Source organism: Strongylocentrotus purpuratus, unplaced genomic scaffold (genome assembly GCF_000002235.5).
Source record: "Strongylocentrotus purpuratus isolate Spur 01 unplaced genomic scaffold, Spur_5.0 spur5_scaffold_10, whole genome shotgun sequence".
Taxonomy (NCBI): Eukaryota; Metazoa; Echinodermata; class Echinoidea; order Camarodonta; family Strongylocentrotidae; genus Strongylocentrotus; species Strongylocentrotus purpuratus.
This window is the reverse complement of record NW_022145595.1, coordinates 7,421,191-7,565,369: the sequence shown is the minus strand read 5'-3', so window position 1 is coordinate 7,565,369 and position 144,179 is coordinate 7,421,191. Positions and strand designations below refer to the sequence as shown.

At 38.0% G+C, this 144,179-nt stretch overlaps 3 protein-coding genes across 8 annotated transcripts; 2 read left to right on the top strand and 1 right to left on the bottom strand.

The window, feature by feature from the left end:
• The first annotated feature begins 66,280 nt into the window (after positions 1-66,280).
• On the top strand, positions 66,281-117,311 carry LOC115918130 (netrin receptor UNC5C-like). Of its 6 annotated transcripts, XM_030979349.1 has the most exons (14): positions 66,320-66,587; positions 69,434-69,550; positions 81,536-81,820; positions 82,816-82,992; positions 83,478-83,630; positions 103,046-103,111; positions 104,401-104,556; positions 106,381-107,040; positions 108,353-108,621; positions 109,049-109,285; positions 109,952-110,098; positions 110,700-110,864; positions 113,293-113,468; positions 114,283-117,311. In XM_030979349.1, the coding sequence occupies exons 1-14, from the start codon at positions 66,386-66,388 to the stop codon at positions 114,452-114,454; spliced, it is 2,982 nt and encodes a 993-aa protein (XP_030835209.1). In that variant the 5' UTR covers positions 66,320-66,385; the 3' UTR covers positions 114,455-117,311. The 6 variants fall into 6 exon arrangements, with proteins under 6 accessions (XP_030835207.1, XP_030835205.1, XP_030835206.1 ...); XM_030979347.1 differs by lacking the exons at positions 113,293-113,468; positions 114,283-117,311 and adding an exon at positions 112,630-112,906 and having other exon boundaries at positions 66,281-66,587; positions 106,408-107,040; XM_030979345.1 differs by lacking the exons at positions 113,293-113,468; positions 114,283-117,311 and adding an exon at positions 112,630-112,906 and having other exon boundaries at positions 66,282-66,587; positions 110,703-110,864.
• A 5,684-nt stretch (positions 117,312-122,995) lies between these two features.
• Positions 122,996-127,998, top strand: LOC100890853. Its single transcript, XM_003729721.3, has 2 exons — positions 122,996-123,684; positions 126,580-127,998. Exon 2 carries the CDS (start codon positions 126,599-126,601, stop codon positions 127,895-127,897), a length of 1,299 nt encoding a protein of 432 aa, XP_003729769.2. The 5' UTR covers positions 122,996-123,684; positions 126,580-126,598; the 3' UTR covers positions 127,898-127,998.
• Positions 127,999-135,079: 7,081 nt separating this feature from the next.
• On the bottom strand, positions 135,080-141,428 carry LOC587131 (FAS-associated death domain protein). Its single transcript, XM_030979343.1, is given in 5 exon segments — positions 135,080-135,515; positions 137,213-137,251; positions 138,116-138,268; positions 138,271-138,506; positions 141,047-141,428. Coding segments are annotated over 4 exon segments (687 nt in total). The 5' UTR covers positions 138,500-138,506; positions 141,047-141,428; the 3' UTR covers positions 135,080-135,249.
• Positions 141,429-144,179: the final 2,751 nt, after the last annotated feature.

Genomic DNA, 144,179 nt, shown 5'->3' with positions numbered 1-144,179 from the left:
TTGTGACTGCTTGTTCTCCACCTCGACACCTACGAAGGTGAAACCAGCCGTGTGCCTGCTCCGTCATCGCTCCCTTACCCTAGAAATTGGATGTAACACCAACCAGATCAAAAGAAGATATCGTCTTGACAACTTGAGGGGAAATAAGGAAATAGAATTTGGCCAAAATGAGATGGTTAGCTTTGTGCTGTAGATTTCTCAGTCATCGTATGGTGCTTGTTTGGGTTGATTGTTACGAGAGTATAATTTCATTTCCCGGAAGGCAAACAAAATAATTTATAGAGATTGTCTTCTTACATGATTAGGCCTTTGTGCCTGCAGCGATGGTGTGATTTGACCTTGGTGCTATGTTGGAGTCTTTTGCCGAAGCGATGGGTGATTAGACGACCATTGTCTGATGACAGACATAGGAGAGATGAGATGATGGATGAGTTGATTGTGTCCTGAAGGTACATGTTTGTATGGATGTCTGTCTTGCGCATCTGTCATCTCATGATGTTTGCTTGTTAATTATAATAGATGATGTTATTGGTGATGATGAAGATGATGGTGGTGGTGGTGGTGGTGGTGATGATGATGATGATGATGATGATGATGATGATGATGATGATGATGATGATGATGATGATGATGATGATGATGATGATGATGAGGATGATGATCATGATAATGGTAATAACGTTGATCGTCATTACAGCAAAGACGGTAGTGAGGAAGACAGTAATGAAAATGATAGTGATGACGATGACAATGGTGATGATAATAATGATGATGAGGATGATGATAAATAAATAATAAATAAAGTAATTTTTATATAGCACATAATAATAAATTCTCTATGCGCTTTACAACAATCAAATATACAATAAATTACATGATTGATCTAAAGATTTAATTATACATGAATTAACAGAAATACATATCGTATACAATGATGACAAAATAAGATATAATATAAATGATATAAACTTATGAACACAATTATAATAGTTAAATAATTACGATCTTTTATTGTAAGGAAATAACATTATTTGACATAAACTAGCATATATATAATTACAGACTATTGGGTGAACATAAATGTTTTCAGAAGTGATTTGAATGAGTCGACTGTCGGGGCGTTACGAATATTGAGGGGGAGGTTGTTCCATAGAGTGGGTCCATAGTAGCTGAGGGATCTTTCGCCGTAGAATTGAGTATGGGTGCGTGGGACTTGTAGGAGACTTTGTTGCTGAGATCGGAGAGTGCGGGCAGGAACATAAGGATGGATTATCTCACATAGATATGAAGGGGCTCTAATGAGAGGGGGCAGAATGATGATGTTGGTAATAATATTGATACTAATTACAGCATAGATGGTATTCTTATATAGTGCTCCTGTTTGTCAGACTTGACACTCCAGGTGCTCCATGATAATATTTAGAATATCTCTCTTGGTTTTGAACAGGACCTGGACAATTGTAGTAAAAAATAATTTTCTAGGGGAAGTTGGGGAACAGGAATGGAACATGAATGGAACACTAGATGTCTGTATTCACGTATTGTTACATTTCTGTGGTATTCCTCTCAAATCTCTGAATCAGCTGTTCTCCACGTCTTCTATTGATAAATCCTTCATTCCTTCATCTTTACTCTCATGCCGCATCACACCATTGTGTCATTGTGGGGGATGCAGAACGGGGGTGTCCCAGGATCTTCCACTTTTCAAAAGAAGACGACCCCATCACGATCACCTGCTGATAATGGTAGGATGATAGGTGCTTGCTTGCATAAGCTGAGTTCACACGAGAATCCGTCAACTTTAAGTTTAGCTCATCATTTTAAACTGTGAAGCTACCATTTCATTAAAAACTAGGCAGAGGCGTTCTTGGGTTTTAGAACTCCAAGTTTACTTGAAGTTTTAAACCATCAGTGATCTTGATTCTTTAGTGGGATAACTATCTGCCGTTTGTGTGTGTGCGTGTGTGTGTGTGTGTGGGGGGGGGGGGTTCTTTACTTGAAGCTATGAGCCATGCAGAGGTATTTAATTTTGAGGTATTTAATTTTGAGGTTTTGCCGGCTTGAAGTTACAATGACTGCTAATACCCAGTTTGTAGCCAAAAGTTTGATCACTTTAAAAAAAAATGCTATATGAACCCACATTCATTGGTAGATAGTCATTCACAACTTGAGGTTTCGCTATCTTTAGGTTTAAAACTTTGAAGGTTCTGTGTAAACGCGGCTTTAATTCAGTGGGATCACATACATGTCTGATGTATGAGTCAGCTAGCAAGGTGTGAGGTAACCTGCTAAGATTGAATCAGTGACACAGGGACACCTGCCCTGTTCGCTGGGATGCCCCAGTCTCTCTCTCACCTGCGTGCCACTGCATGGAACACCTCCGCATCATTGGAATACCTTGTTCCCATTACCATTTCTTGTTCCCTCATCCAACAAAACACCTCTTCTCATATTCTTCATGTTCTTTGTAGGTTAAATAAAATTGATTTTTCTCCCACACCCATAATTTTATAAACCAATTTTGTTTTATGTTTTCATATCTTGTTTGCATGGGTATTCTTCTCTTGAATCCTTCTTTCTTTCTCTCTTGCTCTCTATTCATCTCTTTCCTATCTATGTCTCGCATTGTCTAACTCAAGGTTCTCATTCAATCATTCTTGTGTTTTTGTCTTTCTGTCTATCTCTTTCTCTCTCTCTCTCTCTCTCTCTCTCTCACTCTCTTTTGTATTTATCTCTTTTACTCTATCTCTGCTCCATCTCTACCCCTGTCTCCTCTACCCATCTTTTCTATTACTTTTTCCATTCCCATGCACCCCCTTCCTTTCTCTATCTCTCTTTTTTTCACTTGTGCTCTAGTTCTGTTTCTCTGTCTCTCTCTTACATGTTCTCTGTACATTTATTTTCCCAGTGTCCAATCATCATTTGTCAAAGTTCTCACATTAACTGTAGGAATACATCCCCTGCACTCTTTGTAGAGCAGGCAAAATTTCTCCTTACCCGGGCCTTACTTCGGAATGCACTTTTTTGGTTTTGAAGTCAGCGGTCTGGAATTCTTGTCTGCTCAAGTCCCCTAATCCCACCGTCTAAAGTATCCCTTTGTTTCAAACCAGCAATGAAAAAAATCACTACCATTCCTTTCACCTACACATCTCACCGATCAAACAAAAATGATTAGTTCGCTTCATATTTGTGGGATGCATCATAATCCTGAGCATGATATTCAAACCGCTGGTCGTTATCAAGTTTCAACGGGAGGATAGCTTCCTCTAATTATCCCTGCATGGCTTTAAAACGTACCTTTGATCCAGGAAGGAAATTGAAACAAGAAATGCGCAAGAGACCATTTTGTTTGGTTGTATCTTTCATGGTATTCTCTGCTAATTAACCAACTTTCCAGCTGTGCCTCTGTGCAGTTTTTTTTTTTACCTAATCTGAATGATTTCAAGATTATGTTCCCTGAAGATGTCCATCATTAAAATCTTGCTTTTCATTTCAATCTCAGCATGTGTTTTCGTAGATTTTCCTCACTCTTTTATATTTTTCTGCACATCTGGGATCCTGAAACATGGAGCAGTTGATTGCTTTGTGCCAACTTTCTTTCGTATTTTACAATTTTTATTCTCTGAATGAGATGTTATTCTTAGCCCTTAATCTCACTGAAAAGAAAGATTTGGATAACTGTTTTGCTCATTTGTTTGAAATCTGAGGGTATTGTAATCCCAAGGACAAACCCCCGCTTGTTCACTGATGCCCGCTGCGTTTGTAGTATTTACTTTCATCATCTCATCTTCTTTACTTGTACGTCAAGAAAAGAAGTCTGATTTTAAGATCCTAATTCCAGACACCACACCGGAGTGAAATCCACAGGTTTGTTAGGCAGTATTGTGCTCGTTACGGGCAAGTTGTTTCGTGTCAGAAAAGCTGTTCTTCACCGACTTAGGAGGCGAGTCAGATTTCCCCGGAACAGAAGCAATCTCTTCCCTTCCCTTGCTCCTGAAAAGGAATACTGGAGCATTATACGACAGCTTATCAACTCACTTTGTCCTCGTAATCTGGCATAGCTGTAGAGGTTGTTTCGCAAAGGTTTATATTTCCTCTGTTCGGAACCAAAAAGGCGGTAACTTATGTTTAACGCCCCTCTGGCTCTGAAAAGACAATTTTCCTCTGTTTTGGGCTTGAAGAAAAGGATATCTGACCATGTCATCCTTGGTCATTTTCCCCTTCAGCAAATCATTTGACCGTCGTCCGCAGCTGTGTTTCCTGTCCACACTGACCCACCCTTGCCCCCTTCCATTCATCTTGCTTTAGGGTGTAATACCCTTTCGGACCTCCAAATACCCTCCACCCCAATACCTTTGGCAAGTCAACCAGAAAAGAGCTGATCGAGAGCGTACCTTACCTACCAGTGCCACTATTGAAGTCGTCTCATAGTACTTTCTAGTTCTTCCCTGGGGCACATAACAACCCGTCAATTTTTTAACGAAAGTTTTGTGTTGATATTTCAGAATAGCGATCACGGGCTAGAAATGTAAAGTTTTGTCTGTGCAACAAAAACAAAACGAACCCCCCCCCCCCCCCAAAAAAAAATGGAAAATGAAGAAAAAAAAATGTAATATTGATATTTGTCTTGGTAGGATAATCCTCAGAAGTCTACTCAAGTTAGTAAGTTACAGACCTCAAATGAACTTAGAAATCGAGAACCATGTCAGCATGTAAACTGTATGTAATTATGTTGAGAAAAAGAAATGACACAAGGTAAGAAAAGGTGACAGGGAGAGAGAGGGAGAAAGAGAGAGTGAGAAGGGAATATTGTATGCATGGGGTGGGTTGGGGTGGGGCGGTGCTGAAAAGTTTGAAATCCTCTCAGACTTTGTATCACTAACTTTCTTAGCATGGATAAGCTGTGATTAGCACAGCTTTACATCACCAGACTGCAAGGAAGTAATGGGATAGGTGAGGGGTCACGGAAGGTCATCGCTCTCTCAGCACAGGAGGGGAAAGAAGTCAGGTTTTGAGTGGTGAGAATGAGGACTAAGAAAGAGGAACTGTCAAGAAAATAAATTCTTTAGGAGTCTTGAAAAACCCACCTGTACATATTATGTAGAACATTTGTAATACATTTTGGTGATTAAAACAAAAAATACATGGAAGGTGAGACATAGCATGCAGAAAGAAGTTTAATGGATATTGAACTCTGGCAGTGTAGGCTTTTGTCCCTTATTTCAACTATATCATGAATATCCAGGCCTATTCATTTATTTTTAGTTTATAATGGCTTCCCTCTTTTCTGTACTTGGTACATCTGTTTTGTCTTCTTTCTGTCGATTAATTTTCATAGCTTACTAATGAATGACACACAAAATGTTCTTCAAGAAATTTTAAGGAACAAATTAGCAGCTAATTGAGAGTAATACATGATATTCCTACATGATATTCCTTAAAGTCTTTAAGCAGGAGCTTAATGTAAAGACACTCAAATCACAGCAGAATTACAAGTCTCATTTTTTACTCTGAAACCAAACCAAGTGAGCGGATGAGACAATACTCTTTGACTCCTGACTCCTCATCCATCTCGGTTGCCATGGAACCTCCCGCCTGTCTGCGCAGCGATCATTGACGCCTGATGCTGCAGACTCCGTCGACTCTCAGCGACTCTCAGCGGGATGCGGGGCATCTAATGGAGGCAGATATCCTTTCACCTTTGGCTTCCACGAGGATGATCACTTCCAATAAAAGTCAAGACACTCGATAAACAAGAAAACATCATCGCAGAGAAAGTCGGCCCAATCCGGTCCCGGGTTGGATTGCGAGCATACCAGCCCCCTTTTAACAAACCTTGTTTGTATCTGTATCGTTTTGCCCACGTTGGGGTGGTGGTGTTGGTTGGTTACGTGTGACAGACAGACTGACAGGCTTTTGGCGTTCCTTTTGTTCATCACGGTGCATCGTATTTCCCTGACCTTGCTCTCGACGTGATTGAAGCAAAGGAGGGTACGAATCCTCGGCACAAATAAACGTGCATCGTTGTTCACGAGCTAATCACATTTCCAAGTTCTGAGACAGAAACTAGTTCATGTCAGGACGAATTCTGCCAGGACCCACTGGAGTATTTTGATGATAACTTGAGAAGATAGAAATTATTTTTTTGTGAAAGTGCATAGAACTCCTTTCATATTCATGTAGATATCGGATTCCTCTCTTCCATGTCTCTGTACTAATTCCATATCCCCAGCACTGATGCCTGCAAACAATGCACTAATGTAAGAAAAGGAGCCAATGTTTCTTGTTTGGAAACCAAGTTCATCTATCCATTACTGTCCCCTTTTCTACCTAAAGGCTAAACTAGGATGTCATATTGAATTTATTTTATAGTGTTTTCTTAGACAACGGTTTTAAAAGAAAAATTCAATTGTATTTGCTCTAAGATTCCATTTCTCTGGGAAGTAAAGTATGTGCTGGGTGAAAAAGGTATTATCTCTCATTTTGAGTCACATTTGTTTTTTGAACTATAGGGGCATTAATATATCTTCAGACGGGGAGGGATGCAAATGGCATGAATTATTTTAGAAAGAATTCAATCCCACTTAATTCACTGACATTATTTAACCGAGCTGTATCAAGTGCACTTCATTAATGTCTTCTAATGTTTTTTTTATTTCTCTTTTTGTGTGATTAAAATTTTGTTTATAAGTATTTTTTCATCGATTAACCAATTATATTTCTTTTCCTCTTTTGTTTCTTCCACATATGCTCGTCACTTCTCTCCTCAATATTGACATTTCTTTTGACCTTTTCGTGGAACTCTCTTGGATTACAATTTACAGGTAAGAACATCTTTCAAAAGAAAATACACAAATTGACTGTCAGGAGTTATATCAAGCTGATATACTTGAAATTTAGAGGAGAGAGAAAGTGTGCATAGAGATAGAGAGAAGAAAGAGAAAGAAAGGAAAGAAAAATCAAGAAATAGAGAAGAGAGAGAACTAAAGACGTAAAAAGAAATATATGACATATATGACAATTTTTGACACATTTCCATGACCATGACACCAGACCCACCATGGTGGGTGTTCCTAAGACAAACTCCCTCGAGGAAGACGATGGAAGGGAACACAAGATGCGATTAAATTTTCACCTTTTAGACATCATAAAATATGATTTTCATATTTTAGCCTGTAGTCCTAGGTGATTGTGGTCCTGTGGTGTATGAGAGCTCATTTCACAGCCAGACTTCTCACCCACCAGTCTCAAAATTCAGACCACTAAAGCTAAATAGCAACTAGACCTGGCTTAAAAATTGCATTCATTTAATAAATACTTGACTTTTAAAACTTTGCAACAAAAAAAAAGTGACACAGGATAGATATTAAGCTATATTTTGAGAACAATTTCCTTGTTTTGTGTTGTAATTTGTATAAACATAAACAGTATGCAAGCTAAAAATGTAGATGAAATTTATTCTGTACGCTAATTTTTTAAATCTTATTGAAACCAGCAGAACTGGTTAACCCCAAACTAACAAAGAGCGTCCAGTTATTGTTTGTTATCATGAGTAATATTATTTAAAGTTTTTTTTTTCCCTTGCAAATGTGTGCTATGCAAGCTTTATGTTTAATTTATTGCAGTGAACAAGAAAAAAGAATCAAAAATTTTGTATTAATATTTTTGTATTAACATGCTGAACAAACAGTTTTAGATTGATAGAAGTGTCATCTTTATTTGATTACAACATCATGAATCATTGATACAGAAGTACTACTAACTCAAGCTCAAGCACACTCATAATGTGTAAATCTAATATCATTTGAGATGCGGGGTAAGAGGCAGTCCCACATATTGAAGATAACGTGGTATCAGACTCTCTCGGAATGCAGACTAGATGGGGGTCAAGAGCGGTGCGGGATTGTCTCGAAGCGCCTGCTAGTGTGAGTGATTTCATTAAGACCCGGTGATGACCCACTGCGAGGGCCCGACCGTGTCAATATTGGTGGATGCCCCCAGGCCGAAGCGAGAACTTGACAACTAACACTTACTGAATCACATGTTCATGTACATGTACCGTCCGGCCGGCAAAGAGGATGCCCGGAGAGAAAGAGAGGAGGGGGATGAGGAGAGAGAGAGAGATGGACAAGAAGAGAGAGAGAGAGAGAGAGAGAGAGAGAGAGAGAGAGAGAGAGAGATGGAAAGAGAGAGAGAGAGAGAGAGAGAGAGCTGATAATGGAGAGAGAGAGCTGATAATGGAGAGAGAGAGAGAGAGAAAGAGAGGGGGGGGGGGGCATGAAAAAGAAAAGAGGTGTAAAGAAGATACATAGAATTAGAGGTGAGGGGACAAAGGCATACAGACAGAATGAGCAAGGAAGAAGGAGAAAGACAATAGAGGAGAACAAGTTAGGAAAGAAAGAAGAAAACATAAAGTGAAAGAGAGGAGAGAGAAAAAAGAAAGTGTGAGAGGGAGGAGAAAAAGAAGAAAGAAAGAAAGAAAGAAAGAGGAAAGCAGGAGGAGAGAGAGAGAGAGAAAGAAGATGAGAGCAAGAAGAGGAAGTGAGAGTGAGAGTTGGGGAAAAAGTACCACTTTATATAAAGTGGACACGCAAGAGAGGAAACCTAATTCCTTTTGTCCGCATGTAATTGGTACATGTTAATTCCCGGGAAGGGCGCTTGCCGACCGTTGCTTCATGCCCGGTGTTGGGACGGAGAAGCGATTGGCCGTGAATGAAGTGAGACGATTAGCGAGGACGTAAGCCGATGGGTCAACATCACCGTGATGAAAGTTGCCGTTGCCATGTTTGCAATTTGATCAGGATTGATCCGTGCTCCAAAAGGTTGAACGATCCGTCCAAAGAATAACACTCTTTATACAAGTGTCCAAGAAGTAACGATCCTAATCAGAATTCAAAATGTGAAGCACATCTTGTCCGAAACGTATACTTATATTGTCAGTTCTTCAGGCTTTTTATTGATCAGGGCTTATTGACAACAGAAAGAACACTCTCCGAGTACAAATATCAGAGAGTAATGATTTTTATGAGAATATGAACCATGTATCACATCTTTGAGATGTACTTTGATATTGCTTCTTTGAGCTATTTATTGATCTGGAGATATTGCTAGCTCTGCTGACACGAAAACACACTTACAGTGTAGTGATATTAAGTTCCTTGGTTTTGAAATTCATTAAATTTGATAGATTTCCTCCGCTTAACTTCTGGAAAGTAAATGCGGTAAAATACATTCTCTCTATCCTTATAGAGCTACTGAAGAACTAGAACTAGATAACAAGATATCCCCAATAGGCCAAATTATTACTGACATGAATTACTAACAATAAACATATTTTTGAAAATATTTTTGAAAATATTTTGTATCAGATACCTAGCAGCCTGATCTTTGTTTGACATTTTAATCCAATTTAACTATGCAATTTTTTAACCATACAGTCTATTACAAGTACAAGTGATGTCAGTGCATTTTCTTCAGACTTAAATCATGTTATTACTTTATTTGAATGTGCAATATTCTGTTGTTTTATGTAAATCTTGAAAGGTTTTATTTGTCAGAACATAAACAAATACAAATTTGTTTTGTAGAAAATATAACAATAATGCTGTTGTACACATTAATATTTTTAACTTTAAAGAGACAGTGTAATTCACTTTAACACAATATATAAACTGACATCAATCATTTTATGACAGAAACAAGAAACAACATGAAAACGAAAACCCGTATTTCTATAAAAATGATTAAACCGAAAGGTTATTTGCAATATGCCAATGGCTCTGTTTCAGAGAAGACGATTTGTCGTAAAATGTAAAATCGCAAGTTCACTGGCCAACATTATCATTAATATGCAAGCATCTGATAAATTATGTAAGGCAAAACGAAAGTATCATCTAATAATAAGCTTGTTTTTATATGTTTATCATAAAAATACCAAGGATTAATCAATTAAGCCCCAATTTAATCATCCTCATCATGAGATGGCCAGCCTGTAAGTAGTTTTTAGATAGATGAGGAAAAAATGTGATGAAAGAAAGTGATGATTATTAATACCAGCTTGAAAACCCATTACATTACTGCCTCATCAAAATTGCAACAAAGGCGGCATAACACATTTTCAGGTACGCTACTCAAACAACGCATCCTGGCGGTGGGTGCCATAGGAGAGTTGTAGAAGGCCATGCAATATAAGGAGATGATGGTGTTCCGCTGCACTTGAAGTCCCTGTCAATGAATAAAGAAGTTCTCTTGGAGGTTACCGTAATACCTTTATATCTGGGAGGGTAATGTGAGGTGTCGAGGGGGGTTGGAGAGTTCATTATGTGTTTGAATTCCCTCTCAATGAATATAGAAGTCCTCCAGTAAGTTATAATGGAAACAAAATGAGGAGTCAATCTGCTTTTAATGTTTTCTATTTCATAATACGTAATGTCAATCTGATGTATTTTTCATTGATTTATCTGAAGGAAAATACAACATAACCCCTGCATACAGGAACTAGGTGTTCCTTTATTAAGCGTATGGGAATTATATAATTCTGTAGTTATTGGGTGATTTAAATGGAATCAACTTTTTAAAATACCTCTTCACAATTAATAATCCTTTAGCTATTTCTCATGTAATCGTCAAAAGAGTCGAGTTGAAATGTTAATTATCATTTTTCTGAAATTAGTCACGGAAAGTCTTAAAGGTAATACAAAGTTTTGGTATGGGGTCATAAATTTGGTTCAAATGAACATTAGAAGCATATGCGATCCTACAATATTCCGTGATCGTTGTCGCGGTTGAAATCGAGTCTAAAGTTATGAAATGGTAAATAATAAACTCCTTATGTTGTATAGCTCCCTCTCAAGGTCAAGATATTAAGTAAGCTATGAAACAATGTTTCTTGACTTAAATCAACCGGTTAGCTATTCCCGTGTGGAAATTATATATCACAACTACATATTCTGAGATTTTCATGGTCCTAGCTACCATTGTACGGCCGTAGGCGCTATTTGAAATTTATCAAAATTTACTGGGAGCACCGGTAAATTTTTATATTCAATATTTCTCGAAAGCAGGAGTATTTAAGGGGCTAAAATTTCTAGTGCTTATAATACATCTACAGGGGCATCCAAATATATCAAAATTGTAAAGAATCACTATCCACCCAATTTTCAAAATTTCCCCAGACTTTGTATGACCTTTAATGTTTATGTATTTAAGGCTAAATTTTTTGGTTGAGGATTTTATCGAAAACCTGTAGAAGATGAAGACACATGGATAATTCACCATATGTACTTTTTGAATGTATGAAATGATGAATGGCAGAAGCTGGTGTTCCAGTTTGGGCGATATTTTAACGAGTCCTGCAGGGGGCTGTGGGGAGAATGCAAGGATGGGAGGACTAGAATTGATGAAGATGTGATGATAGAGGTATGAAAACAACTCATATCCATCCCAATCAAATATTCATAAAGGTTGGAAGGCTGGATGAGAATACAAGGCATGGATCGCATCTTTTAAGCTGCAAGAAGCATTGCTCTGTTTTCCCTTTACGAGCTTCGTAGTGTGGGAGCGGCCGGGATGCAAAGTGACTCTCGCTCAAATCTGGCGTCGCGCCTCGCTGCTTTTGATCTATCCCATGATCCTCCATCATGCCACATGGCAAAGCCGCTCCATATGCAACGGATGATGGGAGGAACGTGTGTGAAATTCCCATGAAGAATCATGGTTATGAAACTCAAAGTGGCATCTCTTATGATTTCTTTTGATTACTTTGTAAGTGAGTCCCAGGCACGCTGAAATCGAAAACTGCAAGTGTAAAGCTTTTGATTGCGTCCTAGCTTATATCATAGGTATGGATATTACTTTTGATAGACAACTTTTCTGCAATCTACATGTAGGCCTGTACTTTAATTGTTTAGTGGTGACAAACTTTTTTCTTCTTCTTCTCCTTCCTTTTCATGAGATAGATGTTGGATTATGTTCTTTCAAATATCCTTATGGAATTGGGTTGATGTATTTAAAAATAAACAATGGTATGATCACCTCCATGAAGCAAGCACCCACATTCCCATCCCATCCTATAGACCCATCCAACTCTGACATAAATAGACTTCACTTCAAGAACCATTATTCCACTGTTTTATTCTATAGATTAATACAGCACTGTTGCACGGTCATGTTGAAGCTACAACATGGTATGTCCATTGAACCTATTTACCCCCTCCCAAACCCTGTGACACAAACATTTGTTTCCTGGAAGACCACAGACGATGCATGCATGGACTAGCTGTATGATGAGCATTCATTGTCACGCAAGTCTGCTTCATGATCTCATAACATACTAAAGAGTTCTGCTATCACTATTAAATGATACAAATATGCCTTTGAATTTTCTATTAATCCATATTACATGCGGCAGGGATGATAGTTTTCAGGCATGAGCCTGAATTCAGGCCCTGTCGAGTTATTTCCAGACCATAGTTTAGGCTTTTTACTCATTCTAGTCTAGGTGATTTCCAGGCCCTCTGATCATTTCTAACTGGCATCCCTGATTCAGGTCTAATAGCTGTGCTCACATGACAATCTGTAAACTGCAAGTTTAAATCTTTTTGTGTAATTTCAGGGCTAGTTATGGACCATGCAGATACACTATGGAATTCAGAAAATAAGTCTTTAATCAACAAATTTAAACCACAAGCAATCTACAGGGCTACTGTGCATGAAAACTTGAAGTAGACTAGTGGAGGATGGGGGGGGGGGGGTCCTTATTTGAATATGTGCCTTATTTGACTTTGTCATTTATTTATTTATTTGTTTATTTATTCAGTTTTATTTAAACAGGGAAGCCCTGTCATTAATCAAAGTACTGCTTGCCTGGCATATAGTATAAAACCTTGAGCATTTATTGTACCAGTGCCATGTGATTTTGCATTGTTGAGTGGTCATTGTTTAAAACTGAGGCTTCACAAACCAAAAGTTTAAAACTGTATCAGTGCCTGTGCAAACACAGCTAGAGTGATTGAAGATTAAAACAAAGCCTGCTGAAATATGACTTCTACTTGGAAAAGAATGTCTAAAGAAGACCGGAGGAAAGGTTACCTGCTGAAAACAAGTAGGATTTCGACTCAGACGAAGTTTAAATGGGCTGATGATTGGTCTTTCCCTGTAGAATCATGAGAGGGAGGGTGTTATGCTCATTAGAATCATTTGAAAACAGCGAGAAATGAGGTGCGATGTGAAGTGCACTCCTGACAGATTGAAAGATTTGAGGATATGTGGACAAATCGACCACTTCCACTATTGATCTATATCTTTTTTTTTTTTTCTTTTTTTTTTTTTGGGGGGGGGGGGGTTCTTATTTCTTGGTATATGACTAGTACCCCTCACTTTCCTTTTCAAAAGTATGATATTGTCCAGTAGGATTTGCTTTGCCATTGTTTATTGTTGAAATCAATTATGTAATACAGGTAAATTGATTTACTGAATAGATTCATGTAAATCATAATTCCAAAATGTAATCTAGAAATATGAAATGTAAATAAAGATGATTTACATCTTTAACCCTTGATGGGCTTCAGTTGACCGATGAAACAAACAGTGCATTGCCATAGTCAACAGTTGTTACACATTCAGAGTGGGATTGTCTACTCCAAGACAAATTTATTGAATTGAAATCGTAAAAAACATTTGGATTTCAATATCTAGCTGACAAAGAGTTAAAGGTACTATGTCCCATTTGCAACCTCAAATTCTGTAGAACTTTGCAGGAATTATGAATATGTCATGTATGTCCTATCTGTAAAATTTAAACGTTAGCAGTGTCCTCATATTCAAATTATGCAAGGAAACCTGTTTACTTGCTAGACTTCACTGTCAGACACTATTGAGTGACTGACTGGCTTTTTTTCTTCTTTGGTAATAACATACATGGAAAGAGTTGTAAAGGGTACATGAGCATTTGTCTACATCAATAACCCACTTCTTGTGATGGCCAAGATTAAACTGATTGAATCTTTGCGCAGCATAAAACGTATGACCATTCGGTACAATTATCTGAAAATCAAGACTATTACTTTTGGGCTCTATAGCCCTAAAGTCGATTTGACAACTAATAGTCATTATTTTCCCCCTTGAAAACATTTTCAAGCCCCACCTTTTATAGGGAAGTTCTAAATTAATATTATCTTTCAAATGCAGTTTGAATTTAACTTTTTCATTTTTTGGGCCTGCAAATGGGACATAGTACCTTTAACAGAAAGGAATCATGAATTCTAGGTGAATATAAAAGTGGCTCAGTGTCGGATTTTTCCCCTTCTTGTAAAGCAGGAATTCATGACAAGCTAAATCCAGGATTTTGTTTCAGAATCTGAGACAATGTTTCGAGTCACTTTAAAAATCTGCTTAAACTAATGGTTTGTTATTCTAAGCAAGTTCACCCAGAAAACGCAGCCCTGAATATTTACGACCTGACATCATTTTGACCGAAAAGTTCCCCCTGTAATCCTAATTTATTTCTGGATAATATTCAGGGCACTCTCCTGCAATCATATGGTGCCATATATCTCCCAATATTTCAGATATTTTATGCTCTTTCTCCACGGTCCATTTTGCCTTGGAGTTAAGTGACTACAGGTCTCGGTGGACACAAAGAGTTTTCCGGAGTTATATAGCAAGTAGAAGGTAACATTGTTGCTAAAAAAAGAAGGGTGGAGGAGAGATGAGGATGGAAATGGTTACTGGGCAAAGATGATAATGGTATATGCTCTGAACTTTAAATTTCCTTTAAAGGTTATGGTGACCGTGACCTACAATGTAGGCTTTACAAGTATTAAAATCATGGGTACGAAGTCATTTTCAGTTTTGTTTTTGTTTTGTATTTTTCTATTAGTTTTCTGGAGGGATGTTCCTTGTTAAAAATTTCTACTAAGTATTTTTCTTTGCCTGTTAAAAGTTGGTAGAAAGTATGCTGTTTCGGCCTGTAACTCACCCAAGCAAACGTTTCTTCTCCTTCTCCTTCCCCCTTTGTCTTCTTCTTCTTCTCCTTCTTCGTCTCCTTCTTCTTCGTCTTCTTCTTCTCCTCGTCTTCTTCTTCGTCTTCTTCTTCTTCTTCTTCATCTTCTTCTTCTTCTCCTTCGTCTTCTTCTTCTTCTTCTTCTCCTTTGTCTTCTTCTTCTTCTTCTTCTCCCCCCCCCCCTCTCTCTCTCTCTCACTATCCCTTACCTTATATCTTCCAATAAATCTACATGAAATCAAGGCAACAACTTCATGTTCTTTTCCATTCCATCCCCAAACAAACTCCTCTCTGGAAAGTGTCTATCATCGAACCATTTGTGGGGGGCTAGAGCGCGCCCCAGCTTCTGACTCCTGGACTCCTGGTATGGATGATACCCATTTTGGTTAGGTCTTTCCAGGCTCCAGAGACCCACAAAACATATGAGCTGACATTGGCAATAAATATTAGGTTGCGGAGTAGGCTCGAAGCTAGGAGGTAGGACTCAGGGATAAGGTCCACTGGGCACAGGAGTCAGCGACTCACCAACCCATAATAATAGTCTTCAAACTCTACCTTCTTATGAATAAATTCAATAAATTTTCAATTTATGATTCATGTATAGAGCATGGATAAGAATGAATACCTTATATAGTTTTAAAAGGATACACATGGTCCTGCAAGCATTCTAAAATACCAAAAGATTTTTTGTTGTCGACATTAATCTATTCGTTAATTTTTACACGTTGGTTGTTTTGCGGCAAGAAACTTTTTTAATTTGTTTGAAGCATAAGACTTTTACAAATGTAGACCATGTGGGAAATAAGTCCAACTCCAAGTGTTGCACTGATTCAAAAGTCTGTGTCCTGAAAATTAGAACATGCTATCGTCAAATGCAATTGATGTCAGCAGAAGAACAAGATAATTTTTGAGATGGAGACAAAAAGGGATTGATTCTGGAGCTGACAGAAGGTTGACGACCTAAACTAGGTCAGAGGTTAATTTCTTGAGACAATGATTATCCAACCATGATGAACTTTATGAGACTGATGGCTCATTAAAAGGTTGGAGATGATGGTTTCCATCACCTGATGACTGATTTATATGCAGGTTCTTCAATAGTGATGTAATTTTTCCATCATCACTTCATTGTCATCGTTTTGATCCCTTTCTCAAGTTGTAACCTTTAGATATGGTCTAGATCTTGCAATATTACCACAAAATTACAAGATAAGACTATCATAATCCATATAGAGGTCATAAATCAGTGAATAGAGTCTTATGGACTTTTTGTTTTTGTTGGGGTCTGGAGGTTCAGACTATGTGATAGAAAACAGACATACTTGTTATACCTAGAATAGAAGTCAATGACCTGTGTGAAGCCACATAGTGACGCGGGCTACAATGTATCGTATTGTATCATTCAGTCATATATGAATTATGATGTGAGATTGATGATTATTTATTTCCATTAGATATGAGAATATCATTAAAGTGCTCTTTGTGTCAGATTAGGCCTTACTCACATAATGTGAGGTGTTTTGATAACTAAAGAAAGAATGTTACAAAGGAGAAACTATGTCCTAAAGGGAGATAATGAAAGAGAGAGAAAGGGAGAATAGATAACAATGTTTTTCAACATGGATGCCGCGGAACCAAGACATCTTTAGTGAAATTCAGTTACCTCATTTTTTTTAAACACCAAATTTTAGAGACTGCTAAATTCGTCCTTGTTTTCACGAAGTGAGGAAAATCGTCACGCAAAGTGAATGCAATTTTTTTTCACTACCGTCACTTCGTGAAAACAGCGACGAATTATGTAAATTCATGAAGAAATAGCATTTTAAAGATCAAAAGTGTATTTCTTCATCACTCGTTTTGCTTTCTCACATTATTTAGAAACAGGATGAGTGCATATTGGCAACGAGGTGCCCTAATATCATTTAGTAATGTACATAAATGAGTTCATTTGGTCATTAGATATTGCTGGGGAGGGGAGGGAACCTTGATGGATGGGGGGCTTACTTGAGTCAATTTACAGTTCACTGTTTTCTTTCTAATTTGTGACAGTCTCACATCTGTAGCCTGTATCATCCCTTGTAAAATACCAAGGAATTTAGGCATTAGTGAAATCATGGTGAAATGCAAGTGCTTTGAGCTGTAAGGAATCATGTAAAAAAAAATATGGACAGATGACTTTGCAGAATTCATCACTTTCTTTTCATTCGTCACTTATCTCCATATGAACTCGACCTCCACAACATTCAACCACTCTCCAATGATGAATGACCTCCGACCTCACCGCCTTTGTCAGCCGGGGTCCTGACAAAAGGGAAATTGAAAAAGTGTTCCATGTCCTGCTTCTTGGCCTGATTTTTCGTGCTCCATTAAACCTCCGGCATCAAGGTTGTGTAAATTTGCTCCAATAATTTGCACAGATTTGGGGAAGATGATCAGCCCTCATGCTCAAGGAAGTCCTTCGCTCATCCCTGATCCCTTTTGATTCCACGCTCCATCTTTCATGAAAGAGTCACATTAAAGGCACTCATGTAGTTGATGCTGAACCACTTTTTTAAGATGAAGTTGAGTTCTGGGCATGCATTTGCATTGTGAAAGAAACGATGTGGAATTGATCAGAAAAGGTTGATCATCTAGCATATAAGTATTGGTGTGTACTGCAAGGTTCTGGAATCGTCAAAATGTTAAGAAATTTGGCCCAGTCTTGGTAAAGTTACAAGCACTATACACAGAAAGATGTATATGGGACTACGCGATATATATCCAGTCTGGATAAATATAATAATTTACCAAATATATCAATTAGTAGGCGGTTTCCTGGCAAAATTTATATTATCACATATTAGTCAAAGCATATTTTTTCACATGAGCTTCCATTCCATATTTTGAGAGGGGGGGGGGGGCGTTTCCAAAACTGGTCTATACCTTTAAAGGCACTCATGTAGTTGGTGCTGGAACATTGTTCAAAGGAGATGAGACCAAATCTATATATGGGTAATGAAACTGCCTCTCCATCTCCATCAATGAAACTAATAGTGCCATGTGTAGTACTCATCTCATGTTCATTCACAAGTTGCACTGTAAGATCCAGTTATTCCTGTTTGACTTAGGCTAGACAGAAGGCCTGTCCTAATCAGCCCGCAGTTGCAATTAGCGGGATATTTGGTCGAGAAAATATCCTGAGAAATCTTGGTCATGTTTCCAAAATATCCCGCTATTTGGGAAATAGCGGGCTAATTGGAGCCCGTCCGAACTAGTTTGTGATGAGCGTATCTGTCTGGTGAAGATGAAATTTTGAGCTTTGGGATAATATACCGAGTCTGAAAATGGCAGGTTATTTGGCAAACTAGAGCTGATGAGAACAGGCCTATTGTCTGCTGGCTGTATTGCATAGGTGTACCCTTCCTGAATTATCATACATTGGAAGTGGGTTTGAAGTTCTGCAAAAAGGGTTTATATTGTAGGTATCAGTGCTACAGTTACATTTATACACTTCAATACATATTCTTGAATTCTAAATTTGACTTCCTACCATTGGTGTGTACATTTCACAGGAAAACTATGAATCAAATCCACTGCTCCCCCCCCCCCCCTCCCTCCTCCCCCTTTAGTTCATAATTTTCTTCAAGTATGGGTCACTCTAGACCAATAAACAAAGACTTTGGGGGTATGGAGGAGGAGGAAGGGCATATTGGGCAGCTCCATCAACAGACTGAGGACCCCATCATCATTCTCTCCACAATGACCAATTTATTGGTGGGTGATGGATGATGTGGGCATAAATCGCTTCACACTACTTCCTCTCATTACCTCTATCCTTTCTCTTCCACTTTTTTTTCTCTTTCCCTCTTTCTCTTTGTCTCTCTCTCTCTCTCTCTCTCTCTCTTTCTCTCCCTCTCTTTCTGTCCATCTCTCCCCCCCTCTCTCTCTCTCTCTCTCTCTCTCTTAACAGTATTCTTTTTAATCTTACTTTTCCTTTTCTGCCCAGAGCCACTGTGAAATTACTCCACAACCTTTTTTTCTTCCTCTCCCTCTTTTTTAAAATGTTTTTTCTTACTGCTCAGAGTTCTACCTACATTTCTTCTCTTTATCTCTCTCTCTCTCTGTGTCTGTCTGTCTGTCTGTCTGTCTCTATTTTCATTTTTTTTTTCTTGCAACTTCCCTTCCATTGAGAGTCAAAGTACCTTCCAATCCTTCCCATTGTCCCTGCTCTCCCAGTTCTCTGTTTTAATCATCAATTTACAAATGCACCCCTATCCTTCTTGTTGTGCTATTTTCATACTATCATTCAACTGTGTAATATCATTTGATGAAATGCAAAAGGGCCTTGTATGAAACTTATTCTGCATAGTGTTAAGACCCTTCTTGCTCTCAACACACCATATATTCACCCTTGCCTTTATTTCCTTTCGATTCACTTCTCAATCGTACCTGATCAACATCGCCCCTTCCCCATTATTAAGATTTATATCCCAAATTATAATCTATGAATATTCCATTAAGGTTGTCCAATAATTCACCCTTACCCCAAACCTTAGATCCACATTATTCAACATCCATTCCATTTTATATATCAAACAGAATGAAAGACATTGCTTTAGGGTTATACCTTGCCACATCTTGTAAATTTCCAGTTTCATAAATCAATTACAACAGTTTCCACCTCCATATTTGCCATTTTCAACCCCGATGCTTTTTTTGCACTTTGAGCCTACCAATCTCTGACTCTCTTTCATCTCTATTTAATTAACTCTTTCATTTCTATCTGTACCTTGTCTGGTAACTAAAAAAAGATTTGTCCTTTTGGGTCTCTCACCCCATCTTGATTGCACATTACCCATCTATAATGATGATATGCAAAGATTCTATAGAAACCCAAAAGAACTCTGCCTGCTTTTGGGAGATTTATGTAGCCATAAATGTCACTCCTTCTCTCAGCGCTGTTATTCTATTTACAAATTGCTCCGTTTTTGTTTGCCCAAGAGTGAGAGAGCGTATATTTAACATTTTTTTTCTCTGAATGGTGCCAGTTCCAGAAGCATGGGCAAATATTGCAGGATGAGGGTGTGTTGTTAGCCAAGAGAAAAGGCCTGTCCTCATCATCTCGAGTTTGCCAAATAAACTGCTATTTGAACTTTCCTGATCGCAAATTATCCAGTGAATTTGCCTCTTCATCAGCCCACAAGTGCCATTAGCAGGATATTTAGTCAACATAATCGTCACACGATATCTTGGGCAAGTTTGCAAACTATCCCGCTATTTGAAAAAATATCCCGCTATTTGTCAGGTGCGTCTTCACCAGCCCGAAGACTCGCACTATCTGCGTACACTGAGCTAAATATCTTGAGCTAATTTCTCGAGCTCAAGTTTTGAGCTGATAGAGACGCAATTTATAACTTTAAGATTTTTTCCCTAATCAGAAATAGCGGGTTATTTGGCAAACTCGAGCTGATGAAGACAAGCCTAGAGAGAAAGAGACAGATGCATCTCCCCAGTGACGATATGACGGGAGGAAACACATGAGATGGAAAGTCAAGCATCAATTTATGGAAGTCATTCTCTTCGTATCTGTGTGATTACTCATGCCATTAATGTTGGGAATGATAATGAAATGGAGTATTTGTGAGCTAGCTGAGTAACTCAAGTATTCAGCGTTCTCATACATAGTTCATTCTTGTATGGAAAATATTAAATTATTTGTTAGGTAGTTTCGAGGAGAAATGCGAATGAGTCACATTATGTATTTAAGTTTTTTGTTAAATATATGTTGAGGAAAATCTGCTATTTCTCACCACAGTAAATTCATTTATATCATTTCCTTGTTATATTTAGTTTATTATCAATCCTTTAAAAAATGAGGTATGTAGCCCTGAATACTGCAAAATAAAAACCAGTGTAATGCACTTCAAGTGAGAAAAAAAATGAAATTGTCTCGCAAGGGGTTAAAAACAAACATACAAACAAAGTTCTGGTCGTCATAAGGATCAAGTTAGCATTATTTAGATTTTTAGTTACAACAAAGAAGCAGGAAAATGATGGAACATTCTAGCTCTCCTCTTCCCCTTCTAATTCCATCATTTTATAAATTAATTCTAACCACCTGAGGGGACCCTGTTGGTCCAATACGAAGACCCGGTGTCTTCCAAAGAACCAAGAGAGCAAGGCCGGGCGCAACGTAAAACAGCTGAGATGCCTGATTCAGTAAAGATGTCCTCAGCGTGGACAAAAGAACATTGACCCCCCACGCTGAGGTTGAACTGATCAGTGTAAGAGAGATAGAGAAAAATAAGGATGCAGTGTATGGATACAAGGGGAGGATGCAGACATATTGGAATATGGTTGCTATGGTAATTTTAATAGGAGATGGGTGATTACGGTGGAGCTGGGTTGGTTACAAGTGTTAATTAGCTAGGTTCGCAAAGGTGATAATTAGCTCTGGCAAAGGGGAATTGTACTGTTGTGTATTATTGTGGAAGAGGAAAGAGTAATATTTTGTTGCTAGCTGTAAGAAATATATAATGGGCTTTGTTGATGAAAATTTGAACTGGAATTTAGGCTTGTGACGTTATCTCAACAATACAGATCAAATTGTAATGGTGTTCAGAAACAACCAGTGTTTTGAAATTATCAGCTCACATACGTATTTAAATTTGTATGTGTCACATGAAATCTCTGTGGTAGGGAACCTAGTGATATATGTTGCTATGTTGGTTGAGCCTTATGCAAGCAATCAGATTATGAAAAACAATATTGGTTTTCAGTATGCGCGTAATTTGATATATATGCAATAGTCAACCATAATTTCATATTAATATGGAAGCTTAAACAGAGTACAGGCAAAAATTTGGCATTCATGTACCGAGTCAGTTTGATTTCATGGGTAAGAGTGACAACAAAATGGTATTACTGGCTGTGAAAAGTGTGTATGGTGGGGGTAGGTTATAATTGTCACGTGATAGGTATGTTGTCTGCATTTTCACATAGCATGAATCCCTTGAAGTGGTCTAAAAGTAGCCCAATGTGAAACTGGAAGTAAGCGGAATGCCGCAACGCCGAGGTCTAGGCACTGCTGCATTGCTTCACCCGGTCTCAGCAACATGCTGGGCCAGCACACCTGGAATTTATTGAGCGGTATAGCTACAATGAATCTCCTTTAGTCCCACATATGGCCTGTTTCCGTTGCTTTCACAGCACCAGCCCGTGCACCCCAGCGTACTAACCTCATAGCTTAGCCCATCTGGTTGCCACATTGTACCGGGTGATGGTCGTCACCCAAAGCATTTTTTTGGTTTTAAATATTCCTCTATTTTGAAGAGTGAATGCTCAAAACATACCTGTTGTCAAATAGTTGCACATTCATCTTATTTGATCAAAATAAGTCTTTATTTTAGAATGGCATGTGGAAATGCTCAATATGATTAACAAAATTAGGAGCAACTTAGTAAATATCCCTCCTCGATGTTCAGGAACGTATGTTGCTTTTTATGCTAATCTTGTCACACCCCCTCTGCTTTTTAAAAGTAATAACATAAAACATCTCACTCTTTTTGGGGGGTGTTTTTGTGATATTGTTTTGATTTTTGAGCATGCAGCTTATTATATCAAAGTAGGTCCGTGGTTACATATCAATTTTCATTCAGTTCAATGCCTGGCAACAATTTATGTTGATTTACTTTATGATATTATATATACAAAAGATGAGAATTGTGGGGGATTCTCAAAACCTATTATTGTTTGTTTGATGTCTTTTAATACTAATAGTTTCACTTATTGCTTTCCAACTAGCCATGAATACAGCATTTGAGAGTGAAAAGAGCCCTATTTATTATTAGGTGTTGAATTTATTCAATGTTTTTTAGGTATCATATGATTCATATCAGCCGCCTTGACCTCGGACACGACCTCTGACACATGTTGCTGTGTACAAATTTTTAATGACCCCTCATTTAAAATGATTTCACGTTGTGTAATAAAGCCCTGTGCATTCACCTATTATGTGATTCCAATTTCATGACTATATTGACTCCTATTCCTCTCCTGGTGCTAGTTCGATGCTGGTAGTAGTCATGAAGAGAAGAGAAAATACACTTTAGGCCTGCTTTCATCAGCTCAAGTTTGCCAAATAACCCGCTATTTTCAGACTCGGGATATTATCCTGAAGCCCGAAGTTGCTTCCTCACCAGACCGATACGCTCATCACAAACCAGCTCGGACGGGCGCATATTAGCTCGCTATTTCCCAAATAGCATGATATTTTGGAAACAAGACCAAGATTTCTCAGGATATTTTCTCAACCAAATATCCCGTTAATTGCAACTATAGTTAAAATAGCTGGTAATTTGGCAAACTCGAGCTGATGAAAACAGGCCTTATGTTCCAGTTCACAGCTGCAGCCTTTCAAATAACTACTAATCATATGTATGTTCACAGCAGGGGGGATGACTGGGCTATATGCTGTTGATAGGAGGAAGGGAAAAATGGAGGAAAGAAACAGTGGAAAGAGCAAAAGAATGATGGAGAGAAGGAGAGAAGTGAGGAGGAAGATTTTTTTCTTCAATAAAGGGAGGGGGTCAGGAGAAATGGATAGAATCTCTATTTCTGGCAATTTCACCTAAAAATATAACAATTTAAATATGAGGAAACAAACATGATAACGGATAGGGAGACTTGAAAAGGGGAAGAAAATAATAGACAGGAAAGTAATGGAATTATAGAAAGAAATGATAAAGAAAACAACCAGAAAACTAAATGGCAATTATTGGAATAGGAAATAGAGAATGTGAGCGAACAAGGATCTGGATTTATGGAGATTAAAAATGAAAACAGCAGAGATGGTTAGATTAGGATTAAATCGCTTTACCCAGGGCAACTCTAGACAATGGTCTGAAAAAAAGAAAAATGGATGCGTCAAATTCGGAGGATGCAGCATTTCTCCTCTTGGGCTCCCTCTTTGTTTTCAAGCAAACTTTTTAAAATATAAATCAGTAACAGAAATAAACGACAATGTCTCTGTACTTTCAAACTTAGTTCAAGTTAGATCCTCCCCTGAATCACGAAACCACAGCATTCCAAGTACAAGGACGGTAAAATACCAACAAAAACCTCTGTCAAAACTGCGGCAAGAGATCAGTCTGGTAGGGGTTTTTGGAAGCCATAACTGTCGAGAGGGATTCTTTGATATGTCAGTTCAAGGAGGATGATGGGCAAACCTGCTGGGAGATGGATCCAGAAGGGATGCTGGAGAGATGCGGTCCGAAAGATGATGATAAGGGTATCTGAGAGATTTGGAGTAAGCTCCTGTAGGGTGGGGCCCGTTAAGACTTGAGCCATGGCAACAGACTCTAATCCTTGGCCATTTCTTGGGAGTGTGTCTAGGCACTACAGTCACACTCACAATTCTTATATACCGGTAGTGGGGGAAATCATGTTATGGCAGTGTTGCTTGTCATGTATTACTGCAAAGGTATTGTCCTTCTCTGATTTCTAATATTCCATTGCTTTCATGAAATATCTCTAATGAAGGGTTTGGCATGATCCTGGAAATTTCACAGCATTAGAAATGGAGAGTATATTGGAACTGAAATACTCTCAAGATTCTGGTGCAGAAGGCCTACAAATACATGACTGCAATTGTAGCAGCTCTTAAAAAAGAATTCATTGAGAAAGAATACATATATAACCAGTTTACTAGTATTGTCATCAGGTTTTGTAATGTTTCTTCTCAGAATCCCTCAGAACAAATCTCTAAATTGAATGGTTGTCTCTTTGGGTGGCACACGTACATGAGACAAGCTTTGGGGTCACCAGGTCATCAGGCAAATTTGTTTGATGTTGTTTGTAGGTGCTCTTCATAAAAATAAAAATTGAGGCCCATTTGTAAAATCACTTAACTGGTCTATTCTTTCAGAATAGCCTACGTAAACATCTTTTGATTTTCTTCTTACCTACTCTAGACCGTGTCCAGACATGTCCAGTTCAATGTAATCCTCTTGAAATCCCAATATATAAATCCTGCAATAACAGTTTTGACTAATCCCTTTAAACCTCCTACATCGGTGAGATGTATCAAAGAAGAGAGAGACAGGGAGAGGGAGAAAGAGAGAAAGTCTTATTCTACCACCGCTCTCGCACATAAAAACAAAATATATCAATAAGATAAACTGCTCTACTTGCTATTTTCTAAGCATTTGAGTGGACTCTTACGTAACAGTGTTGAGGAGAGTGAGAGTGCCCGAAAGTGCAATTGGCTCGGCTTGAAGCAAAGAGAGGAAGCTAGGAAAGGAACAAAAGTCATTTGCATTCCTGAGATATGACAGATTTTTAATCTTTAGGTATACTTGAACCATGCTTGAACTATGTATGCCCTACAAGTTTACTTCATTGCCTGCTTGATTACTTTTTTTAATTTGATTCCAGGACACTTTATTATGGAGGGGATTGAAGATATATTGATTTCATTCAGTTGATTTCATTTTGGTAAAAACTCTATTATTGTCAACGTTTGTCAACCTTTTTTCAATGAGGGAGGGGGGGGGGGTGTAAGAAGAAATAAATTACTGTTATGAATGTTTCATTCACATATGAAACATTTTATGATGCTATTGCAAAAGCAGGAGGAGAAAAATAATGTAGTGTGAAGACATGGTTTCAAGCATATCTTTGTCTGGAGATAACTTTATTTATTTTTTATGATAGGCATTTTTCCCACAGCAACTGTTAAGATTTGCAAAGCTCGGATTTAATCTCGAGCTCAGGCAGGTCTTGATACCAAACATGTGGGGGTCATATTCCACCAGGACAGCGGCCACCTTTTATCTCTTCAAGGGTATGACTGCAATGGCTATGTTCACACGAAGCTGTTGTAGTTTTAAACTTAAAAGTTAGCGTTAACTCAAAGTTATAAACAACGATCTACTGGGAGCAACGAGGGTTCACACAGGACTGAAACAATGAATATTTAAATTTATATCTACAAGGCGGACAAGCGTTCATTTTAACTACATACAAGCTGCCGTAGGTTGTATATCCCCAATGCACATTACCGCCCATAATGTGGTATATAACTTCAAGTTCAGATTTTGTAGTTATAGTTATCATTTGATATCAGTGGACAGATTATGGTATCAAATTGTTATCTCATCAAAAGAAAGAAAAGTTCTCTTTTGGGGCTCTGAGTGCATCAGTGCCTATACTGAGATTGCATCAAAATGGAGTTTCTCATTAAAGGAAATATCCATCTTTCCTGATGTCATTTCAATTTAATCCATTAAATCCTTGTAATTGCTTGGATCTAACTGAAAGAAGGCAAAAGTACCACATTTTGTATGTACTACTATAAAAACCACTTTGTAGTTGCAGTTGTAGTTGAAGTCAGAGGCATTACTAACTGCCCTTTCAAAAGCTATTTTCTGCTCACCTTATTTGTTTGTTTGTTCAACACCTGCGCACCTTTGATTAGAGTAGTGATAAGACTGTGGGAAGATGAGAGCAAGTCTCTGATAAAAGCAAAATAGTTTTCCAATTAATCACAACTACCAGATTGGAAGAGTTAAGTGGTTTCTGAAATGGCAATAATTAGTTCTGATAAGATCATTTTGTCTGTTGAAAGTCAGAAGGGCATTAACTCTACCTTTTCACAGTGGATGAAAACCCCTTTTAGTTCTCCTCAGATGATTTATATTGTCGTAGTAGGTCCATGCTAGAATACAGGTGATATATCAAACACTTCACATTTTACAGAATTCACCAAATGTAGTCGATGGGAGATTGAAAGATAGCAATGTCCAAAAGAATACAATTTGATCACCTATCCCTGTTATCTCTGATGTAGTGATGAAATTAGATTGATACTTTATGAGTATTATTCCCATCGATTCTAATATGACATTGAAATAGTAAGAATAATAATAATATTTCTGTTTACCCCCAAAAACCTCATCAGCATTAATGCTGTTCCTCCTGAGCGCGCTACAGGCTACACGTGCAGTTATTATTACCCCAGCACTTGCCAGGTACCATTTACTGATTCACACCTGGGTGGAGAGAGGTTAATGTGGATTCATGTCTTGTCAAAGGTCATTGGTGCTGGGCTTGGATTGATAGTCATCTGATAATGCCATTTTAAAGGGGTTAGGAATAGCAATGTTTGAGAACCGTTGTATTGTTGGATTCAACACTATGAAGGTTGCATCCAGCATTTTTGGATTTATATTTTAAAAACACTGTTTACTCCTTCCCCATTTACATGGTGATTTATCAGTTAAGTTTCTAAAAGTGTTTTATTAGAAGTGTTATAAAAGGTGTTTTTTAGAGGTATAGGAAGCTTCCAATTCACAATCTAACAAATTAAATTCCTTTGATGTTATGGACCCGCAAAAGCCCATTCCTTAACTGCCAAATCTAAAGGTTAATAAAGAACAGTGATTTGATGCCAAAATCCTTTCTTAAGATTTGACTTTTTAGGTGACCAGCCTTGTGAAACGGCCGGTCTGAATAATCCCGAACAATCCCGCTTGGGTCTCTATTATCAAGCACAACATGTAAACACTTAATGAGGGGTGCTATTGTGTAGTGGCCTATTCACACAGCAGTCTCAATCAGTCTCTCTTTGTTTACACATCATCAGGATTAGAGCAGTCAAGTGTAAACACAGCCCCTCTAGTCTCATTCGCTGTCCCTGTTAGAGAAAAGCCCTGTTTAGACTTGGTTATGAATCATGTTTAGATCCAAGGGATTGAGGCAAGGTATGAAGGTGTGCCTGCACAGGATTTCAATATTGAATTAACAAGGTGCATGTGTTCATATTGATAGATTTGAAACCATATTTTGCATAAAGTTTGAAATAAGACATTGGTGGAGAATCTGTGTGCTAGACTAGTAAGAAAAACAGTTATGTTTACAGAATGAGGTAACAGTTAGCTCAGGTAAATTTACTGAAGAATCCCAGCATGGATAATACCCCAGATATCTAGGACCACCACATTGTTGTTTGGAGTACCAATGAATGGAGCAAAAAGGCAAGTGGGGTAAGGAGGGGAAGAAAAGAGGTAACAGTTAGTTTCAGGTAAATTACCCAAGAAGTCCAGCAATTATAAGTAAAGTTAACTGGGACCACCACATTGTTGCACCAAAGTACACATGATTAATAGATTGAAAGGAGGGGGGGGGGGGGGAGAAGGTTGTATGGGGGAAAAGGGGACAGTTAACAGATAAACAAACAACAAGTTGCAAAATTAAACATTTGCATATTGTTCCTAACTTTTTGGCGAAAAAAACACCTTGGTGAATAAAACATGAAGTTTATTCCTAACATTGATCTGTATTATTCACAAATGCTCAGAAATTTATTTTTAACTCTTTATGTAACACGCATATACTCTAGCTCCCTGTGCCACATCGTATTTACTATGGGATAAATATTTACCAAAGGATTCAAAATTATTTATCTGTTTCCAGTGCAAGATTGAACTGTTACGGTTTTTAAAAGGTCATCATGGAGCTAATCAAGACCGGAAACAGGTAATTTTGCAAAACCATTGTGTTCCACAAATTAATACTTCCAACAATGAGTGCCTATATTTTGTGCTAAATTGCATGTGCTGCAAATGAGCAACCGCCAAGAGGGTGGAAGAATGGAACCAAACTTACCAAAGTGTTAACCTTTCTGTATCATAAGGACTCTGAATTAATCTATGTTCATCTAAAGGCTTAATCAATTCATATTATTAACTAGGATTATAGGAAGAAAATGAGGACAGATTGGCATTTTGTGCATGGATAGGTAGAACTAGAAAGGTACACCAAAATCTGGTTGCGGTCCAATCTTGCACTCTTATCCCTCAGCCTCTTAATGTCAACGAACTCTCACACAGTGACCTATATGGTATAGCCCCCATTCCCGTAATTGATTCTGATGGAACTTAGTGTACCTAACAACCATTCAAAATTAGATTCCATCTCAAAACAACACCGCAATATGATGAGGAATGGTCAATCAAAGTCCACTCTGCATCCATCACCATTGTTGACTGACCATCTAATGACCGCTTAATTAATTTGTTGCGACTTTAAACTCGCTTACTGGTATATCAGTTATTAAGAGGTCGGTATTAGATGCCAATTTAAGTCAAAGTTAATATAACAATTTTTAATCTAGTGTTTGGGTCATTGTTTTTATCTGTGTTGACCGTATGAGTTAATCTGACCACTAATATTAAATATATTGTTCTTTTTCTTGATTGGCATGTTAAGTCTCTAGGCACTTGACCGATGCCTATCATTTCCCTATCTGACAATTTAAAATTAGGTGAAGTTATCTTTAAAGGTTTTATTCTGTTATTATCATTATCGTTATTGTCAAGATCAATAATAATGGGGACAAAAGCTGAAGAATATCTTGGAAGAAAACAAAGCAGTGATCCGGTCCGTGCACTTGTGTCATTTGTTTACCCTTTGAGACCAGGTTAGATAACTTGACCACCAGACAAAATATTGAATCAGTGGGTGGTTTGTTGATAAGGGCCAAAGAACAGATGACCACTAGTGACCACCACTGACCAAAGAACACTAGACCACTTGGGCTTGTAGGATGAGAAACTGGTGTTTACTTGGTACCCACGCAGATGAGAACGAGCTATCATTATAATGTCTGAATGAAGCTATAAAGAGATGACCAATACTAGGTTGCGTTTATCGACCAGATTTTTGGCTAGAATCAGGTTTCTCAAACGTCTTTCAGGCAAATTTAGAAGGTGATAAACGCAAAGCCTTTTTTAAACGTCTTTAGATATGGGCATATCTAAAGACGCAGAAAGATGTGTTTTGAATGTGACATACAGCCAGAATCACGTTTCTGAGAGATCGATAAACGCAAAGCTGTTTTGAACCTCACATACAAATAGGACCACCCAGGTGTTATGTACAAGCATGTATGTGAAGTTGACCTCCGAGAAACTGTCTGCTTCCCGGGTCAAAACAGCTGGGCAGACACAAGGCCTTTACTTTGAATCGTGAAGGGACGATAAACGCGACATCCCGCAAATCACGATCGTATAGTGGGGTTCGATAGTGGGGTTTGATAGTGGGGTACGATATGTACATATCTAGTGGCAAGCCCTGATAAACGCGCCCATAGTGACCTACACTGACCAAAGAATCCCAGACCACTTGCTAAAAGATATGCTTGTATAGAATGACCAACTGATGTTAATTATTACTCATGCTGATGAGAACTGGCTATCTCCAGAAGATAGCTGATGTCTGGATAAAGAAGCTATAAACAAATGACCAATACCTGACTACAGGTCACCTTGACTACAGAAGATCAGAACACTTGTTAGAAGCTTAGCCTATATGATATAATGAGAAACAAAGTTGTAGGTGGTACTAAGACTGCATTGGTGGTTCGCTATCTTGATGAGATAGCAAATGTCTGGATGGATTGTTGTAAACAGATGACCAATAATGATCACCAATGGCTGCAGTATGGTCAACGGAAAATTACCCGGTACCCACGCTGGTCAGGGATTATTCACTATATCGATGAGATAGCAAACATATGGATGATATAATGTCCAGACGAAGGATTAAAATGAGATTAGAAGTGAAAATGTCAGGCTTTTGAATAGATTTTACTTTTTAGGAACATCAGCTGACCACATACTTAGCTTATAGCAGATATGAATGAGAAAGTGATATTTAACTGTTTTCTATACCAGGGATGGTTTGTTATATGGTTAAGATAGCAAATGTCTTGTAGATGCCATTGGTGCTACAAACTCCATGACAATGTAGAAAGTTGTCATCCTGTGATCATCCCTTTACTTTTAGGCTTGAATTGTTTTGTTGACAGGATAAAGGATTAAGATGAGATTAGGAGTAATATTGCAACAACAAAAAATGGTTGATTTACACACTATTCAATGTCTTTAAATTGACTGAATTCAACATAGTTTCTGCTTTTTCAGTTCATTAATTACATTTCATAGACTCCCCACTGCTGTTTGCAATCTTAAAATGGTGCACAACTTTTGCAAGGATACATTTTCTAAGAAAACAGGTGATGAAAAGAAATTATTGAATATGTTATGGTACATTTCTTCTGTCACAATAGGTTTCGGTATCTGCGTAAAGCCTTTGAGTATTCAGTAAAAAGCAATCACATAATTTTTATTATTCAGTACATTCAGTACCTTCATTTTCAAAATCGCATGTTCTCCACACAAAAACCTGACTTTGTTGGTTTTGTGGTTTGGGTTGATTGAGTAATAAATTGGGTGTAATCATGGTGTTCTGGATGTAATTGTGAGGGGCGCTAACTATCAGTGATTTTGTGCAAACATCCATTAAAAGACCCATTATGGGATTTTGCCACAGTTTATCATGCTAATAGTACAAGGATAATTTCTTGCTCTTGTTCAGAATTTGCAGTTTTCTGTTTTGTGAATACAGGGTTTGAATTGTCTGTGTGAATGAATGAAATGCATTCTTTATTGCTTTTCATTACTTTGATTAGACTTTTATCACCTCACGCCGACTTCTGATATCGAGTGATTATGAATTCCATTCACACATGGTATTTGTCCTAGAAAAAAAACAATACTTATAATTACTTTCACACACAAAATAAGCCATAATCTGAAGGCTTTAATTCTCTTTCTCTGAAGTGTCAAATTACAAGATGTATATAAGATGTATATAATAATAATAATAGTCCACTCCAAATTTTATTAAACCGAAACGGAAATTCTTTTTGCCCAATTGATTGTGAGCCCGGCAGCCACTGAGCAGCGCCAAATCGACGATAATGCTATGATATAAATTACAGATTGTAGCATTCCTGTATGTTCCAGTGCAATGAAACTTTTGTCTTCTGGTCTAGGTTTTGATACAGGAAAGTTGCATTTGATAAAAGAGTTTACATGGCTGCTAACTGAATAAAGCTACTTTGAGTGCATTTCCAATGCTTTGTAATGTAAATCATATGAATGATCTAAAAGATCAAACTTATGGATATGCTCATTAATTCATCTTTTAATCTTTCAGTGCTTCCTCAATGCTTATCAATGTAATTTGTGTAACTTCAAAGAAAAAAATTGAATATGATTACTAACTAATCTCTTCTCTCTCTCTCTCCTTTTTTTATTTCCTTCTGTGTGGCTGTGATGGTCGTTCTCCCATGGATTGTGCAAAATCTCATCTGAACTTCTGCCTCCAAATGATGTTGATCACCTACTAACAGGTAAGAAAACTATCCCTATCATACTTACCAAAAATGAGATATGCCCTTCTATTCCCCAAAATGACCCCCTTGCTTCCCCCTTATGAGTTCTTATGCCTTGCCTGCTGAGAACCAGAAGGACGTTAACTCTAAGTGAATTAATGAAAACTAAGTTAATTTCCTATTGGCTCTCAACAAACTGTCCTCCTTTCCTCTCTCATCCTTCAAAATAATACACATAAGTTAATACAGGGCTCTACACTAAAAGGCACCTTCGGACACATGGGTGCCCAAAATCCAAGTCTGGACCCCTAACATTTCAAGATTTTTTACATAGGGCTCGTGCATACAGACTGTATAGTTTTGAATCCGGACCCCCATTTTAAAGAAATGTTAGTGTGAAACCCTGTCAATGTCAGGTTATCTTCTATAGAAATTAATTCCCCAAGAAAAAAAATTAAGTGCTAACTCAAATCTGGTAGTAGTACCCCTGCCTCACATTGTGCCCTGTGAGGCAGTAGTAGACAAGCATATATGCAGGAAAAACAGGGAACTATGTCCCAAGATTAAATTATCTCCCAACTGCTTTATTTTTAAATGTTAAGGCATGTTATGAGAGAAATTTCACATGCAGGCTAAATATTGCATTATATAGCTGCAATCGGTATGCATATTCTGTTGTTTGAAGTTCGAGAAATGGAATGCGTGCTCATAAGAACAGGAAAATCTGCAGTACGTCTTCTCGAAAAATATTTTTCCAAAAGATAGGTGGTCTAATATTCAAACAGTGCTATTCATGTCATGGCCTGGTCTTGATAAGATTATGAGTGAAAATGATAATATATACTTAACATTCTTTTTAACAACCTCACTCAGAAATCGCTGGTCTGAATGACCCCCCCCCCCCCTTTCAAAAAGCTAGACTTTACAGACTTGAATTCCTCGCTGATGGAACTCAAGTATTTGATAAACTCAAGAGCTCTTGTATCTGATACCAGGCGCTTAAAAGCCTGTTTCCATTACAAGGTCCCTGATTTATGATGCCACTTGGCCATGCCCTGTAAAGAAATGTGTGCAATGCTAGGTCAGGCATGGTAGTTTGTTTTTAAGTGTGAGAGTAAGATGATAAGAGAAGAGAGAAAGTGTCAGGCTCACCAGGTGCTTATAGGGTACCTTCTGGTTCCAATTGCATGTTTAATACATTTTATTTGATAGTGAATCGAAGCCAGATTTACTCTTAATAAATCCATGAATTTTGTGTGAATCAATTAAAAGTTCTGTGAACAAATCCAAGTTTGTTAAAGGACAGAGATTTTAGCCCTTCCATCCCCCACCATTCTTACTATTCTATGTACTTATTTATCTCTGAGATATTGTGTTGTAGTAAAGTCTTTGGGCCAGGCAAGGCACTTCATTTTGCATAGTGGAATATTGGAATATTTAGGACACCACACAAGACATATCAGCTCTACATGTATGCCTACGCGTTGATCTATAAACGGTAGTCTCTTATAATAAGCTAATTTGTTTTAACTGGAAATCGCTGTGCATCGATACATGCTAGCTTGCTAAGTCATCAGATGACCATGCTCATAGAATTGCCGACCGATAAAACTGACATCATCTTACCAGCGAGTTAGCCATGAGAAAGATGCCTCTGTCTCCCCTTTCATACCAACACTGTGAATGGTCATGAAGAAAGATGGCTGATGTGAATTGGCAGTGACAGCCAGTTTCTATTGGTGCATGAGAAAGAGGCAAATGGATCATAAACTCTCATCATACTTCTTCCCTTGAGCAGTTTATTAAGACATCTCCGCACTTGTTAAACAAGGACATCGCTATTTCAATCGATCCGTTGATAGCGAGTTCCTTTCCCACCATCAAACAGGCAATGGGGAAGTTGAGTGTGTTTGGAAGTTTCTCTAGTCCACATTGTGTGACTGAATGAAATTCTCTTTATCTTGAAAAATGAAATAGAAAGATTGTATGCTTGTATGTTGCAACTATCTATCAACATTTCTTGCTACATTTCTTGGTATATATTGAACCCATCAGTACCCGATGAAAACTAAAATGATTTAAGAATTTGTGAATAATTTCATGATAATAGTTCATGTCTTTACATTAAATGGGAAGCGGAGGCATCCATGTGTATTGCTCTGGGCTTATTATATTAAAGATGTGCGGTTAGGTTTGCAATTGGATTTTATGTTAGGTTTGGGGTTGTAGGTTAAATTATGGGGTAAGGGTTAGGGTTAGGTATAGTGTTTGGTCCAGGGTTAAATTTAGGGAAAAGGCTTTTATAGGATGTTGACCGTAGAGCAGATGTTGTTAGAGCAAAGGTTATAGAACCAGAAGGATGAAAAGGAAGGGGGTGGAAATGTAGCATAGACCTAGTACATGGCTTGTCAGTGAGAAGGCCTTCGTCTTAAAAGGAGTGTAGCTTGGCAAATACTGGTTAACGCCATCTACTTCTTCTTTTGGACAACTGTACGAAAACGAATGGACTTGATTAACAGTAGTCAGCGACTTTATCTCTACATGGTCTCTACAAAACAGACTGAAGTTCTCCTCATGCTTTGGTTTTGCGTATTTTGCACGCACCTGATTGCTGCGGTCGTGTCGTCCGTAGTCGTATTATACCCGATTGGCCCTGAGTCAGGCCACGGGAAAGACACATAGTCTCGTCATGCTACACCCCCTTTTATCCATACTCTTCTCTTGATGGAGCGAACAAATAAATATTCAGTGAAATCATGTGCTGTGCTGAATGGGAAGAATGTTTCAGTTTCAAATCTACTGTAGATCGTACATATCGTCCCTATTTTCACGAAGTGACGGTAGTGAATGGAAATCGCATTCAATTTGCGTGCAGATTTTCCTCACTACCGTCACTTCGTGAAAACACGGACGATATATGCACACCTCGATAGACGATGAAAGATGTCATGTAGACAGGCTCCTTTTTGAGACAGTAAAGGAACAAGTAACATTTCAGTGATATATGCCATGTCAGAATGTTGTTTTGAAGTAGGAAGTTCCGGTACCAAAGTCAGGAAAAAGGTAACATTCCATGTTTGGGGAACGTCATATGTCAAAATGTTATACAAGCTATATGACCGATAAAAAAATGTTACATTTCATGCCACCCGGCCTGTGTTTTGTCTGCATGTTCATCATTCTTTGCATTCCTGGCAAGCTTGATAGAGTTTAGCCACCCACTACGGGGAAAGAGCTCAGAAACTAAGAGCACCTGAATGCTTGGCAGGCCCTCCATTCTCAGCCAGCCCAAAAGTCGGACGTCACTTTTGGTTTTTGTCTCAAGAGCAGTTAATAGCCTGTTCATACTGGAAGAAATTTATTGTCTTTAGGGCATTCACAATGGATAATAACATCGTATAAAGAAATATTGTTTGAAGAAATAGTTTTGAAGAGGTCAGTTTGCTTGACAGCCGCCCATCATCAGTGCATGCTCACGATAGTCGATATAAGCCCCACCCAGTTTTTTAAATTTTTGTTCAATATGACGATCAGACAAGAAAATAATTATTTATTATCATATAGCTATAAAGTTTTCATAAAACCATGCAACTATACAATAAATGTTGGTGGTCTGAATGATGGGGGGGGGGGGATTCTGCCTACCATTAAAACATTAGGCCTGTGGTATATTTTGTTCAAATTTGTATGACTCATAGCTTGCAGCCAGTGATGGTCCATGTTTGTTTTTTGTTTTAACGGAAGTCATAAATAGCTGGTGTAATGAATGGAGCAACTTGCTTGGTGAACACGAAAAAAAGTCTAACAGAATGTCAATTGGTTTGCATAGATTTAGATTTATGATACTTTCAGCTAAACTAAAAGGGCTGGTGATGGAAAAAGAGATTTGTTGAATTGATTGGGAGAGGAGGTCATAGAAAAGGATATGAGAATGATGTAGAAGATGCATTCAACAACTGCGACGATGCAAGCAGAAAGGGAGAGAGAGAGAGGCAGAGAGGGAGAGAACAGGAGGGAAAGAGACTGAGAGGAGGAGAAAAAGAGAGGGAGAGAGAAAGAGAGAGAGAGAAAGAGAGAGAGAGAGAGAGAGAGAGAGGGAGAGGTGGAGGGATGCAAGGATAGAAGAATGAAAATGTCCCACAATTGATGACAGAGAACAAAAATCAAGTTACTAAACTTTTTAGATTGCCCCCAAAATAGGATAACAAATTTTCAAGGAAGATAACAAGAGATGATAAAGTATGAGAGAGAAAAAAAGGATCGAGAGAGAGAGAGAGAGAGAGGGATAAAAAAAGAGAAAATATCAAAGAGCATAAAGAGAGCTAAGGGCGCGTTCATGCTTGATTTTGACGGCCAGAATCAGGCATCTGTTACGCGTTTAGTTTAAAACACGGTTGCGTCTTAGCTCACTTTTGTAGAATCACCGAAAAACGGCGATCACGATCGCCGATCGTAAACTCACAAAAAGATGCGTTTACAATTTGTAAACGCGTTTAAATGGGGTCAACGCACTGACCTCTAGTAGGTCTACGGAGCATGCACAGTGAAGGTTTGCGAATCCAGCTGGAAGACCAATTAAGGCCACACACGTAGAATTGCCTTGGGAGCCAGAGAAGTAAGCATGAACACTACATCGTGGAACTGCGATCACGATGAGCGTTTACGATGAGCGTTTCAGATCGCTCATTCTGCCTTCAAAATTTAAGCATGAACGCAGCCTAAGATCATTGAATTCAGGGGGTTATGTGGTGGGGGTCATGACCCCCACTTGTGATGATCTTGATGATGATAAATGGGGACCATATGATGGAGGACACTGGATTAACCTTACTGAGGGATTAACTCCCTAATCTCAAAAAGAGATATCTTTCTTTAGACATCACTCTGGTATGTAAGGAATTATGTATCGCTTTCAGACTACTGCCTGCCCCTCTCCGACAAAAGACATCAAAGAGAAAATGGTAGTCTGTCAAACTACCAATGTTCAAAGACTTGAAGTTTCTTTTAATTTTCTTTTTAAAGGCAGATATTTGTTTTTTGTTACAATTATGTTGTTCTATTAACTAGCACATTTCAAACTCTTAATCAGATTAATTCTTGTTGCCTTAAAAATAATAATATTACTTTGAATAAAATGAAAAACATACCAAATGAATAAAATTGCAGACTGGGGGGTGAATGTCCTTATGAACTCTGAAGTTATTGTGGTTGGATTAGCATGTACATGCTTGTAAAAGGGTGACTAGCTGGAATGTTCCCCAGGGAGTGGAGAATGTGCACTGTGATTTACAGAATAGTAATTGAATCCAGTGACCGGGGTGACAATAGTACTGTAATCGCTTTGGTCAGTTAATGGAAGAGTGCTATATAATAAAACTGTATTTTTTATTAATAATAGCCTATGTTAATGAAGAGAGAGACCATGAAAAAGATCTTCTAATGGGTTGTAATGCACAATACCACCAGGTAATGATGGCTATAACCAGTTTGACCTGAAAGTAGCCCATAATAATATTTCATTTTCACTGTATTTCTTTCCACTACTGCCTATCGGTATATGAAAAAGGTGTTCTTATAAAATTCAATATTAGAGAGGCATGGTGTACATCATTGATATTGTCAGTTGGATATTACAGGTGATTTCCACTTCACATTTAGGGGGGGGGGGGGGGGGTCTATGGAAATATAAGGTCAAGTGCCCGTTCCCCCATTTCAGTATATTACAGAGGAGAAACAAATTACCAGTAGGAATGAAATGGAAGGGTCACTCCTTTTTCCAATATGGGATATGAAATTGTGTATGAGTAATGGCCTTATTAGCAAATATAGGAATTCAATTCCGTTGACACTTTTCCAAGTGAAATGATTGGATAGGGACGGAAGCCCCTGTACCCTGAAAAATATTCATCATAACTGCGTGACTAGTTGGAGAAGAGAGGGGGGGGGGTAGATCTAGACTATTTGTTTTGGATGGGGATGGGGTAGAGGGACGCAGGGGGAGGGCATCAGTTACAGAAAATGTCCATTTGATGTGAGTGGTTGAAAGCTATTCCATGTATCTACCTGTGTTTGGTTTTGAATTATTTGAAACGGATAAACGCCGCAATGTCGATAAAAGCACCAGTTTGTTTGACCCAGTAAAAAAGGGGGTGGCCTATAAACCCTTCTCCCTGCATCCTCAAATATCACACATCAAATATGAAGAAACTCCTCAGAGATTGATTCAATCATAGTTGCAATTCTATCAAAAAAACGGAGATGTCCTAAATATGAGTCATCGGCTCGGGAGAGCCGGCTTCCAAATCCAAAGCAATTAGAAGCCAGACTCAGCATTATTTCATTTCCAATATGACTGACTTCCACTATTCGTCCATAGCCTAGAACAAATATAAGGTGCTAGTTGGAGACGCTGCAAAAACTCATTTTCATCGTTTTATGCTTCCTTTTCTCTCGTACACTCTCCCATTTTACGAATATTTGATTTGAGAAAAGTGACTTTGGGGTATTACATCTCACAAATGCCTGGGAAGTATGTTAATGGAATTGATGTTTGTTTTGCCCAAGAATATAAACTTGGCAATTTTGATTACATTTCCCTAGACAATGTAGTTTTGTAGTTCACCAAGGCATGGTTTGAAAGTATATATTTCCACTGCAGAAAGATATATCAATATTGGATATATTTCTGTGACACACGGTTACCGAGATTCAATGGCCTATTTTTCAAAAGGAAAGATATATTTTATGTTGTATATGAATATGATTTATTATAAGTATTGATACATTGGTAAGTAAGTTGTAATTAATTTAAATTTTTAGACCCACTTTTCACTAAAATATAATTTATTTATATAAAATACAGGTATATATGTCTATGATATACTTTTACTCAAGATTCTTTGGCCTGCATTATTTTGCAAGAAATAATATTTGTGTTCATATGAGTGTGATATTGTTAGGCTTCCCTTCTCTAGCAGGTCTATTCCTGAAGAAAATAGAACCAACTATATAAACGGATGATTCATTTCCAATCACAATTATTTTAGCGTTTATCTTCTTCATACCATTAAATCCTCTTGTCATCTTTGATAAAGTACCCTTCGCCCCAAGAGACAAAAACAATTTAACCTGCTTTATTCATGTCTATTACATAGTTAATCACATTCCTTATAAATGATCACCAGCTTGAAATGATAGAAAAATGTCTTTGTCTTTCAATCCAGTCATCAGAAGTCATTCAGTTATTTACACCTGGATGAATGACTAATTGTTTCCCAAGAAATGTTAGCATTTGTGATTTGTGGTTTATTGCACCCTAATATAAAGAAGTGGTGACAAAAGTAAATTCAGATTGTATCCAGAGAATCTCAGTGTTCTTATTGACTTATTTGTCTGGTTTGTGGAAGGAGTTTCATCACTTTGTTTGTGTTTACTGGATGTTGTCATCTTATGAAGAAGAGTTGACAGAAAGAGGGTAGTGGTTTCTTCAAGTGCAGTCCCTGATTTGGCAGTTGACAATATATGGTGTCTTGAGTGAAGCCTAACCCAGCGTGACAGTGAATGCATAGGGAGCAGAGTACAGTACTGCGTCTGTATGTGACTAGTCTTCATCTCGGATAGTTCAGTCTTTAAAAAAATGCATTGTGACTATAAAGGGAATTGTGCCTGTAAGTTGGAATGGGAAGGAGGTCAGATGCACATAGAGATAAATATATAACCAACAAAGTTTAAAAGTCATATATAGTCATGGTGTTTATCTTTTCATCAATAAGCCATCCACTATGTAAAGGTTTTACACTAATAGACTAACAAGTCAAGAGAAAAATATAAGTTGAAGTTGTTATGAACTTGAAGTATTCTGCTATTTATTAACTACAATTAATGCAATATGACAAATTGCTTTTGAAGGCACACCAGTACGCTAATGATCCAATTTATTTCAACCGCCAACTCCGCCATTTATAGAATGCATGTCTTAGTTAATGCTGTATATTTTCAAAAATGTGCAACTTTTAGGGGAAAATAAGGGAAAGTCTGATTATTAGGTACTGATTCTATTAAAGGAAGAGAAAAACATATACATGTACATACAATGTGTGTATTAATAATAATAATAATAATAGTGCGTTCTTGTATAGCGCTCTTGTCAATCAGATTTGACCCTCCTGGCGCTCACGATTATTACCCTGGCTTTAGCACGGCTGCCATCCGGCGCTCTAGCATTTCAAGGAATAAATTCCTACCAGGTACCCATTTACTTCACCTGGGTGGAGTGTGGCAAATGTAGATCAATGTCTTGCCAAAGGACATAAGTGCGGCGGCGGGACTCGAACCGTGGACCTTGTGATCGACAGTCCGACGACGCATCCACTCGACCACAACACCTCTACAACTTAATTTTAATGAAAATATCCATCAACGCATATACACACACTCTTCATTGACATTTTAACACGGTTGCATCATCAGGGAGTCACAATTTATACCATATTCGCATTGCCTTTCCAATTCCAACCAATGACCTTGGCTTTGAGCATTCTGTGGTTGTCAGAGCCTACCAAAAACACTGAGATTTGCTCGAAAGAAGATGCAATTAGCATTAATCTCTTTTTGGCCAAAAAGTAGAATGAGTCATGTTAAGTGAATCTTTTTGGAGTTAAAACTTGTGCTTAATGAACCAGTGTTGGTTGGGCTTGGAAACGGTGGTGAATCACCATGGATGATGTAGGAGGAGTGCATCCCACAGTCCACTGGTATCTAGGGCATCTCCTGGACTTTGGTAGACAGAGTGCAGTCTACAAGCTCAGACTCTAATTTGACCCATCAACCAAAAGATGATCACTAGGATTTTCAAGAAATGAACTTATGGGTGGTACCTATACCTTTTGTAATGTCTATGAAAATCATGTTCAATTAATTGTACTATTTGTGTATTTCAAAATATGACATACAAGGCTATTGGTATTGTCCTAGATTTATTTTTTATCAGACTGAAGTTGCAAAATAACCCGCTATTTAACTAGCCTGATCTCAAATTAGGCAGCTAAATTATCTACTGCTTATAATCCATCGACAACGGCATCCAAATATATCAAAGTTTTAAAGAATTACTATCCATCCAATTTTCAAAATTTCCCAAAACTTTGCATCGCCGTTAACTACCGGTATGTCCAGGTTCTTATATATTCCACCTAAATGTGAAAGTTCCACATCCATACTGAATCTACAGTATTTTTTGTGTTCCTGTTGAATTCTCTTCTTCCCCACACACAAACTACATTTCTATTTGAATAACAAGCTGGTGTGAAATAAATTTGGAAGAAAGTTGAGTATAGTTATCAGGGAAAGGTCATCATGAGACAAGACTTATCAATCGCTAATCCCCCCATGAATGTGCCCCTCCATTACCCTCCCTCACCCTCCCCAAGGTAACAGCAAACATAATCCTCTAACATTCTGGAGCTAATCTGACAAATGATGCAGTCCAAATCCTTACAAACATGGCCCTCAAATCAGCATGTACGTCCTAAAAAAAAAGAAGAATAGGGACCCAATTTCCAGGATGATGACAATTGGTGCTATCAGCTGCAGCATATCCATCCCGACAAAGAATCCATTGGTATTTATATCCGAGGTCTCTATCTTATTCTGCCTTTATCCCTGTTTGGTATTAAATCACAACCTCCCTTTGTTAACGTTTGATTACCTCTGTAGTGTCCATTTTGCCGACACCTAGAAAAAGATCCTAAGAGTTTAATGATTACAAGAAAAACCAACATCCATCTTCCTTTCCATTGTTATGGGGAAGGGCATAGAAGTGTTGGTCAAACCTCCTTTATTTCGGTCAAAAGGAGAGGTGACCTCGGGTCAAAATGACCAACACTAATCTGAGGACTCTATCAAAAGTTTGTGAAAACAAATTTCGCTCAATTGTTATCCGGAAAGCGCATCTTCAGGTCATTAGAATGAGATGATTGAATTGTGCACCTTGCATAAACGGAGCATTCTCAAATATTTTTCTTTTCCATTTCATATTGGTTGATTCTTTTTCTACATACTGGATAAAATTTAGCTGCAACCTTGCTATAAGCAGCTGGGATTGCTCATCAGTCGATCATTATATGTATTCTGCTTTATGGCTTGATTTAATAGAATAAGATTTAAAAGAGGTATTCACTAAAAACTTTAAATTTGTGTTAGAACTATAGATAAGTGGACAGAAATGTAGATATATTATAAGATCAAGACAAGAGAAGAAAGAGAGGGAAACATTTAGATAACATACAGGAGGCGGCAGAAAGAAGAAAAAAAGAATGTAAGAGAAAGAAGTATGAGACAGTCAAAGAGATGGGGTAATATCAAGACAGATTGAGGGGATATGGGATAAGAGAGTTCTATTGACATGGAAAGAGAGAGGTAAATATGTTAAAAAGAGGAAAGAACAAAAAGCTGAGACTAAAACACTCTTCTGCGAATCCCACAAAAAGGCTGCAGTATGAGACTAAAATCTCTGTGTGTCTCTCTCTCTCTCTCTCTCTCTCTCTCTCTTTCTCTCCCCCTCTCCCTCCCCACCCTTATTCCCTCCTTCTCTCTCTCTGTCTGTCTCTCTTTCTCTGTCTGCCTCTCTCTCTCTCTCTCTCTGTCTGTCTCTCTTTCTCTGTCTGCCTCTCTCTCTCTCTATGTCTGTATATCTCTCTCTCTCTCTCTCTTTCTCTCTGTCTATCTCTCTTTCTCTCTCTGTCTCTTTCTCTCTGTCTGTCTGTCTATCTTTCTCTCTCTCTGTCTGTCTTCCTCCCTCCCTCCCTCCCTCCCTCTCACCTGTGACTCCCAGCATGAATGGGAGGATGAAATGGAAGCGGGCAAATCAAGTATCCTGGATGTATTTATTTCAGGGTCTGTTTGATTAGGGCTCCCATCATTGACACATTCCATCGAGCGCATGTCATCTTGACTCTTGACTGTCTGAAGGAACTTCTTCCAGACTCCAGACCACCTTCTTGTGGGTGTCTGAGAACTGCATCCCACCCACAGGCAGTGAGATGTAGATGGAGATGGAAAATATTAATCCTCTTGTTCTCAATCTCACTTTGAAATGGGATTGCGTGATGTGAGGAATAGAGTTTTTGTTTGTGGTACTACCTCATCATTTCGTAATTTACTGTTTGGAAGGGAGCATGATTGCAAGGATTTGTAGATCTTTGGCTTCAACCACTTTCTTCAACCCCATAATTATGAAGTAATCCTTTGTTTAATTAAAATTTGTTACAATTTAATGATATGTTAGTGTATGTTGGACATTTTTGCAAATGTTGTTGGATGCAGTCTTCTTGTCAAGTCACATGAGTATTCAGTAAAGAAATGTTAACATAGAGTAAGTTACCACCACCATTACTTTCACCACTGCCATTACCACCACCACTACCACCATTCCCATCCTTTACTTCACCCTACCACCTTAACTGCCACACCTCTCCATCAAGGCATCCATCCTATCCATCAATCGGGGAGGCAGGCAGAAATGGAAAGCTGTGGGTTATCGCCACCTCTAGAACGACACTTAATACCACACCACCACCACTTTTACCACCACCATCTTTGATCTCTACCCCCACTTTTTCCTTCTTCTTTTTCTCCACCCCATCCCCCTTGACTCCCATTCTTCCTCCTCCCTCCTCCTCCCTCCTCCTCCCTCCTCCTCCCTCCTCCCTCTCCTCATCCATCCACGAGTCAGGGAAGTCAGGAAGATAATTTCAGTATTCAAACTATAAGCTACATGTACCATCACCACCACCATCACCACCACTACCACCCCACCACCACCACCACAACCACCCCCACAACCACGTTTACCATCCCCACAACCATCTCTACCACCTCTTCCACCACCAAAACCCCAACTTCTTCCCTCCACCACAACCATGTCTACCTTCCCCACAACAACCTCTACCATCTCTACCACCAGCACCGAAACCCCAACTTCTTCCCTCCACCCTCTACCCTACCACCTTGACTCCCCATCCATGAGTCAGTGCAGCAATTGGGCAGGCCCTCTCTGTAAACAAGCTGTAAGTTGTCACTTTCCTCTCTCCTGACGAGTGCTCCCTCAAGGGCCACCTCCGATTCGGTTACCCAAGGTTCAAGATCATCCGCCCCGATAACAATTAAAGAACAAAGCAGCCTTTCATGATGTCAATTATGTTTAGGTATGATAGCCATATTTTGCCCCTAAACTCAGCCCTGAGGTATGTCGCAGGGGTGCATTAGTTCTCCAAACTGTTACATTATCGGATTTGAAGCATTTGTCTTCGCCCTGGGTTTTTACCTCGAGGTTCAAGAAACCAAGGAGTAAGTCTGCAAACTCCTCCCTAGAACAAACTGGTGATTTTTCAGCTTGGTTGTCTTGTATCGCTGAGGTGATGGTATTTACAGAGTGCCTCGAGGTATATCCTCAATGTCTAGTTTTCTGTTGGATATCACTTGGCCTGCCTTCTTTTAGATAAAGAAATGTTTTCTTCATGAAAAGCTATATACCTTTTTAAGCAATTTAAAAGAGTTTGGTAGCAGCGAAGTAATGTGTCATAGTGATAGTACAATCTTTGTAGCAAAATAAATATCTCATTAGTAACATGTTTGTAAACTTGGTGGCTTAAACCTGTAAAAAGGCAAAGTCAAACAATATTGAAGTTTGCTCTATAAGAAATGAGGGGAAAAGAAACTGACAATCTAGCTGTGTCTTGAAGTGTGCATGAGTATTAGAATTGAGTGTTTGACACACTTGAAGATGCCAAATGCAAACTTGGAAATCTTAGATTCCCATCGAGTTCCAAGTTTGAGTCATATGATTAAGCAGAGAGGTCGTTATTCATACAATTTCAGTTTAGTTTTGAAGGTGCATGTTTGATGTCTTCAAATTTGATGCAGGTAACTAAATGCTTTCATTTCAATTTTAAGACATTTTGACTATTAAGTGGATTTGAGACTTATATCATTTCAACCAATTCACTGTTTCATAACTTATATTCTAAATTGGACAGGGGTTTTTTACAAGCAGAATGAACTTCATTATAGTTGTAGCATTTTCAAAACGGTGTGTTGTATTCATATTGCTTCATTAAAATATTTTAGCAGTTTTGAAAAGTGAAAATAGGGCCTCTTTGATTAATGAACATGCTAATTAAAAGCATTTTAATACTGTTATTGTTGGATAAGTTATACCTTTTTGTCTTTAAATTCAATACAAATTCTTACAGTTTTCTTCCAATGAATTTAAAATGAGGGTATCTATGATTCAAACATTGATATGAAATGCTTATATTAAATTCTGATTCCTGTACTTGAGAAACATTTTACCTTTAATCCTATAATAAAGGTAGCTTATTTGTTTAAGTGCATCTGTAACTGGTTTGGCAAAAGTCATGGCTTCTAGCAGAGAAGGTTCGACATGACTGAGAGTAACAGATACTCTCGCCATGATAGGTGATATCTGCCGGCTATGAACTTGATAGCTACCCCAATTAGGAAACATTTTACAGGCAAAGATTGACTTCATTTTACCAGACGCGTACATGCCTGGTTTTACAGAGAAGAGATGTCTTGGAGTTTCTCCATTGGGTAGATTGAATGTTGAGGTGAAAGTGTACCTTTTTCAATTTGTTCATACTGGTGCTATTTTGTTATAAACTGTGAAGTTTGTAATCAGAGAAAAGTACTAGTTATGCTTGAAATGCAATAAAGAAAGGAGGTATGTATTTCAAGTTGTAAAGTTCAAGGGTAATTTTAAAACTCACTGAACCAGTGAAAAAAAGGAGATTTAGAATGTAGGAGAGGGTTTGGGGGAAGAGAAAGAGAAAAGAAAGAAAATGGAAAGAAAAATTGAAAGAAAATTAAAAGGTAACAAAGAAGAAGAAAAAAAGAGAGAAACAATTTGAGCTTTTAAAGGCCCACTGCACTACTTGTAGCTACTTGCGCCCTCTATATAACAAACAATGCTTAATCGGTGACCATTGGTCCCCCATGATCCTCTTTTTCTTATGTTAACTGAGAGCTGAGTTGATGAGATAACCACCTGTCCAGTGACCTTGTAGGGCGGTCTAATCCCTCCTGTAAACTATGGCAGATAAGCTTTAAAGAAAGAAAAGGTTCATTGAATAAAGTGAAAACTAATACTTATGGGAATAGGATGAAAGAGATAGAGAGAGAGAGAGAATGAGGGAGAGATAGAGATAGAGAGAGAAAGAAGGGAGAATAAGCAAATGAAAGAGAACAATGATTGACTTTTTTAGGGATGGTGAAACAATAGCAAACATCAAATTTGAGGAATTGTGATAGAAAAGATGAAGAACAAAAGTAAAGCAAAAGAAAGAAAAAGAAAACAGAGAGGAGAGAAGATCACATCCTTCTTTTTTTGTAACATGGTATTACAGTGTCTTTGTTATGCTTCAACATAAGGTTTATTGCAGATTCTGAGCAGGGTCAGGGTAGTATTTATTTCCTACTAGAAATGGGTGTAATTTTTTAGGAGGAAATTTTACATCTTTTGGTAGTGATTGTGAGCTGTAATAAATATATTTATGGAGATTTTAGGACCATGACCAGCCTTGGTGTCTACATATGAACATGTGATAAACTGTGTAAACATTTATAGATTTTAAGAAATGAACATGGAGAGAGAGAGAGAGAGAGAGAGAGAGAGAGAGAGAGAGAGAGGAGAAGGGGATAGAGGAGTCTGCAAACACAAGTACATCATTCTCATTTTAAGTACAAATGCCTAGACCTGTTTGCGATAAGTTCACTTTAATGAAAGCGGAGCAGTCAGAAAACTAATCTGAAAATGTCTATAATTATACAAAATTGTGTACCGTAAATGATAAAAACTTTAACAGTTTTATTTGTGACCAAATACAAAATGGTAGCTTTGATATTTGCCTTATGCTCAGCACCCCAATTTTTTCTACTAAAAATTTGATAGATATCCACTTTTCTCCAAAAGAAAATATTTTGGCATTAATCCCTCATGTCAATTAGATATGTAGGCCTATACCGACTATGTATCATACATGTTTCTACACAATCTTTCAATAAAATGACAAGAAATAAGAAGATCATTATAATAACGTCTACAGGCTATACTTTACCTTATGCATTAAATTTCCCAGACAATAATACTAATAGGGATGTGTTCTACAGTACCAGTGAATGAGATTTGGGAGAAGGGGGAGGGGGTACGATAGGGTGTCATGTCTAGACCCAGAATGGGGTTAAGATGGTGAGGATGCAGCCCCACCCCCTAGGGATGCTCCTAATGTGGTAATTGGAGGACCCTAACACAAGGTGTCAATGTAAACACAAGTTCTCACACCCATTACAGCACCCCCTTGGCCTCTAGCGCCAGAGAAGTTGGTTCTGCTAATGAAGACGGGCATTTGGATGAAGACGTCCTGCAGAGGGCTCCCTAGATCAATTCGATCTCATCCTGCTCATTCTCTCTTGTGGCTTACTATCTTCCATTTCTGTTTTCTTTTGGGATTTTTTTTTTAGGCTGTCATTATCCATCTTTTGCTTTTGCTTTCTTTCTCCTTTTTCACCTCTCTGTCAGATTTTGTGGACAAGTGTTTGAAATTATTGTGCATAAACCACCTGTAGATGTTTATTTGGATAAAGCTGATCTATTGAACATGTAGAAATCTTTGTTTCGATTGCGTATGACTACATATGGGCATTCATAGTTCAGTACACGTGCCAATGTATTTGGAGATCAAACTTTTTAGTGTTGCAATGCGTGCATAACCTAACAGAGTGGAGCCTGACAAAAAAAAATTCAGGCCCTATAGACAAATTTTCCCTGGCATCCCTGGTGTTTCCTCTTCCCCCACCTTATCCTTCCTACTGCCCTAGTCCTTTTCCTAGATATTATTCCCATACTACAATTTATATCTATCTGATGTAGAATGGCTACGACCGCATGTTAACAACATATGATTAAAAATATACTTCCAAAAGTCACTGCACTAGCTGTCCTAACGTTTCAAAAATGTTTTTAAGAAAAACAATTATTGCTAGCTTACAAGTCAGTGAAATAAATGGTGGGAAAACAAACTAAACCCAAATCATAGATCGATAATCCTTGACTGAAAATGAGGAGAAGAAGGGAGAAAATACTATTATTCAAATCGACGACATCATTCATTTTGACAGTTCAACCCCATGGAGCTTTGTTAATCTATAAACAAAGGTACACGTAGATCTACCATATCAAAAGGTTTACCGTATTTCGAACAGATTTGGGCCTTATTCTATTGAACCACAATCTTTTCACCACTTTCATGACAAAAAAAAAAAAAGATAAAATGTTAGATTAATCATATACCTTTGAAAAAATGTCCCAAAACTGGTTCCTTTGTTCATTTTTGGGTAAGAAATAGACTGGAAACAGAGCATATACTTTTCACTCAAAATGTCCATGTTTTGCAAACTGGGTTGTGCATACATTCTGTTGACCACCCTTTCAGGGGAAGATGAAAGAGGGGGTAGCAAAATGGAAAAAGAAGAAAGATGGGGGTGCTTTCCGTCCATTCGGCATTCCTTTGTGAGTCATAGTATTGTTTGTTTCGAAATTAGCGATTTTGCGTGTACTTTTATGACACTTCTTTGCAATGACTTAATCCTGTAGGACCGATTATGTGTTACTATACCCTCGACTGTGAGCTGAAAAGATTAGTACAGTTTCCTTCTCAAAATCGAAGGTTTCTACCGCTTCTCTTCTGCTCTGTTTCTCTCGATTTTGATCGCTATGAAAAAGTACTAAATTTCTAACTCCTGTAATCAATATTGCTAATGAATGGCTCTTTTTTAAGAATGATTGGAATCGTAAAAGGATTCATAATACTCTGGGGAATGGATTATACAGGCTGGGAGATGTCGGTCCGTTATTGACTGTTACGACGACGAAAACACACATCCTGAGGAACTTAATCCTGGAGTAGCGAGATACCGCTAATTGAAGAAATTTGATACTCTCCCGGGCTCCCCTGCCCCCCATGCCGACACCTAAATCCCGAAATACACCAGACAGAAGATGGGTCTATAGGAACCACTTTAGACTTGTTAATATGTTACCAAAAAATGACAAATATATCGACTCGAAATGCGATATCTAGGAGTCGTAATCTTTGTAGCGTGGTACGGAAAGGTGGACAACTGAGAGGGGAAGGGGACGGGAGAACGAAGCACCCGGTAGATCCATTAGAGATGCGAGATGCGGGAGGAAAAATCCACAAAACCTGATTTTTCATGCCGTTAACGCTTGTTTGATAATTACAGGAGCTGAGGTCTAAGGCAGAGGGTATTAAACTCAAACACAGGCAACAATGGGTGAAATTCATCCGCCGTATTCCATGGCACTTGGTAACAATAGACGGCAGTGTTTGGAAGATGACTAATTTCTTCTACCTGAGAAAGTGGAGGTTGATTCTCCCTCTCTTTTCATTTATTTCTGGTTGTATCTTCTACGTTTCATTCTCTCCAGGTCTCTCGTCCACTCATAAGTATTGATACTTTTTGATAGGACTAGGCAAACAGCCGAGGAGTTTGATTGTAAAGGAGTACCTTGCGCAAACACTCTTGAATTAGTGTATTTTGTCGTGAATGGAGGAACGGCGCGTGGAGGCATGCACGTTCGTTTCATCCCTGAAGAGAGAGAGAGAGCTGGATTTCTATGATTTAATTTCTCATGTCAGCATACCCCATCCGCCATTCTGTTAATGTGATAGCCGGCCAAATTCATATGGAACGCCGGGTGTGAACCTATGACTAACTTTCAGTTCAGGGTGCTTCTCGCTCGCACAAAGTCCTAGCACTTTGAGTTATGAAGATATCAATACAATGGGAATTCTACAGTCATACGAGGCTTTAATTGATATTGCACAAAATAATCAACTTTTCATTAGAGAGAGAACAGTAAATTAGGTAAATTAGTTGGCATGGCAACCAGGTATCATCCAGCATCGTCGTAATTGAAAGGGAAGCTCTCACAAGTAGACACAATCAAGTGCACAATGTCTTTTTATCCCCCTGTGGATGAAACCCATCATGGGATGGTTCTGGAAAGAGATAGCCACCCTCGTCATAATGTCCGGTTTGGAATGTGCGGTTAATTTAGGAGATACCATCGGATAAACCCCTTTTCTCTCCCCCTCTCTCTCTCTCTCTCTCTCTCTTTATCTCTCTCTTTCTCTCTCTTTCTCTCTCTCTCCCCCTCTCTCTCCCTCCCCCTCTCTCTCCCTCCCTCCCTCCCTCCCTCCCCCTCTCTCTCTATCTCTCTCTCTCTTACAAACCCATTACCACCACTACCACCACCACCACCACCACCATCATCATCAACACTACCATCATCATGAGTGCATCAATAACGAGCTGTGTACGATGCTGAGACAACATCTGCCCATAAATAATAAATGAATTCAATTTGAGCTCTTCCCTCTATTGGCACTCATTCCAATATTAAGCTGTGACTCACCGCAAAAAACAAAAACAATGGCTCGATGAAATTTCATTAATTCGAGGCTGATTATCCTTGGATTGGTTTTCTGTTGTCACATGATGAATATTCTATTAACGAGGAGAGAGAGGGATGCAGATGCGATGATTGAAATTATGATACAGATGTATCTATTTTTCGGAGACGATTGCGAGGAATGGAATATTTGAGTGAAAGTTTGGTTTATTACTGGTATCATTGATAGAAGAAGTACTTTGATTGCAATCAGTATCAAGTGTAAGATTGACATCCTGTATATTTTTTGAATGATTGATTGAATGCTGGGCCAATAACAATAATAGAAAAGAAAATGATTTAATCAGAGAGAGAGACAGACAGACAAAGAGAGAGAGAGACAGACAGACAAAGAGAGAGACAGACAGACAGACAGAGAGAGAAAGGGGGAGAGAGGGTGATACAAAGTTCAATGATGGCCATAGATGCGTTTGTGAGAATAAATTTGAATGAAAAAGAAAATATGAAAAATGATTGACTGTTGTATGAGTTTGTTTCAAGGAATTATCTGGTGTAAATGGAAATATATGGAAATATATGGAAATATATAGAAATATATGGAACTGTGTCAATATCATACATCATTTGATGATATTGATTAGGTACCAAAATGAGCAGAAAGATATAGACTAGCATAAAAAGAGACATAGGCACACTAGCAGGACTGGTCGGAGAGCTCGTAATAGCACCCAATATTTCTTTTTTGTTGTTTAAAGTTCTTTTCTAAGATTCCCAGAGCTCATTGGCACTCTGCTCCCATTTTATGAGGAGGTTGGTTAAGGGAAAGACAGAGGCAATTCAGCATGGCAGACAGAATTAAAGGAAGAGATACATTGTAGCAACACAGACGGTTGGTACGATTAAGGAAAAGGGACAGGATTTGAAATGTATGTATAGTTTGGATTTACAGTAAATAACAATGAATAGGAAACAAGTTTTGGGAACAGGGAGCAGCTACAACAATCCCAGGCATTAATAAATATCACAAAAATTATAATCTCTCTCTCTAAGTGCCATATCGATTGACTTTGGCGATCATGCTGTTCCACAACCCTCGGTTCCTAGCCTTCTGTATTAGTACCACTCCCAGTTCTTTCACTCCTCTCTCTTCCAACAATTTCTGCAGACTGTCCATCCAAAGTATCCTCCTTCTTCCCCTACTCCTTCTTCCCACAATTTTCCCTGTCAAAGCAAGATTCTCTAGGCCTTCTTTACGTGTAATGTGACCCATGAACTTCAACTGCCTAATCAACATCTCACGTATCATTTTCCTTTGCACTCCAGCTCGTGTAAGAACTTCGATCTCATTACTAACTTTGTCAGTCCAGGGGATTTTCATCATTCTTCTTAAGAACCACGTTTCGCAACTTTCCAAACACTTTTTAGTATCAGAGGCTAAAGTCCATGTTTCACCACCATACATAAGTACGGGGTATATGTAACAATTCAATACTCTTATTCTGGTCCTCATACTCATTGTTCGATTTGTCAGAATTTTGCCTAGCTTTGAAAATGCAGATTTAGCGAGAGCTATCCTTCTCTTGATTATAAGAGAATATCACAACAAATAGCCTTTAACATATAATCCCCTTCCTATACAATAATTTTACTGACTGACTATATACGTTTGCCCTATTTCCATTACCAATATAACAAGAATCTACGAATAGATTATGATGTTTGCGTTTTGATTTGTTATATTAGATTTATTTTTGTTATGTGTGCTTCCTTGTTAATTTTTAATTTTTGTGTTTTTTTCCATCTGAACAAACGAGATGTTTTGTCGTATTTTTAAAAGATTGACAGCTCATAATTCATTATGGTCTAAAAACTTAGAGGTCATGAACTCTAACTTCAAGATTTTTGCCATGGATCTGTTTTTTGTTTAAAGATTCTTTAATCTCAAGTACCGGTACCTCTTTTTATCTCTTTTTCGCTAAACAAACTCCTTGAAAAGGTTTAATCATAATGGAGTGTTTCCTATCAACGGTAATGTCTGACTACCAAAATTTCTTTTCTGTAGGCCTATGATATCATCCACTTGAGAGAGATAATGACTAGATCGTGAAGGTGGTCAGAGAGGTTTAGAGATGGACCAAAGACCATTCAAAGCCTCTGATTCATCGCAGAGCCCATTAAATTGGTTTTGATTTCTGAATAATTGTTTATCCTACAAGGTAAACTGTGGATAGATTGTTTAATGATGGTTTGGGTTTTGAAAGTTGATACTGAACAGGCCCAGTGGTAACTTTTGGAATAGTTGGAAGGTCTCTTTTCCAAAAGAATCCTCTGACACCGGTCTGCCACAAACATCAGGGTCACAAATGCAGTGTTTCTTTAATTTGATGTAGACAACAGGACTGCACAGACTCTTGCTTACAAGACTTGACAGTTTACTTTAAGTTATTTGTGGTATGGAATGGAAACAATTAATTGTTAGGTTTCACCAGCCTGTATGTGAAATAGCCAGGTTAACACAAGAGTCTGCTGTAAACTAAATTTAGCCCTTTTTTCATTTTTAATATGAGGTTATTGTGTAGTTATAGACCAGCCAGGCACTTTTGTGGCTTCATATTGTTAAGTTAACTTGGAAGTTTTAACCAACTGATTGATGTTCTGGTTAATGTGTAAACTATAGTGAAGAACTGAGGTGGGGGGGGGGGGGGGGGTCCTCATCAATTAACTTCAAGACCTTGCTTGGCTTGGCTTGTAGTTAAAATATTTTGGTCTCTGAACCGCAGTCATTAGGCGCATTTATACTGTCAAATACCTCATTTTGAAAAGTCGCGATGTTTCGTGCACCCGGTTACACTTGTGCTGAAACATCACCGACGGAGCTGTTCAGCGATGTTTTGGCGTGTTTCGGTTGGTAATGCGCATGTGCAGTCTTCCCGACCTTTGACCCCGGCCTGCTATAAGATTTTTAGCGCGCGCAATTTCCAGCTAGCGCTATAGCTAGCTAAATAGCGATACATCCCATGCGCATGCATGCGATATGTTTTGTTTATCTCGCGTGTAGTATTTGAGGCAAGAGTGGATAAGTTACGAAGTACGGACTACGGCTGCTGATTCAGTTTTCCCAAATTCAATCGAAATCTAGTAGTAAAAACGATATGGGAAGGTTAAGAAAATCATCGTTGTTAATTGTTAATTTCATGCTTTCACTCATTTCTCTGAAGCCCTTTTCCCCACGTTTGCAGGGACGCTTGGAAGTCTGGTGGAGGAGCTCTTCCCTGCCTCCACATCGAAATCAAGAACTTCATCTCATCATCAGTCCAATGGGAATTGTTCACTTCCATATTAATTAATCTAACAAAACACTCAAATACTACTACTAGACAGATATGGCCAGACGGGAATAACGAAGATTGAATAAAGGATGAGTTAACGGAATTGGAACAAACGGAGCTGAATGAACGGATAACACGCGCGACGATGGAAATGCTATAAATATCACACGGGAAGAACGTGGTTTAAAAGAGCGCGGGTAACAATCCGGAAGTGCCGGAAGTCACGTGCCTAACATCGCGATGTTACAACTGCGAGCGGTTATACTTGCCAAACACGCCAAAACACGCCAAAACATGCCAAAAGATCACACTTCGTTTTGGAATGTTTGGGGCTTGGCATGTCTGCCGGTAAAGCGTAGTTGCCCTTGGTAACATCGCGGCCAGGCTCCGGTTTGGCATTTTTTGGCGTGTTTGGATGACAGTGTAACTGCCCCTCATGTCAGTGGGTCATTTTTTAAAACATTAAGGCTTCATAAACTTAACTTGACCTAATTAAACTTTAGTTTTAAAACTACAAAGGTCCCATGCAAACAGAGCTAGCTAGCATTTCCGTAATTTGGTATGGGTAGCGATTGAGAATGCCCAGAGAATAACTTTGAAGAAACCTCTTCCTATTGTTGTCTTTAGGGAATATTTCTTGGTCTACCACACACAGTATTGTGATTTATGATACACAGCAGATACCATTTGGTTTCTGTCAAAAACACCTTTTCCCATTTAAAAACTAATCTTTATGATTCATTCAATCATTGTGCCTTTGTAATTGGCAGATAGGATAAGTGGATCAAATGTAAACATTGTGATTAGATGGATTGTTATCAAAGGGAAATGGTATTAAAATCATCAATCTCATCATGTTGCTTTCATACAACTACCCATCATTACAAATGACATTGCAAATGATGTATTTTGAGGGAACAAGCTCCCACTTAGACTTGGTGAGTTATCATCTCAAAAGTCGGCTAAGAGAGACAATGGTGAAAACTACCAATATAGTAACTGAATTTTTCTTCAAAATGCCAAGTAGATTTATCAAAATCATTCATATTGTCAAATACATTTGTTTTACAGTCAACCTGTCTATAAAGACCAGTCAAAAGAGACTAGAATTAAAGACAGGTGGTCTTTCCTCCCACATTCCTTTAATACAGATTTTAGTATGAGAAGTGGAAGAGGTTGGTCTTTCTATGCAGGTGGCCACCTGACCTTTAGAAACAGTAGAGCTTTACAAACTTATGAATAGATGCTCATCATATAAAGTAGGCCTAGAAATAATTGATGAAATGCTTGAGTAAAGTTGAGTAATGCACTTGTTATCCTCTCCCATTCTGTATCATGACTCAAATGGGAAATGAAGATGAGCAAATTATCGTAATGCATCACCTTACCTCCCCCCCCCCCCATTAATTAGATGTGCTATAGTTCATGTGTACTTTTACCATAGGCCTAGAAAGAGAGAGAGAGAGAAAGAGATCACTGCGATTCCAGTGTATTTTTACACAAGTAATAATTGGATTGATGCAAGTGGCACTTCAATGTATAGCAGGGTGGACGAGTTGCTAGCTGGATTTAAACAAAGAAATTACTCCTTGATCCATGATTAATAGTACTTGAAATCCTATGATATATAGATGTGGGTATAATATATATACAACAATAACAAAGGGACGATTTAGACCTTGGTTATTTCATTTTGGGAGGGAGGGAGTAAACTTGACTCAACACTGTTAACCCCACTGTTGGCTTTAGATTCAATAGAACCTCAAGATTTAGGTGTGAATAGGGCTTTGGTCTTGAGTCTCTGAACCACTGGAATGGGGGCGGGGGAGTTCCATCAGAGTGCGAGCCATTCAGGTCTCAGGGGTCCTGTTCATACCACAATGACCTTTCAAATGGTCGTTTGTGATCCCCCACCTTTCAGTAATGGTGAAAAATGGTTCTTTCCCCTCACACAAATCATAGCAGGGCTAGTATAATAGTTACCCCCTACAACCCCCCCCCCCCCCCCCCCCCCTCCCGAAACCAAGGTAAATGGTAATGTATTGCTAAGTGGTAATTTGTCATTTTTATGGGTTAAAGTTTTTAAATGATCAGTTGTGATCCCAAATAACCGACCTTGAATAGTGGTCAATAATTGTTTCCTCTCCTAACACAAATCATGGCAAGATTGGTGTAATGGTGTGGCTCTTCCCCCTTTCTCCAGCTAGGTAAAGTGCAATACACCTGTCAGTGGAACTTATTTTATCATGTTCAGTTGACCTTTCAAATGGTCATTTATGGTCCCCCACCTCTAAATAAAGGTACATAATGGCTCCTTCCCCAAGGGCCCAAGTACAAATCACAGCAGAAATGGTATAGTTGTCCTCCCCCTTCCATTACCCCCTGTCCTTCAAGGTAAGAGTACAATACTATTAAGATATATTGTCATTTTTATAAGGTCAACCCCACCTTGGATAAGTTTGAGTGATGATTTCCCTTCCCCTACCAAGAATGAAAGCAGCATTGAATGTAAATGTTTAAATTACAAGCATATAAAGCCATGCATAAAACGGATGACTTCCACTGTAGTTAATTTGCATGACTCGATCCCTTTGAATTAATAGTTCTTTTAATGACTGATGCACAGCTGGTTATATTTCAATGTTAGAGTAATGCGATAATATTCACTGGTATGATGAGGAAAAGGGAAGAATGGACCTTTTAAGTGAAATAGTAATATCCACCTGCATCTTGGGGAAATTGGTATAATTCTGAGTCCTTGCAACATGAAATTAAGACAGGATTCTAACACTTTCACACCTGGATATATACAGTTCCTTTGACAGCTAATCACAGACATAGGTGTAATCTCACACCATATTCTATCAATTGCTTGTATGAAAGAGGATGGATCTAAATGACAATATTTAAGAGAAGAAAGGATAAATGTGAGAAGTGTATAGAAAGCAAAGGGGTTATTATTTGAGCTGTTTTATTTAAAAATACTGCAAGAAGGGGGAACAAAAGTCAGTAAGAAATGAAAGAAGATAGATGAAGCTGACAGGTTAGAGGCTTAGAGCTCAGGATAAAGATATAATCAGAAACATCCAATGAATCTTACTTTTGTTGAACATCAACAGCTCTACAAGGTAGACCTAAAACTGAATTAACCTGAAATAAATATTATACCAAGCAAATCAGCAAAGGTCCTGTGATAAAAATAGGAAGAATAGAAGGGCAAGATCATCATGTGTTTAGGGGTAAAACTTGGTAAAAGGACAATCCACATAAAAATTGAGGTATGTTAAAATCATGACTGGGAATATCGGTGTGTAATGATTGAGCTAAAACTGGCGGACAGACAGACATCACTGGAAGATTCAGGAAAGAGAAAAATTGCGGATTAAAGATTAAAGGATGAGAAGGTGTTGCAAAGGCATTCTCTCTCTCTCTCTCTCTCTATCTCTCTCTCTCTCTCTCTATCTCTCACTCTCTCTCTCTTTCTCTATCTCTCTCCCTCTCTCTCTCTCTCTCTCTCTCTCTCCCTCTCTGGCGGTCTTTCAAGAGGTGCAAAGTCGGCTCAAAGGTGCCATAAGCGGTATCTGGTATCGGGGTACATAATGGGGCTTATCGCCCCGGAATCAGGCTCGGAGAAGACTCTTCACGCACCCCTTGTTTGCGGACATGTATCACAATCTTAAGTCACTTGTTAGAGATGCGCTTAATAGCAAGAGGAGAGCAGATTTGGGAAATAAATTGCCTTCTCTTGATGTTTGACTCAAAGAAATGTCTCTTTATAAGAGAAAGTGTGATGTGAGAGGAGGGGATGAAGCTGAGTAGGAAGAGGAAGGGGTAAGATGGCAACGGTTGGAATAATGAATGCCAGCAAAGGATATAAATAAAGCCAATGAGAAGAGCAAGGGGTCTAATGGATGTTAGACTGGACTATAGTTCAAACTGGCTCTGAGTTCCAATCCCAGCTACAGTGCTCACATCATTTTCTTTGCCACTTCAGAGAAAGGAAACCTAATATGATATATATATATATATATATATATATATGAATAATGGTAATAATTGGCTGTTAACCCTGGGTAGCCACATCATTATTAAAGATAAACTTGAGTTCTGGTAAAAAAAGAAAATAAATTCTCACAGAAACTAACGAAACTTACACTGAATGTTCAAGATTACAAATAAATGTCATGTGCCAAACAATTTTGGAAGAAAATGTATACTGACTGAGTAATGAGCATAGAAGGATAAGGAAATCAGGGTAGTACTAGCCCCGACACCATATGTGTTGTCCCATATACATCTTTCTATGTAAGTGATTGTTACTTTACCAAGACTCTGCCAAATTTATGATGACTTTGAGGCTGTTCACACCGGCAGAGATAGCGCGCGCCAGACCGCGCTATCTCCGCGGTTTGGAAGGTACAACGTCGTTTCGGTCCGCCCAACAGCGAGCCACGGCGAGCCAACACTGGAGCACCTCTTGGGGGTGGTCCACGAGAGATAGCGCGTGCTAGCGCGCGCTAGAAAAAAGGGGGTGCTACGATAGACCGCGCTATCTCATTGCGGTGTGAACAGCCTCTTTGATGACTCCAGAACCTTGCATTACACACCATTACTTACATGCTATATGATCAACTTTTCTGATCCATTCCACACCTTTTCTTTCACAATGCAATTGCATTACCAGAACTCAAGTTTATCTTTAATACTGCACTTCATGTGGAGCCTGCAATGTTTGTTATCCAAGGAATTGCCTGGTAACCATTACACCTGGGTGGAGAGTGGCAGTGTGGATGAATGTCTTGCCAAAGGACAATAATGCCCAGCTGGGATTTGAACCCTGAACCCTTAGACTAAGAGTCGAGGGAATAAACCATGACACCACAACACCTTTGTGAATTATATTATCATTGCCCTGCTTGAATGCATATATATCTATATATGTAGAATTCAAAGACAATGCATGCTTCCAAGGGAGTGGATATGGTGCACATAATGGAGCAGTGTCAGATTGAATCCAATGATGGGGATTTATAATCGTTATGAAACGCTATACAAGTAAGATGTCTCAGCTGAAAGCCAGAAGGGCAATATACTTCATATCTTTTAATACAGCATTAAAGCCAATGCCCTTTGTACTTTCATCAGATGTATTATTACTATTTATATTTAATGGAAGCTACCACCAGAGTCTTGATTTTACCATATCAAAGGGACTTGGCTGAGAGGTCAGTGACCTTTGTTTACCATAGTTCAATGACCTCAATAAAAACAAAATGTAGTGCCATACAACTCTTGTAACCCAAACATGGTTATCAGTATTATGCAATCTGTCTGTGGTGGTATTCAATTAGTTCATGACATGTTTGGCACTTATCTCTTATCAACGACTGTCTCGACTCTTTTCTCAAAGGGAGCGGGATAAGTCTTTGAATAGGGCCATATAATGATCATACATACATCATTATTTCTTGTTGTTTGTTTTCTCTTCTGTTTAATTGTTTCCATGTCTTCTAATTTTTGTTGTTGTTTTTTAGGGAAGGGGAATTATTGTGCCGATGAATGGGAATGAGTACCTGGAAAACAACGACAGAACATTTATTTTTCAACACCTACATTGCATTTTTTTTAATAAATACAAAAATTGTAAAAAAAAAAAAACTAGACCCAAATTGATGCCTTTTCAGCTGAATGTTTGACATTCCAAAAGATGTTGCTCATAACAGCACATCAACATCAACCCCTTATCCAGTGCATTATGTCAAAATTTTGCCATTTTCACCAAAACACTCCCTCCACTTACGCTATACATACACCAATTACCATCCCTTCTCTTCTTCCCGCCCCGCTATTGCAACATCATACCACTCACAATGGAGGAATGAAAGCCCTATATGGGACAGTTATTACTAAAAAGCCCTCCAGGATTGTTTTTCTTAACTATGTAAGCGACATCCAAATGATTTTGGACGTGATTCATCAATTAAAGAGAGTAAAACGTCATTTCATTCAGTATTGCCAATCTGATCCTATTAGTAGAGTACAGATAACATTGGTGTAATAAATGAATCATGCTTGTCTCTTCGTTACTGGTGTATATGTGTGATGGATAGGGGAGGAGAATGTTGTTGGGGGTGATTGCTTTTTTGCCCGAAAATAACAATTTTCTGATATTCTACATGCAATTTTTTACCAATAATCCAGTTTTATGAGAAACAGAATTGCATTTTCTTTGATTCATGTGTTTGATTCACAATTGTAAACCCCTGTGTTAAAAGGAAATCCAACTTTGATAGCAAATCACTCCAGAGGAATTTTAGCAGAAAAATCAGAGAAGTTAGACTGGTGAAAATCTGAATGAAAATTGACAAAAAATGAGAAAGATATGATGTTTTCAGTTAAAGTTGTAATCACTATCGGTAATATCTCTGTAATATAGTGGCAGTCAAGTATTTAAACTGTTTTTAATAACTATTTGTTCTTTTCTATAATGAAAAAGGTTGCATTTTCAAAGACTTTGTGGAGCTGTAAAAGATTTGTATTACTCAAAATAACCTCAGATGACATTGACATGTCCTATGTTCAACTAGTTAGGCTGAAAGAATTACTTGGTATCAAAAATATCTCAAATAAAAGTCTGCTATGCTTTCATGTAATAAAGAAACAAATATTGAGAAGAGGAGAATAGTTGAAGAGGCCAAGAGAAAGAGTAAAAATCAGTAACAAAATGTAATATAAAGGGATTGTCCATACTGGGGCAAATATTCAAGAAATATTTGCAAATTTATTAGTCATTATTGACCTCAACAGGCATCATCTTTAATACATACTGATACTGACACTCTCAACCTTAAATGTCATAAGAAGTTAGATATATTCTCCAAGTCTAAAATTCTGATGTTTGTAAATTTGTCAAGCACTGCAATTTCCCAAATAACGTAACCTTACATCTTTGCCCCTTTGAATATTCCTTTCTTCACCATTGTTTCCCCAATAAAAGGAAATAAATGAGGCATGATTAATTTGGGCTTTTAGCCCTTCATGATAAATTTGTTTCCTCTCGACTAGAGCAAAGAAATCTACTCGGATCCCTAGCATCATTTGTAATTCAGTCCTCGGCCGATGAAAAGGGGGTCACTCCTCGTCTGACTCTACGAATCAAATCAGATTTGATGATAAATGACTATTGTGCCACTTTGTTGGGAGGTCTTATCACTCCGCCCGCATTGGCAGAGTTAATATTAGCTCAATCCTTTTTTATCTTCTCTACGCTCAGTTCCCACTCGTTCGTTGAAGCGAGCGTGTCGTTGCGCTCATGCCCTCCTCTTCCCCCCACCAAGCGAGGGCGGGCGGTAACCCGAAGCGTCTGTGTATACACCTCGAACAAACGCTTCGTGGTATCTTCCCAGGTTGCATTTCATGTCGGGGTTTCATAACACTCTCGACCCCGTCTCGTTCTCAGTCAACATTATTCTCCTCCTGCTACTCTTAGATTGGGGTGCATTCAATCGGAGCATATATATCCAAGTAAGGAACCCGTTTCCAATGTGGGGGGCCAGTGAGTCACTACGGCAACAACAATGAACTGTGTATATATCATTCTCGGGTATTAATACCACCACCACAATGCAACTCCCTCAGATTATACGAGATTGGAGGTGAAATTAAACCCCAGTCTTTTGTCACCAATTTTGTGGATTGGGGTATGAAAAAAGGTTTATTTAAGCTCATTTTTAGAAGCAAATTGAGATAGCCATCTCACATAGCCAGCAGATTCCAGGCTTTCATGCCGAAAAGCCAAAATTTGAAGAGTTACTCATTCTCAAACAAGCCTTAAATGCTGCATTGAATTTCTGATATTTGTATTTATTTTTCTCTGAATCACATCTTTGTGTATTCATTTTGTGCCAGAGACTTTGGGAGAATAGCTCATTTTTCAGAGATAGTTCTATTCATTTATATTTGAAGGAGGAGGGATTTTAGTTTATGAATGAAATTCAATATTTTTTGGTTTCATGTCAAACAGTCAGAGCCACTTTTATTTTCTATTCAAGAGAAATTAAATAAATTTTACCTAAAAGATTTTTGTTCAAACAACCTCGACAAGGAAAAGGAAACTTATTCCACAATCATTAATACACTTTAAATCTTAATCACTTATCTGTATTTACCTATAATTAAATGATTTGATTTATTTTATACAAAAACGTGCAAAGGACAAAAGTTCAAGGCTATTTGTATCTTTTAATGGACTATATTTGTGTTTCACTGAAATACAATGTTATATGCTGAATCGATTTCTATCTATCCAATCATTCTATGCCTTTATGAAACTGGCTTCATCTAGCGTTTTTGGGGTCTAGCCAAGGAAGCCAAGAAGTATATCTCTTTGGTCTGGTGACCTTCCCTATCTTTACATGTATTAATTTCTTAATGATTTTCCCTTGTGTTTTTGCCAAGTGTTAATTGCTAGGTAGACCCATCTATTCAAATTTGTGTGTCTATACTTCATCCTGTGCAGCACTTTTGGTACTTTGTGTTATATTGGTATATATGTAACTTTAAATTATTTGTTTACCATATAGGGCACGGCCATTTATCCTCTTCAAATATACAATCAAAATTCAAAGAGGGTTATAGTAGTCATGAAGAGTAAACTGAGCTCTGTTAAAGCAATTGAGCTGTGTGTGGCTCTCGGAGGGTCGCTTAGTCCCGCATAGCATTCTTCACGTCAGGTCTCTTTACTGTCGGGATCACGATGATATAACACTTCATTTGTCCAGTTCTCAGTCAACAAGCTCAGGTTATATCTCGCATCTTTGGAATCGCTCATAGCGGCGGTGTTCACACTGAGTACTTAAACCCATTGCCTAAGGGATCCGTTAGCAGGTCTGTTCAGACTGTAGGAAATTATACAAAAGTTGGGTAATCAAGAAACGTTGTATTAAGAATCATCCTATAGAGAAACTAATCTTTAATAGGTCAATTGATATGACAGCTGGCCAATCATCTGCGAGCGCTCACGATAAGCCCCGCCCAGATTTTTGTATGATATGACGTTCAGACTATAATTAGTAGATATTTTATAATATAAATTATTACTTTAATTTAGTTAATTGGTCTAGAAAAAAAGAGACAAACTGAATGCTTTAGAGAGAAATATAAAGTAACAAAATTCATAACTTCATCACATGAGATTACTTGAAAAATTACATTTTGGTTTAGATTAGATTTATCATCTAACCGCAGCTTTAGCTGTGAATGCTTTCAAGAAATTCTTAATGTATATCGTGGGCAAATCTATACCATTATGTGCAAATGTAAACCCAGCTTTTTGTAGTAGATGGGAGAATGAGAAGGCAAGTTATGAAAGGGGGCACAGGACGAAGGGGGGGGGGGGGTGCAGATATCCTCTGTGACAAACTTTGATGAGTTCTATTGCACTTTGTATCTATGTATGGTATTCTACTTATGACAGAGAGCAAGAAAAAGGGGAATGTGGTGAAAAGTTTTATTTAGCTAGGCTGCACGTGCCTACACGCTGTATTTGATCATCCCAATTATTGCCAATTTGAAGGTGAAATATCTGGTTTTGTGAAGCTCTTTGTTGTCTGGGGAGGATGGGCAGCAGATATGAATAGTATTTACGTGATATTTTCCTTATATTTCATAGCCAAAAATACTGCGATGTAATGTCCATTGAAAAGTTTCATTCTAAGTAGCTACAGGAGAGCTCTTTGAAGAAAAAAATTTAATGTTAAAGTCAGATAAAAACAGTTAAGTGAGGAATGTCACTTATACACTCAAAATTACAAGAGAACTGGAACAAAACAGCACATATATAATACTAGATTTGTATCTTTCTTTCTCCTGTCAGAGCCAGTTTAAGTTTTCTCTGTTTTCTTTTAAATTTTAATTGTAGTCCCCTAACTTCTACCATTACCAATGCATGTTGTAATCAGGGATATGCATTGCATATTTAAATCAGTACTCTCTATTGGAAAGGTTTGTACCATTTGAAGTGTGGTGTATTAAATTGTTAGTTTTAATGTACATCTTTTTTAGTTGAGAAGTCGAGCTGTGTTTACGGCCAAGTATAGTCCCTGTTCTTCCCCCCATCTTCAAGTTTTTGTGACATGTTATGTGACATGTTTGATGGAAGCAACATCTGAGGGTTAGTTACTGGATAGTAAATGCGATGTGTGTGGTTTAGGAGAGTGTTTGTGACATGAGGTCTTTATTTCTATCGACTGGGTAGTGACATTATGTCAATTCTGCTCATATTTGGAACAGTATCTCTATGATCATGGAGTGGTGTTGGGGAGATATTATTTCTTCGTACAGAAAAAAGGAGGAGAAAAATTAACAGTGAAGAAAGTGAAGAAAGGGAAGAGGGAGAAAAAAAGACATATGCTGGAGAGGGACTGTGCAAGAGATGGTTGGATGATGAAGGGGTGAATGTAGAGAAAGAGAACAGCAGGAAAACAAGAGAGGGAGTAGTAAAGAATGAGTAGTCAGGAAAGGAGAGAGAGGGGGATAAATATTATGAGAGAGAGAGAAAAGAAAGTGGAATGATAGAGAGAACGAGAGAGAAAGGAAAGAGAGAAAGAGAGAGAGAGAGATAAATCAATTAAAGTCCCAAAATAAGAAAGGTAGAAAAATTAATAAAGAAAGCAAGAGCAAAAGAGAGGAGAGTACTGATAAACAGAGATATAAATAGTGAACAAAAGAGGGAGTAGTAAACATAACATAGATGGCCTGCAAATCAATACAAAGGGGGAAAGGCTAGAATAGAATACAAGGCATGTGAAGATTACATCATGGCCATATAATCATCAAAACAAACCTATATTCTCTTTGATCTATTTTAAGCCCATCCCCATTAGCTGAATAAGAAAACTCAGAGAGCCATAGTGTGTGGGGAATCACTTTGTGGATTCTGTTTTCGGCATCAAAAGATGACAAAAATCCTGCCTCAGATATTGAGATGGTTTCTCCAGATTCCTTTAATATCCTTGCACAACTAGTCATTCCAGTCCTGTGCTTCATGAAAGCTTACAGAAAATGAGCCCTTCTTTCTCTGCATCCTCTCTAGATCAATCCCACAGCTGAATCTTTTCATACATTACCACAATTTTCGTCACACTGTTACAACTGTGCGCGCATGGCTTGTGCATAGCTTTCATTGATGGCGTGTGTCTCGACATAAGATTTTGCTCCAGTGAGAATTGCTCTGGGCTTTACTTTGTTAGAAGTAAAGAATTAGTGTTAGGGTTGTGATTAGGTTTAGGGTTAGGGCTAGCATTGTTATAGGGTTAGGTGTAGTGCTGGGTCCAGGGTTGGAGTTGGGAATTCAGTAAGTGTAGGAATTGACTGCAAATCAGTTGTCACAGGAGCGAGTGCTTTACAACCGTTTGTGCAGTGCTTTAAGGGTGGTTCGCACCACTTGCGGTGGTGCAACCGGGGCAGTGATGACACTCCCGTAATCGCATTGAGCATCCTCCAGATCAGTGCGAAGGTTGTGAATATGAAAGATGAGGCTTTGGTGCCCAAGTCATCTGATCTCTTACCGACAGAGATCAAAGAAAAGGGAGGGTCGTCTGGAAAGCAGATACTCCTTGTTGTCTCTGGATATCACCCTAGAATGCAGGCATCCTGGCACTTTGGGTCAAAGGTCAATTTTGGGAAGAATATCCGCAAAGTACACTTGACAAGCGATTTACGTTATTGCCAGGTTATTTGACGCTTTGACCCTAATTCAACTTGTCTACAAGCAAAGGCTACAATATTAGTCATCCATTACTTAGTTTCGATTATGATAAACTACATCCATGAAACATAAGGACTGTTATCTTCATAAGCAAGAAGTCGTTGTTTGTATAGGCCTACAGACTAAGTTATGTCTTTGTCAAACTATAATCAAATAACATACATCCTGCTCAAGGAATTATTTACATTTTTCTGAATAGGTTCAGTTTTATAAATTTGTTACTGAAGATAAAGCAATTGCCACCCTCCCCCCCCCCCCCCAAAAAAAAAAAAAATTCAAGTCCCCTGCAAAATCATTCTCAATTAATAATCAATTTAAGCAAGTCCCCCCCCCCCCCAATAAAAATCATTGTGTTGAACCATGGCTGGATGAATTTCTCAATTCTGATGTGGCTCTGAAGATAATTAGTTTAGAAATCTCCCTCCCATATTCAGCTAATAGGTTATTCCCTCACAAATACCCTGTTTTATAATATTCTCTAATATTAACCACTGCCATTCAACTAAATTGCATATTCATTTTATTCTCTTTCTTTTCCCTTGCAGATGTCCCAACAACCATGACCCCTCTTCCTCCGACGCAGTTCTTCATCGTTCCACAGGATTCTTACATTACAAAAAGAAGCGTGGATCTAGAATGCAAGGCCGGTCCCTCTCCCAATGTCTACTTTATATGCAATGATGAGAAGATAGCTGATGGCAGGACACATTCTATTGGTACCTTTGATGAATACTATGAGGATATTAGACATATAGCCTTATGTAAGTATTTCAAATACATCATTGTGTGACATTACTATATTATTTATTAATTAAGCAAATATTAAGTTGGATGTCTTATGATCTAAAAAGACATACATGTATAGGGATATTAGACGCATCATGAAATGTTTAGAAGGTGTTAAAGGTGCTGTTGAATATTCCTTTAGATTTGACAAAAATCAGATTAGATCTTGTATGAAGAGCCAAAGGAACTGTGCCAACAAGTAAAGATAATAATAATAATAATAATAATAATAGCCTAATAATAGTCCACTCCAAATTTTATTAAACCGAAACGGAAATTCTTTGATTGAAATATTTCTAAAAAAAAAAGACCCAACATATTTAAAGTTGAAAGAGTTTTCCACTTTAACATTGCATTGTGCGAATTCATTCTGGAACCAAATTATTCTTAACTCTTTTAATCAATTCAATAACTTTCAATGGTCAGTTTAAATTGTTTGTAGCTGTTACAAAATGGCTACTTTTCAAGTATATTAGGGTATTGGTTGCTATGATGAACAATCCTCTGACAACCAGATTAACCTTTATTTAAATAGTTAACATTAGATTTTGTGTCAAACTTGCTTGTATGCACAAAATTCGAATCCATCACCCCGAAAGTGCATGAGAGTTGACCATTCCTAATATCCTAAAACGAAACCTACTTCTGAAAATGAGGTTATCAAATTCATTTCAAATGGATAATATCCCCCTACTTTGATGTTCATGATAAGAATTTCAAAAAAATGGTGATTAATTTGTGCTTGGGATAAATAGATTAGTTTGAGGTCATACAGCAATCAATCCTTCATTTGGCCTTTAACCCATTAATTAACGTTCGCGCGTCACTGATAACAAATTAATTAAGCGGAGGTGTGATCTGATTATGATCGCATTCATATTTTTCATATCAAAATTTTGGAAAGTTTTGGGGATATACGATGATACTTTTGGGGGAAGAGAAGATTTGATGAAGCATTTAATTGGTTCCATTCTGTTTTTTTTCTTCTTCATTTGGCCTTTATTCCATTAATTACCATTCACGCATCACTGATAACAAATTATTTAGGCAGAGGTGTGATCTGATTATTATCGCATTCATAGTGTTCATGATATCAATATTTAGGAAAGTTTGGGGGATATACGATAATGCTTTGGGGGGGGGAGAGAGAAGATTTAATGGAGCATTTAATTGGTTGGATTCTGTTTTTGAGATACTAAAGTGCGCTTCTCTCTCATCAATCTACATTGTTAAGACTAAGAGGCAACTCGCAGACAGGCTTTCAATTTAGAAGAAATTGAGAGTTATGTTCCTCTTAATTAGATCCACTTCTCGCTCTGAGCACACGCCAATAAACTCATACTCATACCATACTAGGCCTGTCTTCATCAGCTCAAGATTGCCAAATATCCTGCTTTTTTAACTATCCCGATCACAAATTATCCAGTTAATTTGCGGCTTCATCAGCCTGAAGTTGCAATTAGTGGGATATTTGGTTGAGATAATCATCTCAAGATATCTTGGGCTAGTTTGTAAAATATCCCGCTATTTGTCCGGTGCGTCTTCACCAACCCAAAGACTTGCACTATGCACAAATTAACACTGAGGAAAATATCGAGTTTCAAGTTTCAAGGTCAAGTCTAGAGCTGATGATGACCAATTGCAACTTTGGGATTATTTCCCAAATCAGAAATAGCGGGCTATTTGGCAATCTCGAGCTAATGAGGACAGGCCTTACTGGTCGGGCTGGCATGTATGAGCCAAACGTGGCGAAGCACACGATCGGCCCGCCCTGCATAGCTGTAAATCAGAGTAAGGGTGCAACTGTTGCGTGGGATCGTGTCTGGCTGGTAAGGTTGCCTGGCATTGCCGAGCAGCTGAGGCCCACATAATTTACAATTAAGTTTAATTCAGGCTTTTGTACAACGATGTTTTTTGGGTGTGTTTTGACCGCTCAAGAATGAACTCATTTGTTTTCACCTTCTGTTATGAAATATTGGATGGGAAACAGTTGTGTTGATTGAGGAACATAGCCATGCAAAATGATGTCATCTCTGTTCAGGGAACGGCTAGTTTTTGCTATGCTCATAAAAATGTATTACAAAATAAGTTACTGGTATGCAATGTTTCACTACTGTCCTATTATTAGTTGTATAACTTCCAAGCTAAACAATTCTTCATATTTTGTAGCCAAAAAGCGTTGGAATACTTCTTTCCAAATGCTTGGTAGCCATTGGTCTATTGATTATTCAAAATATTGGTAAGAATATTTAAAGAATCATACAACACGATAAAGTAAGTCTTCTCCCCAGTTATAAATTGTTTGCTCTTTTTTTAAGGGGGAGGGGTTGAATTTTTCATTAGATAACTATGTTAATGTCATATTTTGAAGTTCTTAAAGCTGGAAGATAAGATTTCATTGATGGGATACGAAATACGAAAACATGAACCAAAAATAATAATTCCCAATCATTATCATGAATTAATTATTATCCGCTGGAAAAATAATCAATAAGTATCTTAGATAATTACCAAAACAAATAATAGAAATCGATATAACAGAGCATATCTCCATATCTTTATTATCAACTTCATCACCATCATCACCATCACCATCATCATCACCATCATCATCATCATCATCATCATCGTCATCATCATCACCACCATCATCATCATCATCATCACTTTCATCATCATCATCATCATCATCACCATCAACATCATCATCACCATCAACATCATCATCACCATCACCATCACGATCATCATCATAATTTTTTTAGATCTTATGGTTGTCATGGGGATTTATTCTGTATACTTTCCTTGATTCTCTGTCTAGCCATAACAAAAGATGAGGTGCAGGAGTACTTTGGCGATGAGGATTTCTGGTGCGTCTGCGAAGCCGCTGCTGTACCGCAGCCAATCAGGACAGAGAAGGCCTATATCAGAGAAGCATGTAAGTAATATTATAATAACTAGACATGTAATACTTGTTTGGAACAAGTATAGGTGGGCGAAAATAGAGCAAAAATAAGCGATGTTACTGCTAAAAAAAACAATGTCATATAGATTTATGATGTGAACGAAATTCACCTTCCCTAGGCATAGCATGCAAATTAAGAAATTTCTAACACGGCCTTTAATCAAAATTTTCACTATGATGACGTCATCAAAATGAAAATGGTGGTGACTAAGCTTGTAGACAATTGTCTTAGCTACAACATTTGGAAATTTGGAAGAAAATCATCGATAAAGCGCTTTACAGATATTATTACACCAGTCATCAGATTCACTTATGCACAATGTGCACCATCTCCACTCCTTGAGCAGTATTCCTACCATATGGTCACTCTGAGGGCATATGGCAAGTGCTTAAACCACTCGACTCCGACGCCTCTACCATAATATACTCCATGAGGATATTTAAAAGCATTGAATAATAAAGGCAGAGTAAAAACATATTGTAGTTAAGAGAAGGCCTATAACAGACAATATACTCCTATACAACTTTCTACAACCGACATCAAACCTACCCACGAGAAGATTGTTATAAAGTGGTCCTTAGTGGGGGAGTGTTTAATAGTTGTCCCATTAAGTGAAGGAGGAAAAGCAACATATGGATAAGACCAAAAACATAGCTTAGTTGTCATCACAGTATTATGTTTATGCTGGGCTTCCCTGATCATCAGCTTCGGTAATAGTAGCCAACTAGCTGTTTCGGTAAAAGGGAAACGCTCCATAAGGATTATTGACCCAGGAAATTTCACGACATGCCTTGCATGATGGACAGGCTCGATAAATTATGAATAATCAAATTGATGAGTTGTTTCATGTACGCTTGGGCAGCTAGATGGATTGTTTCCACTACCCATTAGTCATTGAGAAACCTGTGTACATACTCGCCAGAATTTGATTTGCTTCCTAATTTGCCCTTTTAACATCGCACTCTACCATGGATAAAAGAGAACGTCGGATACTCCGGCTGATATTCTTATCCCTTCATTTGTTCATTCAAATTTTCTTGAGTAGTTTTTTTTTCCACGAGAGTGTCATGAGATATTTATGACTTCTTCATCATAGTTTGAATGATCAAGAAGATATTGGAAGAGATATTAATCGGTGGCCGAGATTATTCTCATCTTGAAATAGTGTTATGGATCATTCCATGAATTTGGGGCAAAAAATATGACAGTGTCCATTAGTATGAGATCTTCTACTACACATGGAAGATGAAATTATCTGTTGAAGATTTTTATGCAATGAATATACATGTAGCAGTGCCCTATCAGAATCGTTCCTGTTTCAGTTGCTTTTCTTCAAAATCTTTGCTTGATACACATTTCTCTTTTTACCAGCGTTACATGGACACCATATTCATATAACATTACATAAACTTTGGGTCCATAATATTGATCCACCATGAAGCTTGAGTACTTCTGAAGATAGTTGGCTATGCTTTTTATGCTACACTCAAGACATTGTTGTAGTTGATAGGAGACATATTTTCTCACTTCTGGTTTGTCACAAAAATTGCCCCAACTTTGTGGAATGACCTTTATGATTTGTTTAGAGCGAAAAGGATTGTTGTAAAGATGTAAAAAAAAACACAAACTGGTATCAGGGGACTTTACTACCATGATACAGCATCGAGTGACACGCCTTCTTGATGTAAGCTCTGTGTCTACATCGCTAATGATGATGTACATGTAGTCTAATGTACTCTGTACTTTTTCGTGACTTGTATGGACTTTTTTCATCAAGCCCAGAACCCTGAGGTTAAAGGCTATTTCCAGTAATTTTTTTCTCTGTAATATATTTCTCCTCTTGTTAATCAGAAGAAATAAATGTTTGCAGATGTGTTGTATTATTAGTGACCTTTTAAAACCAGTATGTACATTGACACTGATCAATAAGAAAGGCATGAGGTAAACGTGTTAGATTGGTTGAATATAAGATTAAGTTTGAAACTCGATTGCATTAAGCAACGCAAAGTGTAACATGGGAAATAAGGAATAGTTTATATTTATTGCCCCCCCCCCTTTTCCCTTCTCCCCCTCTCTGATAAAAATAAATATTTCTCTTACAAAATTGTAGGTATATAAATGGCAACGTCGTGACATTTCAAAACTTTTTTTTCCTCCATCAATTTCAAGACCACTCTTCTTGTCTCTCTTGGGTGGTCTTTAAAGACAGGTTTCACTGTACAATGTGGCACAGGGGGATTATTTGTGTGGCATACAAAGGGTTAACCAGGGCAGTGAAGGCATGTCTCTGATCATTGGAGATCAAACGGGTTACGCTTAAAGCCCCACTGTCCTACTTGTAGCTACTTGCTCCCTCTATATAGAAAACTTCCCCAATCGGTGCCTGTTGGTCCCCCATGATCCTCTTTTTCTTATGTTAGTTGAGAGCTGAGTTAATGAGATAGCCACCTGTCAGTGACCTCGCCGTGTGGTCTAATCCCTTCTGGCCCAGTAGTATTGATGGTCTTTAAAGTCCCAGACACAGTCTTAGTCCCATCTATGCAATAACATGTTCACATCTACCTCAGATGTTAGGAGTGTGGAATTCATCATGGAAGTGATAATTTAAAGGGTTAAGAGACAATATAATAACCAAACAGATTGCTGCTAAGTTTCCTAACTTTTATATTGAATTGGTGATCCTGCATTTGCTCTGGCAACTTTTGCCCCTGGCCTTTTGTTACCAAACTTTATTTTGACCCATCATTATCCAATCCTATTTTTTTTTTTTTAATGGTGAAAGTTATCTCTATTTAGACTTATAGTAATCATTCTCCAAATGTTGATAGATGTATATACTTGTTAGTACCTAAATTGTTTTCATGGATATTACAAAGGCCATTGGCCAAATTCTAAACCCTCAAAATTATCCCTAGTGATGCAATCAGTCTCAAGATCGAGATAAATTTAATCTCATTATGGTCATAATTGTTTTATTTAGACTTTGTAGTGGTCATTGGCCATCTGTTTAGGACCATTTTCAAGAAGGTTGGTCACTTTCTTACTTTCTTTCTAAGAAGCTAACTACTATTGTCCATCGGTATTGCTTATTTGATCCAGTGAGATAAATTGGTCTGGAAATCGCTATCTATTTGAATAGGAGCAATTATTCAATTATGCCTATTCTGGCCTTGTGTCTTGTACCTTATTGCAATTTCAATCGACCTTTTCTCCCGAGCTAACCCCCACCAACAATGAAGCATTTGATGGATAAAGCCATTGAGAGAGACATTATGAAGTAGTTTATGACCATGGACAGGCCACCAGAAGTAATATCCTGAAGCCATTTGAATATTCAAACATCCATCTGTTAGACCCACAAGCTAGGAAGCCTGAATGTCCTGCACCAGTATGTGCGATTATCTGTAATTTTTCATATACATGTGCCCCCTTAATTTCCATAATCGCCTTGCCCAATAGAGTCTCAAAATGGATTGATTTTCAGGAACGAGTTATGTCTTAAAGCTCAAAATGTTTTTCTGCTTGCTATTCCCCAATTTAATTTATCTCATCTGTGAGCTCATTTGTGATCGAAGAAGATGCGAAACCTTGCCTCATCAATCTGGATTTTGTATTCCTGCATTGCAAATTTTTAGACTTCTTGATAATTCCCTTGTGCCTACTTATGCCTCTGGCAAATGGGATGTCCATTTTAGGATCCTTAACATTTGCATTTTTTGCCAATTAGCTGGCCGACATACGGGGGAACACAGCTGATTGCCGAATCTAAGCTCCAGTGCCTATGACTATGACTTGCCTAATTGATACAAATGGCCTTTTACAGTTTGAATATACTCTGAATCAGAGTTTTATTTCATGTATCTGTTTTAATAAGTCCATGGTTTCATATTTCTAATGTCATCTTGCTTTAGGGTCCCAGTGTATCCTTGTGATTGTCTAATCGGTAAGTGATTGTACGGGTGTTTCCATGCGACCAGGCTTTCATTGAATTTCCCACTGAAGTTTTTGAGATGTACCGAAAGCCTATTGCCATCAAAATTAGAATTTAATTGTTTCATGGAAAAGTGACATTTCAATCAATTATTGTTTAAGCGTGATGAATGTCTTGCATCAATGGCAAAAAGCTTACCTGATACATCGCAAGGTAGCTTTATTGATTTTGCATTTGCTCTCTGTTTGTTATAATTATACCAAGGGGTCCAACTTGTTACCCACATAAACACTGCTTCATTTTGTATACCTCTTTTAGTTGTTCCGTATTTGTTACTGCATGAATTGCTCAATCATCCTGCAATAGCTAGTGATTATATACAACTCGAAATGAATTAACTACCAGAAATTTGGTTTAAATAAATTGACTCTTTTTTCATCACTACTACCAGTAGTTCCAAAGCACAAATATATTTGAGATACATAGACGTTGAAATTGAAGGCTGTGCATATTTGTAAAATTGGCAGGATTCAAACAATATAATCAAATAAATGCAGTCATGAAACAATTATAACAATAGTAATAAAAGGCAACATATTCCCCTTGATATCTAATGCTCAAGGCATAATTGTGCAAAAGATCATCTCAGATGAATGCACAAACACAAAAATACAACACAAGTAGGATAGAACATAAGAAAAAGAAAGCAGAAAATATTTCCAGGTCAAATCAAACAGATATATTTGTAGATTTATTAGTTTGTCTCATGCAGTAACATTTTCAGCAAATCTTGAGAATATATCAGGAACATGACAATACAAAGAAAAAAGGTTGTCATAGAATTTATTTTTGAAGTCCATTGAACATATCCAGGTTTGGGGGGCATGCGTTGCCATAGTGCTAAGTGAATGTGCGCTGCGTTGAGAACTAGGTTTTATGGTCAATTTCCCAAAATTAATTACACTTGCAGTGGGATACTGAATCTCTCGTGACATTCAACTGGACTAGTCTAACTCTGCAAACTTTCTTCTCAAGATTAAACCATAACATTCTGCCAATGCACAGGAGGTGCCCATATAGCAAACAAAATGTCTTAAAGTTTAGACTACCGACAGTTCAAAACTTGCAAAGAAATGTTTCGTGGAAAGTAGCACTATTGAAATTGATAAGTAATCAAAAATTATTTGCAAATTCCTGATAGAAGTTATGGATATTAATAGGATAGTTACAACCCCATTATGATTTTTAAACATTTTTTTCAAAGGATTGTTACCCGATTTTCCAATATTATGTCTCTTAAATTTTACATAATTTTTCATCTGAATTGCATTATGAATTAAAATATTTGGTAGATTATATAATAATAATAATAATAATAATAATACTCAGTTTTTATATAGCGCAAATTACAATTAAGTCTTTAAGCGCTGTGGAAATAGAAAAAAATCAAGAAGTGAGTACAGAAGAAATGAAATGATAAGAACATAATAGCATGATGAATATCCAAACTGAAACTACATGTATAAAACATTGTATTGTATAAAGAATGGTACAAAATTACATTTGAAAAAGGTAAGACTTTAACAGAGGCTTGAATATATCAAGAGAAGAACATTCTTTGATATTAATAGGAATTTTGTTCCATAGTTGAGGGACTGCATATTGAAATGCTCTATGCCCATATGATATTGTAGATACAATTGTCTCAACTACCATTGTCATTTTGTGAGTTGGAAATATGAGAAAGTGTCATGAAGGTAAAAAGATCCAGCAAAAGAATCACTTGCATTGACATTGCGTGTATCATTAGTGTGAATCATTGTAATTTTAGGACACATAAAGTGTATAATGGTATTTTTCTGTGAGCAAGGAATGCCATGGAGAGAAACCATTCAGAAAGACATCAACAAAATGGATCTAGGGTGGTCAGTGAAGTTGCAGCTAAGGCCCACAGAATATGGAAGCTTAATTCTCTCACGTCCAGCTCACGTCAAGCAGCAAATGGAGTAATGCCTAATGCTATCCAAAGAACTGAACTGAACTGAAGAAAGAGAAAGTCTGCGATTGGGAGACTATATGTTGATCACAGTAATGGCCGTCTGGATATGGCTTGTTGATATTCAACAAGCCAGAAAAACCCTGGCTGAAGTTGACTGACATACCCAACCCCAAACTCTAGTGACAAGTTAAAGAGAATAATGTATGTCACTAAATTGGTAACTTACACAAAGTTAGAGGCGAAAATACATAGAAGGCAAAACATGAAGTGTACTAAATAATCTATATTTTGAAAAAACATCCAATTGAAAGTGATCGTTGATGTTTTAGACCTAGTTTTGGTATACAAATTTAATACGTCATCATTGAGAATAAAGAAGCTTTTAAAACTATGAGTAAACTTTGAATGTATGGTTAATTCAGAAATAGTGATTTGTCATGTACTCAGTTTATCTTTCATGTCAGAGTGCTTATTACAAGTCAAAATTAATATTAGAATGTACAAGGAAACATAGTAATAGCTACAAAATGCAAGCATCAGATTTTGATTTGATTTGATTCACTTAAAATCATATTTTTAAAGAAATAAATAAATCCCTAGGTACATGCAAACTGGTTAGTTTGCCAAACAAGCCTAATTCCCTTCATCTTGTTTCCTCCCACGTTTCCGCATCATCCCAAAGTCAGAATGTTCGGAGAAGCTGTTGTTGACATTCGACCCCAAAGACTTAACGAGAGCGCCCACACTCCAGTAGAATAACGAGGTGCTACACAGCCACTTTTCCGATCTTGCCCTGGGCAACCAAACAACTTGAGTTTGTGGTAACAAGGCTCAACTGTGATCGGCAAAGGGTAGGAACCCGATATAAATACGAAGGAAAGATCGAGAGGCGCTTTTTAAAGGCTTGATTGAGTTAAATACAAAATGGTTAGAAGTTATGAACAGAAAATTCAATGTTGGCATCGAAATGCAGTTCTAAATTGGATCTTGTTGGGTTAGAGAACATAGTAATGTGAGGGAAAGCTGGTGTGGAATTTTACATTTTGTAGCTGGATTCAGTAGCTATATCTCTAACAGGTTCTATGTGATTTATCTTTTATGAAAATGACTGCAGAACTATATCCTTATTTTGAAGTTAAAACACTGATGTAAGCATTGTGCAAGACCGACTTTTGCATGAGACTTTATTGTGATGTTATTCTGTGTAGTTCAAAGGTAGTTCTTTTTCTTTTTCAACAATAGCGAATGAGATTTGATTAGACCATCGATCTAGTTACTACTGAAGTTTCATAAAGTTTCGACAGGACCATAGCATTCATACCCATGTGATGAATAACAATCATCTGAAAAAGATTGAGCTATACTTTAACAAACCAAAATTGAGCTATCACTTCGTCTCCGTGCATGGCCCATATTCATTTCTGCGATAATACCTTAGGGTGGCCCTGTCATTTTTGCCAAGAAGTCGAAACAAACTTGAAACAGTAGACAAACCAGAGCCCTAGGTCGTACCTCTGTAACACACAGCGAAAGCTGTCTCATGTAGCTTACCCGTGAATTGGACGGTTGTCTTGGCAATTTCCGTAATTCATTAGTTGTCCCAACTCAAACCAGATGTACCAAGGGTAATTATTATTCCCCTGGTGATATCAAATAGCATTCTTCCATCGGTTGAACTTGAGCTTGTTGTTCATCAGACCCATTGGAAGCAGGGTGTATACAGTCCATTGCAATCAGGACATGACATTTTCTTTCTCGGAGTCGGGGAGACGAGAAGAAGTTTTTTAACGCCCGGTAGTACTTGGGACTCCAGTGGAGTGTGCGCCCTGCGGACTTTTAGGATGTTGATTAATGGAGCCTGTGCCTTGCGATAGTATATTAATGATGGCCGCAGGGCATTGTGGGAAGGTGGAACCCTCATCTGTTATTCATGGTTGTTCTCTCCATCTCTCACTCTCTTTCTATCTCTCTCTTGTCTCTCTTCATCAATCTAAATATCTATCCATCTTTCATCTTTTTAGTTTTGCCTCCATCCTTCCTTATCTTGTCAGCTATCTGATTTTGTTTTCTCTTGCCATATTGGAGCCGAACTCATACTTTATAGTTCTTTTCCTCTATCACCTTTTCTGTTCACAATTGTGTCTTTCTTTTCATCTTCCATTATACTGTTTGTCATGTCATACTACACTGTCTCTTCCTTCTTTGACCCCCCTCCCCCCCCCCCCCCCTCTCCCCTTCTCTCTCTCTCTCTCTCTCTCTTTTTTCTCTTTCTTTCTCTCTTTTTTCTCTTTCTTTCTCTCTCTCATTTTCTATCGCACTATTACTATCTCTCTCACTCTATGTCTGTTTCATTTTGTTTAACTATCTCTCTTTCACCCTTTTAGTATGCGTGTATATGTGTCTCGCCCTCTCTCACTTTATCTCTCACTCCATATATTATTATCATTATCATCGTTATCATCATCATCATTATCATCGTTATCATTATCATCGTTATCATCACCATCATTATCATCGTTATCATTATCATTGTTATCATCATCACCGTTATCATCATCGTTATCATTATCATCGTTATCATTATCATCGTTATCATTATCATTTTTTTTACTGGTATTATCAATATACATGTCCTTAATTCATATACTGTATTTTTATGCTACGTGTTGCAGCGTCTTCTTCACTGTCACTCCTTTAACTTAACGGTCATTTTTTGTTTCCTTCTCTCCTTCCAATCTCATCTGCTCACTCCTCTCAAACAACTTCACCCTCCCCCCTCCCTCTGTCTCTCTGTCCCTCTCTCTGTCTCTCTCTCTCTCTCTCTGTCTCTCTCTTTCTCTCTGTCTCTCTTTCTCTCTCTCTCTCTCTCTCTCTCTCTCTCTCTTCTCTTTCTCTTCTCTCTCTTTCTCATATTCTCTCTCATTTTCTACTGCACTATTACTATCTTCTTCACTGTCACTCCTTTCAATGGTCATTTTATTTTCTTCTCTCCTTCTAATTTCATCTGCTCTCCTTCTAATTTCATCTGCTCACTCACTCTCAAACAACTTCACCCTCCAAAAAGAGCTTAGGGATATTACGTCTGACTTTCTTCTGTGGTCACTTCATTTACACTTTCCATTTCTTTTTCACCAGACATCGCCTCGTTAAGAATTCATTATCAGCTATGACGGGGGCTTGCGGAGGGATGAAATGTTGAGTTCCCCGGCAATATAGTGCGGACCTTTTAACCTCGAGATTCGAACAAAAATATATCTGGGCCTACTCAGAGTTTGATTGTTGTTGTGGTTATCGATCATAAATATTCATATTTACATATTCCAATATACAATTGCTTTCAACACTTCAGAGAAATCTGGGATTTTGTTTTGTCTCTCTCTCTCTCTCTTTTTTCCTTTTTGGTCACAAATCCAAACTTATTTTTACTCACATGTTTTCAGGATGCAAGAAGCCAGAGAAACGTATATACAGAGTTTTGCCAAAACGGTTCAAGTTCGGCACAATAAATATGGCACATAATGCTTTGTTGGTCATGACACGAAACAAAAGAATATACGCCATGTTGTGACCAGCTGAATCCAAGTTTGCTAATCTCTTTGTATAGATGGCTCTTTAAGAAGCTAATGTAACAAAAATTCCAACCTTCAAGGATTTAAGTTGCATTTAAGTTATTTTTGTATTACATGCTACCTACCATTTAGCAGCATCTTGAATACGATTGGTTTAAGTTGACTACAAGAAATGAAAATGTCACTCCAGGTAATGATTAGAGTGAGTTTTCAAAGCATCGACACTTTCATAAAATATTAGGAATTGAAAATTGAGAAAGTAAACCTGAAGATCATCCTTGAAATAGTGTGCCTTTATTCAGTATATACTGATTTTTGATATGTCAGGGAAACCTCAACCAGTCTAAAGTATCAAATCATAGGACAGGTTGTTTCAATATATGAGCCCTACCTTTTTCCGAAACCACCATTCTTTTTTCTTGGAAATTCTGTCACACTCTATCGACAAATCCCGCATCTATCCATGATGAAGGAACCTGATACTCTCGAAGTCAATGTATTCACACCGTCCAGATATTAACAAGCGAATGCTACGTTGCACCCTAAATACCTACCTGCCTGGAGGGACATCATGCGTATGGCCTTCAAGGCTCCGGAGGCTTATGGTTTTCCATCCCAGGGAGTTCACACTTGATCACAGCATGGTCTAAAGCTCAGAAATGGAGTTTTTGATAATTCATGACTAGCTCCGAGATGGAGCAAGTTTGATTCATTCATTTTATTTCCAGAATAAAAATGATAAGCTCCGGTCTTTGCAGTCACCCCAGACCTTTTATTAAAGCCCCACTGTACTGCTTATAGCTACTTCCGCCCTCTATAGAGCAAACAATGGCTAATCGGTGACCATTGGTCCCCCATGGCCCCCTTTTTCTTATGTTAATTGAGAGCTGGTATGATGACATAACCACATGTCAGTGACCATGCAGGGAGGTCCAATCCCTCCTGGCCAAACTAGTGCAGATAGGCTTCGATAGATGTATATATATATATATATATATGAAGAGCCAGAAGGATGTTAGCTTGTGTACTTAAAGACAGAGTTAAAGCTCTTCTGGCTATCGATCAAATGATACCCTGTTTATATCTGTGTATATTCCGTATCACTCTGTGTCACACCAGAAAAAGGTCTGAGGTAAATGCAGCGTTACCTTCGGAGGTTACCTTCTTCATGCTTTTTACTGTAAGCATTTTTATTTAGAGTGAACCAGGGGTGACATGTTTGGATTTTTTTTTTAAATTACAACAAAAATCATTTTGACCCGATACTTTTTGCTGATACCAACCAAAGGTGCGAAGGTGTCGCTCCGATCAGATCAAAGCCTCAACTTTCAGGGTTAGAAGAGGGTCTAAACTCTATTTAAATTTGGATTTATAACTCCCTTCTGGCTCTTAATTAACAGACAAAAGTATATTCCGTTACAAAATAAAGATTGATATTCAGATGACCACAGTTCAGAACAATGCATTAGGGAGATGTGGGGTTAAATGTGAACGTAGTTTCCCCCCATAGCAAGAAGTAGGCCTACCCCAGCTACCACTCAATTGTCGCCTTGAAATATGATATGCCATTTTTTTTCCTTGAAGGGGGTTTGATGATGGAGAGACAATTTTATTCAGGGGGAGTAATTTTAGACTTGCCGACAGGCCCTTGTTGAGGAGAGAAAGCGCTCAGGCAAAGACCTGGACCAAACTCATCCTGTGATTATTAATTTCAATGTGTCTAGCTGTCTTCTTCATTTCTCAGTAAAAAGATTATTGAAAATTGAATTTATTCTCTCCCCCCCCCCCCTCCCCCAGTATCATTACCTCTCCCTTCCTCTCCCTGTCCTCTCTCCCTCGTGTTTCCTCCTTGTATCTACGTCATGCTATTTTTCTCTCCCCCCCCCTTCTCTCTCTCTCTCTCTCTCTCTCTCTCTCTCTCTCTTGAGAAAAACATAAAGGAGTAAATTCATTATACAACACACAAGTCTATACCAGTAATGATTTTATGAGGCAACTTATATATATTTCAATTAGTTGTAGAATATGGTTATCTCAAATATTTACTTTTTTTTTCTTTTTTGTATTTTTGTTTTTATTGAAAATATAACTCAACGACATCGCATTCAGTAATAACATATCAATTCAAATATTTACATTCAATGAAATATCAAATAAAATAGTTGCTCTATTGTGTCTTAGTGCATACTAGATGTAAGGTCCTTGTCTAGTATAAGATAACACCAAACTTTTAAGGGTTATATGTATATTTTTTGTGTTTGCTGTATCAGCGCTCTGATCAGTATTCTGTAAAAGCGCTTAATAAGAATCAGTTATTTTTATATTATTAATATTATTGTTAGTAAACAAGCGCGAGTGATGATTTTAACCCGTTAAAACCAATTCAATCCAGTTTTAACCAGTGTCAACCAGTTTGCCTTGGTTCTAATCAGTCCACTTTGCTTCTGTTTCCCTACAGACCTGCGTAAACAGTTCCTCCAGATGCCACTGGACCACAGTGTGCCCCTCCACGACAAGTTCCATCTCCTGTGCCGGGCACCAGAGGGCGTCCCAGAGCCGACCATCCATTGGGAGATGGACGGAGTGCCCATTGACGACGAGAACCTCGTTCATTACGTGGTGACGTACGACGGGACCCTCATCGTCAATGAAGCTACACTGGCAGATAACGGCAACTATACTTGCGTGGCCACCAATGTTGCCACTTACAGAACAACAGATCCAGCTCGTGTCATTGTATACGGTAAGAACACTTTCTGTTTCAGAACAACTGCAGAATACCCTAACTTCTAATTATCACCCTGATGCATCACTTAATGCTAACCCTTATCCTAACCTTAAATTAATTTAATTGTACTAGTTGGGTATCTATCATGCAGTTAATCAAGTTTCCACTATTTTGCAAAAATTGAAATCATTCCTAACCAAGTTTGGCCGAAAAAAACAGTTACAGATTCTCAAGAGTTGTTGCCCAGAAGTTCATGAGGAAGCAGATGAGTCAGTAGATAAGGAATTGTTCTGGGAATCGGTAGGTCCAGGCCTGTTAGTTTGATGATGATGATGATGATGAACAGCATTTGTATGGCACCATATATCTGTTTAAAAAAACATTCAAAGGTGCCAGCTCCTCCAACAAAATTAGCATTTAAATGTCTGAAGAAGATGCGAGTTTTGAGTGCAGCTTTGAAGTGGTCCAGGTTGTCAATTTCCTGAATAGATGATGGGAGGGAATACTAGAGTCATTGGTCATTCATCACCAAGTCCTTTGGATAGGACCAACTGCTGCAGGTTTCCTGGTTGCTTCCTAGCCTGTAATCATCAACAGTCATACATTTTTAGGTGTTGGCTAAGACAACATCAATAATAATAATATTAATTACGCTTTCATAAAACACTTAATACATATCTATGAGTATGATGTCTCTAAGCGCTTTACAAATATACTATTACCTCGATCATTGGATTCAATACTTGCCCACAATCTCCACTCCCTGGGGAGCTTTCCAGCGAAGCGTTACTTGATGCTCAAAAACCGAGTACCCATTTACCACCTGTGTGAAGAGTAGCAAGTGCAGGTAAATATCTTGCCAAAGGATATAAAGTGCCGTGTCGGGATTCGAACCCTCGACCTTCGCTTCTCCAGTCAAGCGCTTTAAAACCACCAACACCAACAAGTAGAGAATCGTCAACAACAGCATCAACATTTTCCAAATGGGCTTTTATTTTGACATCCTGTAGATAATACAAACGATGGAGCGTGGACGATCTGGACGGAATGGAGCACCTGTACCGGAGACTGTGATGGTGGGACTAGGAGGAGGATGAGATACTGCACCAACCCTGCCCCTCTCATCGACGGAGCTAACTGCGTGGGAAAGGCAGTGCAGACCGAAGACTGTTCAATCGATTGCCCAGGTAGGAAATCTTAGTTCAATATCCTCCCAAGCTGTGAAAGATTTCAGAGACCTTTTCAAAGTTCATTTGTTTTCAATGCATTGAAATGTACAACTTGATGTATCGTGGTCGAGTGGATACGTCACCAGACTGTCGATCACACAGTCCGCATTTCGAGTCCCGCCACAGCACTAATGTCCTTTGGCAAGACATTGATCTACATTTGCCACACTCAACGCAGGCGAGGTAAATGGGTATCTGGCAGTAATAAATCCCCTGAAATGCTAGAGCGCCGTAATGGCAGCCGTGCTAAAGCCAGGGTAATAATCTCCCTCTGCACCTCAGAATAGTTTACTAGATCGATGGCACATAATAAATGCTGTAGTATTATTATTATGTGCTGATGGCGTCATCTCTTCGGAGCCAATGCCCTTCTGGCTTTCAGCAGGGGATATCATCTTCATTACTGTCCTTACCTCTGTTTCCCACTGCTTTGCTACCTGCAGCTGCAGCCATCGGTTGGAGCGAATGGAGCGTGTGGTCTCGCTGCACGGACGAGTGTGTACAGATCAGAACCAGGACCTGCACCAGGCAATGTTCGGGCGAACCGCAGCAACGGAGGAACTGCTCTGGAGGACTCTGTTTAAGTGAGCCACCACGTATGTGTCTCCCTCTATACCAATTTCATTTGAAGGGCCATATGTACAGTAATGGCGAGTGTTGCAGCTCTGGGAAAGAACCCAATTACCATTTGCCTATACACAATTTGTAAAAAATCTATTTAATAAAATTCACTTACAAGTATCATTAACAAAAAGAAAAACAAGCAAAAATTTAGGTTGAATGCAAGCAATGAACAGGGCTTGTTTTCAAGATCTGGTCTATTTAATTTTGACATACTGTTACCAATTGTTATAGGCTTGCCAATACTGTACATACATGTAGGCTTCATCTTATACCTCCGTTTTTTTAGTGTCGCCCTCCCCTTCCCATCCCCACCCCTCCCCCCTCAATCCATTGTCAAATATTGAACCCAATCAGTCTTATTGTAAAGTCTAGTCAGTTACCCCTTTGAGAATGCATTCTTCTTGTAGGCCCTTTGTTCTCCTTGTACAATGCCTCGAACAATACTATTTCCCTCTGTTAAATTGTTAAGTTCATATCTAAGATTGCTCTATTTATCACCAAATAAGTAAATGGTATCCCCCAATTGCAATCCTGTGATTTGTTTTATTTGTGGTATTATTTTAAAATATAGTGATATCATTGTTTTTATTTGGGTCGCTTTTTACCTTGTCAAGGTAATTTATAGAAGAAAACGGAAACTAGAGATCAAATTGACTTCTCCCATCATTGTTTAGTATTACTGTTCGAGCTTTTGATCAGTGATATTAAATTTGGTAAGGCCCAATATAAGAAATGAGTTATATTTTTGAAGTGTTTTGGAATACTTTTTTTTAACCCTCTTTGAGTAGACAACATGAAGTAATACTGGCTATATAGTGATCACCTCAAAGAAATAGGATATCATAAGAACATATATCATTTGTTATGCATTTTCATGAGATAATCCTTTGCTTTTAATGGAAAAAAGGGATGCAGGTGAAAGTACGCTCACTTCTCTAGTCTTCCAGGATGCGGTCGTTGAATTTTATTTATAAGTTTGAGCAGATATTGAAACTACTCACTCCCTAACACACTGGGGTTTTAATATGTAGGACTTACACATACATATATGCATGCACTCTCTAGCATAAGTCTGAAGACAACTTTTTGCTGGAATCTGATTGGACAATCACCACGAGACTGCGATTTTACAAGGGCAAGGGCATCATACTTTTCGAAGTAGGCCACCCCATATATATGACTCACGGTCACCGTTTAAGGGCTATTTTCTCACTGCATTTGATTTCATTCAACGAATGTTTCATCGCCCAATATCATTGCCCGAAACATTTATATGAAGTACATCATGATAGCTCATAAGCGTTCTTTTTTGCCTTTGATGTGTCAGAATTGGATAGGACACAGAGTAGGCTGGCCAGCTCTCTGATACAGCTCTCTTTTCAGTGATTGATGTTGCACAATTCAATTTCGACGCCTCAAGATGTAATGCCGAAAGTTTTATTAGGATCATTGCCACCATCAACAGCACTCAGAACTTGAGTGAACACCTCATGGATTTTATTGGGTGGGACTGGGTAATAAACCGGCGGCTTAGTACAGACGCTTGAAGCGCATGATGACGAAACACACATTTTCAGGCATATTATCGTGACACTATTAACCTTTTAGGGTCTCGCCTGTAGTCTCTTGTCATTCATGATTTCTCGAGGATGTGGATCACTAGAGGAAGGCGTTTCAGAGAATTTATCAAAAAAGGACCATTTTCACTCTGGAAGAAGTGAAATAAAAGTGGGATCACCGACTTATATCGATTCTAGTTTCTTTCCCTTTTCTATCTAAAGTCATTTTTATATCATTTAAACCATAAATATAGATAAAGACTTACAAGAGGGTCACTTTTAAAAGTCTATTTAAGGTAACATATTTTCACGAAGTGACGGTAGTAAGGAAAATCGTAACGCAAAGTGAATGCAATTTTGTTTCACTACCGTCACTTCGTGAAAACAGCGACGATATGTGTACAATAGCCATTTAGTGCTGATATTTTTTGATGCAATGTCACTAACTAAATACAAATTCAACATGTTTAATATAGAAATTAATAGTAATCCAGCTTGGGATATGACAATGAACACAAGGAATATTCAAAACTCCTTCAAATTCATACGTGAGAGTATGTGTGTTTTAAGTTCAGATGTGATAAATACCATTTTGAATATCATGGTCATATTGAATATGTATTCCCATTTCAAGAAAAATGACAAGCTGGCAAAAAAGTGTTAAAATTGCAATTGCAGTGACATATGATAATGACCAAACCCATTTAAAGATTAACAAATAACCAAATTTGGATGTAAGAACAATGTTTGGTAATGCAGGAAAAACCAGAATTTGAAAACCACCAACGTAATATTGCACTTCTTGGCACTATAATACTTTAGATTTCATAAGAAACGCCCAATCATCCTTCAATAAAAGCTAGATACACATTGACAAAAGAGACACATATTGAGTGGTTGTTATATTTGATGAATGATTCACAGAGCTCACTACCACCACCAACACCTTCAATATAAACTCATCCTCCAACGTCTTCATTGTATGAGCTGTTGAAGAAGAAAAAAAAGGTATTCATTCATCGGAAAAGTTATTGGCAGCGGCTGGTATATGATAGCTTCCATCACTTCCTGAAATAGTCTGACGCGCTCTCGCTAAATGAAGAAAGTCTCGCGTTACAGAGCAAACTCCGGCAACATGGTGACTGCGATTTGTAGGTTCATAACTTCTAGGAATGTAACTTTCACAACGAGAGACGATGAATGCGTTTTGGTCATGTGATACTTCCTAGAACAAATTTCAGGAGTTGAAAATGTCTCTCGATCATGTCACTGAATCCTTTCTGAATCGACAGGAGTAGAATGATATTCATTTCAATCAAAAGCTGGCATTTATTTTGGAAGGATCTTTTATAGCAATCATTTATCTAAAAGTAGCATATAGCGCGACCTGATCTTGACTCTTAACAATATTGAAATGTGATATTTGTGATATTCATTTCAATCAAAAGCTTACATTTGAAAGGATCTTTTATAGCAATCATTTGTCTAAAAGTAGCATATATAGCGTGTCCTGATCTTGACTCTTAACAATATTGAAATGTGATATTCATTTCAATTAAAAGCTTGCATTTGAAAGGATCTTTTATAGCATTCAATTGTCTAAAAGTAGCATATAGTCATTATAGTGTATATAGGGTGGCCTGATCTTGACTTTAGCAATATTTAAAGGTGATATTTATGTAATTGATGACGGGTGTGATTAAGTTACTGTCATTGTTACAACCATGGGCGATAATGGTTGTAACACTACAATTTTGATGATTTGGTAACTATATGGTGCAATCAAAACGATGATACTTTTTCCATCAATTTACTACTTTTTGATTAGCAAGATTAAGTTATGGCTCTCTTCAACGCTATTCTACTTTTTGATTGTTTACAAAAAATGGCAGACATGACAAACAGAGCAATGCGACACATGGTTGGTAAAACACCATATAAAGATATCATCTGCTTGGAGGCAGGAGGGCATTAACACATATTTATATATATATTTATATATTAACACAGAGTTAACGCCCTTCTGGCTCCAAACAGACAATATGCGATTAACCCAATGGGTGCATTTAGATTTTGATATATCATGCATTTATTATCGAAGACTGCAGTGCATGTAAGCTCCAGCTAAAAGTATACAACGATTTATGTTTCTTGAGTTGCTTGGTTTTTACGGGGTCATTGACCGGATTATTCCTGCTAGATCTGGGTTAATTTAGGTGGTGGCATATCTTGGACACCATTCATCATGTGAAGGATCCTTCTATTATTAATGATGTTGAAATTGCTGGAATTGCTTGGGTGGGTTTTTGTGCATATCATTATTGGCATTGAAGGTGTGCTCCTGTTTTAAGTAACAATGTATGTGGACCTATATATAATGTTTGAAATATATTTGTCTTGCAAAGTTGACAGTGATAATTTAGGGTTTCAAATATCAATCTATTTTTCAAATTGTTCCTGTTATTCTAAAAAGCTTTTTATTTTATTTTGCCTCCTCGTATCTATTATCTATTATCTCTCTCTCTCTCTCTCTCTCTCTGTTTCTCTCACTTTCTCTCTCCCCATCTCCCTCCTCTCTCTCTCTCTCTCTCTCTCTCTCTTTCTTTATTATTCTCTCACTCTCTCTCCCCCATCTCCCTCCTTCTCTCTCTCCCTCCCAACTCCCTCCTTCTCTCTCTCCCTCCCAACTCCCTCCTCTCTCCCTCTCCCTCTCCCACTCTCTCTCAAATATCGTGAGCTTTTGCAACTTCATTGCAAATGAGATATCACAAGAAATCTCTACGAAAATTGGAGAGAAAATGCATTCTTAAATGAGGAAAACACAGCATTTACTGTTCCTCATTTGCACCAATATCACGTCATCACGCCCCCATATATTTATTCTCCGTCATAATCACCAGACATGCTACAATGAAGTACTCGTGCTTATTGTTCACATTTTTTAAAGCATGGCTTTGTAGTTTATTTGTCCAATTTGTCCAATGCGGGAGGCATTAAAAGTAAGCAAATTGTCATCTTCTAGATGACCCCAACATTGCGTGTCTAAAGGACTTCAGTCGTGGTATAGTCATGTGTACACTAACCTCACTCTTGCTGGTGCTTCAGCTGTTATGTTTAAGTGTCAAAATTGCTACGTTTCTCGTGAGCTGCCCGACACATTACCGCAGTGTCTGTAAACATGTCACCGGGTTGCCAATATTCATAGTCATGATTTTCCTTATATTTTTTATTTGAGCGCTTAAAAGCAAGGCCTTGAAAATTGAGAGGTTGAAACTTGTTTAAAAACTTGAAGGGTATGCTTTCATATTTTGAGAATTATCATAAATTGACGGCATGGAGTATAGGTACAAGGGAAAGCTCCTTATAGAATGGCCATTAATCTGCTTTGAGATTAAAACGAGATCTTTTGCTTTATTGATCACTGTGCCAAGTCAGTGGCGTATCCAGGGTTCTTTGATGAGGGGGGGGGGAGTGAGGCATGAGTATGTGTCCTTAATCTCTGACAATTAAAAAAAAAATGTGAAAAAAGTTATGAAATTTGACACCCAGTGGGCACACCTTTTTTGCCAAGGACACATGCATGTAATAGTATTGGCGAATTGTAGCTTGGAGCAGATACTGGTAACTCCTGGGCCCCCTCCAACCCCTCATATTCCACTGCAAATGCTACAAATGTCTCTTGTGTACTTTTGTTTTTTAAATGAAGTTTATATATTTGCTTTTTTAAGCCCTTTTAGCAATATTTCCCTCAGAGAATGACACATTTAAATATATATAGGAGAAATAGAACATGGCTCCAGTACTCTTCAAAAGAAAAACGAAAGAGAAAGGATACATTTCATGAAGAGGAAATCACTGGAGAATGCCTCCATTTTATTCCAAGGATTAGCCAGAGTAATGAAATATGAAATCTTCCGATAAGAACACGAGGGCTATTACCATTATGAAACGTAACCCCAGAGTTGTAAGCAATCTCGTTGATTCACCAGACAAGCTGTCATTATTGTTGGCATATTATTCCCAGTCGTGGAAAAAAACATGATCGGGCGGAGCAACGCCTGCCTGCCTGTGCAGCGCTGCAACAGGTCACGCTTAATGCAAGCCTCTCCCAAAACAAGATAGACATAATGAAAAAAAACACATCTATGAATAAATCCTGGTGTCTTTTGGCATGCAAACATGATAGATTCTCCCAGATTGCCTGTGCACTTTACCAAATTTGATCCGATGCCCCGGAGATATTTTGCGTATCCTTTCTCCATAAGCATCTCATGTCAGACATCTTTGTCCACAACTGATAGTGTCCCCTCTCTACCTCTCTTCCTCTCTTTCTCTTTTTCTCTCTTTCTCTCTGTTTTTCTCTTATCTTCTCTGCTTTATCATCTATTTCTATTTCTTTCTATCTCTTCTACTGTATTTCCTTCATTCTCTATTCATCTGTTTGTCTCATTTCTTTCTCCTCTCTTATTATCTCTTTACATTATACCTCTTTTATCATTATATTTGTACGTCTTTTGCTTTTTGTCCATCATTTTCTCTTCCATCCTTTTTTAATTCTCTTTCAGTCTATTCCTTCTGTCTTTCTTTCATTTTTTTTTTCACTCTCTCTTTCCCTGTTTTAATTTGTCAATGTCTCTCTATCATCTTGTCCTTTTTCTGACCTTTTTTCTTCCCCCCCCCCCCCTCTTCCCTCTTTCTCTCTCTCTCTCTCTCTCTCTTTGACCTATTTTTCTCTGTTTTTATTTTTGAAACCTCGATCCCCTTTCTTTCTCCCTCTTACTCTCCGTCTCCCATTCCTTTCCCCCGTCCGTCAGCTTAATATCTTCACGGAGACCAATTGTCTTGTCAGCTATTAGCAAGGAGTCTAAACGAAAGCCAAGAAGTGTCTACTTTATCTTCACGGTCCACGTCAGGTCCCCTCTCCATGCTCCCTGTTTGGTCAAAAGATCCATCCAAATACGGGGTCGAAGCATGAAAAATATTAACCAGACTTAGGGTCTCCGCAAATGCGTGAATCACGGATCGTACTTCCAATGGGGCCACTTTGAAGAAGTGTATATAGAGAGAATGCTAGTTGGTGATATGAGATAGCCGTAAATGTATATGCTGCCTCATTGTGGTTTCATTAGATGAGGACACATGAAAATAAGTGAATGGGACTGACTGTATGAAAAAGAAATATGAAAACTCAAAATGTGAAATAAACATGTTTTGGGGACTAAAAGCATGAGAAAGGAAAAATGTAATTCTAAAATATAAGTATGAGCATGTGATATATTTGCTAGAAGACATCACATGTTTCCACCTATGGTCGCATAATGTTCTACTCCAAACCTATTGTTTGCTTTTCAATAGAACATATGTTTTTCTATATTTGATTGAAGCTATTAGACATGATCTTTTTTTTAAAGTATTTATAAACACCTACTGATAGTATCCGAGATATCCGGTACCGAAAAGTGCTTTCTCACCTTAATAGATATAATAAATTTTGCCGGAAATGCAATGTAGCTTCTACCTACAGCAATTTCTTAACATAATTTTAAAAATATTTCTTCACCCCTCTGCACCAATTAAATAAATCACAAAAAGCTTTTTTGCAAGGAAACATCAATAATAAAGACAGCCCTGAAATATTGTAATTGACACCCAAATTGATTTGCAGAGAAAATCCATTAGTCCCTAGTATAGAAATTGAAGTGAGTATTATTTTGAAAGTCAACACTACCCCCATTTGGTGTTGCTCAGGGCTATAGATATGCAAATGAGATCAGAGCCATGGTACGGCAACAAAGACGGCACCCAGTATAAACATTCAGGCAGTTAATGATCAATACATACATAAATCTCCAACTATTCATAATTCAAGAGTATGAGGTCCACAAGAAGTTCCCCCCCAAAAAGAACACCGGTAAGAAAACTCCGCCTGTCACCTTAATTCCCAACCTTTAGAAGCAATATTTGAAGAAAAATATAAAAGGGCATCTTTCTTTTCTTTTTGCAATATCAAAAGTTGAAAGCAGCCTTTTATTAAAGTTTGTTTCTCGTGATTAAAAGGGACTGTCCTCCCTATGAACCTCATTTAAATTTGTTTGAGCTAAAAATTAAGACACTTAATATTTTCACCTTCTGGAACTGCTTGTAATTCCATAGTTATGATGTGTTTGCACGCTATCAGCAAGCACAAAATACACCGGCTGTAAATTGATCTCATATATGTATACATCACATCATCCGTGTGAGATGTTAAAAACTTATCGCTGTGATATTGCTGAATAACTACCATCACAGGTTAAAAAGTCATCCTTGAAAGTCATTTTGCTTTGTCATCATCTTTATAAAAAAAACGTATAAATCTATTTTAGATTTGTTTTGCTTTGTCATCATGTATCTTTATAAAAAAATGTATAAATTTATTTTAGATTGCCTTCGCAATTATAAATCCGTTTTTTATTTTGTAAGAGGTGTTATAGAATTGCATCTCAAAATTTTGGTGCATTAATTTAAATCAAGAAAACAAAATGGTTTATGCTGTCTCTTTATAAAAGAACAAAATAAACATCGCTTTTTGCTAAATAAAAGCAAACGGTCGATAATGTGAAAGATCTTACATCTGTATATTGTCTGTTCTAACTGACAGGACTCATATTTCAACTCACATAGCATTACGTTCATGCCAGTAATGTATATACACCAAAAGGAACCCGGATGTCTGCTATGGTTCATCTATCAATGACTTCAGGTTCTCATAAGCGTTGAACATGAAAAATCTCTGACCCAGTAGTTTAGGGGTTAATACAACTTCAAGAGGGATCGGTCATTTATTTCATTCCTCTAGTGGACAGAGGAATTGATGACCCCTGGTCGTTCCCCCTATGTCCAAAATGATTGAAGCGTACTCACTATTTGTCCAATCCGTCTAAAAAATTCAGCCGCTCTCGAATCAGTGCATGAAAGATTGGGAGTACTACAATTAATAATTCTAGTAGCAATAAACCCTAATGGATGGCCGGCTCAAACGCTATCAGTTGCTTGCCTTTCGCTTCGGGTTAGTTTAAAAAATCTAGTGTAGGCAAATGTTGCACTTTGCGTTGCCCTAGTTATTCTGGGTCGTGAAGCGCAAGGAATTGGAAAAGGTTTGCTCTAAATTTTTGATAGGAAATTAGACGTAATGAAAGGCTGGGTTATATAAAGCATGAGTGCATTAACAGAAGTCATTCAACAGCAATGGTTAAAATGTACTTTGCAATTAATTGGAAAGACTGCATTTCCAACGTATGTAGGATCTGTTATTTGGATTCTGTGGGAGTTCAATGAAAAGCTAAGATGTTTCCAAAGTGCTTAATTATATATGTCAACAACCAACATTGATGAGTTTTGTGTAGACATATGTCTCTTACCTATAGTGTTGCTGATAACTTGCTATATTGGTTTGGCTTTGTGGGTTAGTTTTTCCTTACTGCTAAAAAAAAAACATGTGTATGCTTGTTAAGCAACAAGGGAGCCCAATGTCTTAAGTCCTATCCAGGGGACTGGGCAATGAAGATTAATGCCTTATCGAAGGGCACTGGTGCATCAACTTGGTTGCGAACCCAAGACCTCCCGGTTACAAGACCACTGCTCCACCACTGAGCCATGGTGCCCCTTAATGTTTGTTTTTTCCCTCCAATTGGAAATTAAGTCACTTCATACTTTAATGAATGCACTGCTTGTATTAAAGTGAAACGCAAATAAGTGACTACACTACATGCAGACTGGGTTGAAACAAAGGTTTGTTTGCATTCACTTATTAAATGCAAACTCTCACATTATTATATTATTACTGATCTGTTTGCCAGAAAAATGAAGGGCTAATTTTGTCCCCTTAACATTAAAAATGGCTCACATTAGAATTTCTGTAAAAAAGGTAATTTTAAAAAGCGTAATATCTTTGAAATTAGAATGCAATTGTTTGCCTTTTAGAGTAGACCTTTGAATTCTATTTTGAACTTGCAGCTTCTTCTTAAAATCTAACTCGTTATCACAAGAGTCACAATCTATTTCAAATGTTTAAATTGTGGATGAAGTTGAGAACTTGGCATGCGATAGCAGTTGTGAAACAGTCTGGAATTAATGGATAAATGATAAAAATGGTAATCTTATGAAAAAGTTTTAATTGGCCCAAGTGGATGAATAAAGATTGACATTATTTGCCAATTCAATTTCTGTAATATACTTCCCTTTGAATCAACAATAACACTAGATAAATATAAATACTCATTTTTTGTACAAACAAATTTACCACATTGTTTATGTATCGTTCATTTCCAGCTCAACCCAGATTCTCTAAAAATCCTTAATCTGTTTTTCTTTTCCTCTAATGCCAGACAAGCATGTCGAATCTCAGCAACGATAAAAAGACAACCGGCTAAATATGCAGAGGCTCCATATTAATGCAAGAATTATAGTTATGGCCCCAGAAAAAAAAGACAAGCTCATATGCAAGCATTCCTTGATTTTCTGTCTCTCTTCGTCAAATCCCCTAAATGGGAGGGGAGAATGAAGGGGGCTTAATGGAGACAGTCTTTATGATTATTGATGTAATTTAGGCGGGGAATAAGTCCGGTGGACGCCAGTCGCAGCGCGTAGAGTAGGAGGGGAGCGTCTTGGAGGCATGCAAATGATGTAGCGTCTACCGATGAAGAGCCTCCGTGTGATGGATTCGCAGGGTGGCCAGAGGCTGCGGACGATTACACGTGTGTGTCTGTTTTGATTTGGCGCGTGCGTTGTGCGGGAGTTTGGAGAACGCCTCGGGCTTTCGGTGCAGCAAGCACACACAGTTTAATGATTCCTGTTTTTATTACAGTCACTCAAGTTGAAGAGAGTTGCATTTCTCTGAAATGTTTTCTGGCTAATTGTGTAATTCATGTTCCCGAATTTCCTGCTCTAAGGAATGTTCCCATTTAAAATGCGATAGATAACTTGTCTATCTATCTTTGTATTCTTTGCCTCGGTCTCTCCTCTTCCTCTCTCTCTCCTTCTCTCTCTCTCTCTCTCTCTCTCTCTCTCTCTCTCACCCTTTTAACTTTGTGCTTTGCTTATTGAAGACAGCTCTTCTATACTGAGTGTATTTCATTTTCTTCCACTTTCATAGCCTGGGTAGCCTACCCTCTTGTATTTTCTTTCCACCTTTGTCTTGAAAACTATAGGCTTCTTTTTTTCTCTCCTTTTTCTTCCTTTATATACACTTATTGTTCATTTTCTCAATTGATCCGTCTGCATACTTTCTGAATTGTATGAATCTCATTATTTTGAATAGTTTCTGTATCCTTCCCTCGTGCTCAAAATTTCACCATTCTACTTCCCTTTACATTACAGAAAATCATATCTGCAAGTTGTTGAGATTATTGCTAGTAATAATACAAATCCCCATGAATAGAGTAAGCTTAGATCTTGTGGCTTTCCGTGTTTGCTTCTCTACAATTGCGTAAAGCTCTGAGTCTCTATAATCGTACAAATTGCCATCATTTGTCGAATCCCCTCCTGCCATTATACCAGTCGGCAGCACGTTTGATCTCCTCCGAAGAAGTGAGCTGTAAGTTATACCCTCACGAGCGACCACTAAAAACTAGTTACTACAAAACCACAAGAATAACTTTGCCAATGGGTCCGCGGATATGACGAAAAAACCCACAAATCAATTCATTGTTGGTCTCGTTGTTCATATAAATAAACCAGAAATGAAAACCCAGTGTGAGTCATAATATCCTATCCACACAGAGGGAGAACATAGACCCTTTTTTATTAAAAAAGAACAGAAAAAGTACACCCATATTCTTTGTAAAACATTATTATTTTAATAGATTGACCATCTGTATGAATAATTGAGAAATTTGTTCTACATGTCTGAGTCATAGACTCACAAATGTGTTAGAAGAGGGATATTAATAAAGTATTGCTCAGCATGTAAAGTGGTGAAGATGGGAGCTGTCAATTTCGATTTGTGATCTTAGCTTCACCAGAAGAGTGTATATTAGTTTTGTTTTTGTTTTTACCTGTACCCCCATATCAGCTCAGACTGCTTTTTTAATTGAAATAGTAATTACGCAAATTTTAAGTAGACAAGATCATTATAATGCGAAGAGATTTTCTGAAAAACTATGAATCATTTATTATGAACATGAATCCTACAGTTAACAACTAAATTAGTCATACCCTTACCAAGTTTGCAATTTTTTAAGCTGTGAAAAATTGGTTTGTCCCGATTTATGTTTTTCCAGAATGTTACCAGTTAAAGGTTACATCTAAAAGTATTCAACAAAGGCCCTGATTCAACCAGTCCACCTTTCAATCTTGATTTAAGAAAAACACAAGAAAAACATAGAATTTACAAGAAGTATGAATAATTTAGTTGTTAATTGTATATGGAGTCCATTTTAACAGCTTTTTCCTCTTCATTACACTGAATTTATTCTTTCATTAGCAAGTAGATAACAAATATCTGATATATCTATACCTTGGGGGTATAGTAATTGCCAAAGGACTTTAGTGCTAGGCTGGGATTTGAACCATGAACCCTTGGATTAAGAGTCAAGTAAATCCTACATTTAATGGTAGATAATGTTTTGTTATTAACTGGTGCTCTTTTTGTAATATATGTAAGCACATTTTTCTCTCATTTGGTCCCTATGTTATACTTCTGAAGTCAACAAAATACATCTCTGACTACATCAGAGGGTACTCTTTAAATCGGTATCATGTAAGGATTATGTTTAATCCAAGCAGGATGGCATCTCAATCGTTAATGTTGCTATCGGAATGTTTGTGTTTACATGGTGTATGTGAAGTAAATCCAGGAGGGGGGGGGGGGGGGTGTGAGAGGATGAATGGGGCAGTCTCATGCTGAAATGCCACAGACTCATAAGTGTATCAGCCTTTTCACACACAGCTAAAATTCATCATATCCAGAGATGATTAGTATAAACGTGTTTAACTCAACAGTTTTAAACATGTTTATAGAAAATTTTCCCAGTGTGAACATCGTTTATACGATGTTGGGATAGATACAAAGTCGCGATTCATATGCCCCTAAAAGCAGGCTGCAGATACGAAGTTCGTATCTAGAGAGCTTGACATTTTGTGTGTGAAAGGTTATTCGTGTTTAAATGTGTTTCAGACGTGTTTAAACTGGATGGAGCGTGCACTTTGATTGATATGGCATGACCTTCAATGCGCAATGGCACTACTGCGCAGTTCACGAGCAGTAGTTAATCACGAAACGATTAACGATCGCACTGAAATTTCTGTGTGTGAAAGGCTCGTGATTAGTTTAAACACGTTTCAAACACGTTTATACTAATCATGTTTATAGAATTTTAGCTGTGTGTGAAAAGGCTGTAAGACATGGCAATGTGTTAGATTTGCTAACTTTAAACCAACTTTACTCAGACTTATATCGTTCCCTGTTAAAGTTAAGATCACTACCCTCCCCCTCCAAAATAAGGTGTTATTTTTGCCTGGCATAGTCTTTTATTTGAATTACAGTACCTGGCAAAGAGAAAGTATTAAATTGAAAGTAGGGTGGACTTGAAAACTTACTGCAAATACAACATATGCTTTAAGATCCAGTTAATATATTTTATTTGTATCTCTTTTTATTTGTGTGTGCGTGGGGGGGGGGCAAATTAAAAACCAAGTTATTATAGTATTTAATATAAGGTGAGTGTCTTTCTTATTGCACTTTTGGTATGATCGCATAATTAAGATGACACATAGTGCAATGTTTAAACTATAGTTATGTGTCAGCAGTCTTCACGAAATTACGATCTATATCGTTGGCACAAAGATTTAGCAAGAAAAGTAATTTCAACCGCTATCTGAAGGAAAAGGACCAGTATACCATATTACCACCCCTGCTCAAACAAGCAAGAAACACTATTTAATGAAAAGAACCGAGTTCAAGATGAAGCAGTGGAGATGAGTTTGAACAGGGCAACAGATACGGCCTAGCATGTCACCTGCGATGGTTGTTTAATGACTTGCTGAGGTCAGGAGTTTGAGCCTGATATGATATGTCTTTAATGACATCTAATAAGAGTCTGATGTCCCCCTTGTCATCTAGGCTATGCAAGGGAATGTTTATTTGTGATGGGATCAGGTCACCATGTCAGTGCAGGCATCCCGATGAGGTTGAACAAGTCGCTAATAGGCCAGTTGTGTTTCCATCGGCCCAAAGTTGGCGAAATTAACGCGCTACTTTTTTAATCCGGGAATATTAATTATACTGATGTTGGAAAATGTGTCTTCATCAACCCAAAGTCGGTGTAGGCATCCCAATGAGATTGAACAAGTCGCTAATAGGCCTCACTCTCTCACTATCGGCGTGTCTTCATCAGCCCAAAGTTGGCAAAATTAACGCGCTTTTTAAATCCAAGAATATTCTCAATGTTTGAAAATGTGACTTCATCAACCCAAAGTCAGTGTAGGCATCCCGATGAGATTGAACAAGTCGCTAATAGGCCTCACTCACTATAGGTGTGTATCCATCAGCCCGAAGTTGGCGAAATTATCGCGCTTTTTTTTTTAATCCGGGAATATTATCCCGATGTTTGGAAATGCGTCGTCATCAACCGTAAGTACAGAAAACCGAACCAGCTCAAGCTTCATTATTAATTCAGCCTGATGTTGGCACATGTGCACTTAAGAGTCGTACATGATGGGATTGATAAGTCAGCTCCGTCGATCACCACTTTGACTTCGTGATGATGAAAACGCGCCCGGAATTAGCTAGCTATTTTGCAAAAATACATAAGAAGTCAATACTGATGCTAATTTATTCAAGGGATACCCTAAATTGAGGAGTATGATATATATGGAATAAAACGATTATGCTAATTTATGAGTTCAAGATCAAGAGCAAGTGTAGGAAGCTAATATTGATACTCGACGTGGGGGGGGGGAGAAGAACAGAGAATACAGAGTATTTTGACAGACAGAATGTCACTGTAGCCTTCTTGTGACAACCCTTCCCATGTAAGAATGACCTACAAGATTGGGTTTCAACTTCCTCTTTCGACTCGACCATCATCGACTTTCAGAAGTGACGTCTTGTTTAAAGTCCTGTCTATCTATTTTCGTATATGCTCGTTGAAGTATCATCTAGGGTAGCATCGCAGATCGTAAAGGAGACCGATATTTTGACAATACAGTTTATACTTTGAAAAAAAGGCTTGATATGAACAAAAATGTATATCTTTTGAAGTCTTAATATCTTTAAAAGAAATGGAGAATCATTTAAAAGGATTTGTATTGACTTTTATAGTTGCATTCACAAACACATAAAAATGTTGTAAGGGGACTTTTGGGTCTTAATGAATCAACATGTATAATTTGTGTTGACATGTCATGTTACAATAACTTTAAGGGGTGGGGGGAGATCACAGTGATGATGGTGATGATTTACTGATGATGATGATGATGGTGATGATGCTAGCTGTCACTGACGATGGTAATGCTGATGGTGGTATAGCTAGTCTTGCCATATTGCCCGTGCTAGTGATTACTTGTATCTTTAGAGAGCTAGTTGGAGCTATTACACCACCCTCGTCCATTGTATTATAATGATAAAGTTGACCTTCTTGTTGTTTATGTTTGAGTTAATGAGGCCTATCCCATACATCTTTACATGAACATCATATAAAGCAAAGTTTGTTCAACAAGCTCTTTGTTTGACCAAAAGTCTGGTCCTGTCTGGATTTGTAGGCACATACTTAATCATCTTAAATGTTAAATACGTTAACCCATTACTTACTAGAACCAGGGGACCTGGTATTAAAAGACAATCCAATCCTTATAATAAGTTCATTTGAATGAAAGCAGAAATATCAGAGACACAGAATGGTGAAAGTTTGACACAAATCGGACCACTATAGAGAAAGTTATGAATGTTTGAAAAATGAGATCACTACAGCTATGCAAATCTCAAATTGGCAATTTTGTCAGTGGATTGTGCACTCTAAAAACTGAAATGTTAAATCACCATTTAAAAGGGCCGAGGAGTAACCACTTTTTTAAAATGGTAGATTAACACTTTGAACATGCTGGATCCAACACTATAAAGGTTGAATCTAGCAGGTTAAAAGTACCAATCTGACACTTTGAAAGAGTTGTCACTCCTCGGCCCTTTTGAATGGTGATTTAACATTCCAGTTTTTAGAGTGTGACGTAGTAATGGATAAGTTGTGATATGGTGGTGATGGCAGTGGCAATGGCAAGGCTTTTAACAATGATGATGATAATGGTGAAAACTATAAGAATTGTCATTTTTATGATATCAATAAGATAAATGTTGATGTAAATGATATGAAAACCATTCTCTGATGAATTAGTACCATCACTTGAACAGAAACATTTCCTAACAGTAATCATTGTATCATAATGAAAGCCTGACCTTATATATATTGACATTCAGGGGCCTATCCTCGTACATCTTTTCATGTATGACTGACAGACAGTAAACACATACCTAATGATTACTATCTATCAATGTACCAAAGCTATTTGTACAAAAGGTTAACATATTTACACCAAGCTGTAAAATCAGCCCCAGATGCTCGTACCCAAACAAAGATCAATTTAGTAGAGCCAATTGCTTCTCTCCTATCCTAATATCCTATTTAATGTTATCATCCTCATGTTTCTCCCAGCCTTCATGTTCAGACATTTCTCCTTACACTGTTAACTCACTAAAACCAAGCAATGTCTATTACTGTTAACTCACTTAAAAACCAAGCAATGTCTATTTTATTAAGCCTAGTATTAAGAAATTTTAAAACATTTAGAATTATGTCAGGGCTTAGCACTTATTGGTCTTCTTGTGATTTTGCAATTTAAAAACACTTTTATTTTAGTGGAAAATTGTCATTTGTTTGGGAATAAGGGTTTCATCTTTGAGACTAGCACCGTCTTCCACTTCTGTCATGTATTATCTCAGGTCACCTAAGTTGCAGTGTAACATTTGTTTTAGATTTCAACATGAAAGTTTTGAGGAAAGTGAAAACAGCAGAGGAATTTGTTCTCCCATCTATGGGATGGCATCAACGGCTGGTGTGTGGATGAAGTATGTGAGCATCTGTTCCTAACTTCACTCCTCCCCTTCCGCCCTCTCTCTCTCTCTCTATCCCTCTTTCTCTTTCTTTATCTGTCTCTCTCTCCCTTTGTCTCAGTCTTGAATTATCTATCTATTTATTTATTTTTTATTTTTATTTTATTTATTTATTTTTTTTTGGGGGGGGGGCTCCTTTTTTCTCTTTTTCTCACCCTCCCTATCTTTTTCATTTTCTCTTTTTCTATGAACAGATAGATTCATAGATAGAAAGAAACATGTATATAGATGGATAGATGGACACATACCATAGGTTGATAAATGGATAGATAGATATATAGATAAAACAACAGAACCATGTTACATACTACAAAGCACAAGCATGGAAATTTCAACATTAACAAAATGTATGTAAACAAAAGATAGATTTATGTCTTATGATATTCAAAACCTTAAAAGGGCAGATAAAAATCATCATGCTTGTTTTAATGATAATGAAGAAAAAACAAGTACAGCATTTTTCCTGATTGCATGTCAGTTTATGATTTTAATATCCTTTTTCAGCCACATTTGTAACCACTCAAGTTCTATCTCTGGGAAAACCTTTCCCATGCATTGAAAGATTTATAATGACATTCTTATCTTATCAAAATCAAGATCCACAGCCCCCATTTGATATGAATAGAAAGATGGAGCTGCACCTTCAAATGTGTGATTTGGCCTTTTCGTTAGTTTTGCTTTGGAAAAGATGAGTTTCATTGAAATTTTTATGAATGGGATGATTTATCTAAGGGCATGATGGACTACTCGATGAACAGATGTTGGGCTTGTCATTAGCTCATCCTTTGAATGCATTTTTATAACCGGACAGATGGTATGCTGTATGTTCCATGCAATATTACTACAGAGTACAACCTAATAGATGCGTGGTGTGTATGAAGATGTAGAGACAATAAGAGAGAGCAGTAGAGGAGAAGAAAGAGAGACTGAACACAAAACGATATTGAGAAATGTAGAAGAGACCAGAAGGGGGCAACAGACAGATAATTAAGGGAATTACAAGAGTAGTAAGGGGGTGAGAAATTAGACCATTTTTTGCAATAAGTATTGTTTAAATATAAAAGAAAACTAAAGAAGATGTCGTGCCTTTTTTCTGTTTCCTCTTTTTTTTTCTCCTTTGTTCTCTGTCTGTCTCTCTTTCTCTCTCTTTCTTTCTCTCTCTCTCTCTCTCTCTCTCTCTCTCCCTCCCTCTCTCTATTTTCTGTTATTCCAAATATCAGTCAATACAAAACACCCATTTACATGTATCTAACTGCGCTGCTCTTGATGAAATGTGAAGTTTTAGGTCGATATTTTTTTCATCTCTGTTTTAATAAAGAAAAATGCATTATGAAATTATTTCTTTTCACGGAATTTCAACCTGACCTCTGAAAACTAGAACAAGTAATGGATTATCAAATTTACAAACAAATCAACAGACAACTTAAGTGTGCACCTGGCCTTTGTGGAAAATAAAGAGATATATTTAATCAAAATTTAGTGTCCTTGACTTTGCAATTATTTTTAGAGAGATTAAGTGATATCTGTCTCAAACTATGTGTATTTTGGGTTGCATCTATAATCAAGAACTTGTAGTCATGGTTAATCTTAATGTCAATCTTGATATATTGGTATTTATATCAATTTTCTGTAATTGAAAATGCAGCATGTCTTACAAATTTGACCTACAATGCTTCTCGCTTAAAGGCATGTTGAGGTAAAATGCAATATTATAACACTGACAATTTTATCCAAGATCTGATCATAGAATTTTTGAAGTGAGAAAAATGAAGATGAACAAGGCCCAAAGGCCAAAGTGATTCTAGAAGATCAAACATGGTGTAAACCATATTAAATTGGGTATACACTGGAATCCAGATTGTCACATATTTTAGTTGATACCTGTTTAAAAAGACCAACAAATTCATGGTTTTGAGTTCGAGGTTTATTATCATCTTTTTATATCATTCTGGTTCTCAGCTGATAGTATGTGCTCAAATTGGCCATTGTTTACTTTTGGATTCTACTTTTATAATTTTGTTACACTGATTTTCAGATTTAAGCTTATAATTCATAAGAATGCTTGCTTGATTTTAAGTAGTTCAAAGAAATGATCCCTTAAGCCAGTGTTAATTTTTGTGTACTCCGAGAATAGTTACAAATGGGATTCATTTCAATATTACCCAGTCCCTTTTAATACTTGTCTTGTAGGTACCCCCCCCCCCTTCATTCCCCGTTTGTTTCTTTTTCACCCACACAGTAAACCCATTTGGATGTTGAAATAACCTTTTTTTAATTAACATAGTTGTAGCATTGATTTGATTAGAGAAAATGTTTTTGAAATTAGCAGGGCTGATTGTTGCCTGATGTGCAATCATTGAAAACTAATTGCAGTTTTCATTCCTAAAAGTGTAGGCTGTGTAGCCCTTCACAGCAAATTAATAGTTTATACCACATAAAAGTGGCTATTTTGTGAAGTTTTTTTGTTTCACATACATCTGGGCTAAAAATTTAAGAACATTGTTCCAAATTTAAAGTCACTAACATTGTAATGTACAATACTATGCAATGTACTATGCAAATGAATGCTACAACTTTCATGTTTAAGTTTGCATGATTTGAGTTGGATTGTTTTATATTATCACTATTGTGTATTATATTATTTACTCATTTATATATATGTTTTCCTATGATTTACCTCATATAGTAGTTGTCGATGATCCCGGAATATTTTCTCCTAGTGCTGGAGACACAACGTCTCAAAACCCAGCTGGTGAGAGAGTGTTTTCTTTTTTCTTTCTTTCTTTCTTTTTCTGAAAATTAATCTCTTAAAGGGGACGTCTAGACCTTTTTATAATCTTTTGCCCAACTTTTACCTTTGCACACTAACTTTCAATTTCTCTTGACTTCAATATTTATTAAGTTTTCCATTTTTTTTTAAAATCCTGATTGCGTGTATTTAATTGAATATGTAGGCCCTACATTTTGATCATACAATTATTGTAAAGTTTCAGGCAAAATGTAAGTCAGGCTATTTTAGTAAATGTTTGCAGGAAACTTTGCATAAATTATAATTGTGAAGAAGAAAAATATATATATCAAAAGCTGTGTAACTCTGTGGTTAAAATCAGTAAAGAAAATTAGTGTGCATAATGAATATCTGTGCTAGTTATACAAAAATGGTCTGGGCTTATCCATATTATCTTTGCTGCCTAGTCCTCTATCCTTACTACATTACATTTTATATCCTCATCTATATCGATTCCTGTGTATTGCCTATTTACTCCCTTCTTGCTCAATTCAACCTCGTTTATGAAATTAACCTTTTAATTTACACTTTTAATTTACACTTTTATTTATTTTAGTTCACAATACCTCCCTTATAAATGTTAAATGTACATTTATATATCTTGATTATACTTTTCTGTGTACAACCCTTGTAACATAAAACATTGAATGATACGACAGGGACCAGTGGAATGTTGTTCAATTAATATATAATTCTTGCCTAGAGAGGGCTCTCTTCCGCTTTGATTTTGTCAACCTGAGAATTGATTATTCAGATTGCACTCTCAATACAAGCATGACATCATCCATCGTTCATCTGGTGCTGTCCCAGGCTGGGTTGGTCTGAATTTAAAATGCAAAGGCTTAACAATTAATAGCTAATTTAAGCCAAACATGCTTCGATTTTGTACCTACATTAAACAGTTTCTGACAAAGAACACTTGCCTCATTCCTGTTGAAATTCAACATAATTTCATGAGTGAAATAAGATGACATGGAATTATTGTTGTATCAAAATAATGAATGAAATAAGACACTGGTTCACAACTTGTTTCACAGAAATTTATTGTTAATACATGAAATTTTGAAAATATAGTGTCATTTAGAACGATTTCTCTGCTCTAAATTATGTTATGCTTGTGAACAGAATATTGATGTATATATCAGTGATGTTGAACGAAATATAGTACCAGTAGCCTATCTGTAAACCATGAGGGTTATTCTAGGAATATTTAGTTACCAGTGCGACAATGTTTTTCTTCTTCAAATATTTAGCTGGCGGCAAGAATGGGCTCTCCAAGCAGATCCCCGTTTACATCGGCATCTCTCTGGCCATCGTCGTGCTCCTCCTGGTCTTCCTCTTCATCGCTATCTACCTGGTCACCAAGAGGAAAAGGGGGAACTCCCCCAGCTACACCACCACCTCCACCGGTAAGAGAATGAATGATGCGATCCAGTGATGATGTGCAAAGTGGATGAATAATATAATAATAATAAAACAGTGCTTATAAATAATAATAATAATACTACTCAGATTTTATATAGCGCTTATTATAATCACTAAGCGCTAAACTTGGAGATTGTGTTACCCCGGCTTTAGCTGTGCTGCCATTTCAGCGCTCTAGCATTTCGAAGAATGAATTCCTGCCAGGTACCCATTTACATCACCTCGGTTGAGTGTGTCAAATGTAGATCAATGTCTTGCAAAAGGACTTTAGTGCTTTCCACAAAAGTCTCTTAGCGCTTTTTCATTTAAAAAATCGCAATTGATGCATATAGCAAAATAACAAATTTCCAGTAGGTTCCAGGTACAAACTTCTTCCACTGGTGTAAATATAAAATCACGAAGATCACAAAAAGACACTTAATTTACCAGAAAACGAGAGAGCACATAAGAGTGGTCGCTTGTAAGGTGCACCTCCTCCTCTAATAGGAGGGAACAGGAGTGTGGAGTGTGGGAGGATGTTGGTGGATATATCATCTTCTCTTCATGTTGCTTTTCCCTCTACCTACCCCCCCCCCTCTCTCTCTCTCTTTCTCTCTTTCTCTTTCTTACTTTCTCTCACTCTCTCTTCCCCTCTCTCTCTCTCTCTCACTCTTTCTCTCCCTCCCCCTCTGTCTGTCTGTCTCTCTATCTCACTCCGTCTCTCCCCTTCTCTCCCTCTCTCTCTCTCTCTCCCTCCCTCTCTCTCTCTCTCTCTCTCTCTCTCTCTCTCCCTCTCCCTCTCACACACACACAAACCCACCTTTCAGTGATGAGAGGGGTAGCTACAATGCCAGATTCAGTGTCACCATTACAATTAATGTACAGTCATTTTTAGTAATACTAGACTCTAAATTGTATTCAGAATGTTATTCTTAATTCAAAATTGCTCGTATTAAATTGACTTTAATCTTTGAATAAACTTTTATGAATGTAAAAGTCGATTTCAAGTTTGTAAGATATTAGTATTGTGTGAATCCTGTGATATTCCTTGTTCATTTGTAAAACATTTTCTTACCGTTCATACCAGAGTGTTAAATTCTTGTTCAGAAATATCAAAAGTAATTGTGTAGCATGAATGATACAAGCATGTCAATGTATTTTTAAAAAAGACATAAAAGCATTTTTGTCAAAATGATTTGTATGGATTCCCCCCCCCCCCCCCAATTTTTTTAAAAGTAGGGAGTATGTGTTGCATGCCATAGAAGAAAACAGCAGTAATATTTCGGGTTAACATGCATGAGAAATTGAAGGAAAAGAAAAGTCAATTGACTTTGCTAGACTATATGTCCCTTATATGGAAAAGGAAAATTGCTAAGACTTTTCGTTTGTCATTGTTTTATTCCAGTACTTTCAAAATGCCTGAATTTATGTTTGCTTATTAAAAAATCCAATACATTGTCATATCATGTGTGTTTGTCTCAGTTGATATTTTTGCTGCATTTCTTTGTTGAAAATTATCCGTTGTGCTGAGATTTAGAAGGCAGTGACTATCGTTGATGCCTCTGTGGATCTACACTCTACAGTCATGAGATGCAGAGTGTTCTCTTAATGATGCAAACATTTGGAGAACATGCACTTTAAAGTCAAAGCACTCTTAAAAAAAGAAATCAATCATGTTTCAAAGCATTGTATTGTATTTTGCTGCTTGTATTTTTGTTTGCATGAGAATTCAGTTTGCTTCTTTTTTTGTGTCTTCTTTCCTTTTGATCTGTATGTTGCTTCCCCCTGCTGCCATGGCAACCTTTCATTGAACAAACCCGCATTAACAGAGGACTGTAACCTGGCTATGCTTTCAGCACAACCACCGGACATCACAACCCAGACGATGCACTCCTCGCTGCGATCCAACCACGTCGCCCTCTCGAGTCACAACGAGAAGATCCCCATGTCCGGGACACCAACGCATCCGCCCCATCCTGACCTGACTGGCGGGAAGATCCCGCATCAGCTCACCGTTCAGTTCTCGCCCAAAAAAGGAGGGACCATCACGCAGCTCGGGTGCTTGGGGTCATCGGATATCTCACAGTACTCGTTAAATAATGGATCCCTGCATTCGCACCCGCACTCGCGGTCGCTGTCGCCAACAAAAAGCCACACCTATGTTCCTCTGGTAGGACCCGGACAGGAGAAGCACATCTACGCCACGCTGAATCCTCCAGAACCACCTCCACAGGATCCGAGGTACTGTCAGACCCGTTGCTACGGCGACTTGGAGGACAATGATGGGTACATTATGGAGGAGGCAGATGAAAACTACATGCTGCAGGGACATTCCTCGGAGGAAAGTCTTGAGCCTCAGTCTATGTGTGATTCCGATCCAGGCAGGACATTATCGGGCAGCGCTCTTGGGCTTCCAATGCACTCAGATTACAGCATAGCAACGGGGCATGTGGGATCAAGAGGGGGCAGATTAGTGCTACCAGATTCAGGTTTGTCCTCTAGCTACCTTAACCCTTATTTAAAAATCTTTCAGATGTTTCTTGATATTTGTAGGGACCACAAATGATCTGTAGTTTCTTTGAAGGCTTGGAAAACAGCCAGTGATCTTGTCCAGAAACACTTCAAGATGACTAGATAACCTGGTGAACCTGTAGTCTCACTTGTATTCTCAAATGTGATAAGCAAATTGGGACCAAGGATTGTGAAAATGGTTATTTCTGGGATCCATGGTAACTAGAAGGGTACTCAAAATGTACATTTAGATTTTTTGAAAAATGTTTGCATTCCTTAGAAATTCCTTTAAAGGGATCCGGTAACTTTGTCTCAGATTCTGAAACAAAATTATGGATTTAGCTCATGATGCAATGATAATTATAAACCTTTAGGTCAGTCAGGAACCCCATGACTTTTACAAGCCGATCGCCTGACTGATTATCAAGATATTTATGATTAGAATTACAAATTTTGAAAACCGTTCGCCTGACGGTTTTCATTACACTACAGTCTATTGGGGAAAACGAGTATGGTAAAACCGGTCACTCAACGATTTTTACTTTTTTGAGGCACTTCTTGATCATTTTGAAGCGCAATTTTTTTAGGGCTTCAATATTACACCATATCACAAACACTGATAGCACGTAGGGCCGTGTATCTCAGATTTAACATTGTTAAACGATCCCTTTAAGTGGTATCCTCTTTATAAAAACAAATCTAAATATAGAAATCTACTTTGTGACACTTGTGAATTTATCTGAGATGTGAATTTTAGGAAATTCATAATAAATTAATTCCCAAATCAGGATCTACTTTTTGATGAATTCTGACTTTTACCAACTTTTATCTATGCTGTTCTTCCTAAAGGCCCTGCAATTATTATTATTACTCCAACATTTGCCGGGTTCATATTTTACACCCGGGTGAAGAAAGGCAAATGTGGATTAAAGCCAGGCTGGGATTCAAACTCTCAACCCTGGGATTGAGAGTCAAGTGAATGAACCACGACACCTCAACTGTTGGGGATGGTTCCCGTTTTTTCTGTCTTTTGGAAAGGACATTCCTACAATATCAATGGGTTAAAGCCCCACTGTACTACTTGTAGCTACTTGCTCCCTCTATATAGAAAACAATGCCTAATTGGTAACCATTGGTCCCCCATTATCCTCTTTTTCTAATGTTAATAGAGACCTAAGTAGATGAGATAGCCACCTGTCAGTGACCACACTGGGTGGTCTAATCCCTCCTGGCTAAACTAGTACAGATGGGCTTTAAAAGTATTGTTATTTTTTTGTTTGTCTCTTGTAGGAGTTAGCTTGATGATACCAGAGGGGGCTATAGCACGTGGCCAGACGGTGGAAATATACCTAGCAGTCTCACATGAACTCATGGACAGACCGCACATAGAACACAACCAGACCTTACTTAGCCCCGTCATCTTGTGCGGCCCGCCCTCTGTAGTCCTTGCCAAGTCAGTCGTCCTGGTGTTACCGCACTGCGCACAGATGAGCAAGAACGACTGGAGGCATTCAGTCATTGCCAGCAGTACACATCCAACAGATGACAAATGTTGGGAGGTGAATAAAGAATCATCATATCTTTTGTGTGTTTTATTTGGGGGGGATGGCTGAACACTTAAAGGTTGATTTATTTTTTAAATGCGAAATTGTATTTTTTAATACACTTTCAGTTTGATTTAAATATTTTACACATTTTAGAATGAATTAGTGGAAAATTCCTTTGCAGGAAGGAGATATTCACAAAAGGCCCAAAAGAGTAAATCAGCAAAAAAAATACATGGGTTGAGGGCAGTTTGCCTCCCGCCCCCTCCCCCCCTCCCCCCCCCCCCCCCCCCAAAAAAAAATAAAAAATAAAATAAGCCACCATAAAAAAAAATTGGGAAGGGGGATGTTAACAGTACTGGTAGTCATCACAAATGAAGTTTTTCTAATTTTCCCATCAAATTATAATACATGTATTCTTAATTTGTATTGCCTCATTCAGAAACAGACAACTGTCGGAGAGGAAACCATCAACTTACAAGTCTTCTGCCAGGTCGATAGTCATCTATCCTGCATCGTAACCGACCAGCTCGGGTGGTATGCCCTCAGTGGCGAGTCAAGGCCAGAGAGACAGTCGGCAAAAAGGTTAAAACTGTTAGCTTTCGGTCCAGCTCTTCGGTCGACACTAGATTACCATATCAAAGTGTACATCTCGGAAGACACTCCAGATGCTATAGAGGTAAGCAGATTGAGCAAAACTGTGCTTAAAGAGAAGGTTGACTTAATCTGTGAGCGTTAATATTGTATTATGCAAGTGTGGAAAAACGTCAGATTAAAAATGTTCCCTGAAAAGCATGGCTCTTCAAAAATCGGACAGATTTTTATGCCACATTTTTGTGTAGTCCCATATACATCTTTCTGTGTACAGTGCTTGTAACTTTACCAAGACAGGGCCAAATTTCTTATCATTTTGATGATTCCAGATCCTTGCAGTACACACAATGCAATTTACATATCAATATTCTGTTTGTAAACATATATATATATATATATATATATATATATATCATATGAATCAGTTTACAATGCAGTGTATATAGCAAAACAGAAGAAAAATTATATACAGCAGAAACACTCCATTTTCTTCTTGTAGTAACATGACACATAATGCATAAAGTAAATAATATAATGTACCATAATAAATCCGGAGATTTAGATATATAAAACCTAATATAACAAGTTTCTAAATAAATTATAACTCATGCTATAAATTATAGGTAAATGAGGTACATGGAATGCCTAAATTAAATGGCATAATAGTACTTGTACATATGCGACCTAATGTATTATTAAATACATGTATGTATTTTTAAATATACATCTTACATCTTTGTTATCCTTGCAGCATATCCTCAACGTTGAGAGGAGACTCGGAGGGCAGCCCCTCCAGGGTGGCTGCCAATTTGACTACCACGACAACGGCAATAATCTCAGATTGGAGATCCAAAACATAGTTCCTGGCTGGCAATGCAAGCTGGCCAAGAACTGTCAAGTAAGTTACCTTAATTACATAAACTAATCTCTTGTCCAGGAGAGGGTCACATTTTAGTTAATTGTTTACAAACAGCTATAGCTACATTTCTCTGAACATTTTGATATCAAATACTCATTCTGGCAAAATATGGAGTTACGTCTTTGTGTCACTGAACCCTTGATATATATCTCTGGATGCATCAAACTCAGTCAGCAAAATTATATAGTTCTCATATTTATTTTGTATGCAGTTATCTCAACTTTTAGAATCATGTTAACTTTCTTGTTGTTTTAATTGAATTCCACTAAGGTGTGTTTGATATCACAACCTTTGATTACCCTTTGAGAAAATTGGAGTTTAATTCAAGTAGTGAGGATCATGATTTGGTTTGGTTCAATTTTAGGCTTGGAGTAGGGTCAGATGTGGTATTGGGACCAGGATTAGTAAATTGACAGAGGAGCAATTATCACTGGAAAATGTATCTTAAACTTAATAATACTAAAGTATTTTCAAATTTTATGAATAAATTAAGAAGTAATCACTATTCTTAAAGTAGTATATCCTCAAAAAGTATGAGCGATTTTTAGTGAGAAATTCTTCCATGTTTCTTTTCTCCAAGGAGATTCCTTTCTACCATGTATGGAGCGGTACCTCCAACACGTTGCACTGTTCATTTGCCTTGGTCAAGACGGAGCCGGGTATCGGACCCATTGGCTGCAGGTTAGAGGTCACCCAAGGCACCTATACGACCAGTATGCAGGTCATGGAGAGGATCATTGATGGGGTAAGTCATTCAAGGGTTGGTCTTTCTTTGTAACTTGTGGCTCTTCCAGGTTTTCAAGTTGACCTATTTTGTAGAACTTTGAGAGATTTTTTATGAGTTAACCTCAATATTTGATAATGGCGACAGGCCGGAATGGAGAATGTGCATACATTGTGTGCAGTGAAGCCTGAATCTGACGACCAGGGTAATAATATATCTGTAAAGCGCATAGACACATCGTTGTATCGATGTATTGGTCGCTATATAAAAGCAGAATATTATTATTATTTGATGCAGAAGCCAGAACTTTTCAAGGAGACTTAATTGAGGAACCCTTTTGTGGCATTTCTTGGTTCATAGAAGACTCAAGGCGATACTTCCTACCTTAAACACTCATTGTATACCTTGTCATAAGAAGGACCCCTAATTTAGGTGCAGAAGTAAAAAACCTGACAAGCAAAAGATATGAAGCTAGGGGATTAGGGTCAGGATAGTTAGTACCGTATTTGCCGGCGTAAAGGCCGCAGTATTTTTGGAAGAGAAAATATCAAAAAGTTGGGGTGCGGCCTTTGCGGCGAAAGAGTAAAAAAAAAAAAAAAAACCTAAGTCATAACCAGCACGAATTCGCACATACGGGACTACGAATGGTACAATAACTATACCACTATGGTACAGGACATTTCCACACATCTTACCAACAATTTTATCTTGCATTGTTGACATGAAGACGAAAATAACTTCCTAAAACAACATTTGCCGATATATCTTGATCAAAGTTCGTGCCAATGCATTGCAAAAGTAAAGGAAGGGATTGTTTAACGGAGCTGCCGCGAAGCATCCATCCGAAGTCGCAATTTTGTTTTCCATTTCACGCAATTTCGCATTACACCGTACATTGTGGTAGGGGTATATCGGACACCAAATCTGCCTGCGATCACTTTTTTAGCTAAACTTCCGGTAAATTATAAGAATATTGATGAATTTAGTGGCAGTTTGTAAAAAAAAAATGGTGTTTTACAAGAAAATTACAATTATTTTGTTTTGTCTGTTTGTATGTTTGTTTTTTTGTTTTTTTGTTTTTCCCCCCTCTTTGAAATGTCAAAGTTGGGGTGCGGCCTATGCGGCGCTGCGGCCTTATCGCCGGCAAATAAGGTAAGCATATATTTTGCTGTGTACTATTAGTATGCCAGATTAGGTTTTGCTGGAGAAGGGGGCACATCCCCCCCCCCTTCCCTCCATCCACAACATAGACATCCTACTTTTCAAAATTTCTTTTCAAAATACTTTCCAATGTTTAAGAGAGGAAGTATGTTGAGCATATCTCACTCTTCTTATGTTACTCTATCCACCTTTCCTTCTTACAACGCATAGAGACATATTGTGATATGCACTATATAAGTACAGTATATTATCATTATTATTATTTCATTTCTTTATATATTATACCCGTCTCTCTTAGGTGGTTGTGGAGCAGGAGTTGAGACTGAACGGATACAGCCCGAACCACATGGTACCGCCTCAGAACGCCTTCCACCTGTCAAAACCAGTCAGAACCGCCTTGTGCCAATGCCTTGATATCCCTAATTCATTTATTTATATATTATACCCGTCTCTTAGGTGGTTGTGGAGCAGGAGTTGAGACTAAACGGCTACAGCCCGAACCACATGGTACCGCCTCAGAACGCCTTCCACCTGTCAAAACCAGTCAGAACCGCCGTGTGCCAATGCCTTGATATCCCTAATTCATTTCTTTATATATTATACCCATCTCTCTCTCTATCTCTAGGTGGTTGTGGAGCAGGAGTTGAGACTGAACGGCTACAGCCCGAACCACATGGTACCGCCTCAGAACGCCTTCCACCTGTCAAAACCAGTCAGAACCGCCGTGTGCCAATGCCTTGATATCCCTAATTCATTTCTTTATATATTATACCCATCTCTCTCTCTATCTCTAGGTGGTTGTGGAGCAGGAGTTGAGACTGAACGGCTACAGCCCGAACCACATGGTACCGCCTCAGAACGCCTTCCACCTGTCTAAACCAGTCAGAACCGCCTCGTGCCAATGCCTTGATATCCCTAATTCATTTCTTTATATATTATACCCATCTCTCTCTCTATCTCTAGGTGGTTGTGGAGCAGGAGTTGAGACTGAACGGCTACAGCCGAACCACATGGTACCGCCTCAGAACGCCTTCCACCTGTCTAAACCAGTCAGAACCGCCTTGTGCCAATGCCTTGATATCCCTAATTCATTTCTTTATATATTATACCCATCTCTCTCTCTATCTCTAGGTGGTTGTGGAGCAGGAGTTGAGACTGAACGGCTACAGCCCGAACCACATGGTACCGCCTCAGAACGCCTTCCACCTGTCAAAACCAGTCAGAACCACCGTGTGCCAATGCCTTGATATCCCTAATTCATTTCTTTATATATTATACCCATCTCTAGGTGGTTGTGGAGCAGGAGTTGAGACTGAACGGCTACAGCCCTAACCACATGGTACCGCCTCAGAACGCCTTCCACCTGTCTAAACCAGTCAGAACCGCCTTGTGCCAATGCCTTGATATCCCCCAGCCCAAGGGTAATGACTGGAAACTACTCGCAACCAAACTAGGTGTCGATGGGTACGTTGAAGAGATACAACACAATGCTAATTTTTCTTGAAATTCAAGCAGCTTTATCCAACTTTGGAAAGTGTAGTACTACATTTGCCACACTCGACCCAGGTGATGGGTACCTGGCAGGAATTAATTCCTTGAAATGCTAGAGCGCCGTAATTAATGGTAGCTAGGCTAAAGCCGGGGTATAATTTCCAAATTTGGAAGCGCATTGAGATGTTTAAATGTGATATGCACTATACAAGAACCGAATATTATTATTATTACATGTAGATGATAGTATCTGTGATATTAAGTTAGGATATTAGATGTATGAATGCATTATTATATGAAAATTGTTATCATTAATTTGATGGTAGTTTAGTTACAACCTATTGTGCAATTAAAGGTTATAGTTAGATGGCAAGGGGGTCATCTTTATCATGTTATGCCTTTTTGCCACCAAAAGTGATGCCCTAGGCCTTATTCTTGAGATATTGACCTTTACAACACTTTTTAAGAAACAATCTTCAGTCCTTCATGAAAATAGGTTACTAGTTTTACCATTTTTTTAAAATGTAAGAATATGGGTGCTTGAAATCAATGAACTTTAAAACCCATCTGTACTAGCTTGGCTAGGAGGGATTAGACTGCCCAGGATGGTCACTGACACTCATCATCTCAGCTCTCATTTAACATAAGAAAAAGAGGATCATGGGTGACCAGTGGTCACCGATTAGGCATTGTTTGCTATATAGAGGGTGCCAGTAGCTATAAGTATTGCAGTGGGGCTTTAAAAGATATCATAAGTTTAATTTCCTTTTCCCCCTCTATCTTGCAGATATCTTAATTTCTTTGGCATCAAACCAAGTCCGACCGATCAAATCCTTGACATGTGGGAAGCGCGGGACAGCGAGGAGGGCGCTCTCATGAGGTTAGCAGGAGCATTCCAGGAGATGGGCCGGCACGACGCCGTCACGATAGTCCAGAAACAGATGGCTGCATGGATGTGACGACGGGTGACGTGCGATCAAAGCGAAAGCGATCAAAACTTTATCTGACACTCTCTGATTGGTGCTTCAATGGCAATAGTCGTCTTTTGTTTAAAGATGGATGCGTGGATGGATGGATGATGGATGGTTTTAGCAGCTAGGACTATTTGGTCCCCCCTGATGGGGCCGGGTTTTGAGTTCCTGGTCCTTGCAGGGACGTGGTCCTAAGTTGGACCCAGGGTTGCACTCGCAGCACAGCCTAATAGGAACAGAATTAGCAGAATTACCAGCATGCAACTATTTGGTCTCCTGATGGGGCTGGGTTTTGAGTTCCTGGTCCTTGCAGGGACTTGGTCCCAAGTTGGACCCTGGATTGCACTTGCAGCACATCTAGCCTAATAGGAACAGAATTAGCAGAATTATCAGCATGCAACGCTATTATGCACAGCTCTGTTTCAATCTGTTGCAGGATACTTTGAGACGGTAAAGAACTGTGATGAACATTGATTTTTAAAATCTTTTCACAGTCTTTGGCTTCTCTGAGTGGTTATGTCCTGCTTTATAGCTCAAGGTTTGAGGAAAGCGGTTGCTGTGCTTCACACCTTCATCCAGGATTATCAAAGGCATCATCTTGCAGGAATCAACTTAGGTCTACCCTAAGACTTTGCAAGCAGAAGGAAGGAACTGTTAGCCAAGCTCACTTGCTTATCATGTTGCTCACTGGATGCACAACGAAGCTTCATTACTGCCTGCTTACTTGTATAGATAGCTTAGGATTCAAACAAAAATCATCATATTTTACAGAAGATCACTGCAAACAATAATTCAGCAGTTCTTGGAAAAGGCACATGAAAGAATCAACCTTCCCGTCCTCATCAGAAAGGGAAAATAACGCATTGTTTCACGTTTCCCAATTCGTTGTCACTCTAGAAAAATATATATTGTGTTGTAGTTGGTACACAACCAGATTGGAATATTCTGAAGCTGATAGTCATGCTTGCTTTATGGTTGTAGGTAAATCAGTTCACAAATTATTGAAAATTTTAACGTACATACATGGATATGTAATTCAGAAATCCTAACACCTTTAAATTATCCTTTTGCATTTCAGTTCTCAAATGGACTGTTTATTAAAAATTAATTTACCATAAAGATGCAGTATATCTTATCATTGTGCCACAAAGTTTCATTCAATTATTTATTAGATAACATAAAGGGGCAATGACTATTGATGTATTGAATATTTTTTTGGTAAATAATTGTATTTTCTTCAGAAATAATGATACAGGATATTCAATAGCCTAGAATGGGAAGAGATTGACTAATGTGTGTGCATACAAAGACAAAATTAAAGTTATTGCAATTTAAATCCACTATATAAAAGTCTAGTATTTATAAAGGATATACTTTATTGTATTCTTGAAGGCCTAGCTGTGGATGATTCTTTTCTAGGCCCAACTAGGGAGCTAAATAAGGTGAGAAATCATGAAGGCAAATAAATTTTAAGAAAGCGAGAACTGTTATTGCTGCAAGATTGAGAGTTAAATATAATGTACAGAAAGTATGGATTTTCCTGGTATGAAAGTGTAAATATTCTGTGGAAAGAATATATTATACATGTAGGCCTACTGTAAGCAGGGTTCACATTGTAATGCCTTTTATCATGCTATTCTTGTAATTGAAATAACAGATTAAGAAGTTAAACACTAATTCAAAAGTCTAGTTTAAACGTTGCTTCACGATTTAAAGCTTTTAATGCCATTTAAGCAGATGTACATGTCTATTGTCTAGCATCTGTGCATGTTAAGCATTGGTGCTGCATAGTTTTTGCACTCATAGAGATGGAAATTAGATGTATTGCACAAGCGCAGAACGCTCGTTCACTTAATAAACAAATTGTGGGCAGCCATGGGTCTTTTGGGGGCAATGCTGTATATATTTTGTTTGTAATGACGCTGTTCGCCCACTGATTTTTGTTTTAAACTTAAAGGCACAGTTTAGTTTGTTGTTTGTTGCATAATTTATGTTCGCACCAAGTGTATGCTTTATGTTCCAAGATGTGTTAATATATTGAAAAGAAATTATGTTTGCGAAGATGGTAATTGTACATTCGCAAAGTAGAATCACAAATTGGAAACTTTTCCATTACTTTGGGAACCAAAAGAAGGAAAGAAAAACAATCACATATGGGGCTTAATTTAGCATTGATGTAAGAACTCACATTCTCATTATGAGTTGTTAGTGTTATTGGTGTTCTGAGATGTTTTCCATGATATACGAACTCCGATATCTCTAAACACTGGCAAGAATTTAACTGGTTTTGGTATCTTCTGATATGGTACTCTAATTTGGGATTTATTTGGTGAGTTCTTATCTCTATCTAACGTTCCTTTGCTCTCTTTTTTCCACTGCACGTAAAAGCCGCACTTCATAGCATGGCACTAAAGCTATTTAATGCAATTTTGATATCACTAGTCAGTAACCTGAACGCAAAATGACATAAGGGCCATTGATAATACTTGGCCTTTGTGTCCATTCTGCACTGATGTTTTAAAATTGGGATCAATGTCAAAAGGCTGTTAGTATTACTGAATACATTTGATGTATACTTCAATACTATCTCTCCTCAGTGGAGAACTTTGTGGTTTGGGTTATTACAGAATTGTCATTATTGAGTTTGGTTATTTCATTTTTTATTTCACTGGCTTAAGAAGTCATCTATGCAATGATTTTGGGGGAATATCGGCCGAAAATGAGCAACGTTGTGATTCAATTGTTAGCATGATTCCATAATTGTGTAAATTGTGAAATATGTAAATGAAAATGTACAAATATAATATACCTATCACTTTGGTGAACAACTATTGTAAAAAAAAAATAATAATACGAAATCTTGTGAAGAGAGCAGAAGGATTTTTCGATTACAAAAAAGCTATAACGAGTCTTCTATTTGTGATTATGGAAGGTGGTGGGATTATGATGATGATTATGAATGAATAGTGTACCCACTTTAATCTACGTGAAATATGATTATAGATTTATATCAGTGTGGGGGTTTCTTTAAGTTGGTAATTTGTGTGTACGCCCGCCCCCTATGCGGATCCTATTTATGAATGGTGATGATATTTTTTATAAAACGATAGATATTGGGACATGGGAAAACTGTGTATGTTTCAAGTCTATTTCTGTGCATATATGTATTTCCTCCATATATACCTGTCTTTATATATATGATAAGTCTGTTTTTTGCAAAGGACACTATTAATATATGCTTTTAAAGTTTATAATGAATCCTACTGTATATACTATACAGGGTGATTGGTATTACAAGTAATTATTCTCTGTTAATGACAGAAGGCTTAATGTTGCCTAAGAAGCCAATCTCCTACTTTCCAATACAGGCTTAGAGGTGTCTAAAGGAAACCAATTTAAGATAGTATCAACCTTAATTTCTCAGTGATTTTAGCAATTGGAAATTTGTCTTTGAACATTCTTTCAAAATATTGAAAGGTTCTATGCTCAGTAACATACCAACATGCTCAAGTTCAGTATGAAAAAAGTTATTGAACTATTCTGCTACTGTCAAAGTCTTAAAACCTGGTTTTGTTTTCCCTCTTGCAATCACTTTTTAAGAAAGACTATGTTCTGTAAGCATGTATGGTATTGATAAAGAAGTTTTTGCTTTGTAGATTTTTATGCCTCCGCTACAAAGTAGCCAGAGGCATTATTTGAGTTGTTTACAAACTAATTTGATGTACATTTCAAATGGTCTTGGGTTTTACCTATAAATATCTAATTGGGAAAAGGATTTATAAGTTGAGTGTGTATTGTATAGGTGTGTGTACACCCATTCCTATTTATCTTGTTGCCCGGCAAAAGGACGCTCAGATGGGCTACGCATGTGTAGCATTTAGGGGCAGATGGTGGTAAGTCCGCCATGGGTTAAAGCCTACACAAATGTATTTAGTAGGCATAACAATCTTGAATTGAGAGTCAGATGGTGTCAAATCTTTTTTTAGTTTAACGCCTTTTTGATATTCAACCATTTTTTTTTTAAATGCCATGTTGATAAACCTCAGTATCAATCTCCAAAGAATCATAACTACAATATTTCATATTCAGTACTTACTTCCTTATACCAGGTACTTTTCTTTATAATTATGTCAGTTGGTCTTCTACTTGATCGGTAAATTATGCACTAGTTATGTGACCACTTACTTGTCTTCAATTTTTATGTTTTTACTACAACTTTTTACTATGCATGATTCCAAGCATGATAAATTTGATCATTTCAAACTACAACAGTCTTCAGTATAGTACACTTGCATGACCATTGTCAATGAAGATATACTTTTCAAAAATGGTACTTTTTTCTTTTTTTGCTGCATAAGTACACGACTCCCTTCCACTAAAAGGATTATCATTATTAGTAAGTAGAAATGTATCACAATTATGGAAGAGAAAGAGACATTCAAATCAACCTTCGATCTGAACTACATTGTACAGTCAAACCTGCTTTAGTGACCACCTGTCTTCAAAGGCCACATTATTTGTTCCCCTTGGAAATGGTTTCTCATTGAAACATGTACTAAAGGAACCTGTCTACAAAGACCACTTTTTGTGTTTCCCTTGGGCGGTCGCTATAGACGGGTTTTACTGTATAACATTTCACCCAGCAAATCACATGTTGAAAGCTAGATGGGCATGCCATTGCCACCTATTACTGTGAATGTTTAGTGAATGCCCTTCTTAACAGTCTCAAGAGACTACACAAGTTGACACCGGATCAAAGCTTCTTACATTATACAATAGTCCTTCTTTATTTTCAGTTGATGATAACATATCGTCCCTATTTTCACGAAGTGACGGTAGTGAATGAAAATCGCATACACTTTGCATGCAAATTTTCCTCACTACCGTCACTTTGTGAAAACAGGAACGATATGATGTTATGCAAGGATTGACCTGTGTTATTGAGTATATTTGCCATTTTTTTTATAAGTTTTGTGTTCACATTTTGTTTTGTTTTCGGTTTGGTTGGATTTTATCTGGCTTTTTGTTGTTGGTCATTTCACGAGATACAGGGAATTGCAACAGGCAAGTGGTTGGGATAGGTTAAGCAAGATGATTTGCTGTTAGGAGCCAGAAGGGCAGTAACTCATATACTTTAACAGTGTTAGTGCTCTTTTGGCTCTGAACAGTTACTGCGTCTATTCATAAGATTATTGATGGTGATAAATAAAGATTGCAAGATTAAAGATAATGTATATGCACAACATTTTGATCTAATCAAGTTGGCTCTGTTTGTGTTTCTTGCCCCACTTCTAAATTGCATGCCACCTCTCTATCTCTCTCTATCTCTATCTCCCTCCCTCCCTCCCTGTATCTCTCTCTCTCTTTTTCTTTCTCTTGTTTTGAAAAAGAAAAGTTTAAGGCTAGGACATTTGATCGTTTATTTGTATTACAAAATATGAAACATGCATTCACTTTGATAGTCCAGTATAATTAAAGAACATTGGAATGCTGTAAAACAAATTTCTCCCAAATAATAGGACAATTCTCAAATTCCTTCTCCAAAAAAAGAAAGAAGTAAAATGACATGGCACATGAAGTTTTCTCTTCAGTTTAATATTTAGTAGAGTATGTGGAAGTTTGACATCAATCTTTTGAATCATTGGATACAAGGTTACAATTTTTGTTTAAAGAGAAATCCTTGCAATTTGTGATAGACTGCCATGACTAATGATGATATACTTCTATCTTTATTATTTAATTCAGCAGCGAAAAACATAAGAATTGTTGTAAAAATTAGATAAACAACCATTGGAATGCTAAGGAAAGCAAAATGAAGTGAACTGAATACAATCAACTTGGCATAGACCCCCCCCTCCCCCCGGACCATTTCAGTTGGTGCTATACAAAAAAGGGAAACAATTATCGAAATATAGATTATGTCAGAAATTTAAACAGGACTAATCTAGAGCGTGTACATTGTCATTCCCCATTTCTATGTTTTGTGTTTTGTTTGGTTTGATTTGGTTTTGTTTTTACTCTTTGATTTTTTTTTTGTCAACTGAGGTAACACTGACAAAAAGTTTGTTGTCTGGAGGAAGACTGATCTGAACGAATAATTATTGGATTGATGAAAATATTTGGAGGAGATTGAAGTTAAAATAACATGTCTGTTATTGTATAGAGAGGAGTTCGATGTTTGTATGCATTATTAATAAAAATATGTTTCACTTGTAATAATAAATCATCATGGATTAATGTGTTTGTTTGTTTATAAGTTGAGTGAATGTGAAGAGCGTTCTGAGAATACAGTGTAATAAGGTCGAAATACATTCTGTGTGGGAGAGGGGAATCGATTAGTAAAAGCAATAAAAGAATGTTGCTTTGTGAATGATGGGGGAAATGGATGAATGTGATGGAGAGAGGATAGAAAGGGGCGGGAGAAAGAGAGAAAGGAAGTTTCACCACTTACCTTACACCGTTCATCTCTCTTGGTGTTTTTTTCTTCTTATAATCAGGCGTCTTTACCTCCATCAGAATCACCACGACCCTTAAAGTACTAGTCACCCGAAGAAAATTCACGACAACTGATAATGATGGCCAAACTATTTATGGATGGAAAGATTTCTCTTGAAAAAACATGAATAATTTGCTGAAAAATCATACAGATGTCATGGCAACTTCAAATGCAATTTTTGTTGCTAGCTGTGTCAAGCACGCGACGTCACGTATCTTATCGCTCTTTACGGAGGACCGCTGAATGCAGAAAATCTGGATCTCAAAATTAACATTTTTGAGAGATGATTACTATATTTTGAAGAGGGAAGTTGTTATATTTGATCGGTAAGACTTCCCCTTCGCAATGATATGAATTTTAGCATTAATTCAAAAGACTTATGATTGTTCAGGTGACTACTTTAGCAAACGGCTTATATCATCAACCCAACTGTTACTTTTCATATCATCGCCATCATCACCAAGCCCTTACCCTCAAAATAAAATTATTCCTCAACAAATCTCTAACTATTACCCATATCATCATTGTGACTTTTACCCCCACCCCTTTGCTTTACCATCACCCCATATCATCATCCCTTAATGTTAATAATAATAATAATAATAATAATAATGGGTTCTTGTATAGCGCTCATGTCAGTCAGATTTGACCCTCCTGGCGCTCCCGATTATTACCCTTGGCTTTCTACCATCATCCTTAGTCGTCACTCTAACCTGTATTTCCCATCACATGACCACGCCCTTACCCTCACCACTCATCATCTCTCCTCTTATACCATCACCTATTTCATCATGATTACTAGCACTACTACCCCCTTTACCATCAAAACCACCCATGACCCATGCCATCAATCCGCATCATCATCCTTCCTCTTCTTTTTTCTTTCTTTTTACCATCACGATTTATCTCCACCAGGATGAGGTTCAACATCCTTTATCATCATCATCACTCATACTGTAATTTTCCATCTCATGACCACGCCCTTATCCTCACCACTCACCATCTCTCCTCTCGGTCTCGTCCATTTCATCACCATGACTCTCACCACCACCCTTTTCCTTTACCACCAACCACATCATCATTCGACAATGGTAATCATTTCTAATGTCACCCTTAATCATCACCCATTCGTTATTTTCCATCTCATGACCACGCCCTTACCGTCAACATTCTTCACCTCTTCTCTCGCCCATCTCATCGCTTTCACCGTCACCTCCACTGTCTCCATTCCAGCTCCCTCGCCACCATGCGTCATACCAACAACATCAATACCACCACCACCAATACCACCAACACCACCACCAGTCCACAAAGCTCGACCACGCCCTCGAACCCCTATGGGTCTATACCCTCCCTTGTTCCTCCGTCCCGACATGGTCATGATGATACTCATTTTCATTCTTCCGTCGACGGGCCTAACCTTGGATCAATAGCGGTGAAGCGTTTACCCTCGCGCGAAACAAAAAACATGGGAAAATTTTCATCGATTCTTCACAATGACTCTCAAGCGCCTCCACAAAGCCAACGTTGTTGCAGGTCTTTTAATCTCCAACCTTCTCTCTTTCAAACCAATCATATTGATTTTTGTATTGTATCGTGCCGAATGGAGTTCGTAATGTTATTGACATGCTGCTGAAGAAAAGAGCCAGGCAACGCGGTACACACGTATCGGTAGTGCTCTGTTATTTTATTGATATTTTCACCTGGATCTTAATTTAGACCGTTGTATTATAAGTCCAACTTAGACTACTTGAGTTCTACTAATAACCAATTCTTCAGCGGTTTAGCCCCGATTGGGTTGAACTGAGATAGGGGGATATGTTTCATCTTCAAACAGATCGGAACATACAAGTTAATTGGACCTTGCATGTGAGCTGAAGTCATCGGCTTGGATCAGAGACCTCTTCTGGCGTCTCTGCTTGGATGAAGACTCACTCAGAATACCTAAAGCTGTGGCACTCTGACGACACCCCTAGCTGTCCCCAACACAAGCAGACAGTGGATTATTACGAACGTGAATCTTCTGAAATCTTCTGAAATCTTCTGAAATTGAGGTATTCCGTATGTCGTCAACTTGTATGGCAGCGTGCTCCTAAGGTTCTCAACAGTTGGGGCTAAGACAGACTGCCGGTCGAGAGTGTTCGAGAACATGAACTGATAACCTCCAAGATCATCAATTTACTAAGAGTTATATGCCATGTTACCAACTGAGAACCTTCAACAGAACTAACTTTTCACTTGAGGTTTTAGTGTCACATCAACTCTCCTCAGTCGCAATTTTGTATCCTACGAATTTAATATAATTTGGACAGATTACATCCTTCGAAATTTCTCATCATAGAAAAATAAAGCTTCAAAATTGTAATTATGGATTAGATCAAGTCTATGGCTTTGTCGTCATTGATGCAGTGACAGCCAGTGAGGAAATTTGAACAGTTACACCACCATTAAGGATGTTTCCGACTCCCCTCAGAATGACTTTGGACGTGTTACTTCGTTGAATCGCTTTCAGTGATGAGGTTAGAAATAAAGTGCGGGGGAAAAAATCGCTGAGGGAGCAACCACATCAGTAAAATAACTTCATCGACCTTTTAAAGGAACACAGTGAACTGTTCATCCAAAGAAAATGGAAGATACTTGACCTAAATATTCTGCTCCTGGCAGAATGTTTTCCGAGCTGCTTTCACCAGGTGCAATATTCATCTTCACATATTATATCATAGTAAGTATATGGGATCCTTGTTGTTATGGTAGAGCCTAGTGTATTTTGAAGTTCATTTCATTGTATTTCCACGATAATAGCAAATACATTTACACAGACATTCACTTTACAAATTGTTATGATATAAATTAGTATTATTATACATGTAATAGAAGAAAAAATAAGAATGCTGTGGATATAAATAAAGTTTAAAGTATATAAATGATATTTATCATTTAAGTGGGAAGTAAATAAATACTGTTGTGGAGGAAACCTTCTAAAACAAAGCTTATAATTTAGATTCCCTATAATAAGTATAACAGCATCATTAAATACTGTCTTGTGAAAGGGATTTTCATGACGTTTGAAATACTGTGAAAAGAATGAGATATTCATCGCTAATAGGAACCAAAATCAACACCATTTACCAAACAATTAAAAATAAAAATCTATCTCGTTCTATCTCAAAAAGTAATTCAAGCATTTGTTATCTCTCATTTCCATCAGCAAATATCTTTTTATAAATATAGTTGCTCCATGGATATCCATTTTGATTAATTGTATATCTACATGTATGTGTGTAGCTCATTCACAGTTGATAATTATACATCGAGATATAGGCTACATTCGTTTTCTTTTGTTGTTCAAAAATATAAACAAATAAAGTAGATATGTTCTTGCGGCCCTTATATGATAAAGATTAAATGTAGTTCCAGTTTGGGTAGACTCATTCTTTACTACGAATATACTTTTCAATGGACCTTTGTCGTAATGTAACCAAATCTAATGCATAATTCTTTGTGAGGTGCCTTAATGCATATATTCATTCATCTGTCATTAATAATTTTATTTCAATAGTCAAAATTCAAAATGCACATAATAAGTGTTGTTGGGTATAGGGCAAGCCATAATATTTGTCCTACCTGGCAACAACTAATGTATGCAATTCGCATTCTGATTATTGAATTACAATTAATGGTAACTGATGAATGCAATGATTCACATCGAGGCACTTCACAAAGACGTATGCATTATATTTAGTCTATATTGGTCTACGAAAACGGTCTAATGGCAATGCCGGCAAAAACATCCTTTGATTTGAATAGACGTCTAAGGCATATTGTTATCGGTGTGATAATAATTCATATTTGTATGTAAACTGCTCACGGTTCATGCTCGGAGTGGTATCACGTTGTTCGTACAACAATAGCAATGCCTCCCGCCTTGTCTATATTTGCATCAGCTCATAGCAACGTGCAGGTTCATCAAACCATTCGCATAATAATAATCACATTCAATTCAAGTCATTTCAGTTTAAATCAAATTGAAATGAATTAAAGGTCGGGTGACATCCAAATATAAGTTGATTCCTGTTGATGTGCAGGGCTGCACACAATAATTTTCTCAGATCTGCTAATTTCCACCCTAAAAAATGCTCCAGATCTTGTGACAATTCAGTTTGAGACATTTCAGCTCAATTCAATTGAGGAGTTATTATTATAAACATTCAACTACAAATGATAGCTATACAAAGCTATCAAAATGAAATCTCTCGTTGCCCTGATTCGAAAAACATTGTTAGACATCGAGTGAAACAAACAGACTAGCTGCACAAATTTATAGTATTGTATTTATGCTGCATTGTACATGAGAATATTAGCGTCCAGTAATAAACACACGTGCATCCCCCCCCCCCCCCCCCCCATATAGAATGAAGAAATCATGTTATCCAGGCCACTCTAACCAAAACGGGCTTTAAAAAAATGGAGGAAAAAAAAGACATGTGGAATAATTTTTGACGGAGATTCCGAACATGACAATGATTTTTCTTAGAAATAATCAATAATTCTGGAATTTATAGCTTTAAAAATGACGACTCAGAACGCTCAGAAAAAAAGCCAAGTTTCGGAGCTGTATTGCGCAACTGTTTATGACGTCACTGCAGGAGCCTTTCCGGTGAAAAGGAGGGTGATTTAGGCATTAAATATCTTTAAAAAGGCAAACTATGTTATTAATTGGAAGAAGAAAAAAAACTTTTATCCGAAAAATAATATGCACTTGATAAATCCCAGTACGCTTTATTTATGAATTACAATGAGATTGTAAGATCCTTAGTTGTAGGACAAATCGGACATGCCCGCAATGACGTCAAATGCGTCATCAAGGCCACGTGACCGCATTACCTTTTTTCGAGGTGTATTCATGTTTTAAAGGCTATGTTAGTTGAGTTACAGTGACCCTTTAAATGATATTTCAGCAGGGTAGCCCATTCAACAAATAATGTTGTCTTCCATTGGGCCCTGAAAATATATCACAACTATATACAGTTAAAATTGATAAATACAGCAAACTAATATTACACATTATAAACGAATTTAATGAAAATGTACAAGATTTGAAGAGTAATAAATAATCAATATCAATAATTAAGACGAAAAGGATGAGCAGGAAAAAAACATGTAGATATATAAATATATATATCTACTTGCTGAGAGACGAAAGAAAGAAATATAGAACGAAAGAACAAAAAATGAATACAACGGGAGTTCTTTTTTTCTAAACTGAAGAGGCAACCTTGTTTGAATAATACTGAAAATAAAATAGATACAGACTTGTACATAGGCCTAATCGTTAGATTTAAATGATGAGGAAAAGGGAAATATTATTAAAGCGAACTTGACATCTTGATGCAGAGGTTTTGGCCTGTGAACATTAAATAATGTAGAATTTAGATATGATTATGGAAATAATAGATGAAAGAAGAATCAAATAAAATAATGTATTCTCGAGAAAACACTGGTCGCGCTCTTCATTAACATGTCCATTATTGTTTTGTTCTCATTTTGTACTTAATCTTGCCAATACCACATAATATGTGTTCCTATCTAATTCATATTCCTTGCATAACCCTTACAGAGTAAACCAAAGATCCGCCATGTCTGCTTCCGGCGATTCCCAAGCATACTACAAGAAACGCCTCGACAAGTTCAAATCCCGGTCGACCCGGATCTTCAACCGCGCCCAGAACCTGAACCGAACCTTGGACCGGCAGCTGGACTCGGCGGTCAAGAGCCTGGCGACCAGTCGTGACGTCAGCATCCGTCGCGACCAGGAGAAGATATGGATGGTGACGGGGGCGGGGCTTCACGCGCCAAAGTACTCCAACGCCAAGGATGAGGTGCCTTCGTATCTTGGGAAACAAGCGCATGCGACTCTGCCGACCCCTCAGGAGCTTAGCTCGCTCTTGCCGAACAAGAAGGCGAAGGAGAGGACACAATCAGCGGGCAATTACCAGCAGCTCTCCAGGAGAAGGTTGTCTTCCATGCAGTCGGTGGATCTGAATATCATTCATTACCGCAGAGCCCTGGAGAGTATGCGAGAGAAAGAAATATTGCCACTTTATAGCGAGATTATTCACGAGAAGGAAGGTGAAGAGGAAGTTGATGGTGTAGGCGGAGGTGGTGAACAATGGGCCACGACTATCCCTACTAATATAAGACCTAACACGGCCATACCTGCGTCATCGAGCAGTAGAACTAGTCAGCCAGAGCGACCAAAGACATCAATACCTGACGCAGCCAGGCGCAAGAAACGTGAGTCCACTCCGAACGCAACGGCCTTGATGATCGCACAAGCGCAGGATCCGAACAACAAGGTCCTCAGGACAAACTTCCTAGATATGTACAAGACGCAGATGGTGAAGCAACAGAGAAAGATGTCCGCAATGAAGGAGAAGCGCGCACCAAAGGCGACATCGACTACAGGTGACGCTACCGAACAGAGACCGCGCACCGCTGGCCCGCCGATCACCGAGGAAAACGAAGACGACGAACGAAGCCAAAGTGCTGGGTTCATGGCGGATACGTCTACTTCCAGTAAGCGTCGAGGTCTCCGTCAGAGGCTCAGGCGGACCAGCATGGCGGCGGTTGCCGGTATGAACAGCCTTCATGGCGAGGTCAAGAGCCTCCAGAGCTTCCGGAAGTTCAAGAGGGAGAGCCTGAATGTCCTGGAGAATGATATCCCCAACATTGAGAATCTTGAAGAAGGGGAGTTGTTCGATGAGATGAGGAAGTGTCGGTACATCCGGTGGGGGGATGATGAGGAGAAGGTCGAGAAGTTGAACGAAGACCAACCACTCATCAACCACATGAAGAAGTTATCTATTGATACCACCAAGAAACCTAAACGATTCCTCAAGAAACTTAATGAACATCATGAGCCAGGAACTCGATGATTGATCCTCTCATTTCAACCCATGGGAGCATTGGAAACTACTTTTTAAAAATCTACTTAAAGGGATAGTTGAGTTCTGCTTTCAGACCGCAAATGCCTTCAAAGTGCATGGTTATTCCTTTTATTCTTATTTGTGACATTTCTAGTGCCCTTTTCAGACCTAAAATTGCTATGAAGGTAATTTTAGACCCTAAAATGAGTGAAATTTAGCCAATACGATCATACCAATTCAGCTCCATTGTAAAAAAAAATACGGTGACCGTTAATTAATTAAAAATAACAATACATGGGCCGGCTGGTTGTGCGTAATATAATCAACACGAAAAAGCCAACAAAAAAGCCAACATCGGCATTGGCTGAAATACGACTTAAAAGGCGCTATTTCGTTTTTCCAACGGCTTTTTCAAATTATCGAATATTTGTGGTGGTACACAAGAAATCGTTATATTTATTGATATTTCTGCCGTCTCTGAACCGATTTTGATCAAACAAAGATGATTTTGTCATCTAAATTGTATGTTCTTTCAAATTTGAAACTCAGTTTTTCATTATCTCACAAAAAAATATTTTGTGTAGCGCCCTCAGCAACAGAACTCAACTATCCCTTTAAGACAATTCCAATAGCCCCGCCAATCATCTTTTGCAACGTGCGAACATTACAATGACGTATTTCACATACAAACATGATTTCTATGAGATATTCGATTATCATTCAATTTTAATTCAATTTCGTTTTTATTGTCGAATGGAAATTTGATTTGCTCACATTTGACATACAACTTTACATGACATAATATAAATATATATCATAGCAAATAAAGATAACATGGCATAATTGGATATTTTATCATAACATAAAGGGGAAAAGGGATTATGTGACATGACCTCTGGGGGTGTTTCACAAAGATCCTAAGTTAAATTTATCTCTAAGTTGGACTTAACAATTATGGAAATTGGAAAGCCGTTAGCATCTTTGAAAATATATTGTAAAAGTTATTTTAAAAGGCATAACATTTTGATTCAAATCATTCATATTTTCTATTATCAAGGAGATTTTTTGTTCTTAATGTGGAATTTATGAAAAGTCTAAATTACTTAAATTTTTACTTTTGAATATATTTCATTTCAAGGCTACAAATGGCTCTCCATAATGTTTAAGTCCAACTTAAACACCCCCCCCCCCCCCAGGAGACTATAACATAACTTGATAATACTTAGCAAGTTACGAATAGAGAAGGAAAAATAGGAATTTAGGAAAGGTTGAATACGGCAGTTCATCGATCTGAGTCTTTTACCAGAGCGCATGAAAACATTATTTGGAAAAAGTGGGTGATTTTTATTGTGCATAATATGTTTGAAGTTCTTCAATAGCTGTGATTATTTTTAATATGCAGTTTTGCACACTTCCGCTTGATGGTTTTATGAAGAGATTGAAGATTAAATATTCCTCCTTTTCCTAGTTGCACGGGCTCATAGTTTATTCAATGATGATCGCTCTTTTTTCAAAAAGAATAATAAATAATAATATTCACTTTTTTAAAGACTTTATCTTTTGAATATTCATGTATCATGTTTATTATGTATATTAAATGTTTCATTGTATTGGTCGTGAATAAAGGTCACGTTAAAGTATTAAAATGTCGTGTCATGAAAATTGTTTGGTCTTTTATTCTCTAAACAAATATATTTGCAAGGGATTTTGTGGTTCGAAGAGAAATTCCGATTTGGTATACTCTTCATAATCCAACCGCATTCATGTATCTCGCTCTACCTTGGCCTATCTTTTGAATTCTATTTCACTTGGTTCAATTCCCAATCCCTTCGTGTTTTCGCTCTCTCTCTCTCTCTCTCTCTCTCTACCCCACCCCCTTTTTTTCCCACCCCCTCTCTTTCTCTCTCTCTCTCTCTCTCTACCCCACCTTAAAAAAAAAAATGTCCCCATCCCCTCTCATTCTCTCTCTCTCTACCCCCCCCCCCCTCTCTCTGTTAGAGGTATAGCGCCACCTCTTGGCAGAATTATAGGACGATTTGACAATCTCATCTTTATTGTCCTACCTAAGTGTAGCCTAAGGCCGAAAAAAAAAATGTATTGCCCTTTGTGACCGACCGAACAATCTTGAAATCTACGGTTGGTTTTTAAAAGAGTGTATTGTTTTTACCGTTTTTTAAAGAGAAAAACTTGAAAATATCTGCCCAAAGAGGGAGGGTAAAAGTGTAACCCCCTCGCTCTCTGTAAGAGGTATAGCGCCACCTCTTGGCAGAATTATACAACGATTTGAAAATCTTGAAATCTACGGTCTGCTTTTAAAAAAAGTGTTGTTTTTACCGTTTTTTAAAGAAAAACTGAAAAATATCTTCCCAAAGAGGGAGGTAGAAAAAAAGGTGTAAACCTCTCCCTCTCTCCCCCTCTCTCTCTCTCTCTCTCTCTCTCTCTCTCTCTCTCCTCCCCCATCCTAAATACCTAAACTCCCCCTAACTCTCTCTTCATCCTTTGTCAATCCTTCCACCTTCTTACCTTTTCTCTTCCTCTGTATGTCTCAGTCTCATCTCATTACCAGGTCCCTCGGAGAGGACCTAAAGCCGTTGGCCGTTTGGTTGCTTACTAGCAAGCATTTATGCTTTCTTAGCAGTCAGGTAAAATAACCACCACTGCCACCACCACTTTCCGTCTCTGTCTCTCCCTCTGCCCCCTCCCCCTTTCCCCATCTCTCTCTCTCTCACTCTCCATCCCTCCCTCTCTACCCCCCTCTCTCTCTCTCTCTCTCTCTTCCTCCACACCATCAATACCTCACTTCTCCCTAACTCTTTCTCTCCTCTTCCTTTGTCAATCCCCCATCTCTTCCTTTGTATGTCTCACCTCACTCACCTCACTCTCCCTGTCTCCCCTTCCCATCCCTCTGTCTCCCCCTCTCTGTTCTTATAATTATCCTTACTCTTTATATTCCAGTATGATTTCCCCTTTATCTAAATTAACTCCTTTGCAATATGTCTCACCTCACTATCCGTCTCTCTCTCTCTTCCCATCTGTCTCCCCCTCTCCTACATCTCTCTCTCTCTCTCTCTCTCTCTCTCTCTCAACTCCCCATTCTTATAATTATCCTTACTCTTTATATTCCAATATGATTTCCTATTCCTATTATTAATTTCCTATAACTCTTTTGCTATCTATAAGTTTTCCTCTCTCAAATAAACTATTTAGTACTTGAAATAAAACCATTATCAATAAAAGAATGTTTAATGTTTTGCTTCTTTTTTTTTTTTCTTTTTTTTTTCTTCTTCAAGTTCACATTGTGAACTAAATTTTTTTTTTATTAAAAGGTTGCATTTTACAAACCCCCTATATATCTCTCTCTCTCTCTCTCAACTCCCCATTCTTATAATTCTCTCTCTCTCTCTCTCTCAACTCCCCATTCTTATAATTATCCTTACTATTTTTATTCCAATATGATTTCCTATTCCTATTATTGATTTCCTATAACTCTTTTGCAATCTATAAGTTTTCCTCTCTCAAATAAACTATTTAGTACTTGAAATAAAACACATTATCAATAAAAGAACTAAACTAAAATGGTCAGTCCCTGAAATCAAAAGGCAATTAGTCAGACATTTTAAAGTGACAATATATTTATATTAAAACACTCCATGATATATCAATCCTATTTACAACCCTCGACCCTAAATGGTATACACAATAACAGTACATATAATATCAGTTAAAGGACAATTTTCTAACTGCATTATTTCCATACAGTGGAAATATGAGATAAAAAGTACAATTGAATACCAAGTAGATTAGGCCCTTGAAGAAATAATAATACAAAAATGTAATGGTTAGGTATATAATAATACAAATCATAATCAAGGGTTAGACTTAGAGTAGTACATCTCTATGATAATTACTAAACATAACAAGCATGATTTGGATCTTGACAGATTTATCTCCATAGATTTCATCTAAAAAATATATGTTACTGTATTTGGAAAGAACTAAGTAAACCGATACAGTGAAGTCATTATAAATCTAGAAATTATACAAATGATATATGTGAATGCATGTTGAGGCTGTGTGTAACCATCATACAAAGCCATTAGACTTCACAGTTACTACTTGATTATAATCAAGAACAAAAATAAATAAATATAAAATTATAAAATTGTCTAGTCATGCAGTCAAAGTGCTGTTGAAAGTGAGACACATCATTGAAATGTAAACCGATTCAACATGTTTGCCACATAGACTTTGAATGCTTCTCAGCTTTTGGTAAAGCTATAATATTTTGCAGATTACTCAGCAATTGAGACAGTTGTAAGTACATTTATTCTTCATCAATGCCCCTTGGTAATTCCATAGTTCTGAAGTTTTTTGGGATTCTATGAGGGAATTTATTTTTCATAACCCTCACAAGAACAAAGATTAACTGAAGTACTGAACTACAGCCTCACTGCTTTGCTGTTGGCGAGTCCCTATGAGAAAACATGGACATGTTAACATTTTCAGACTCGATTATCCAATGAACAATCTTTACAAATTTGGATGCATGCGATTTTAGAATACTATAATTGCAATCAAAGATAATTTAAGAGTAGTTCACTATTTTGGGTGAAATAAACAGATAGGTGGCACCAATGCATGACCGCTCTCTTCAACACAGCTGATAGTATAGGAAGGTTTAAAATGCACATATTTCTTGCTGGTTCAAGCATAATGACGTGAGCAAAAGTGGCATATTTTGAAAATGACATTTCCTCACAAAAATAGCCAAATAATCAAAATATATTATCCCAAAATTGATGATCTTGGTGTCGTTTTACTAAAATATATCAAAATGTCCCCTTTTTCATACATTGCATTCATATGGAATGGCCTACACTTGCAAATGAAGCTAGCTTGAATATTGAAATAGATAAATAAATAGCACAATGTTGATAAAATATGTGTTCCTAATGAAGAAAATATTTGGCACCATGAGAAAATAGTTCATAACATGCAAAAGACTTTTGTTAATCCCTTTGACAGTTTGACCACGTACATTTCGAGGGGTCAGTGACACAAAGGCCTAACTCCATTTTGGCCATTTTGAGAAAAGGTGGTTTATGTGTCACTAAGCACATTAAGTCTATGTTTCACTAGTGATTGACTTCAATGGGGTGTTGGGTAGAGTTAAGTCTATGTGTTTCCTGGAAAGAGACCCACATTTTTCTGAACATTCTGATATCAAATACTCATTTTGGCAAAATATGGAGTTACGTCTTTGTGTCACTGAACCCTTGATTTACAGTAGATCCAAAAGGACAATGGTTTGTAAGCATACATTGAATACAAAATTCAGCTGTCTTCTGCTCGATTTTTATGGTGCACAAGAAGTGTACTAATTGCCTAGAAGCAAACTTAGCAAAATATCTTATTCATTGAAATGATTGAATACCTATCATTAAACATTACATGTTAACAAAGAATGAATAAATATAATTCAAAATGTAGAAATCTTATTTACAAAATCATTTCCAAGGGATGGTGTTGGTGTTAGGTGTTGGTTTTAGGTGTTGGTGCTTAGAGGCAAAGACTAGAAATCAAAATCGAGTTCTAAAACTGCTGCTCCACAACAAAGGCAGGGTATTTACCGACATCACTACCACTGCTGTAATGTAAAAGTATTTCTAATTGCGCCATCTTTCTGTAAAGACGTACACAGAGTGATTTCCTGTACCTGTACCCAAGCATCATCCCATATGCCTCATGCAGTTGGTTCATTGTGAAACATTGCTGTCGACAGATTTGGACATTGTGAGAAGCAGATGGCAGTATACGTAAATTTGAAGTAGTGTCAGTAGAATACCCTGCCTTTTTAAGGAGTAGATTGCGATATCATAACACAGTAGATCGACAGATACATGTAAACTTTTGAATGGTGTCAGCACTCATCACTATTCTCAAAAAAGAAAAAAATATTTGTTAATACACGTAAATTCATAAATTCTTACTCTCATAGTATAACATAGGCATTCCATTAATCTCTCCATGTCCAAGGATGCTGGTAAACCTCACAACGATGAATAATCGTTAGCGGAACATTAAGTTTGGATTTAACTTCTCTCAAGTTTGTTACGTGCAGCAGAAAACGATACAGTAGCCACTGTAGCTACATGTAGACGCTGGATCGGACGGCACAGCACGTCCACTGCAATATATGCAAAAATTCCTACAGCATCGACTTAGAATAGCCATGTAATTTGCCGACTGTTGTTTTTTAAATGTTGATTTAGAGTTGGATCATAAATATTAGTATGGATTAGCTAATTCCTTTTCTATGGAGAATCTAAAGACATATTTATCAAATCTATCTAATATGAAAATTAAATAGGATTTTCTAGGTACTCTTTATAATATCTTTACAATGATCAACATCTTGATCTGTAGTGTGTCCAATCCCTTCAGATAGTCATTTTCTCTGAGTATCTCAAATCATTACCTAGCAGGTGACATTTATTTCAAGCTTATGATATATCAAGGTCAACCAATACTTGATGAACAATAGCTGTCTTGGGCCTGGATGATAGATGCACCCTCAATGATGTCCTAAAGCCCCATCGCACTACTTGTAGCTACTTGCCCGCTCTATATAGAAAACAATGCCTTTGCAGTGACCATTGGTCTCCCATGGTCCCCTTTTTCTCATGTTTATTGAGAGCTGAGTTGATGAGATAACCACCTGTCAGTGACCACGCTGGGGGGTCTAATCCCTCCTGGCCAAACTAGTACAGACGGGCTTTAAAATATTAATGAATCCATCAAACGATGTCTTCTCTTTTTTCTGAAGAACCAGTCACCAAAGTCTAAATAGCTTGATGAAGCCTTCCAGGATCTCTACACAGCTTCGTGATTTGGCTGCATCATCCCTGAATCCCTCGATAAGTGTCTCCAGGTTCTAAATAGACTCTTTAACAGGGTCTTCAAAGCTTAAGAAACTTGCTGACCATGTCTTTACAGCCTGATAGATCATTCTCTTCATGGCTTGAATTGAAGCACCACTTGCCAAGGTCTTGACAGCTTGATGACCCCTTCCGCAATGTTTTCACTGCTTCCTGAACTCCTAAACATTGTCTTCACCGCCTCGTACCTCATTAACCATTCAACCCTTGGAGAAATCTTTGACGATGTCTTCACTGCTGGATGAATCCATCAGACAATATCTCTATTTCTTGAGGAACCTTTTATCAAGGTCCGAATGACTTGATGAAGCTTTCCAGGTCTACACAAAAATGCCTCCACAAGTTCACAACGTCATGAAAACAAAATCCTTGATAAGTCTTCAACGATGTCTTCAAGGTTTGACAAACTCCTTGACAATGTCCTCACTGCTTGATGAACCCTTCGACAATATCAGCAATGTAGTTCATCCTGCACTTCCGTAAGGCACCGATAAGGGCCTGCCTCGTGGCCTCCCTGCGCACCCTGTTCTTCCATGTCCACAAGGCCTGCCTTGATTGCTCTCTTAGGTTCCTGCCGTGGTTCTCGGTGATGCACTCGATGTCGACCTCACTCAGACCCAGACGTCTAGCTAGCTGTCGCCAGTCACGGCCGATGTTCTCAACAATGATGTCAAACTCTGTACTAAGATCTGCAAGAAGTGGATTGGAAAGGACAACAATATTGTTATTATTATTATTATTATTTAATCAGCAAACACAGAGTTAACAAATGAATTACATGGAAGAACAAATCATACAAAACAAAGGATGAAAATCATTTAAAACATTATCTCAATTCCGATGAGCATTTACAAGTTGCCAGGAATGGGGCAGGCAAACTAAATCACTGAAAACGTGAAGGTCCCCCATTCCGGGGTAGCAATAAGATAGTTTGGTAAAATAATTTGGTCAACTTTCTTTGGTTGTGTTTGTTGGCAAGCTCGAAAACTATAATAAAGGGTTTGTTAGATTGTTGGACGACCAACTAACATACTATGTTTTGGTGGGGTATTCTAAAGTCAAGCCCATCATTTTCTTGAAGTTTTGAAAAGGACCTTCCATTGTTTCAATCTGGTTTTCGATAAGATTTGGAATTTTTTCATCTTGTTTTTCATGGCAGCCATCACACAAACATTGGGGAACTTAGAAATAGCTTACGGATAATTAATACATGTACCCCGCCCAGCCGCCATACACTGGATGTATGAAAGGCTCAGAAGATAATATGTCACAAAAGGTAACCTGTGAATAATTTCTCATTACTTAAATTACGCCCCCCCCCCCCCTAATCAAGGGGTATGACAGAGTGTTTGTTACAGCATTTAAGATGCAAAAACCTCTGACAGGTAAAAGGGAAAAAAAGAGCAAAATCATAGGGGGCAATCATTCTCCCCCCCCCCCCCCCCCCCCCCCACCGGCACCACCTCTGCTTCATATTAAAAATCGGTAGGTTGTTATGGTTGGAGAACTAATTTTGCCTTAACAAGTACATGTAGAAATTTGTGAAGATGCATTCCATTTAACATGTAGGCCTTACAATTCTTTTTTAATGGTGTTCATGAAAAACTGAGATGCGTCACTAATGTCCTTTGGCAAGACATTACCGGTAATCACTAATTCCCTCTCTCCACTCAGATGTTAAATGGGTACCAGTTGGAAGGAATTTCTTCAATGCTGTGAAAACCTTACATGCTGGATGCGTGAACTATAACAAAATATCCAATATCATTATTAATAATAATAATAATAATAATAGCCTAATAGTCCACTCCAAATTTTATTAAACCGAAACGGAAATTCTTTTTGCCCAATTAATCGTGAGCCCGGCAGCCACTGAGCAGCGCCAGATCGACGTTGCTCTATCCCTTATTATTGAACGCCAAACAAGGTAGCAACAACTCCCATCTTTTATTACGGTTCTATAGGACACTATCCCCTGGACATCCATCCACCCCCCGGATAACCACCCCCAGTCAACTACTCCCTAGAACGATTAGGACAACTACCCCCCTCCCCCCGGATAACTACCCCCTACGACAACCATCCTCTAGGACAACTACCTCCCGGACAACTATCCTAGGGGTTAGTTGTCCGGGGGGTAGCTGTCCTAGGTAGCTGTCCTAGGGGGTAGTTGTCTGGGGGTAGTTGACCGGGGGGGTAGTTGATCAGGGGGTAGTTGTCCCGGGGGGTAGTCGTCCTAGAGGGTTGTTGTCCCTAGGGGGTAGTTCACTGGGGGTGGTTATCCGGGGGGGGGGGGGGGTGAATGTCCAGGGGGTAGGTGTCCGGATACGCATTATTACAATTATTTTTATTAAAAATAAACGAACACAAGATGTTTACCACTTACCGTCTCCCATTACAACCGGCTGATTTTGTGCGTTGTAAGCTACAGAAGAGAAAATTGATCGAAAATAAACAATTACATACAACCAAAAATATTTTCATGAAAAGACATCATAATTACACACATGTACTTGAACAGAAATTGTAAAACAAGAAACTATCATAATATGAAACTTTCATGAATTGTAAAGGATGGCATTTCCAAAAAATATATAGTCTTGTGTCAATAGTGAAACTTTTGGGAATCTGAACTACTTGCGAAATTCTCAGACATTTCATGCACACATACATTTCTGGTTATAAATTATGGTACATCTTTTGAGTATGTTGTACTGTTGAAAAATTTATGGCATTGAGATGGCAACTACCTAGAGGAATTTCCTAAATTGCCAACTAAAAGTTTTTCAAAAGTATGGAATTAAGTCGACCAGCTTTCTCTTTTGCACTGAATGCCAAGACTGAATGCAATTTATACAACAAAAATTGTGAAACTTGGCTTTAGGAAATGTGGTTCAGATGAGCAAATTTGTAATTGCCACAGTGGATTTAAATCCTTTTGGAATGAAACCAGTTTGGATTTAGCTCTTTTGGGAATGAAATCAAAATAACAAATTTCTGCATTTTGAAAATGTTTTTAAATGCAGTATATAGTACATTTGATTCTCATGTGTCAGATGCACACATTCATCCCCATCTTGAATTAAGCTTTTCATTTAGGGCAACTTGAAAACATTTCTCAGAAGCAGAATTTATAGAAGTTGTTAACGATTGATTTAGAGTAAGATTATTCAGTGTCAAATCACATGGACCCCCCCCCCCCCTTATTAAAAAATAGGGGCCATTTGAAAGGCATAGGGTTCAATTTTTTCCAAAGCCTTAAAGTTTTTGATAAAGAATGATACTTTACCTGCCGACTGGTATCCGTTATTCTGCTGAAACTGTGCACTCATTGGTTGGGCTATTGGCCCCCCTACTTGCCAATCTGTTGATCTTGTAATAAATTGTAATTTATATTGCTCCAGTTCATTTTGCAAATCCTTCCTATTCACCAATTCAAGTTTTCAATCACATCATCCACTTTATCCTTTGTAAGGACGGCTAACTGTTCGAGTTTGGTTATTAGGGCAAGGCCGGTGGATATCTCATCGATGTCGGTTTGGGTGAAACCCGGAATGTCCTTGCATAGAAATTTGAAGTCGTGGATTTCTTCAGGGGAGAGGGCTTTTCCGATCGTGAAGGCCACTTTCTTGTAGCATCTGTCCTGTTGGACATCAACATTTTGGAGAGCCATTTCTTGCCTTAAAATAAAATATATTCAAAAGCGAAAATTCAAGTATGTTAGACTTTTTATAAATTCCACATCAAGAACATGAAATCTCCTTGATAATAGAAAACATGAATGATTTGAATCAACATTTTATGCCTTATAAACTAACTTTTACAAAATATTTTCATAGATGTTAACGGCTTTCCATAATTGTTAAGTCCAACTTAGAGATAAGTTCAACTTAGGATCTTTGTGAAACATCCCAAAGTCTTAGATGCCCATTACACCAAGACCCAAACCTATCTCAGGGTGCCTAAGACTAGTCGTGAACACCCTTTTATTTAGGTGTAAACACACCAACCTTACCTTTTAGCGAATCCATCTTGGACCAAATTTAGTCTCTGGGCACACACACTTAGATTTAGTGTAAATGGTTAGCATACCGGTACCCAAAAGTACCAAGAAAGGTTTGAGTGCAGTACTAGTCTCAAGACAAAGACCATTGTAGAGGTGTCGTGGTTGAGTGGATACGTCACCGGACTGTAGATCATGAGATCCGCGGTTTGAGTCCTGCACTAATGTCCTTTGGCAAGACATTAATCTACATTTGCCACACTCAACCCAGGTGAGGTAAATGGGTACGTGATAGGATTATTTCTTGAAATCCACTGTGCGCTGATAATGGCTGCTGGAGCTAAAGCTAGGGTAATAATTTCCAAAGCTCTTTGGAAGCGCAGAGAAATGTTAGTTCGTCCAACTCCACTGATGAGACTAGAGTACATCGTACGGGTTAGTGAGGGGAGGTTACGCAATACAGTTTATGAGTTTATAGCGCACAGTTTTTACAAAAAAATTGACAGATTAACTGAAAGTGAAAGTAAGTCCTTATATTTTAATGTTTTACAATTGTTTTTAATGGCATTTTGATAGTATATGAAAATTAGATATATATTCTTTTTGATCATTTATTTATCTATGAAATCAAACTGGTAAGTCTATAAAAACTCTAAATACAGAAAAACTTATAAATTTTCGCCAACTTATGGTGAAAATCGGCTAATCAGTCCTCGTTGTGCATACGGCTAGGGTCACTGTCTGATTATGAGGAAGGTTGGCAAATGTCAGTTTGATTAAATAATTTCCCATACGGGTACCAGACGATTATTTCTGTTTACCCTTACATACAGTGTAGGCCCGTCACATAAGTATTCATAGAGTAAACGTTGCCCGAAATAACCGTCTGGTATCGGTAATTCTTCAATAAAACTAAAACTTGTCAACCTTCCAAGCTTTGTTATGTATAGAGGCGGACAAGCAGTGGAGCCATCTGGCATGGCTAATTCTTCAATAAAACTGAAACTTGTCAACCTTCCTAGCTTTGTTATGTATAGAGGCGGACAAGCAGTGGAGCCAGACGTAGTAGAGTCTCAGCAAAAGAACCATCGATATCAGAGACTGAAGCTTTTGGTCTAACTTCTAATCCAGACATTGTTTGTCCGGACAGTTGATCTACATTTTCTAACAACAATTTGAAGAAGTTTACAAGCAATATTTCATAAATCTTCTAAGAATTATGTTGGACAATATTAATTATTATACAGGACAAATATTCATGAATGGTTAGTGCTATTTGGTGAATATTTTCTGTTAAATCCAAAAGCAAAAGAGAAGTCTTTGGCCCAAATTCACAAAGGAGGTTTAAATTTATCCCAAGTTTTAAACCCCAACTCATTAACATAACCCATTGTTTAAAATTAGCGCAAATTAAGGGTAATTATTACTTTGCCTAATCCTGCTAAAATTGCGATTGTGCAAGTCAAATTCAGTAATTGAGGAGGCGAGTTGGCTCAGTCGGTAAAGCGTCTGCCTGTCAAACCAAAGATTCTGGGTTCGACTCCCACCCAGGTGGATGACTAAAGTCTGCGTTGTGTGTTAACGTGCCCCTCCCCTTGTTCATAGACGCAGGTTATGTCAAGTGGAAAACACTCCGTCCCTTGGATAGGACGTTAAATGGAGGCCCCGTGTACAGGAGAGTCACCACCCTTGCACGTTAAGAACCCATTGCACTATTCGTCTAAGAGTAGGGGGAAACCCCGGTGTAATGGTCCACCTGCACACCCCAATCAGGCCGAGTATACAGCATCTGCAAGAATCTTCAGTATTGAAGGAGGCAGATTATCTTGAAGAAGAAGAAGAATTGGTCATATGTCATCTGACCGTTTCAAGTTTATTTTACGCTAATTTTAGACCATGGCCATGGGTTAAATGTAAATGAAGATTTAACTTTAAGACATGAGTTGAATTTAAACCTCCTTTGTGAATTCGGGCTAGTAATAATGTTTGTAAAGGAGTGTTATGTACGGACGTGCATCCCACCCCAACCCCATGCCCAGGGGCCAGGCCCCAACCCCCACAATAATTGTCATTGACAATTTACAGTCATGACATGATATGATGATTAGACAGACTGATGATGATTAGATCTAGGTCTAGGTTTAGCTTAAAATTAGATTACTTCCTGCAATTTGATGATTTGACCCAATTAGAGACCGACTACAAACGTTAAATTACCTGGTACCGGCGCTAGTCTGTTGCAGAAAAGTTAATCTGTTGGTAAAAGTGATGATTTCACGAGAGCCCAGCTAGTAATAATGCCATCAACACCGCACACGATATCAACGTAAAACGACTAGGCCTACACACAGAGTAGTACAATGGAGCTGGAGTGAGAGAGTTGAAGCTTTTCTTCACACACCTAATCGGAGATGAAGGTAGCCCATCTTATGTGTAAAAAATGCCAATTTGATAAGTGTAAGGATCGCATTGTACACGTACAACCGCTATACTACACACACGCAATATATTCTTTGTGTATTGTATCCATCAGGCATGATCAGTGCAACGATGGCTGGCTACCAATTAAAATAGGCATGGTGGTCGGATATAATGAGAGTAGATGATGAGGGGGGGGGGGGGGGGGGGGTAAAGCGCAGTACTTAGGGGCAAATCAAAGAATTATACTAAGACCTCACCTCATTTATGTTAGAAATTAAAACGTTATTATCTTCTTTCGAATTGCAATATATCCCCGCACCATAATTATAAGCATGTCATGCATATATATGCCTTTTCTCTGGGAAAGGGGGCATTGACTCTTTAAATACCAAATCACATAAACTATTGCACCATTATGTCACCGTCATGTGCATATTTTCTATGGATATAATTTTTCACGATCTAAACTTTTCACCACCCTATAGCGTCATGTAAATTGTCAATTATGGATAAAGTGGAATATTAACTCTTCACCACCCTACGCTAACTTTTCACCACCCTTCCGTCATGTACATTATCTATGGATAAGCTGGAATATTAACTCTTCACCACCCTACACTAACTTTTCACCACCCTAGCGCCATGTACATTGTCTATGGATAAGCTGGAATATTAACTCTTCACTACCCTACGCTAACTTTTCACCACCCTACCGTCATGTGCATTGTCTATGAATAAGCTGGAATATTAACTCTTCACCACCCTACGCTAACTTTTCACCACCCTAGCGCCATGTACATTGTCTATGGATAGGCTGGAATATTAACTCTTCACCACCCTACGCTAACTTTTCACCACCCTTCCGTCATGTACATTATCTATGGATAAGCTGGAATATTAACTCTTCACCACCCTACACTAACTTTTCACCACCCTAGCGCCATGTACATTGTCTATGGATAAGCTGGAATATTAACTCTTCACTACCCTACGCTAACTTTTCACCACCCTACCGTCATGTGCATTGTCTATGAATAAGCTGGAATATTAACTCTTCACCACCCTACGCTAACTTTTCACCACCCTAGCGCCATGTACATTGTCTATGGATAGGCTGGAATATTAACTCTTCACCACCCTACACTAACTTTTCACCACCCTAGCGCCATGTACATTGTCTATGGATAAGCTGGAATATTAACTCTTCACTACCCTACGCTAACTTTTCACCACCCTACCGTCATGTGCATTGTCTATGAATAAGCTGGAATATTAACTCTTCACCACCCTACGCTAACTTTTCACCACCCTTATAGCGCCATGTACATTGTCTATGGATAGGCTGGAATATTAACTCTTCACCACCCTACGATAACTTTTCACCACCCTGCCGTCATGTACATTGTCTATGGATTATTAACTCTTCACCACCCTACGCTAACTTTTCACCACCCTACCGTCATGTACATTGTCTATGGATTATTAACTCTTCACCACCCTACGCTAACTTTTCACCACCCTTCCGTTATGTACATTGTCTATGGATTATTAACTCTTCACCACCCTACGCTAACTTTTCACCACCCTTCCGTTATGTACATTGTCTATGGATAAGCTGGCATATTAACTCTTCACCACCCTACGCTAACTTTTCACCACCCTACCGTCATGTGCATTGTCTATGGATAAGCTGGAATATTAACTCTTCACCACCCTACGCTAACTTTTCACCACCCTAGCGTCATGTACATTGTCTGTGGATAAAGTGGAATATTAACTCTTCACCACCCTACGCTAACTTTTCACCACCCTAGCGCCATGTACAGTGTCTATGGATTATTAACTCTTCACCACCCTACGCTAACGTTTCACCACCCTACCGTCATGTACATTGTCTATGGATTATTAACTCTTCACCACCCTACGCTAACTTTTCACCACCCTTCCGTTATGTACATTGTCTATGGATAAGCTGGAATATTAACTCTTCACCACCCTACGCTAACTTTTCACCACCCTTATAGCGCCATGTACATTGTCTATGGATAGGCTGGAATATTAACTCTTCACCACCCTACGATAACTTTTCACCACCCTGCCGTCATGTACATTGTCTATGGATTATTAACTCTTCACCACCCTACGCTAACTTTTCACCACCCTACCGTCATGTACATTGTCTATGGATTATTAACTCTTCACCACCCTACGCTAACTTTTCACCACCCTTCCGTTATGTACATTGTCTATGGATTATTAACTCTTCACCACCCTACGCTAACTTTTCACCACCCTTCCGTTATGTACATTGTCTATGGATAAGCTGGCATATTAACTCTTCACCACCCTACGCTAACTTTTCACCACCCTACCGTCATGTGCATTGTCTATGGATAAGCTGGAATATTAACTCTTCACCACCCTACGCTAACTTTTCACCACCCTAGCGTCATGTACATTGTCTGTGGATAAAGTGGAATATTAACTCTTCACCACCCTACGCTAACTTTTCACCACCCTAGCGCCATGTACAGTGTCTATGGATTATTAACTCTTCACCACCCTACGCTAACGTTTCACCACCCTACCGTCATGTACATTGTCTATGGATTATTAACTCTTCACCACCCTACGCTAACTTTTCACCACCCTTCCGTTATGTACATTGTCTATGGATAAGCTGGAATATTAACTCTTCACCACCCTACGCTAACTTTTCACCACCCTAGCGTCATGTACATTGTCTATGGACAAATGGTAATATTAATTCTTCACCACCCTACGCTAACTTTTCACCACCCTAGCGTCATGTACATTGTCTATGGATAAAGTGGAATAGTAACTCTTCACCACCCTACGCTAACTTTTCACCACCCTAGCGCCATGTACCAGGCGCGGATCCAGGGGGGAGCCGAGCGGGCCTTGGCCC

Bases quoted from the DNA above. Each gene is read 5' to 3' on its own strand.
- LOC115918130 (XM_030979349.1), top strand. From the start codon at position 66,386: ATGACCCCTCTTCCTCCGACGCAGTTCTTCATCGTTCCACAGGATTCT. The intron at 83,631-103,045 runs GTATGTGTCTCC...TACCTCATATAG, and splicing joins CTGTTTAAGTGAGCCACCAC to TAGTTGTCGATGATCCCGGA. The intron at 103,112-104,400 runs GTGAGAGAGTGT...TCAAATATTTAG, and splicing joins AACGTCTCAAAACCCAGCTG to CTGGCGGCAAGAATGGGCTC.
- LOC100890853 (XM_003729721.3), top strand. From the start codon at position 126,599: ATGTCTGCTTCCGGCGATTCCCAAGCATACTACAAGAAACGCCTCGAC.